The sequence below is a fragment of the Papaver somniferum genome, chromosome 2 (assembly GCF_003573695.1).
Source record: "Papaver somniferum cultivar HN1 chromosome 2, ASM357369v1, whole genome shotgun sequence".
In the NCBI taxonomy this organism is placed as follows: Eukaryota; Viridiplantae; Streptophyta; class Magnoliopsida; order Ranunculales; family Papaveraceae; genus Papaver; species Papaver somniferum.
The window spans coordinates 192,644,128-192,788,306 of record NC_039359.1 but is presented as its reverse complement, the minus strand read 5'-3'; the positions used below and the strand labels follow the sequence as shown (position 1 = coordinate 192,788,306).

General features: G+C 37.3%; 1 protein-coding gene and 1 long non-coding RNA gene across 2 annotated transcripts; both read left to right on the top strand.

Moving 5' to 3' along the window:
- The first annotated feature begins 87,160 nt into the window (after positions 1 to 87,160).
- Positions 87,161 to 90,751, top strand: LOC113350085 (FRIGIDA-like protein 4a). Its single transcript, XM_026594157.1, has 3 exons — positions 87,161 to 88,151; positions 89,029 to 89,201; positions 89,824 to 90,751. Exons 1-3 carry the CDS (start codon positions 87,263 to 87,265, stop codon positions 90,343 to 90,345), a joined length of 1,584 nt encoding a protein of 527 aa, XP_026449942.1. The 5' UTR covers positions 87,161 to 87,262; the 3' UTR covers positions 90,346 to 90,751.
- Positions 90,752 to 118,832: 28,081 nt separating this feature from the next.
- Positions 118,833 to 123,308, top strand: LOC113350084. The gene is made up of 2 exons (XR_003360597.1): positions 118,833 to 119,286; positions 122,143 to 123,308. It is a non-coding gene; the product is annotated as an uncharacterized LOC113350084 (long non-coding RNA).
- The last annotated feature ends 20,871 nt before the right edge of the window (positions 123,309 to 144,179 follow it).

The window sequence follows — 144,179 nt, the reverse complement described above, 5'->3', positions numbered from 1 at the left end:
GTCATAATTTCGAAAACTTGCTCGTTCCCCCAAACCTGTAAAGACGAGCAAAATTCATTATTCAAAATCATGACTTGATTTTTATAGAACCGTGAACAACCCACGTGAATTTTAACATCCACTGGTTTTTCAAAAACTAGACAGATGTCCATTCTACAATTGTGAAGACTCACATACAGACATTATTTCACCATGTATAATGGTCTACTTTCAATAGTTGTTCAAAATCAAAACATGATTTTACAAATATATAAATATTTAACGTGAAATTCACGTAAATTTGAAAAATATATCTATATATTTTTGCTCCCTCGCGCGAGCATTTGTCTTTGAAGCGAGAGTATATTTTCAAAGGTTTCTGAAAGCTCGGAGATAAAATTTTCATGAAAGCTCATAAACAAAATTTTATTACTAACAAACGCATGTCTGTTCAAAAAAAAAATCCTCTCGTACGAGCATCCACCTTTGAATCGAGAGTTTATTCCACTTTGTGAAATCTCACGTATTTAAAAAATAAAATTTTGTTTTTCGTGAAAGCTCATAGACAAAATTTTTATCATTAGACTCAGGTCTACTTTGTTTGTTTCTTAAACTAACGAATGAACGAACGAACGTCCGCGCTAAAACGGATTTCTTTCTTGGGCCCGGATCCGTGAATCCTAAACTGACCAAGATTCCATCACCAAATCAGCGGTGCTACACCACTTTACGCTCGTTAGATAATGCTTTATCATGCCACTTGGATCTTCGTTCAAGCCATGGTTCGCTCGTACAATCGAAAATCCGGTAACATCCTATCTTACGACTAAATTCAATTACTTATTTCGTTTATGAATAGAAAATCACCATCCAGTGCTGACTGAGAAACATAACCGTCCCTCACTAAGCAGGGGACTTAATATAGATGGTGGATTTTCGACAAAGGCTAAAATCGTAAAACCATAATTGTACATACTTCTGATCCAACAATCAGATGAGTATTGAGGATCATGTCTCTCATCGAAGCATGAAAGTTCATGCCGCAAGAACTCTGACTGAGAATACTGTCTCTCAGAGCATATGCAGATGTGCAGTCTCTCAACTGAGACAACGGCATATCTCATGAATACTGAGCAATTTCAGTAATCACTTTTATATAGAATCGAACGATTGGATGTCTCCTAGACAGCTTGCATGCTAGTATAGAGCGATAACGTCTTCAGGATGTAACAATGTTTTCCCTGACTATATAAAAGACATGTGTATATAATCATTATGATTGGACGGCTCCTAGACAGCTTGCCTGCTAGTATAGAGCGATAACGTCTTCAGGTTGCAACAACATTTTCTCTGACTATACGTAATAAATATGACGCTTCAACAAGATCATATTACTCAATTCTCAGATAATTAATGCTTCTAGACAGCATGCCTGCTAGTATAGAGACATCAATTAATTATCTCTAATCATTAACTGAATATTCAGCAATATTCTACGATTCTTCGTAATATTTCGTCACTTCAATTCGTTGTTCTTCCCAGCAGAATTCCACGGGTTAATGATAAATTTTCAACGAACGGGCATCTGAGCTGCTATCGAGTAAGCCTCCATCAAAATGGTGCAAGTATACTCAGCAATTATGCACAAACGAGCACCTGAATGCGCAAACGAGCATTCCAAAACACAAAGGAACGATGAACTTATGCAAAATAGGAAGAAAAATAATAATAATAATAAAATATTAGAAAAGTCGCTAGGGGACTGGGCCCACCGACCGGCCAGTCACGCCATAACCAGTCCCACACCCAATTCTATATTTTATCATACTTTGTTATTTTTCCCTGATCTCATGAAAACCTCTTCGTTCGAGAAAATCTCCTTCATATCAAGGAAACTCCCCAGTCTCATGGTGTTTCCACGCATCAAAGAAATAAAATAATTAGGAAAGGTGTCGTGGGACCGGTCTCACTAGCAGGCTAGCCATGTCCTAGTCGTGGCCGGTCCCACACCTCATGGTTCCTTATTATTTTGTTATTTCTCTCATCCCTTGAAAATTTCCTGATTTCCTGATATTTCACTAAACTCATGAAAGTTATGGAGAAAACACACGGGACCGGGCTCATTGGCCGGCCGGCCATGCCCTAGCCGTGGCCGGTCCCACATGCTCTTGTCTCATTATTTTAATATTATTTGTTTCCCTCATCCCACGGAAACTCCTTCACTTCAAGGAAACTCCCTAGTTTCAGCAAACTCCTTGAATTCATGAAATTTCCCTCAAGTCATGAAAATAATATAAAATTAGGGAAACTCGTGGGACCGGGGCCTCGCCGGCCGGTCATGCCCTAGCCGGTCCCACATGCCCTTTATTTTTTTATTTTTTTTTGTGTTTCCCTCATCTCATGGAAACTCCTTGATTTCAACAAATTCCTTGGTTTCAACAAACTCCTTGATTTTATGATATTTCCCTAAAATCATGAAAAATATTATAAAATTAGGAAAAGTGCCTTGGGACCAGGCTCTTTGGCCGGCCGGCTATGCCTTGGCCATAGCCGATCCCACACTTCATGATTCCTCCATTATTTTATTATTTATTCCTTCATCTCATGAAGTTTTCCTGGTTTCAGCAAAAATCCCTGATTTCTTCATATTTTCTCAAAATGTTGCTCAAACGCGCATCAGAAAATATCGAAACTCTCGGGACTGGGACACGAAAATTATGGTGACACGGGCATGTCTCCTTGACCGACCAAGGCCGGCCCTGAGGCTTGCAAAAATCCGGTCCCACGTGTTTGATGGGTGTCGTAACCACAACAAATTAATTAATATTTTTCTCACTAATTAACAAGTAATATAGCGATAGTAAGGATCGTTCCCATGAGGAGCAAGAGGTTTTAGTTGTCTTATAATGTCACAAAAAAGGGGGGGTTTAGATTTTATAAAGTAAAAGAATAAACAAAGCAATTAAAAAGATAAAGTTGAAATCAATAAGAGAGATTAGATCAGGGAATCCTTCTTCGTTGCAAAACAATGATTCAAGTTATGTTCTTTCCCACTTTTTATTAGTCACGGATTATCACCAACCGTAGGTAAAGCAGCTAGCTCAGTGCTAAACCCCTAAATCCCTAGTATCACCAGATACGGAAGTTTTCGACTACCGGATTCTATTCACCAAACCACCTAGTAGTAGCTCACTCAAGATGTAATTTAGTTAAACGCATTAAGATTTATGAATTTATTAGGTTTATATTAGTAGTTAGACTCTTAGCTCAAGGTCTACTTGATAACGTTGTTTTCCCTACACAATTGCTCAAACGTAATCCCTCCGCAAGGTCTCGTGTTTGCTACTTATGTAAAGATTCAAGAAACGATTACTTATCCCCTAACTTTCACTAGCTTTAGATCAATTAACAAATCAATTTAGTATGCATCCTAAACGACCTATCAATCAACCATGAATGTATAAACATTCCTATCAGTAAAAACAAACGATAATCATGTGAAAACTTCAAAGTAGATTTAAAACAAAACTCAAAACATATCAAGAACTAGGAATTCATCCTCAGTCAATAAAATTAGCTACTCATGCTAAGAAGTTCACACAAAGAATAAAGAAAATTGAAGTGTTGTGTGTGTAAAATGTGTGTAAAAATTGTGTAGCGAACTTCTCTATTTATAGGCTTGAATTTCCTAGCAATCCTCTTAGGAATAGAATCCTCATTCCATAATAACACCACTTTCCCTTTGTATCTCAACTTCCAAATCCAAGTCTTTCTCAAATCTTCCATCTTCTCTTTCCAAATCCAAGCCCAATTATTCAAACCCATGAGTCTAGATGAGTCTAGAAAATTCTTCATTAAATGAGTCGCCTATGAAATGACAATATTTCCCATTTCGCACAAATTGGGTGATTTCTTCTTCTTTTCCTCCGTGCGACTCCAAAATACCTAATAACTCAAAAACATGCGTAAAATACATAATTTACAAGAAAAATAACAGAGAAAGCATAAACAATAGATAATAAATAGGATGTATTCTACACCCTATCAAATTCCCCCACACTTAGACTTTGCTAGTCCTCGAGCAAATCAAACTAAAACTTACAACTTCAAAGCGTTCCAGCGTCCCAAGCATCCAAAGAGTTATGAGGACATAGAGTTTCTGCATGCTAGTAATAAGAAGTTAGAAATACTAAAGAACATATTCTCATTCTTAAATGTTGAGTGAGAAATAACCACACCATAATGAGAGAACGCATGTTTGGTAGCGATCAATAAGCATTTCGCCTCGACTTCTGCCTCACCAAAAAGGGTTTATGAAATTGCACTCAAAGGACGTACTTTTATGGTTCTCACATGTGTGCAGGTAGGAATGAAGAGAGAATTCCTGCAACACGTTGAATGGTGGGAAGGACAACTTCCGAAATATTTTAAAAACCCACATCTTTTAACGTTTTGAAAAAACATTTTTCTGACGATCTCTAAGAAAGGAAATCAACCACTATTATTGAGGATGAGATTACTTACTCACCTTCACATACGATTGCAATGATGATAACACCACTCTCACATCATCCAATAGAAACGTCTTCCGCTCCTCGTTTTTCTCTTCTTGGTCTTCGTCTTTGGTTTCAACTATTGATGATAAATTCTCGAACTTCGTAGATCCTTGACAATTTTGTAACCTTTTTCCTTAAAATCCTTGTTGCTTGAAACTTCTTTATAAATTTTTCTTCCCCACGGCTTATTAAATAAATAAGAACCAAAAATTTCTCTTGTCATCATTTGTTTTTTTTTTTACTTTTTTTTTTAGAGACAAGAGAAATAAAATACAAAACAAAGTGAAAATAAAAACAAACCATAGCCGTGGGAAAAATACTTTACCGCTTGATTCTTCATAACTTGTATCGTCTCGAAATCATAAACTTCAATAATTCTCACCTTTTGCTTTTCTTTGCTCTTGTAAATAAGTCTTCAACTTGGATATAAAATTATGCTCATTGCTATGTAAGTCTTCAACATGTATATATAAAAATCCGCTCATTTTATGTTGCTTTACTTGGATATGAAATTTACTCTTTTCTTGTTCCGTTGCTTGTAAACCTTGAACTTTTTCAACTTTCCTTGTAGATGTTGATGTCGCTCCCTTGTCGATGATGATGGTGTTTTTATGGATCCGTTGTTGTCAAGAGAGAGAATGGTGCTAACTGCAAATCGAACTACAAGAAGGAGGCTTTCATCTATAGACGTCACCCTCATGATTGACAAAATTAGCGCTCAAGAGATCAAAGAGTAGTTCTTTTATTGGTGGGAGGTTGGGTAGCTCACCATTCTACCCGGAATTAACGTACAGTGACACACACTCAAAAGAAAGCTCTTTAATTATTTATAAATAAATCTGGTCGGTGCCTCGCATGATATAAATAGGGTAGTCTCCACTAATGATTGATCATCAACTCTAATAATGCATGTCTCCCTGCTCCTAATCTGCATCACCGGCATGATTAAATCCATTATTTAACACTCTAACAAGCAAGAAATCCGAACGTAGTCCCTAACACTTCCAAGTTCAGTTATGTCGGTCAGAATTCTCTATGTAAACATACCTAGAAGTATGCCAGTGACTCTAAAATCTCTACAAGTTGGAGGTTTTATGCAAATTTTTTTTTTTTTTTTTTAAAAATAAATGCTTAATCACTCCTCCACAGTTAAACCTTACATTTTCCTCAATGTAATGGAATCGTCCAAGTAAAGTAAAGGTGGGAAATCCTAACATGATATGGAATAAGAAAAAATAAATAAACAAAACAAAAAACAAAAGGATAATAAATACAAAACCTATGGGTTGCCTCCCATTTAGCGCTTGTTTTAAAGTCGACGGCCCGACTTGGTTCTTGTAAGATTCACTCCCCATATACTAACAATCTGAAAATTTGGGGATCCACCCAAGTACCTGTTTTGCAAACAATAACTCCATACAAATGTTAGCACAAGAAAATAATAATGTTATCGCTCGATAGAAATTTCCCCCACACTTAGTCTTGTCCACACTCGGAAGTGCATAAAGAACATAGAATTTGGGAACTTCCATGTATTTCTTGGCAAACCTGCATAGTGTTAGCATCAAGTGTTTCCAATGGTGGATATCTAGAAACAAAATCATCCAAAAATACTTTCGAAGCACATACATTCAAACCAATAAGAGGTAAAGGAGAAGAATCAATATGCAAAGGGTTTGACAAACCTTGCACAATTTCTTGTATTACGGAATCCTCTTCATCTTTAAAAAATTCAAGTGAATTACTTACCTCTTGTATATCGTGGTCCTCTATCAAACCTTGCAACCATTCTTCGTCGTTTTCTACCTTAACCAAAGTCTCGGCATCATTAAAATCATTGGCAAGTTCAATTGGGTCTTCCACAAAATCAATGAATTTGGTTTCATCCTCTAGCATCATCTCTTCAACATTCTCATCATCGGAATCGGGCCATTCACTAAAATGATTTTCATCGGTATAAATTGTAAGATCTTGTGAGGGTGTTACACCGTTTATAACAATAGGTAAGTCACACCCAATCTCCTCTTTTTGAATAAGTGAAGGATCGTTATTATGATCCGGAGTTGGAATAACTTCCTCATTGTTGCAACGCTCATACACTACCGCGGACTCATTTCTTTCCCTAAGGAATTTTTTAAAAGCACTAATTGCATCTTCCTCAAGCTCTACCTTTTGAATAGGTGATTGATCATTATTAAGATCAAGGCTCGAGTAGGCTGCACTAGCGTCATCAAAAGTCTCCAAAGGTTGGTCCTTTTCAAGACAATCATCTTCACTTTCAGACTCACCATAATAAGAATCTTCTTCGGTTTCATAACCTTTATCCAGACGTCGTTTAAGTTCCATATGAATGGTCCTACTAATTTCTGCGACAAGCTCTTCCGAGGTTCCATCATCTTCCAACTTGTATAATTTCCGTGCAAGTTTCTTGACGTTCACACAATTACCACCGTCGGCTACAATAGGTTCTCTTTCCCAGGACTCTTCCCTTTGAATGGGTGAATGATCATAACTACGATCCAGAGTCAGATAAGAAAAAGTGTTGCAGAAATTGGTTTGTGCGACGTTCTTTTTATCACGGTCAAGTTGGTCTAGTATTTGTCGCATATCTTGCAATTCTTTCATAATCTGCATACAACTCGAATGAAGCCATTTATTAGTAGACTTATCCCATCTTGGTTGTTGATATGTATGAGAATATCCATAAGGTTTTGTAGGAAATTGATCATGTCCAAAAGATTAATTTTGATTGTATCCTAAAGATGGTTGGAAGTTGCCATAATGTTGAGGTTGAAAACCGTATTGATTATTGTAATATGCTTGCTCTTGTCCACCGTACATGGAAAACTGGTACCTGAAATAAAAAATCTAGAAAACAAAGTTAAAAACAAAAATAAAACGAAAATAAAAACAACTAAAGATGCTCCGCTGCTCCCCGGCAGCGGCGCCAAAATTTGATGTGTGTCATAACACAACAAATTAATTAATATTTTTCTCACTAATTAACAAGTAATATAGCGATATTAAGGATCGTTCCCACGAGGAGCAAGAGGTTTTAGTTGTCTTATAATGTCACAAAAAAGGGGAGTTTTATATTTTATAAAGTAAAAGAATAAACAAAGCAATTAAAAAGATAAAGTTGAAATCAATAAGAGAGATTAGATCAGGGAATCCTTCTTCGTTACAAAACAATGATTCAAGTTATGTTCTTTTCCACTTTTTATTAGTCACAGATTATCACCAACCGTAGGTAAAGCAGCTAGCTCAGTGCTAAACCCATAAATCCCTAGTATCACCAGATACTGAAGTTCTCGACTACCGGATTCTATTCACCAAACCACCTAGTAGTAGCTCACTCAAGATGTAATTTAGTTAAACGCATTAATATTTATGAATTTATTGGGTTTATATTAGTAGTTAGACTCTTAGCTCAAGGTCTACTTGCTAACGTTGTTTCCACACACAATTGCTCAACGTAATCCCTTCACAAGGTCTCGTGTTTTCTACTTATGTAAAGAGTCAAGAAACGATTACTTATCCCCTAACTTTCACTAGCTTTAGATCAATTAAAAAATCAATTTAGTATTCATCCTAAACGACCTATGAATCAACCATGAATGTATAAACATTCCTATTAGTAAAAACAAACGATAATCATGTGAAAACTTCAAAGTAGATTTAAAACAAAACTCAAAACATATCAAGAACTAGGAATTCATACTCAATCAATAAAATTAGCTACTCATGCTAAGAAGTTCACACAAAGAATAAAGAAAAGAGAAGTGTTGTGTGTGTAAAAGGTGTGTCAAAATTGTGTAGAGAACTTCTCTATTTATTGGCTTCAATTTCCTAGCAATCCTCTTAGGAATAGAATCCGCATTCCATAATAACACCACTTTCCCTTTGTATCTCAACTTCCAAATCCAAGTCTTTATCAAATCTTCCATCTTCTCTTTCCAAATCCAAGCCCAATTATTCAAACCCATGAGTCTAGATGAGTCTATAAAATTCTTCATTAAATGAGTCGCCTATGAAACGACAATATTGCCCATTTCGCACAAATTGGGTGATTTCTTCTTCTTTTCCTCCGTGCGACTCCAAAATACCTAATAACTCAAAAACATGCGTAAAATACATAACTTACAAGAAAAATAGCAGAGAAAGCATAAACAATAGATAATAAATAGGATGTATTCTACACCCTATCAGTTTTTTAACAATTTTGACCTAATTTTCGCAATCGCTCATATTGGGTCCAAACTCTTCTCAAACAACTTGGAGTTTGCTCAAACGACCATCAGATGGTCCCATGATCACCAAGGGCCGGTCTCATGCCCCCTTGGTCGGTCCCTCATCTCTCCATAATCAAGTTTTACTACCTAACGCTCACACGAGCATTATTTCAATAAATGATTAAACCAGCATTTAATCATCCTTTCACCAACTGGTCTTCATGAGACTTTGGTATTTTTCTCATTTGAGCATCTGGGCATTACATGGTCGATCGACTCGTTATCCCATGTAGCCGGTCCCTCCTTCACTCTATGGTTGATTTTCAATAAATCACCGATTGATCAAAAATTAGGGTTTCGAATCCAGAGCTCCGCAAAACATAATTCTGAGCAGATTCAAATACTAATAATTTTATGATGATCCCGTGATCAACACTTTTATTATTATGCTCGACATATCTGCCATTATCTTAAATTAATATTTTATTTTGGTCCTGCTACCAACAATTCATCAGATGAGCAACATTTGCTCAGACCGAAGGAATATTGGTTCAACTATCCATATTCAACAATTCAGCAGCACAGTTTGCTCGTTTTAGGTTATCAACATTTATTCGACAATGATACCTTTGTCTCAACATACATGATTCAATTTATTCAATTCATGAGTTTCAGAACATTTGCAAATCACGTTCAACTCAGTAATACAAGGACTCATCGTTCCATAAAGTCAGCAACTGACTCCAAAATCGAGATATCAATCGTGTCACATGGGAGGATATTAACTAGGGTTTTGGTATGGCGGTCTACGGCACGTGTGTTCATACACACGACGAGAATGTGAACAAGTCGTGCAATCAGTTGGAGGAGTTAGCAAAGTAGTGGGTGAAAAATTAACCAAGTCTTTGCACGATGAGCAACTGGTTTTGACACGATTTCCCACTTCCCCACTCTTTGACTCCAGCAATTTTCACACTTCATGGGATCAAGGTGTTTACAATTCTTGCAATATAAATAAGTCTCTGAATCATGATTGAAAAAAGGAGAACAATCTCTCGTAAAAAATACAACAAGAGATTAACAACTCAACGTCTGAGCAATTACTCTCAACAGAGCAAAATTCAATCAATCAGAACTTATCTTATTTCTTCACGCAGAATACACAACACACCTACAATCTTCGATCACCATTGATCTCAGACATTTCTCGGCTTCCCTCCTACAGATCGACCCATCCTCTCTTGTGACCGAATTGACTCTGGAACGGGCATTGTATTGGTTTAGTCCAGAGTCCTACATATTGATCTCTCGAACTTAAAGCACTCCCTTATTGCAGTGCATCTCTGTAAGATTGAGCATTTGTTCGGTTCAAGGAGTCTCCTTCGCACGGTCATCTCCTTGATTCCGTAAAAACCAGCAAATCGTTTTCCCCATCTACAGTCCACATGCTTGATCTCCTTGGCATCTTAAACGCAACTCGAAATCTTCGTCACTTCCAAGTACTCCATGATCCTAAAGGTTGTAAGTTCAGCATCACAGTTGTTGAATATCCGTAGCTATGATAATGAGAAAACAAAATGCTCTCGATCATTGTTATACAATGTCATAGTATAATTACACAACATCAAAGTTCAATTGTCACAACTTTGACAATAACACTTTGGTGATATGCATCACTCCCCCTTAGTCAATACATATCTTAACATGAAAACCACTCCCCCTTACATAATGATCCGTAAACCATATGTATTTATAGTGTGAATTACACATTAATTCTCCCGCTTTTTGTCAAAAAAATTGGCAAAGGTACAAAAATTAGTGGGTCCTAATGAAATTTCCACACAGATACATCAAGACCAAAAGGTGTATTAACATACCAACAAATTTAGATGCAATCATAAAGACGAAGCTAAATGCATTCATCAAGGATTTAATGAAGATACAAGATAACCCCTAAAAATTCCACATCCGCACTCCCCACAAAGATTTGGTAATTAAGCACAAGTTCAAAAGAACTCTCCCCCATAAAATGTCATCCCCGAAGGAACAACAAAGGTGACCTTACTTTCACAAGAAAAGAAGGATTTCTTTGGACAACCAAATCACATGGAAACATGAATTTGTATCCACAAAATTTAATTGAAATAATCACAAGAGAACCCATAGTTAGTTCAATCGGAAAATAACAACCAAATTAATCACAAGAAAACCAATTCAATTGGAATACACAACCAAATTAACCAAAAAAAGCGATCAATTTAATTGGTCATGCTCGACATAGGCGAACTTACGGAGCAACAACTAAAATAATCAAAAGAGAATGATAAATTTAGTTGATCATGTTCGACATATGGAACCTTACGAAGCAACAACTAAGTTAAACATAAGAATGAACAACTCAGTCGATTGTGCTCAACATAAGAAACCTTATGGAACAACACAGTATATGCACAAAGGTTGTGGATCGGAGATCGACCAAATACTGCGGAATAGACAAGGATTCATTCTAGTTTTCATCACTATTCGCACAATGACATATAATATACTTAATCCTTGTAAACAAAAGTTTTATCCTTTCTTTTTTATCAAAACATGACATAAAATGCTTTAACTTTTGTAATGTCAAAAGTTCTTTCTATCTTCCATCAATACATTCATATCGACATAATATAGATAACTTTTGAACAAGTATGGGACAGTCACAGGTTCACGGACGTAAACAACATATTCCATAACAATTTGCAATATATAAAATCATAAAGATTAAAAAATCATCTTCCAAAAAATATTTTAGAATTTAAATAAATAAATCTAAAAACAATGAAGATGAAAATCGTTGGACATAGCGATGTGTACTCACAATAATGGCTATTCCAAACCTTAGTTATTCTTCTAAAAACACAAAAAGAAAATTTACTAGACATTGAGACCTTTGAAGAATTATTTATCATCCCCGAACTCCTTGTCGTCAACAGCCATAGGAACATAAGGTTCATGGAGAAAGGAGTCGATTCCAACGAACCTTCTAGGCTGAAGATGTCGAACCAGGGCCTTCTGAATTTCGAGAGTTCTCACAACAAAAGCCTTTATTTGCTGAATCTCCTTCCTCGCTTCCGTCAACTCTTCAAGAACATTAGAAAACTTCTGAGAATTTGAAGGAACAACTCTTGGCTTCCTCACATTCCTTCTTTTCTTTTCAAAGTTGGAGGCAACGGAGATTTTTCTTTTTCCTTCATGATTGATGGCTTAACAATCATATTAACATATTTTCCATCAGAACTCATGATGCTTGGAGTCTCCATATGTGTATGGGTTTGTGAGAGGAAATCACAATGTAAACTCAACAAGCAGTCTTAAGATGAAAAGAGTTTCAGAGAAGGAAAAAGGAATGTAGGGTTATGGAACCTTTTAACCATATAGGTTCACGCAAGCTCGATTCACGACCCTAAAGAGAGTGGAATAGTCGAGAATAACCCTCTTTTGATAAACATGAAGGTTCCTTCCAATATCAATTAGATATGAAAGAATTCCAAATCATATGGCAAATCTAAGAAAAGTAAAACAAAAAAGTTTATTTTTTTTTTCTTTTTAAGCCTGAGGTGTGCAAGTTCTTGTCTCTTTTTAATCAGGCACATGAGACAAGATGCACAAAGACAACACAATTCAGTTGTATTATGGTGAACAACAATTTGTCCACCATGACCCGTTTATAAGGAATTCATAGATATCTGTCTATCAAAGCGTTTAGACCATACTCTTTTCTCTAGTGGTCTTGACCTATCTTTGGAAACCAACTTCTTTGAAGAGGATAACATCTTACATACCTTAGTGGTTTTTTGAAAAAGTTTGAGCTTGTTTGCTAGGCGATTTGCTCTTCGTTGAAGTCTCTTGACATGTCTCATATTGTGTTTATACATTAAACACTTTGAAAGTTCATGACCCTTAAGTGAAAAATAAGAACATGTCAATGGATATGCTGATTCGGACTCCCGAGATGTGCAAGCTGCTAGGCACAAAGTGGAACCTGAAAAATCAGACGGAGAGTTTCTAACAGAAAGGTTAATTTCTTCTTCCAGAATGGTTGAGTTTCTTTCTAGAAGAATATCAAGATTGATGTATGTATTGCTACAATTATCAAAATCGATATCTTCACAAAGAAGTGCAACACTTGATTTTTCGTCTTCATTGGAGTCATTATGATCAGACATTTCATCAAGAGTTGCAGCAAGACCTTTGTTTCCAGTGTATTCTCTATGATTTGGACACTCATTCGCAAAATGACCAAAACCTTTACACTTAAAGCAATGTGGCATATCCTCGTCATCAGACTCGTCAGCATCCCTGTTTTTAGGAGGAACGCGATTGTGAGGTTTAATTGACGACCTAGGTTTGTCTCTTGAAAACCGTTTACTTCTCAAAAATAGAAAATCCCTAAATTGTCTTGTGATCATAGAGACTGATTTTTCAAGATCTTCATCTGATGAATCAGTTTCAGAAAGATCATCCTCAGAGACATAAACACTTTTACTTTTTTCAAGTAATTTAGTGTTCTTTTGTGCTTTGAAGACAACATCCTTTCCGATTTTGGATGTGTGCTCATGATCAAAGATCTTTAGCTTTCCAACCAACGTGTTTCTGGAAAGATCATTAAAGTTATTTCCTTCAATGATGGCATGATTCTTAGAATCGTATCTAGATGGCAGCGATCTGAGAATTTTCATCACATTGTCCTTTTCAGGAATAGTCTCACCCAATGCGAAAGATGCAATAACAATTTCAGACACTTTGTGATTAAACTCGTCAAATGAATCTTCATTCGCCATACGAAGGTTTCCCCAATCAGAATTAAGGTTTTGAAGCCTAGCTTCCTTTTCGCTGGTATTACCTTCGAATACGGTTTCTAAGATATCCCAAGCATATTTACACCTAGTGCACGTAGTCACATGGTGCTGAAGATCTGGGGTAATGGCATGTATGATGGCATTCAAACCGTCGGAGTTTTGATTTGCAGCAAGTATCTCGGAAGCATTGTATTCACCAATGTTCCTTGGAACATTTACATTCCCTACTGCCACAACGGGAGCATCATAGCCATTAACTACATAAACCCATGATTGAAAATCACGCGCTTGAAGAAAGGCATGTATAACAATTTTCCACCATAAGTAATTAGAGCCATCAAATACTGGTGGTATGTTTATAGAGATAGCACCTTTCTCCATATCAGATCGCTACAAACACAGACTTATCAGGTCTTTAATGTGTTTGCCTGCTATGATACCAATTGAAAATGCAGGGGTCTAACAACCACACCCAACATTTCGCTTGGCAATCTGAGAGGACTTACTCCAATACACTTTCTAGAGAATCAACTAGACAGTCAGACTCAATCTAGAATAAAGTATATCAAAGAGTTTAATATATCTAACTCTTAATTCAATCCGCAATCAGCAAATAGAAATCTGCGGACCTGATTGAATATACGAGAAGTTACTTGAACGGTACCAAAGACCAATGTTCAAGTGTCAATCAATGTAAATCAACAACCAAAGGTTGGATATTCTAATTGATTGATCTTAACGCACAACCTGTGATATTTCAATTATATAGCAAAATATAATGTGGAAAATAAATAACACAGACACAAGAATTTTGTTAACGAGGAAACCGCAAATGCAGAAAAACCCCGGGACCTAGTCCAGATTGAACATCACAATGTATCAAGCCGCTACAGACACTATCCTACTACCAATTAACTTCGGACTGGACTGTAGTTGAACCCTAATCAATATCACACTGATTCAAGGTACAGTTGCGCTCCTTACGTCTCTGATCCCAGCAGGATACTACGCACTTGATTCTCTTAGCTGATCTCACCCACAACTAAGAGTTGCTACGACCCAAAGTCGAAGACTTGATAGACAAATATGTCTCACACAGAAAAGTCTATAGGATTTAATAAATCCGTCACCCATAGAAATACCCAAGAATTTTTGTTCCGTCTTTTGATAAATCAAGGTGAACAAGAACCAATTGATAAACCGGACTTATATTCCCGAAGAACATCCTAGTAGTATCAATCACCTCACAATAAACTTAATTGACTAGCGAAACAAGTTATTGTGGAATCACAAACGATGAGACGAAGTTTGTTTGTGATTAGTTTTTTATCTTGCCTATCAGAGATATAAAATCTCAAGCCAATTATTGCAATTGCACTCAACAAGAAAGAAACATCAAGATCAGATCATGCAACTACAAAGATAATAGTTGGGTCTGGCTTCACAATCCCAATGAAGTCTTCAAGTCATTAACCTACAGGATCTCGAGAAGAAAACTAAGGTTAAAGGATAATTGACTCTAGTTATGCAACTAGTAACACACATGAGGTGTGGGGATTAGGTTTCCCAGTTGCTAGAGTTCTGCTTTATATAGTTTTTAAATCAGGGTTTGCAATCCAAGTTACCTTGGTAACAAAGCATTCAATATTCACCGTTAGATGAAAAACCTGATTCAACCAAGATAATATCTTTCAACCGTTAGATCGAACTTAGCTTGTTACACACAAACGAAATGTACCCTCATTTAGGTTTATGTAACCGTACCTAAACGTGTACACCATGTGGGTTCACAAATAGTTAACCGAGGTTAGGCATATGATTACTCTCATATCAACCTTATTCATCTTAACCATAACTAGTTCAAATGACTCAAATGAAAATAGTTAAGAGTTGTTCAATTGTTTAACACAATCGAAATCAAATCGGTTTGATTCACTTGAATCAATCATGAACATTATAGCCACGGTTCGTAAAGATTGCATCCCTTATGATTTAAATGTTTAAGTTCATGGACTTGACCGACTTGACAAAGTAACCAGCTTAAGTATGCGTACGGGTATGCGTACTTAAGCAACCAGTTTTTGAGTTTGTAAAGTTCCCAAACTCAGCAGAAATTTTCGGTTCAAAAACTTCCTCCAGTATGCGTACGGGTACGCATACTTAAGGTGACTAGTTAAGAGTTTTGCCAAAACCAAACTCAGCAGAAATTCTCGGTTCGAGAACTTCCGCCAGTATGCGTATCGGTACGCATACTTAACCTGTCTCCTTCACCAATTCCGTATACACTCATATGCATACTCTTGGTTTCCGGTTTATGGACTTACACACTAATGTGCGAACACACTATATATGCTTATATCCAAAGATGGTTACATCATCAACTCTTTATTTCAATCATTGAAACATTCTTTTATAATGTCAATAGTCGTTTTCACACACTATTAGCATCAAACAATTTTCAAGATATTGAAATAATCATTATTGAAACCTTCCAAGTCTTACACCAAATGATTGTATCACACAAACCATGTAAGATGTTACTCGGCAATTTTCTCATGATATAAGATGAACTTGGTCGAAGCGAAAGCTTACCAACACATATTTCGAGAAATATGTAAGCGAGTTATACTCAGCTCGAAATATCAAATGTGTATAGAGAAAACTGTATCATAACACGACTTATGTCTAGATATAGGAGATAGTAGAAATAGACTTTCCAAGTGATAGATAAGTTCAAGTCTCCACATACCTTTTGTCGAAGAAGTTTCACAAGCTCCCCTTATTAGTTTTTCGTCTTCAAGAGATGAACGTCGAGAGATTTAAGCTCAACTACACTATCTATGTCCTGGTCCGAGACATCTACAAATAGGCTAGAAATCAAGACTTATAGTTTTGATCACTAACATTGACAAACATGCTTGACATAGCAACGCATGCGAGTTCGACCGACAAATTCTCTAACAAACTCCCCCTTGTCAATTTTAGTGACAAAACTATCAATACATATGGATTACAAAAAAGCTAAAAAAAAATGTAGCTTCTTGTCCACATGCTTGATATCCTTGGCATCTTCAACGCGACTCGAAATCTTCGTCACTTTCAAGTACACCATGATCCTAAAGGTTGTCAGTTCAGCATCACAGTTGTTGAAGATTCCTAGCTATAACAATGAGAAAACAAAATGCTCTCAATCATTGTTATTCAGTGTCATGGTATTATTATACAACATCAAAGTTCAATTGTATCACAACTTTGACAATAACACTTTGGTGATATGCATCACTCCCCCTTAGTCAATACATATCTCAACATGAAAACCACCCCCCCTTACATAATGATCCGTAAACCATATGTATTTGTAGTGTGAACTACACATTAATTCTCTGCCTTTTTGTCAAAAAAATTGGCAAAAGTAAGAAAATTAGTGGGATCCTAATGAAATTTCCACGAAGATACATCATGACCAAAAGGTTTATTAACATACCAACAAATTTAGATGCAATCATTAAGCCGAAGCTAAATGCATTCATCAAGGAGTTAATGAAGGTACAAGATAACCCCTAAAAATTCCACAGCCGCACTCCCCACAAAGAGTTGGAAATTAAGCACAGGTTTAAAAGAACTCTCCCCCATAAAATGTCATCCCAGAAGGAACAACAAAAGCGACCTTACTTTCACAAGAAAAGAAGGATTTCTTTGGACAACCAAATCACATGAAAACATGAATTTTTATCCAAAAAATTCAATTGAAATAACCACAAGAGAACCCATAGTTAGTTCAATCAAATTAATCGCAAGAAAACCCATGATTAATTCAATTGGAATACACAACCAAATTAACCAAAAAAAAGTGATCAATTTAATTGATCATGCTCGACATAAACGAACTTACAGAGCAACAACTAAAATAACCAAAAGAGAATGATTAATTTAGCTGATCATGTTCGACATAGGGAACCTTACGGAGCAACAACTAAGTTAATCATAAGAATGAATAACTCAGTTGATTGTGCTCAACATAAGAAACCTTATGGAACAACACAGTATATGCACAAACATTGTGGATCGGAGATCGATCAAAACACTGCGGAATATACAAGGATTCATTCTATTTTTCATCACTATTTGCACAATGACATATAATAGACTTAATCCTTGTAAACAAAAGTTTTATCCTTTCTTTTTATCAAAATATGACATAAAAGGCTTTAACTTTTGTAATGTCAAAAGTTCATTCTATCTTCCATCAATACATTCATATCGACATAATAGAGATAACTTTTGAACAAGTATGGACAGTCACAGGTTCACGGACGTAAACAACATATCCCATAACAATTTGCAATGTATAAAATCATAAAGATTAAAGTTGCAAAAATCATCTTCCAAAAAATACTTTAGAATTTAAATAAATAAATCTAAAAACAATGAAGATGAAAATCGTTGGACATAGCTATGTGTACTCACAATAATGGCTATTCCAAACCCTAGTTATTCTTCTAAAAACCAAAAAGAAGATTTACTAGACAATAAAATCACCACCTATGAAGCATTTCACTTACTTTGAATACTCTTCTCATATTCTCTATATTCATCTAGCTCATATTAGATCAAATAAATCCTAGATTCAAGATTATCCATCTTTTCTTCAAGTCTCTTGGAAGAAACTTCAAGTTCACTTTTCAGAGCTCGAACTTGTTCTAAGACGAGATTCATGGTTAAAGAGAGCTTATCAAAATGAGAGACAGAAGGATTACCATCATAAGAGGAACCATGTTTGTCAGAGTACATTTCATTATCGGAAGAATCAAAACGAATCTTCTTAGAGGGAAAGAGAACGGTACAAACATCACTTTCTTTTCTTGAAAGACTTAAAGAGGACATGATATAAGAGATAAATGAAATGTTTATGCAAATGCGGAAATCTTCATCTTAAAAAGGAGTGAAAATAGAGGATAAATTTCCAAAAAGACCTTTGACAAAAACCCTAACAGAAAAAGGTTATCCTCAGAAAAGGTCTTAAAAGAAAAGACCGTTCGTGAACAAACGCGGTTCTAAGTTGAAAACAGATAGAAAATAGAATAATCCCTAGATAACAGAAATATTTCATCACAACCCTCTTGAAAATTATGCTTCTTGTCTAAGAGGGATAGACAAAAATTCATTAACACAAAATTACAGAATGTAATTGTTCCAATTCATTACTGGACTGGGAGGTTTCTTACGAGGGGATGAAGTATTTGTTATTTTTTGTTTCTGTATTTTCTTTAAGAAAGATGAGTCGTGCACATCATTCTTTTCTTTTTTACACACAGTTTTGAACACATTGATTGTTGTTTTTCGCAAACTGTGGAGCAATTTGGAAATCTCCTTTGAAAAGAAGGGTTTCGTAGGAAATTTCTTTTTCTTCTTTTGCACACATCGTTTAGCAGAGGAGAACTGCTCTTGATCTTCAGTGTTATTAGCTCTACGATGATCCTGATGTTCACACAGAGTGACCAAAGAATTCGTTAAGATCTTGTGATTATCCATATCATCCTTTTTGTCAGGGTGACTTGAGTATGATATAGAGTCAGGAGAAGTTTGCTGATGATGTTTAAGGGACTCTTCCGAAGAGGTTCGACAAGTCTTGTTGTAATCATGATCGTAATTGACAACCTCCAGTCTTAAATTAAACAGTTGACATTCCAGATCTTCAACATTTTTAATCAAAGCTTCTTTTTCCAGTTGAAACACTTCAGGAGAAGTATGATTGTTCATCATGGAATAATCAGGACTATTAGGAGGACAAGTGTGATTATCAACAAAGAGGTTAAGCGAACATTCATAGATTTCATTCTCAGGACAATATTCAAGAGTATCCATCCATGCTTTGGTTAACGAACTCAACTCCGTATCAGAATCTTTATAAGTATCGTGGATACTTTTATAGCACTTTGAACCAGTTTTACAAACATAGTTTTTCTGAACTTTATTATCCTTCTTATTGATTGACCTGACTCTCTTTTGAGACTTTCTTTTACTTCGTATAAGAGTTTTCTTAAGTTGTTGTACAAACAGTAACAAAGTAGAGTTAAAGCAATTCTCATCTCTTTTATCAATCAATCTAGGGTGTCGGGACTTTTTATCAGTTGAAACAATATGATTGCTTAACAAATGATGTTTATCTCTTTGTTTAAGTTCAATGATAAGCACGTAAGTGCGACGCTTTTTCACCCATAATTACATTAGCTAGGACTCATTTTTATTACTAATAAACTTGTTTTAAGTCTTTTCAAGGAAATAAGTTCTTATGGAGAAATCGGCAGGAAAAAGTGCTAAAGGCACCCCAGAAATGTACCAGAAAAGTTGATAAAGGCACCCAAGGAGGTTTTTACTATTTATAGCCCACAATTACTCTTTGTACCCCACAACTTACTATTCGCACCCCAGGAATCGCTATTTATACCCCAAATTGCTAAAGGGAAACTGGAACTGGATAAGGGGAGGTCATCTTCAACCTTTTGAATTTTAAATTCTGGCGGGAAAACTGATCTTTAATGGCAGCAGATTAGGGTTTGAAAGTTGAAGGTGTTTTGGTGAGACTAAATCATATAAATTGATAAGGATGATCATATTCAGCATAAAAGGCATGATGTAGTTGTCAGAATCATTTAAAATTAGTTAGATTGTTCTGAAATTCAGTTTGAAGCAAAACTGTTATGGCGGGAAAGTTGTTCTTCATGAACCAGACTTAGGGTTCGAATTTTGGCCGACAGTTAATGAGATTCAATCGCTGGATTTAGTCCCATTGGGTCTGTTAAGGCTAAACAGTTATGGTGATGGGTTTTGGTACAGTTAGAATTGGCTGGATAATCACAGATAAGAAAAACAGAACGAATACCATTTTTGGGCCCGGAAAGTTCTATATGGGTTCTGGGAAGGATTTGATACAACCTAATCGCTGGAATTGATTGCTTTGATCTTGTTTGACTAAAACAGGGCTGGTACATGAGTTGGAATCGATAAAATAGGGAAGTTGACGTGGTTTTGGATAAAACAGAGCAATTAAATATTCTTAAGATATTTTCAGCTATTTTTGGGGAAATTTCGTGTGTATAAATACTTCTGAGGTGAGGATGTGACATGTGGAAGTGTGCTACTGCAAGAAGAAGCATGAGAATCCACAACAGACGCGTGGAGGGATTAAACATGGGAACTATTACCGTGTTATCACCGGAAAGGAAATAAGATCATCGTGAGTTACTACAAGAGATTTTATGGGTCTGTCGAGTATAAATATGTTGGTTGGGATGCCAAGAAAGAGGACAGAGGGTTTTGGGGAGAAAGTAGTGCTTAGAATCGATTATTTTGAAAGTTCCAGAAAATGATCTGCTGCCGCAAAAAGAAGATCACGAAGAAAAAAGCCTTCAAAAAACAGTCGCAGTATCTTATCGTTTTATAACCACACAAGTGCTTTATCGTTTACCATTTAGTTGCATTAGGTCATTTGCAACTAAACTATTGTAACAACTTGGTGGCTAAACAGATTTAGCGACTGGAATCATTGTAAGTTATTTTCATTACTATTTGAGTACAATGAATAATAAAAATTTCTCCAATTTGCGATTCATGAGTAGCTAAGTTTCTTTTCTAGGGTTGGGAGGAAGTTATTTCTTGATGAGTTTATTTAAATAATTATTTTCTTTTATCATATTTACTCCATGATGTGCTAATAATTCCATAAAAATTCTCTCTTCTTTGCATGCCTCATTTAAATGGTTTTGAATAGTTTTAAACTATTGATTTTTTATAGTTGCAGGAGAGTTAGGCCTAATATTAATGACAGAGTTATAAAAATAGAGCTTGTAACGTTTTATCCTCCAAGGCATGAGATTGAGTTCGAAATTGCCTTGAGTAATTTGGAGTATTGTGTAGAAGTTATAATTAGTGAATTTGCAAAATCAAAATAGTGGAATCCTAACCCTAGTTCTCCATCTCCTTGATAAACCCAAAAATCAGTTTCAATTAGTTTGTCTTAGTTTTTCTTTATTTTTTCTTAAAACGAACCTTAGTAAATAGTCCGAGCAACGAATTCCTTTTCTTACCACAACTAAAACTACATCAGTTATTCAAGATCGAAAATTTTAAGCTTTCCAACAAGAGTATTTTTGGAAAGTGTATCAAGGTTATTTCCTTCAACGATGGCATGCTTCTTAGAATCGTATCTAGATGGCAGCGATCCGAGAATTTTCATCACAATGTCCTTTTCATGAATAGTCTTACCCGATGCAAAAGATCCATTAACAATTTCAACACTTTGTGATTAAACTCATCAAATGAATCTTCATCTGCCATACGAAGGTTTTCCCAATCGGAATTAAGGTTTTGGAGCCTAGCTTCCTTTTCACTGGTATTACCTTCGAATACAGTTTCTAAGATATCCCAATCATCTTTAGACTTAGTGCACGTAGTCACATGGTGCTGAAGATCTGGGGTAATGACATGTATGATGGCATTCAAACCGTCGGAGTTTTGCTTTGTAGCAAGTATCTCGACAGCATTGTATTCACCAATGTTCTTTGGAACGTTCACATTCCCTACTGCCACAATGGGAGCATCATAGCCATTAACTACATAAACCCATGATTGAAAATCACACGCTTGAAGAAAAAAACGCATAGGAATTTTCCACCATGAGTAATTAGAGCCATCAAATACTGGTGGTACATGTATAGAGATAGGTTAATTCGGACTCCCGAGATGTGCAAGCTGTTAGGCACAAAGTGGAACCTGAAAAATCATACAGAGAGTTTCTAACAGAAAGGTTAATTTCTTCTTCCAGAATGGTTGAGTTTCTTTCTAGAAGAATATCAAGATTGATGTATGTATTGATACAATTATCAAAATCGATATCTTCACAAAGATGTGCAACACTTGATTTTTCGTCTTCATTGGAATCATTATGATCAGACATTTCATCAAGAGTTGCAGCAAGACCTTTGTTTCCAGTGTATTCTATATGATTTGGACACTCATTCGCAAAATGACCAAAACCTTTACACTTAAAGCAATGCGGCATATCCTCGCCAGCATCCCTGTTTTTAGGAGGAACGCGATTGTGAGGTTTAACTGACGACCTAGGTTTGTCTCTTGAAAACCGTTTACTTCTCAAAAATAGAAAATCCCTAAACTGTCTTGTGATCATAGAGACTGATTTGTCAAGATCTTCATCCGATGAATCAGTCTCAGAAAGATCATCCTCAGAGACATAAACACTTTAACTTTTGTCAAGTAATTTAGTGTTCTTTTGTGCTTTGAAGGAAACATCCTTTCCGATTTTGGATGTGTGCTCATGATCAAATATCTTTAGCTTTCCAACCAACGTGTTTATGGAAAGAGCATCAAAGTTATTTTCGTCAATGATGGCATGTTTCTTAGAATCGTATCTAGATGGCAGCGATCTGAGAATTTTCATCACATTGTCCTTTTCAGGAATAGTCTTACCCAATGCGAAAGATGCATTAACAATTTCAGATACTTTGTGATTAAACTCGTCAAATGAATCTTCATCCGCCATACGAAGGTTTCCCCAATCATAATTAAGTTTTTGAAGCCTAGCTTCCTTTTCACTGGTATTACCTTCGAATACGGTTTTTAAAATATCCCAAGCATATTTAGACCTAGTGCACGTAGTCACATGGTGCTAAAGATCTGGGGTAATGGCATGTATGATGGCATTCAAACCGTCGGAGTTTTGATTTGCAGCAAGTATCTCGGCAGCATTGTATTCACCAATGTTCCTTGGAACGTTTACATTCCCTACTGCCACAACGGGAGCATCATAGCCATTAACTACATAAACTCATGATTGAAAATCACGCGCTTGAAGAAAAGCATGCATAACAATTTTCCACCATAAGTAATTAGAGCCATCAAAGACTGGTGGTATGTTTATAGAGATAACACCTTTCTCCATATCAGATCACTACAAACACAGACTTATGAGGTCTTTAATGTGTTGTCTGCTCTGATACCAATTGAAAATGCGGGGGTCTAACTAAAAATACGAGGGTACCAAAATATACCTCAATCTAAAACTTTTTCTACCTATAAGTCCTTTCTCCGAAATTGATTGTCTATGGACTGAGTCAAGACACTGCAACTAATCGGTTCACGCTTCGTGTGATCGTCTATGGATACGAGATTGAGACAATACAACAACGAAGTATGTTTACTTGATAAAAAGGTTCGAACTTAACCAAACATAATGGGATCACTTATCAAGTACATAGGAATTAACGTTTTGTGTAATTTATTTTAATTATAATAAAATAATTATAATGCGGAAAATAAAAGTAAATGACACGACAAGATTTTTTTAACGAGGAAACCACAAATGTAGAAAAACCTCGGGAACTTGTCCAGAATTGAATACTCTCTGGATTAAGCCGCTATAAAAAATAACCTAGCTTCGTATAGCTGAGACCAAGCAACTAAACCTATAGTTCACCTAGTTCCGCCTGTAATCCCATGCCTCCAACTTATGAATAAGTCATGTACTTGGAACAATTCCTTTGGTTCATATTCCAAACAGTAAAGGAACAACAAATATGTTTGGTATCAACTCTCATCAACCAAGTGATATGAGTTGGACAAAGGCTCTTCTGTTTATCTTAACATAAACTCCTTCGTCAGGTTCTGAGATCTATCTTATGTTCAATTACCAAAGTAATCGTTAAGATTTTGAAATCAACACTCTTAATCCAAAGAATTTTGTTGATGACGATCTACTCAACTAATCAATGCAATTCTATCACAAGAATAAAATCGATTATAGTTGGATCCTCTTTTTACCGAAACAAGTATTGTGCACACCAAAGATTATGAACCTCAAATCAGAAATCTTCAATATCTTCTTTGTCTTCAAATCTTCTTAGATCTTCAATAAACACCTGCACACAATCACTTGAATCTCTTGTGATCAATCACGCACAGAACTGAGTCTATTAACAATGGATTATCACAAGATCGTCTTTAGAACTAACAACAGTCTAAAGATCCATGTCGAAACTCTGAACTAGTTTGAGTGCATCCTATATCAGAAGAGAAGATCCTCAAGCATAAACAAACTAGGTGCAATCAAAGTTCAACCACCGTTAGTCAATCAAATCAATCGAAACCAAAAGATAAACCACAATTATCTAGTTTCCCACCAATGGTACTAATAGAGCTTCTCAATCCCAAAGAATACTTTAAAACGAGCGCCAGTAAGAGATTTCACCTAATTTGGTTACTCTCCTCTCCGAATAGGCGGCTTCACCACTAGCATCACAACAAGAGGTAGTTTGTTGTTACGAAGGATTAGTTTGCTAGAAATACAAACTTCAATATTTATAGATAAGGAAGTTTGGACACCAAGGAATTTCCAAAACCGAAAATATTCTCAAGATATTCATTAGTGCACAAATTCGGTTTCCATAATTCCTGGAAATGCTCTGTCCAAAAATAATGATCAAAATCTCTTGGAAAATGTCTAATTAGTAAACGCAGATTACTAATTCTTATTTTCCTAAAAATGAAATTAATAACCTTAATTAAAATATTCTTAACTTATTTATGTTTCGATCCTGGGATTCTCTTCCCTTAGCTATTAAGGAATAACTTTAAACAATTAAAGATTAACATTCACCGCATGTGTTCAAAGTATGTCGACATCCTTACTTTGTAAGTCCTCTTTCATACTTACAACCTTGAAACCGATTCGCCACACTTCCAAACAAGTTTAGAATTGGTTCATCTGACTTTCAAGAACTATGCAATTGATCAAAGTACATTCAATCACAAAACATGGGTGTAACAGTTCCACCAAAATAAGTTTCGGTTCTACCTCCATGTGAGTATTGTGCTTAGTCACACTAGCTTTCCAAAAATTGGTTGACTAGGTACTAGGATCGATTCCCCACATATATATGGTATCTAACTTATATGTGTTGCATATGTCCATAGGATCGGTTCCTCTTTGCCTAAAAATGTGTTGCACATGTCTATAGGATCGGTTCCCATTTCTGCTATAAACTTGCTGCACCTCATACAAGGATCGATTCCCCTTTGTGATGTACTGCACCTCTTACTAGGATTGGTTCCCCTTTACCCAGATTTGGTCAGACATAAAATCACAAACTCGGTCATACTGATGCGTGTCGTGAGTGCAATCAAATTAAATCACTTATTTCCACACAATTAACTGGTAATATAATGGAAGCAAGGATCGTTCCCTCGAAGAGCAGGGAGTTTAATTGTCAAAAAGGTCACAAATGGGGGGTTTTGGTTTTTAGATTTCAAAGTAAATAAACAAAGCAATTGAAAGATTAAGTTGTAAGAAACAAAGAGAGAGAGAGAGGGTTTATTGAGGAATCCTTCTTCGTTACTAAACCGTCATCAAGTTATTATATCAATACATTCATCCTTAGTACATATTATCACCAACCATAGAAAAGCAGCTAGATCAGTGTTATCTCTTAAATTCCTTAAGTCACTGGACACGAAAGTTCTCGACTACCAGATTTTATTCAACTAAGCCACCAAGTAGTAAATCACTCAAGGTGTAACCCAATCAAATGATTTAAGCTCTATGAATTTATAGATTGATCCTACTATTTAGACTCTTAGATCAAGGTCCACTTTTTAGTGTTGTTTATACACACAATTGCTCCACAGAATCCCTCTGCAAGGTCTCGTGTTTTCTACTTGTGTACGATTTATTCGACGATTATTTATCTCTTAACTCAATACTAGCATTAGATTAAATCAATTAATCAATTCAGTTGCCCATCTAAACGATCAATCAATCAATCATAAACATTCTTTTTAATATGAACAAACGATAACCATATGAAAAACTTCAAAATAGATTAATATAATAGCTCAAATCTTGTATAGAACTTAGAATTCATCCTCAATCAATTATGGGTTTAGCTACTCATGGATGTAGGAGCATCCATGTTAAACATATAAGAAAAGTGTAAGGACCCTCAAGCTCGTCAACGCAATTAGACCAGTCAAGAGACGACTAAGCCGTTATTGACTCGATTAATTAGAGACGAACGTAATTAATAGAAATTAATCAAACAACGATCTAGATATGAAATTAGTATCACTAGGTAGATCTCGAAAAGTTATGTGAATTAGACTACTCGAACATGTCTTTCGGATACCAGACGAAGAAGATAACATCAGATTTGTACGAGGAGGCAAAGTAGTCATTTTACATCTTTTTTTTTTATCTTCGGGCTTATCATCCTAACGTTTCGAAAATAAATTCATTTTCTCTTTTCTTCCTTCTCTCTTCGTTCTTATCTCCTTCTTCTTCTGTTCTTCCTCTGTGGAATTCAATTCATAGAATTGAGTTAAATCTTGTGAGTTATTCAAAGAAACTTAGTTAGCTTGATGAACTGAAGAAGATGAAGTTAGAATTGAAGTTGTTGGAGTTCCAGGAGAAGAAGAAGGTGATGTTGGTGTTAGATTGGAGTTAGGGTTCCTGAAGTTAGGGTTCGTGTAGAACTGATGATGATATAGTGTTATTAATGGATGAAGAGAAGAAGGGTTGTTGTTGAATTGATGTGACAAAGCTGTTCTACCGTGGAATCGAAAGAAGAAGGTAAATCAGTGTTTAAATTTAGGGTTCTTCTGTTGATTGATTTCTTTATGAAATTGAGTTTGGTTTGGTATTATATTCCATGGGTTTGCTATTAATTATGGTAGACATGATTGTGTGGAGTTTAATTTTGGTTTCATATGGAATTAGGGTTTTCCCCCAAATCCAGAAGTTAGGATTTCTTGTGATTTAGGGTGTCTGAATTAGAATTAGCAGATGAGAAAGATGAATTGGTGAATTGGGAATTGTAATTGGTACTGGTGGTACAGTTTAGAAGTATTAATGCTTAGCTTCTGATTTTGAAGTTGAACTGCAAATGAAGAACTGGTAATGATATATCTTTGAATGGAAGTATAAATTGGTGGATATGAGTGGATGGTTTGGTTGAGCAAGAATTGCATATTAAGGATTTTGTTTATAATGATGATAGTTAAATTACAGATGAAGAGGAGATTCAGGAAATGGTTGTTGATGAAACTCAAATTGCAGGTGAAGAACATAAAGAAGTTGTTTGTGTTATTCAACTGTTGATGGAGCTTAAGTGAATGGAACCGAAGTTATAAGTTGAATTATAGAGTATGTAGAAGATGAATTCAGAGTTGTATTGCAGTTGTGGGTGTGAACTGGTGGTGTTGGAGTTGTTGAATGTTTGAAGCTTTTGTGTTGCAGCAGGTGGAACTGAACTTGGAGGTGTTAGACTAAATCTAAATTGAATCAGATTATGAATTGGTTGTAGGTATTGGAGTTTAAATGGTGCAGTTAGATATGAATGTATCAAGATATGGAAGTGGTGATAGGGTTAATGAATGTGAAGTACTAGAGTTGATGTTGGAGTTAGAGATAAATTGGTGGAGATTGTTTCTGGTTGAACTTCAGGTGGTAGTAAATATGAATGCAATTGGTGGAGTTGAAACTTAATTTAGTAATAACAGTTCATGAGTTGAAGTTTCAACAGATTAGAGAGTTGAGTTGAATGTATTGCAGTTACAGTTCAAGTTATAAGTAATGATACAAGTTTTGTAAAGTGGATTGAGTTATGAAATTGTCTTTAAATGATAATAGAGGTTGTGGTTGAGCTGGAATGAGAACAAGAATGGAGATGGAGTTGCAGAGTTGGTGTCGTCTGGAATTGGTTGAAGTGATAATGATGTTGTTGCTGGGATTCAAGTCGAATATGCAGAGAATATGGGATAGATGTGTTTGAGTTGCAGTTGGTGCAATCTAGGAATTAGTTATATCTCTTAGATGTTGTCTATGCAATTAGGATGTTTTGCTGAAGTTGTTTATTTTGTGATAATGAATGTATGAATTTCTATTTTCTTAAACTTAGACCATTTAGTCATCCTAGTCAGATTGTCTGACCAACTGTACTCTTAGCTGACTTAGTTAATCTGACTGAGTTGAATCAGTTCGACTCAGAACTGCCTCAGTGAGCCAAAACCAGACTTGACTAGTTGACCTGACTTTGAATAGTTTGACCATTGACCAGGACTTGACCTTGACTGGACGTTTACTGTTAGTTGAACCCTTTGACCGTCAGTGACCGTTAACTGACCCAGTTGGCCCAGGCATTGGGTATTGGGCTTGTTGAGTAGATTTGGGCTTAGGACTAGTTTTACTAGTTTGATGAGTTAGACCCTTATGATATGAATTAGCCTTTGATTTCTTCTAAGCTGTTGTAGATATTCACAAGACTTATCTAATGGACTATAGAACCGACCCAATTCAATTAGTAAACCTTAGATATGCTAAAGATAGAGAATGAAAAGGTGTAAAGTCATAAATGGGCTTAGAACCATTAGACAAACTTGTATGAACCTTGTATGAGCCTTTTGGCTAAATTCTTAGAGTGCTTGTGTGATTAACAGTTAGACTCTATTAACAACGATCGATTCAACGGATGAACCAGTGAATCGCGTATCTCGAGGTAAGCGTGGATTTTCATCAAAAGAGGTGGGAATACTTTAACTCTTTTGTGATTATTGTTGTTTTCTGTTAGCAAAGTTGAAGTTTAACAAATTCATGCATTATCTGATTGTGTATTCCATGCATTGTTTTATTTAAAATTCCGAAAGTTCTGTTATTTCTTTTAATCTTTCCATTGCTTGGAAAGGATTTGTAATGCTTTGTTTGTCTTTATGAATTGTTTGGGAAATGAGAATTTCCATCTGTGGTATATAGGATACTGCTCCTTCATTTATATCTACATGAATTCGAGCTTTTATGCAATAACTAGGTGTGGGACGAGTTACCATTATTATATATTGTTTGGAAGGAGTTAGTTCCATATACATGATTTTTTACTTCTGTGAAATTGGTTGTGTTTAGTGTTTAGGGAAAACATGAATTGTTTTCAAATCATTTTCAATGATTACTTAAAAGTTAAATGTTATTCCTACGGGGCACCCTTTTTAGGGATGATGTTCTCACCCATTCCCACTTTCAGTTTCAGAGACAGATCAAAGTTGCGGAGCGAAAGCTCGAGGAGTTGACTCCGTTTGAGAGAAGTTAACTTCTGATATGTGTATTATGTTTTTTATTTTATTTGCAAACCAAATGACTATTGTATATGTATCATTTGAGAGAAGTTCTTGTATATATATTCCTGAGCGGGGCTAGTATTGGGTTAAATTCTATAGAAGATTTTCTAATTGAATGTTTTAGACCCTTAGTTTCCCTTTGTTTAGTTAATCACTTGGATTAGCCAGCTGCTAGCTTTGGGGGCACTACATAAAGTAAAGAGATATCGTTACGATTGATGAGAACCGCTCCGAAATCCTAGCTCTGTTGTTGTTTTTCCTCCCCAAACTTGCAAAGTTGTGTAAAAGATATCTTCTTAATGTCTTGAGGCTCTCCTTATATAGTACCCACGAAATATAGGGTTTTGAATCCTTCCAGGACCGGGTTTTACACGTTTTAGATGTCAAAAGTCACACCTTTAGCACCTGGCTACTGTTGGGTTTTTATATGTTTTCCCACCGTAATGTCCCTTGAGATTACATACGGTTAGGAATTTTGAGTTTCCAAACCATAAGTCCATCTGTGTTTGCGTATGGTTGAGTTTCCCAACCGTATGTACTTCTGACTCTCCTCCTTTACATTGTTTCACCATTTTGGACACAACTTCTTTATTCGACGTCCGATTAAGCTCATTCTTTTTGTGTTATTTTTGTATTGTCGTCCTCTACAAGATGGTGTCTTCAAATCCTTCATATATTCTCATTTTTGTCTACGGTTTGGTTGAGAATGCTTTCCAAACCGTAACCTTCCCTGGATTTGCATACGACTTCCTTTCCTCGCCGTAACTCTGACTCTGACAATTCCTTGCGAACCTGATTCATCTAACGTTGAGTTCATATGATTTCCCAACCGTAACTCTGACAGAAAATGTGCTCTTCTTCCCAGGCATACAGTGTGGTTTTGTAGCACTTTCCTACCGTAAGTGGCCCTGAGTTTGCGTACGGTTGAGTTTCCCCACCGTATGTATTTCCAGAAATTGGTCCTTTATTCTTTTTAGATATTTCAACCCCGATTCCATTGAATTTGGATGATTCACCTAAAGAAACAAATAAAACACAAAACAAGAGTAATACAAGGATAATATGCAAGAAATATAACTAAAACAAGTATGGAATGGACACTAAAATCATGTGAACTATGCACTTATAAAATTCCCCCACACTTAGCTTTTGCTAGTCCTTGAGCAAACAACCTAAGGTACAACAACTCCATGTCATCTAGGATACGGATGTACTTAGCAAATGCAACATGCCTTTAAACCCCTAGGTGTCCCTAGTGGACGAGTTATAGTCTCGTGAGGGCTTACAAGAGGTATACCCACAAAACCTGCTCCAACTTCAAAGCGTTCCAGCTTCCCAAGCATCCAAAGAGCTATGAGGACTTAGAGTTTCTGCATGCTAGTAATAAGAAGTTAGAAATACCAAAGAACATATTCTCATTCTTAAATGTTGAGTGAGAAATAACCACACCATAATGAGAGAACGCGTGTTTGAGAGCGATCAATAAGCATTTCGCCTCGACTTCTGCCTCACTTAAAAGGATTTTATGATAATTGCACTCAAAAAGGCGACTTTTTTATGGGTCTCACGTGTGTATAGGTAGGAATGAAGAGAGAATCCTACACACGTTGAATAGTGGGAAGGAAACCTTACGAATAATTTCTGGAGACTCCACAAAATCGTGGAAAATAAAGACTTTTTTCTGATGATATCTAAGAAAGGAAATCAACCACTATTATTAAAAATAGAGGATGAGAGTACTTACCACCTTCACATCTGATTGCAATGATGATAACACCACTCTCACAGCATCCAATAAAAACGTAGTCTTTAGATCGTCTTCTTCATCTTCTTGGTCTTCGTCTTCGGTCTTCAACTATTGATGATAAACTCTTCAACTTCATAAAACTTTGACAATTTGTAACTTTTTCTCTTCAATTTCCTTGTTTCTTGAAACTTCCTTATATATTTCTTCCCCATGGCCTTATTGAACAAATAACAACCTACATGCAAATCTTTTTGTATTTTCTCTTTTTTTTTTCTTCTCTTTTTTTTTTCATTTTTTTTTTCTTTTTGATAAAAAGGTTGCAACTACAAAAATAATAACGAAATTAAAATTAGGGTTATTTGGTTTTTGGTACTTAGTTTTTGACCAAAACCTGGGTTTGGTCTAACATTTTTCCATTTTCAACTGCAATTCAATTTCATACTTGTTTCTTTCTTGATTCAATTTCCAGAAGATCAACTCTTCACTCAATATCTGCATAAACTTCCACCGCCAACAGACCCCTCCATACTCCTCAATCATGAAATCGGGTTACAATCCAATGTTCTCAACATGCCAGATCTCAAATCCCCATTTAACACTTCCTTTCATACATTAATTCAACTGCACCCTCTCGAATTTCTTCTCCAAACCCATCTCAACTTCAATAACAACAGATCCAATTTCTTTATTAACTTCTCGTCTAGAAACTCCACTAAACCCTCATCATTTTTTCTTGATTTATCTCGACCTTCTCCACCAAACCCATATTAATTTTACCATCATCAGCTCATCTTTTTCTTTAACAGATTCCAGTTCTTCATGTCGTTTCTACCACCATCAGCGACCACTACGATCATCAGATCCTTAAGCGGCACCACCAATAGCTCTCGATCTCTCTTTTCAATCTCATAATCTCGGCGAAACTCCCAAACACACTTCTCTGCAATAGACGAGGGGAATAACAGAGAAGACGAGAGGAAGAAGATAAGGAGATGCATTTATTTTTTAGAAGATGACACGTGCTGACGGTGCCTTTACCGGCGTTAAATATATATATATATATATATATATTAATATTTACCAAACGGAAGTCAATATCTAACCAAGTCAACGCGGGTCAACGTTGGTCTTTAGACCAAACGCAAAGGCTGGACAAATGTTAGACCAAACCCAGGTTTTGGTCAAAAACTAAGTACCAAAAACCAAATAACCCTTAAAATTAACAAGACCATGAAAGAAGTACTTTACCACTTTACTCTTCACAACTTGTATTTTCTTCGTATCATAAACTTCAATAACTCTCATCTTTTGATTTTCTTCGCTCTTGTACTTAGTCTTCCACTTTGATATAGAATTTTTATCCTTGTATTGTAAGTCTTCAACATGTATATAAAAATCTGCTCATTGTATGTTGCTTTACTTGGATATGAAATTTTGCTCTTCCTTGTATTGTTGCTTGTAAACCTCAAACGTCTTCAACTTTCCTTGTAGATTTTGATGTCGCTACCTTGTTGATGATGATGGTGTTTCTATGGATCTGTTGTTGGTGAGAGAGAGAATGGTGCTAACTGGAAATCAAACTACTAGAAGGGGGTTTTCATCTATAGATGTCACCCTCATGATTGACAAAATTAGCACTCAAAAGATCAAAGAGTAATGCTTATATTGGTGGGAGGTTGGGTAGCTCACCATTCTACCCGGAATTAACGTACGGTGACACACACTCAAAAGAAAGCTCTTTAGTCAGCTACAAAGAAATCTGGTCTGGTGCCTCAGTTGATATGAAAATAGGTAGTATCCACTAATGATTGATCAGCAACTCTAATAATGCATTTCTCCCTACTCCTAATTTGCATCACCGACATGATTAAATCCATTATTTAACACTTTAACAAGCAAGAAATCCAATGTAGTTCCCTAACACTTCCAAGTTCAGTTATGTCGGTCAGAATTCTCTATGTAAACATACCTAGAAGTATGCTAGTGATTCTAAAATCTCTACAAGTTGGAGGTTTTATGCAAGAATTTTGAAAAACTTTATATGCAAAATATCCAAACACTCCCCCACACTTAAACTTTACATTGTCCTCAATGTAATTGACTCTTCCTAAGTAAAGTCAAGGTGGGAAATCCTAATATGATATGCAAAACGAAGAAAAATAAATAAGATAAAGATATAAATACAAAACCGATGGGTTGCCTCCCAGTTAGCGCTTAGTTTTACGTCCTCAGCCCGACTTGGTATTCTCCAAACTACTCCTTCAGAGGGAGTAAATCACGAAATCTTAGCACATCCATATCTACATACGCAATGCTTTCGTAATAAGGTTCCAATCTGTGGTCGTTGACCTTCGAAGTTGTCCCATCTCAGAGACTAGTTATATCAACTACACCATGAGGATAAACATTAGTAACAACATATGGTCCAATCCATATGGACCTTAGATTACCATGAAATAGTTTAAGACAAGAATAAAATAAAAGAACTTTTTGCCCCACAACAAAATTCTTTCGAGAAATCATCTTGTCATGGAAAAACTTAGTCTTTTCTTTGGAAATCCGAGAACTTTCGTAAGAATCATTACGTATCTCAAGCTCATTAAGTTGTAGCTTTCTTTGCTTCCCCGCATTGTCATAATCCATTTTGCACATCTTTATCGCCCAATAAGCCTTGTGCTCAAGTTCAACCGGAAGACGACAAGCTTTTCCATAAACCAACCGATATGGATACATACCAATCGGTGTTTTGTATGCCGTTCTATACGCCCAAAGTTCATCGTTGAGTCTATAACTCCAATCTTTCCATGTTGTGTTAACGGTTTTCTCCAAGATGGATTTAATCTCACGATTTGAAATTTCAGCTTTCCCACTAGTTTGTGGGTGATACGGCGTACCGACTTTGTGAGTTATGTTGTACTTCTTGAGAAGAGCATGAAAGGATTTCTTGAAGTGCGAGCCTCCATCACTGATAACCACTCTTGGTGTACTATGTTTAGAGAAAATATATTCCTTCACAAACTCACAAACAACTTGAGAATCATTAGTAGGGGTGGCTTTAGTTTCCACCCATTTTGAAACATAATCCACAGCAAGAAGTATATAAAATTTTCCATTCGAATTGACAAAAAGGCCCATAAAATCAATTCCCCACACATCGAAAATTTCTACAACAAGAATCGGTGTGAGTGGCGTTTGATCTCGAGCACCTAGATTTCCCGTTCGTTGAAATCTATCACAAGATTTACAAAAGATATATGCATCCTCAAATAAGGTGGGCCAATAAAATCCACTCTCAAGAACTTTGAGAGCGGTACGTTCAGAACCAAAATGACCTCCACATGCATAGGTATGGCAAAAAGTAAGGATGGACTGGAATTCAGAGTTAGGTACGCACCTGCGGATTATTTGATAGGAACCATATTTCCACAAGTAAGCCTCATCCCACACATATTGCTTGGATATCTTCTTAAGCTTAAGCTTTTGAAAATTAGACATTGTACTAGGTACTTTCCTTGTAACCAAGTAATTCACTATATCGGCGTACCAAGGTGTTGAATCTTCAATTGAGAAAAGTTGTTCGTCTGGAAAACGATCTTGTAAAGGAAGTTCTTCTTCCGAAACAACAAGTCTACTGAGATGATCCACAACAGTATTCTCAACACCTCTCTTATCCTTGATTTCATAATCAAAATCTTGCAATAACAAAATCCACCGTATAAGTCTTGGCTTAGCTTCTTTCTTCTTAAGTACGTACCTAAGTGCTGCATGATCGGAATATACAACCAATTTTGCACCCACCAAATATGATCTGAATTTTTCAAGTTCAAATACTACAGCCAACAATTCTTTATCGGTGGTAGAATAGTTGATTTCAACATCGTTTAGGGTCCTAGATGCATAGTAAATCACATGGGACAACTTGTCCACTCTTTGACCCCAAACAGCTCCAACCGCGTAATCATTTGCATCACACATCAATTCAAATGGCAAACTCCACTCCGGTGACTTTATAATCGGCGCAGTTGTCAATAATTCTTTCAATTTTTCAAAGGCTTCTCTGCATTCCTTTTGAAGTCAAAAGCAACCTCTTTTTGCAACAATTTGCACACCGACATTGAGATTTTGGAGAAATCTTTGATAAACCATCTGTAAAAACCTGCATGACCAAGAAACGAGTGAATCTCCCTCACCGAAGTGGGGTATCGTAAGTTCCTTATTAGGTCTATCTTTGCTTTGCCGACTTCGAGCCCTCGAGAGGACACGATGTGACCTAGCAATATACCATGGTTTACCATAAAGTGACATTTCTCCCAATTTAAAACAAGATTAGTGTATATGCATCTTTTTAGCACAAGTTCAAGATTTTGTAAACAAATATCAAATGAATTTCCATAAACACTAAAGTCGTCCATAAATACCTCAATGATGTTTCCCACATAATCATAAAATATACTAACCATACATCTCTGAAAAGTGGCAGGCGCATTTCAAAGACCAAATGGCATCCGTCTATACGCAAACATACCAAAAGGACAAGTAAAAGTGGTATTCTCTTGATCCTCCGGTGCAATAACAATCTAATTATACCTCGAATAACCGTCCAAAAAGAAATAGTGTGAACGTCCCGCTAACCTCTCTAGCATTTGATCAATGAAAGGCAAAGGAAAGTGATCCTTTCTTGTTGCGGCATTAATCTTTCCGTAATCTATGCACACTCTCCATCCTGTTTGAACTCTTGTATGAACAAGTTCATCATCTTGATTTCTAACAACAGTGACACCCGATTTCTTAGGCACCACTTGTACCGGACTAACCCATTTGTTGTCATAAATTGGGTAAATTACCCCCACACTTAGTAATTTGAGGATCTCTTTATTTACTCCCTCCATCATTGGGGGATTAAGCCTATGCTGAGCATCACGTACCGGCTTGCTATCATCTTCCATAAGGATTCTATGCATGCACATTGATGGACTAATGACTTTGTGTAGATGGTGGATTTTTGACAAGGGCTAAAATCGTAAAACCATAATTATGCATGCTCCTGATCTAGCAATCAGATGAGTATTGAGGCTCATGTCTCTCATTGAAGCATGAAAGCTCATGCCACAAGAATCTCTGACTGAGAATACTGTCTCTCAGAGTATATGTAGATGTGTAGTCTCTCAGTCGAGGCAACGATATGTCTCATGAATACTGAGCAGTTTCAGTAATTACTTCTATATAGAATTGAAAGATTAGACGGCTCCTAGACAGCTTGCCTGCTAGTATATAGCAATAATGTCTTCAGTATGTAACAATGTTTTCCCTCACTATATAAAAGAGAAATATGATGCTTCAACAAGCTCATATCATCCCATTCCTGAATAATTAATGCTCCTAGACGATCGTACTAGTATAGAGTCACCAATTTATTATTCCTAAATTATTGGATTCATTAATTGAATCCCTGGAAAATATTCTACAATTATTCATAATATTTCGCTACTTCAATTAATGGTTCTTCCCAGCAGAATTCCATGGGTTAGTAATAAATATTCAATATACGGGTGTCTGAGCAGCTATCGAGTAAGCCCCGACTAAAATAGTGCAAGTGTATTCAGCAATAATGCGCAAACGAGCACCTGAATGCACGAACGAGCATTCCAAAACACGAAGGAACGATGAACCTATGCAAAATAGGAAGAAAAATAATAATAAAAAATATTAGCAAAGGCGTCATGGGACTGGGCCCACCGGCCGGCCAGTCACGCCGTGGCCAGTCCCACACCCAATTTTATCATATTGCATTATTTTTCCCTGATCTCATGAAAATCCCTTCATTTGAACAAATCTCCTTCGTCTCAAGGAAACTCCCCAGTCTCATGGTGTTTCCTCGTATCAAAGAAATAATAAAATTTAGGAAAGGTGTCGCGGGATCGGGCCCACTAGCCGGCAGGCCATGCCCTAGCCGTGGCCGGTCCCATAATTCATGACTCCCTATTTTATTATTTCCATAATCTCATGGAAATTCCCTAACCTCATGAAATTCCTCAGTTTCATGGTATTTTCTTCACATCAGGGAAAATACATAAAATTGGGAAAGGTGCTGCGGGACCGAGCTTGCTAGATGGTCGGCCATGCCCTAGCCGTGGCCGGTCCCACACCTTGCAATACCCTATTTTATTAATTATTATTTATCATCTCATGAAGATTTCCCAGTTTCAGCAAAACCCTGAATCCTTCATATTTTCTCAAAATATTGCTCAAACGCACATCAGAAAATATCGAAACTCTCAGGACAGAGACACGGACACTATGGTGACACGGGTATGTCTCCTTGACCGACCAAGGTTGGCCCTAGGTCTTGCAAATATCCGGTCCACACATGTTTCAGTAATTTTGACCTAATTTGTTGAATTGATCATATTGGGTCCAAACTCTTCTCAAACAACTTGGAGTTTGCTCAAACGACCATGAGCTGGTCCCACAACCACCAAGAGCCGGTACCATGACCCATTGGTCGGTCCATCATCTCTCCTTAATCAGGTTTTACTACCTAACGCTCATACGAGCATTATTTTAATAAGTAATTAAACCAGCATTTAATCATCCTTTCACCAACTGGTCTTCAGGAGACTTTGGTATTTTGCTCATTTGAGCATCTGTGCGTTACATGGTCGACTCATCGTCCCATGTGGATGGTCCCTCCTTCACTCTGTGGTTGATTTTCAATAAATCATTAATTGATCAAAAACCAGGGTTTCGAATCCAGAGCTCTGCAAAACATAATTCTGAGCAGATTCAAACACCAATAATTTTACGTTGATCCCGTGATCAACATCTTAATTAATTATATTGGGTTCAATTTCCAGTATTATAAATTAATATTTTATTTGGTCCTGCTACCAATAATTCATCAGATGAGCAACATTTGCTCAGATGAGCAATATTTGCTCAGTCCATGAATATTGGTTCAACTATCAATATTCAATAATTCATCAAATGAGCAATATTGGCTCAGATGAGCAATATTTGCTCAGACCACGAATATTGGTTCAACTATCAATATTCAATAATTCATCAAATGAGCAACATTTGCTTAGATGAGCAATATTTGATCAGTCCATGAATATTGGTTCAACTATCAATATTCAATAATTCATCAAATGAGCAACATTTGCTCAGATGAGTAATATTTGCTCTGTCCATGAATATTGGTTCAACTATCAATATTCAATAATTCATTAAATGAGCAACATTTGCTCAGATGAGCAATATTTGCTCAGTCCATGAATATTGGTTCAACTATCAATATTCAATAATTCATCAAATGAGCAACATTTGCTCATACGAGCAACATTTTCTCACCTTAAAAATCAACATAATTATACCTTTGTCTCAACAGACATGTTCAATTCATGAGTCTCAGAACATTTGCAAATCACGTTCGACTCAACAATACAAGGACCCATCGTCCCATAAAGTCAGCAACTGACTCCACAATCACGAGATGTCAATCGTGTCACATGGGGGGATATTAATTAGGGTTTTGGTCTGGCGGTCTACGACACGTGTGTTCATACATACGATGAGAATGTGAGCAAGTAGTGCAATCAGTTGGAGGAGTTAGCAAAGTAGTGGGTGGAAAATTAACCAAGTCTCCACACGATGAGCAACTGGTTTTGAGACGATTTCCCACTTCCCCACTCTTTGACTTCAGCAACTGTCATACTTCATAGGATCAAGGTGTTTACAATTCTGGCAAGATAAATAAGTCTCTGAATCATGATTGTAGGAACAAGACAATCTTTCGTCAAACAGACAACACGAGATTAACAACTCAATGTCTGAGCAATCACTCTCAATAGAGAAAATTAAATCAATCAGAGCTTATCTTATTTCTTTACACAGAATACACAAAACACCTACAATCTTCAATCACCATTAATCTCACACATTTCTCAGCTTCCCTTCTACAGATCGACCCATCCTCTCTTGTGAACGAATTGACTCTGGAACGTCCATTGTCTTGGTTTAAGCCGGAGTCCTACAGATTGATCTCTCGAACTTAAAGCACTCCCTTCTTGCAGTGCATCTGTGTGAGGTTAAGAATTTCGCTCGGTTCAAGGAGTCTCCTCCGCGAGGTTGTCTCCTCAATTCCGTAAAAACCAGCAAATCGTTTTTCCCCATCTATAAATTGGCGACCACAATGGGAGATTATTCTCTCGGTTGCAATCTCACATTTTCACAAGATGGTTGATCTCAGGTCTCGCATGATTGCGGATCCTTATACAAATGATGCTAGCACTAGCAACGACACTAACGATGATATTCCAGAAACCATTCATGCTTCCAACAGTGGCGGTGATGGTGTCACTCCCCCTCAGCCCAACGTCGGGAATCATCCTCTATTCGGTCGAAATCCCGAAGCAGTCAGAGAAAATCCGCCTACCATAGGCGATCTCATGAAGGTGCAAGAAACTCTCGCCAAAAATCAGACTGACATGGCTGCCTCCCAGAAGGAATTATTCAATTATCTTAAGACTCTTACAGACAAGGTGTCAGAGAAAACTCAAGAAAAAGGAAAAGGAATATAAACATCCTCAGATGCTGACCCTGAGGTCGTTCCAGTTCATACAGTGGATGACAATGAAGTCCGCAAAGATGCAGACGATTCATAAGCAAAGGAATCATCAAATTTCATTACTCGGGAAGATTTGGAACGTCTCCTAGAGAACCATGGAAAAGACAAGACACCACATGTCGGCCACCAGCCTCCGTACCATGTTTCTATGCAAAGGATTACACTACCAAAAGGTTATATCTCTCCAACATTCACCCTTTATGATGGAACATGTAATTCTCGAGAACATGTTTCTCGGTTTCTGGAAGCTTTGGGAGAACATGAACATAACCATGTTGTCCGCCTCAAGGAATTTTCAAAATCTTTGAAAGGCAGGCCATACATCTGGTACAACAACATCACACCAGGGATTATCAAAAATTGGGGAGAAATGATTAATGCCTTCTACAGGAAATATTTTTTCGTTTCAGAGAAAATCTCTCTCTCTGACCTTGGAAGGATGTTTCAAAGAAGCAACAAACATCCTAACGATTATGTGAAAATATTTAGGGTTCAAGCCCTGGACTGCCATGATCCAAATGTTACGGAGCATCAACTTGTGGACTTGTGCATCAATGAATAATCCCGGTCTATAGAGCTTTACTAGAAAATCTAGGCTTCCAGACCTTTTCAGAACTTCACGAATCGGCTAAGAGATCGGTTACTGCCGCACCCGCTTTACTAGAATGGACTAAGGCTACAAAAGCTTAGGAACCACGAGAGACTCGAAGTAACAGGCGTCTGGTCAACAAGCAGTACATCCTCCAACCTTCCACAAACATTGTTGCAGAAGGGAGCAAACGAGAAGCCGAGACACATCACCAGAGCGCTTATCCAACATCCCAGGATCCTCTGAAGGTGCAAAAAAAAAATATAACCAATCCTGAAATGCACAAACCTCGACCCGGCATCAATAAACGGGGAAATGATCAGACATACTCAAACTTCTCTCTTCTCAAGGAGTCATCGGGTTACTGGAAGTCTGGGCTCAAGATGGTGCAATCAAATTGTTATTCATCGGGAGAGAGCGAACTGAATAAGAAGTATAGAATCCCATGTACCGTCGCCTTCATAGGTTCATCAATCATCCAACAAGCAACTGCAATATTTTGAAGCACATCTTCAAAGAGAAGTTTGATCCAAAATAGCTTCAACTGGGGATTGAAGGAGTACAAAAAAATCATTTCCCAGTCAGAACCTTTACTCTGAACAACCATTCAAAGAAGTAGTTCAATCGTTGATCGAGCATATCTGTGAAATTGCTCTATGTGTCTAAGGCACAAAAGAAAGACATGATCGCAGCATCGAATTATATTGTGTCAGAGTTTGTCCATCCCGAAAATACTCCTTGAACCTTCATCCACAGACAAGGATATGCACAAATGGGGACTTCTTACCACAGTCCATCTCAGAGTAAATGAATTCGGAAGAATGTTGATCGATGCCGACACCGCCATCAACATCATTCAACTGAAAACCCTCAGAGCCGCAGGGACAAGAAGCTACTCGTGATCCCATCTCAATCAGAGACCTTTAAGGAACACTCGGAAATACTTATGGCTACATCACTCTCAGAGTGAACATAATTTCAACCTAGACAGAAACCAAGTTTCGCATAATCAGGAAGATCCAGGATATGAAATGTCCTTCAGACGAGCATGGATTCACGCTGAAAAGATTACTATTGATATATATGGGAAAAACGGTTTGCTGGTTTTCTAGGAAAGTGGAGAGTCGAGCGTGCTGTCGAGACTCCTCAACCGAGCGAACTGCTAAACCTCACACAGATGCACCGCTGCAAAGGAGGTGCTTAGATTCGGGAAATCAATATGTATGACTCCGGCCTAAACCAATACAATAGCCGTTCCAGAGTCAATTCGGTCGCAAAGAGGGAGATGGGTTGATCTATATGAGGAAAGCTGAGAGTTGTGTGGGATCAGTGATGATCAAGGATTGTGGGTGTGTTGAAGGCTTCTGCAATATTGTTGAACTTCTGAAGTTGAGTTCTATGAATAAGTTTATATTGATTTGTTGAAGGATAATCAATGATTGATGATATTCTATTGATCCTATCCTGATGTCCTCGATTTAGACTTATTTATATTGCAAGAATGATATACCACTGATCCCTGTAAGTGTGACGGTTTTTTGAGTGAAAGAGTGGGAAAGTGGGAGATCGTGGTAAAGTCAGTTCCATATCGTGCGGAGACTTGACTGATCGTGCACCCACTACTTTGCTAACTCCTTCAACCGTTTACACGACTTACACACATTTCTCATTGTGGATGAATCCACGTGCCGTAGACCTCCAGACCAAAACCCTAAGTGATATCCCCCATTTATGACGTGATTGAGATTTCATGAATCGTGGAGTCTGCAAGGCAGACGTGTATTAGTTGGTCAGTTGTTGACTGATTTAGACCGTGAGTCTAACTTTGTTGAATCGAGCATAAGTGGTGAATGCTCGGCGATTCATGGATTGAACATGTAGTTATCTGAGATGTCAATGAATTACTGACTAGAGACTGAGCAAGTATTGCTCAACTCGACGAATAGACGAATATTGAGAGTTTGTCGAGCAACTGAGCAAGTATTGCTCAATTCGACGAATTTGATAATTTTGGTGTGCAACTGAGCAAGTGTTTCTCAATTCGCCAAAACACTGAATATTGATAATTTGACGTGCAATTGAGCAAGTGTTGATCAATTCGAAAAACTACTGATGAATTATTGAACATTGATGGTTGGATCAATATTCGAGAAACTGAGCAAGTATTGCTCAATTCGACGAATTATTTACTGGTGCCGTGACCCAGTAAAATATTAATCAAAAATATTGGTGAATTATCGAATATTATTAATATAGATGTTGATTGCTGAATCAACATAATTTTGTGTTTGAACTTGCTCAGAATGGTGATTCGTGGAGCGTTTGTTCGAAACCCTAATTTATTGATCAATCCTTCAACAATTAGTGAATTGCTGAAAATTGGTCATGAGTGAAGAGGGACCGACCACATGGGATGATGAGCGTCTATGTGATGCCCAGTGATCGGGTGAGTACGCACCGTGGTTCTCAGTTTGAGAGTTGGTGAAAGAACGATGACTAAATGCAGGTTTCACCAAGCTGGATTCAGCGTTAGGTGACAAACCTAGGTATGAGAGATGAGGACCGACCAAGAGAGCATGGGACCGGATCTTGGTGGTCACGGGACCAGTTGTTGGTCATTTGAAGGATTCTCCAGTTGGTTGGAGAGAGTTAGGGCCCAGTATGAGCAATTGAACAAATTAGGTCAGAATTATGAAAACATGTGGGACCGGCTTGGTGCAAGCCCTAGGAATGACTCTGGTCGGTCATGGAGGCATGCACGTGTTTCCGTGGTGTCCGTGTTTCCATACTGAGAGTTTCAGTATTTTCTGATGCGCGTTCGAGCAACGTAGTGAGTTTTCAGAAGAGTTTCATCTTGACTGACAATTCTCGATTTTTGTTGGAGTGAGCATGTATGCTCAATTCATCAATATTTTGAAAGTATTTTAATATTTAAAATTTCCGTGTGAGGCTAGCCGGTCGCGCGACTATGTTGGCTTTTGGTTTTTCGTGATTTGAGCAATATTTGAGAAAATATGGAGAAATCATGAATTTTGCTCAAACACAGGAGTTTCATGAATTGAGGAAAATAATAATTATGCAAGATTAGGGATTTCAAGGTGTGGGACCAACCATGGATAGGGCATGGCCGGACGGCTAGGTTACCCGGTCCCCCACACCTTTCCTTATTTTATTATTTTTCATGAATCCTTGAAGTTATGGAGAATCCACGAGTTTTTGTTGAAACAGAGGAGTTTCGTGAGATTAGGGAATAATAATTATAAAAAGCTAAAGATTGTGAGGTGTGGGACCGGCCACGGCTTAGGCATGGCCGGCCGGTTAGGTTGCCCGATCCCGCACAACTCTCCTTATTTTATAATATTATTTCGTGAATCCACGAAGTTATGGAGAATTCACGGGTTTTGCAAAAACAAGGAAAGTTGTTAAAACCAAGGAGTTTTCGTGAGTTCACGAAATAACAAAAAATAAGGAAAATAATGGGAGAGGCATGGACCGACCATGGCTAGGGCACGGCCGGACGGCTGGTGGGCCCTGCCTTGGGCGTATTTATTATTTTATTAATATTCATTGTTTTCTCCTGTTTTGCGAAGGATTCCTCATTATTTCATATTTTTGGACACTCGTTCGTGCATCCGGGTGCTCAGTCATGCATCATTGCCGAGTACACTCGCACCGTTTTTGTGGGGCTTACTCAGTGATGGTCCAAATGCCCGGTTGTTGAGTATTTATTACTAATCTATGAATTTAGTGGAGAATAATTCATGAAACTGAGTAATAAAAATGAATAGTTGTTCATTATTAATTCGCATGATCAGCTGTGGATTTGACTACGAATTTAGATTAATAAAACAAGCATTACGATCCAATGGGATCGTGGATTCGACCATAGAATCAGAGTAATTAAGATTATCTATTACCATTTCATGAGATCAGTGGATTCGATCACGAAATCGGAGTAATGAGATAACACAGTTGTTTTATTGCCATTCTATGAGATCAAGCCATGGATTCGATCATAGAATCGAAGCAATTGTTATTTCCATTCCATGGGATCAGGTCGTGGATTCGACCATGGAATATGAGCAATTGTTATTGCCATTCCATGGGATCAGGCCGTGGATTCGACCATGGAATAGGAGCAATTGTTATTGCTATTCCTTGGGATCAGGCCGTGGATTCAACCATGGAATAGGAGCAATAATATATTATTCTGGGAATTCAGTGGTGAATGTCGCAGCAGAATTAATCTATTGAAGAAAAGATATTAGCCAGTTAAAGCGTCACATCTATTCTGAATGGTGCATAGTCAGGGAGTCATGATGTTGTTTATGAGCTGAAGGCGTTAGTGCTCTCAATCTATGGAGAACTGCCTGAATCTATGCACATTCTCTCCACATAATCAGGGAACGGTGAGTGTCACCGACGTCCTGAAGGCGTCCGCCGCCCAACTATTCTTCTATGTGACGTGGGTCTCTCTCCTGCAGTCAGGGAACAGTAAGTATCACCGACGTCCTGAAGGCGTTAAGTTCTCAATCTACGGAGAACCGCCCAAATACGTTATTCTGCATAGAGGTCACGACGAAATGCCATGGATCGAACGCTCAGCTGGTGGAGGATTTTCGAAAACATATTCATCATGGCTTCGTAAAATATGAATCGTTGCATGCCTGAAAGACGTGTCAAAAACATGCCTCAAGATTTTACGGTTTTGCCCTTTGTTGAAAATCCACCATCAACATTAAGTCCCCTGCTTAGTGGGGAACATTCATGTTCCTCAGTAATGCATTAAATGGTGATTTTCAATCGATGAGATCGGTGGTTGAACTCAATTTACAAAGGTGTGCCTCAAAATCCTCGATTTGCTCCAATGGTGTCATGTACGAGCAAATGCACAGATAAGGACCCTGATAGTAAGACATAGTGTCATCTCGTGATCATTGAGAGATGAGGAACTGCTGATTTGAGTGTTGAGAAGCCTAGATATGGTCGGTTTAGGACATATGGGCCTAAGCCCAAAAAAGGAAACTCATGTTTTTATTAGGTTTGGAAATAAATTTGATATAAAAGGGGAGAAGCCCTAAAATTCTTTATTTTGGTCGACCAAGCACCTCCTCTCTTCACCATTCTCACGCGAGTTGCAGCAGGGAAGAAAAAAAAATTTGCCGGATTTTAGTCGCCGCCGATCATCGCCGTTTGACATCCGGCCAAGCTCCGACCGGAGCCGACCAGGTAAGTCCGAATTTATTTTTTTTACTGTAGGTTTTATGATTGATGAGTTGTTCATAAAACCAAAAACCCCATGGTTGCATGCATGCGTAGGATTTATGAAGGATTTTTAGAAAACGTATGTATATGCCCGTTTGTTCGTTAGTTGAAGGAACGAGCAAAAATCCCTAACATGAAAGATATTCATAAACTTTTGAGTAGACATGGTCTAGTTGCAGTAGTAAAAGTTTTGTTTATTAGGTTTCATGAAAACCCAAGTTTGTTTTTCGAAGCATGAGCTTTGCAAATACTTTTAGGAACGTAGGTTTGTTCGTATAAGTAATAAATAACGATCCTTAGGGTTAAAGGAATTTCAAAAAGATCTGGAGTTCATGATGAAAATTTGTTTGAGAACTTTCGAAATTTTGTTTGAAATAAGTAGACTTTTGCAAAAATAGAAAATACCCTCGTTTCATAGACGGATGCTCGATTTATTGAATATAAATCAAGTTTTGTTGAAAGCAAATAATTCATGAGTCGATGAATTCGTAGTGTATGTGTAAGTTTAGTGATTTTATAGTGTATGTACACGTAAAAATCATCGAATGTTCACATGGAAAGTTATGTGAAATATTCATAGTTTCTCGAAAAGTCAGTGTTGACTCTTGAATAATATGTTCTATGCTCGACTTGCAGGTTTGAAATAACGAGCAAGTTCGTGATATGAGCATCGTAATTGTCTTGTTGCTTCAATTTTGTTGATGAAATTTTTGTATGGACGTCACAGCAACTTTGCGAAAATGGCTCAGTCCCATAGCGCCTTCTGAAGATGATGCTTCTTCGAGAGAGGATGTTTCCACAGACGCCTCTTCTAGAGGTGATGGTTCCTCCAGAAATGATGATTATGAGATTTCCAAGGAGAAAGAGGGAAGTCCCAAGACTAAGAACATTCCAACTGTTGAGGATAATTTCTTTACGTATCTATATAGACCTGAAAAGCGTCCCTTAGGCTCCTCGTTTCGGTTGTTAATAAATCCCAGGAGCACTACTTAGCATAAATTGGTATCTACTCAAGCAGTAATCCGGTTTTGTTTGCAAGGAAAACACTTTTCGGCTTCTCATGTGGAGTTCAAGCTTTCACGAAAGCCCCTGATGCATTTCTCTGGATGGGCAAGACATATGCTGGGTCATAGCCGTGTTAGGACCATATTGGGTAGTGCCAAGGTAACACGAGCCATTCAAGCTGCTGGAGATTTAATCATCAACCATGATATACCAGGTATGGTATCCTTGCTCGCCCGTTGGTGTGTTCCTACTCACACGTTTATATGAAGATGGGGAGAATTCACCATTACTTTAGAAGATGTAGTTGCTTTGTTGCACCTTCCAATTACTGGTAATTTCCCTGAAGAGCTTTCGTCAGAGGAGAAGGAGATATCTAACATATTAGAGGCCAAGATGCACGAATTCAATGAGTCACCCGCATCCTTCTATGCTCAATGGTTATCACATTGGTGGACGAGAGATAGAATTCCTGAGAACCGGTTGATGGCGCTTTAACAATTGCTGCTTTCTTATGCCAGTGGCTTTCCAGGGATATCTTTGAAGATTGTGGACACTTGCTGAAGCCAAAGGTGAGAAAATTCCCATTGGCAGTCTATTCTTGGGTTCGTTGTTCGCCAATTTAGACTCTCTAGTTATAGACTCCAGTATTTCTGATGGCTTCATGAAAGTCGAGACATATGACAATACCATGTTCCTCCAAGCCTTGATGTGGGAGCATCTCGAGAGTTACGCCCCAATTCCCCGCAGTATTTTGCAAGGCCCCAAGGTCGACACTCGTCACTCCTTCCTTGAGAAGAATAATTCCAGGATCATGAGCTGGTTTATAAAGAAACCACAATACAAGATATGCATTATTGACGTTTTGGACATTGAGTCCGAGTTCAATTTTTGCCCCTGGGTGTCGGTTCCTTCTCTTTTCTCACAGTTGATCACTTTCAATAATACTGACGAGAATATCACGTTGAGTACTGGTGCTGGTCTGAGTGAAGGAGAGAGATCTTTTGTCTTGAGTTATACTCCTGGTTTCTTGATATCAGTAATGAATGGAGAATTCCGGGTAGAAGAATACAATATTGATAGAGCGGCTCGACAGATGGGTGTTGGTCAGTGTATTCCGGGTCACCGAATGAACAAACCATCAATTGAGTATTTGAAAACTAATCTGGACTGCACTCATGTGGAGGGAAGTGAGTATTTATTCCCATACTCTGATCGTGGTAATTTCGTGACTCCGGGTTACATAGACTTCTGGTATCAGCAACTTGAGCGTGTGTATGAGTTTGCAATGGATGTTAAGTCCCCAGTTCGAGAGTTCCCTTCCTCTGACATGATCTCTGATCGACCCAGGATGAGATATCTTTCTAGTGGCGACAAAAGGAAGACGTCTCCAAATGCGACACATGTGAGTACCTTTTTCATAATTTTAGCCAAAGTACGCCAATCACGCTTCTTAATTGTATTGTGGACTCCAAGGTAGGATGGCCGTGCTGTGAGATTTCGAGTTGATGTAAACTCTCCAAACATTCAAGAAATTCCTCAAGGAGGAGAAGGCAGGAGCAAGACATCTCATAGGATGATCCCGAACGATATACAGTCTCCTGCCGCTTCTTTGGTGAGTTGTTAATACTTTTCTTCATTGTTGCGACTTTTTCGTCCCTGTGATCAGGATCTTAAAAGAATATTGTTAATTTGTTTCAGAATTTTGCTCCATCTGTTATTGATGGTCTTCGTTTTGCTCCTGATCGAATAATTCAGGGATACAACACTGACGAGGAAGTTGACGTAAGTATTCCCTCCTCAAGCTAATCAGTGTAACACGCCTTTGGATGAAATAATGATGATCGTTGTTGATGTATCCAGGAGGAAGTAATTGTATATGAGCAGCATGTTGATGAATAACACTCTTATTTGAGTCATGGAGATATGGAGAGTTCCCGAAATCTCGAACCGAATGAAGATAACGGAGTTTCCAACGGAGATTCCAACACCGCCGAGCCTTCAAATGGTTTAGAGATTCACCTAGTAAGTATACCTCATGTGACCTCTTCATAGATATATGATATTTCTGATTTATGAATGAATGAGTGAAGGTACATGCGAGTATACGATTAATTTTTCCGAAATACGCCATCAGGAAATTTCAGATTTCAGCTTTTAGTAAAAACACCGTAGAATCCTCGTTTAGGGTCGGATTTTCGATGTCTGCATATGTATCTTCAATCCCAGGAAATTTCCAAGCTTTATTCAAAGATTTTTGATTTTTGAGCATGTTTAGGGCCTGAAAAAGGCAAAACCGTAAACTTTCAGGAGATTTTCGGAACTTTTCCAGATTGCATGTCGTCCAATATTTTGACCACATTTCCTTGCTCGTTCATCCGATCGTTATGAAATTTTGACATGTTGTAGAGGACTTCCATACGAAGAGAATGGTATATGACACAACCTCAAATTATTTACCAATTGCTCTCAGTTCGTTGTTTAATACAGGGAAGTGTAGAATCTCTTCAGATGAGCTTGTTTGAAAACGCGTTTCATGGATTCTACACCATTTTCTCATGTTCTGGGTGCAAAATAAGGAACTTAGATGATGTTAGTTCACTTATATTCTGAATTTCATGGTCTCCTTTGATTTTCCTGCTCTAATCTCATGTAATCTTCGTATTAGGTACCAAATACCGAAGTTGAGAATAACGGAACCAATGTTGAAGATTAGAGCAATGTGGTGAATCAAAGCAGTAACATCACCAACTCTCCACCTCCAGGTTATCAGAATATCATTTTTGAAGCTGTAGAGGAAACTGAGACTCCAGTTGCTACTGAAACCGAGAAAAGAACATAAGAGACTGTCCCAGAAGAAGATGTTGTAATGACAATGGAGGATGCTCCAGTAGTTGAGAATCGTGTAGTAATACACGAATATACCAATACAGGGATTGTTTGTGAGCCTCCATTTGGTGCTCAACTCCCGTATGATGTGTATGTTGGTGGATTCAGCGATCCTACTGGGTATGCCAACTGTATGAGAAGCTGTGGAAAATATATGGTCATATTGTTGTTGCCAGGGATCCTGATCGTAGCTACTTCTTGACAATGCAATTGGGAAACATATTGCGTGTTATAGATGACATACGAACCAGGGCCAGAAGTACTGTTACTCGGGATGTACTCTTTGATTGGGAGTACAACTTAGAGAATTCTGAGAGACTTGGCTTTAACTTGAAGTGGCTTAGTCAGAAGATCAACATTATCAAGGATGCAGTAGTGAAGAACATCCCTTTTACTAGTAATGTTGTGATGGAGAAAATGACCAAGATTGATGAGCTGACCAAAGATCTGGAGTTGGAGAGAGCGGCTTTGCAAGTCTGGGAGAATGCTGAGAAGCATAAATCATACTTCGATGGCTTCCTTTAATTTCCTTTCCATAATCTCATGAACATTGAATTTCTGAGAGATGTGAGGTTTTATTTGGGTTTTGATTTTTCGACAGGTTTTGAGTGACTGAGGATTTTCTTTTGGATTTTGGATTTGATGGAGATTTTTCTTAAATAAGGAACTTTGATAAATTGCTGAATTTTCAAATACTGAGTGCAAGTATGCACACATTTTGGAGGAATTAAAAAATACAAGTAAAAGAAAATCCTAAGGTGTGAACGCCAGATGCTTTAGCGTTTGCTTTGGATATAAGACATCCAATGTTGAATGCTTCATGCGTCGAAAGTCTTGAGACAATTCTCATGAATCACTAGTATACTTGTCTTTCCTTTGATGTCATCCAATTTGTAGTATCCTCCAGCAACTGACTTAGCAATCATAAAAGGTCCTTCCCAGTTAGAACTCTTTGTGGAGTGCAAATTGCGTCTGGTTGCCTTAAGAACCAAATATCCTTCATGAAATTTGTTAGGCTTGGTTGTACGTGCTTTGAATATCTTATGCTGGTTTGGAATTCCTCGTGGATTCCATATTGGTGGAGCTTTCCAATTTTGCGGCACATGTGGACATTCACGTAGAGGAGAGTATGTTGGATAATGCTTGTGGAACCGAGCCAGATCTTCAGCGATGAACCTTCCAATGGGATCCTCAGTTCGGAGAGATTCCAACCATTTATTGTAGTACTGCTGAGGCGATACTACCCACTCATATCATTTGATGATAGCTTGGTCATGAGTATGATTGAGTCCCCGGATAAAGGTAGCATATTTGAAAGTTGCTAATATGGAATTATGAGGGGGAATAAAACTTGCCTGCATGCGGAATCTCCTGATAAATTCATGTGCGCTTTCCTAGGGCTTTTGTGTGAGTCCTATTAAGGTTTGGACCTTCTCCAAATGTTCGAAAGGTTGATCATCTTCCGATTCATAACTTTCTTCGACGGAGAATTGTGCAACTGAGGATGAAGATACCGCAGCAATTCTTACATCATGAACCCATGCTCACCCAAGAATCATGTCATATCCCGGATCCTCCTTAATTATGAAGAATTTAGTTTCTGTCCAGGTTGAATCGCTTCTTATGTTGAGAATGATGTAACCGTAAGCCTCCCTGGATATTCCTTCGTGGTCTCTGACTGAAATAGGAGCATGAGTCGCTTCTTGTCGAGTGATTCCAGCAGCTCTGAGGGTTTTCAAAGGGATGATGTTAACAGCAGTGCCAACGTAAACTAATGCTCGTTTGAATTCATTTCCCTTGAGATGCACCATAGTGAGAAGTCCCCAGTCGTACATCTTGTTGTCTGTTACTGAAGGTTCAGGGAGCGTCTGCTGGATTGCTATCCGCTTTCCAGACACAATATGGTTCAGCGCAGCAAACATATCATATCTCTGGGCATTTGAAAGGTACATCAACTCGCGTACGTGCTTAATTAAGGATTGAACCGCTTCCTTGACCGGCTGCTCAGAGGGTGCGAATGTTCTGATTGGGAGAGGATTTCTGTGCACTCCTTCAGTCCTCAGTTCTCCTGAGTCGGCCTTCTCTTTGAATATTCGTTTCAAATTTCTACAATCACTTGTTGGATGACTGACGTACCTATGGAAATGGCAGTAACGTGCGTTTTACATTTGTTCCGCAGTTGGTTCCTTCTTGACAGGAGGTAGTTTGATTGCACCATCTTGGACCCATACTTCTAGTAGTTCGATCACCTCTTCAATGGGAAAAGGGAAATCAGGTACTTCCTGATCATCTTGTTGACTCAGTGGTTGTGCATTTCTAGTCTGGTTGTCCTTCTTTGGAGCTTTCGGAGGGTGAGACATTGAAGAAGCATTCTTATGTTGTTGTGCCTCGGATTTTCTCTTGCTCCCTTCAGCAACATTCATGGAAGCTTCAACATTGTACTGTTTGTTGATCAGACGTCGGGCATTGCTGCTTCGATTGTCTTTCGATTCCTCTACTTTGACAGTTTTCATTCTTTCTAGCAAGGCGGGAGCAGTAGTCGTTGATCGCTTGGATGCTTCATGAAGTTCTGAAAAAGGTCTGAAAGCGAAGATTCTCCAGCAAATCCCTGTAAACTAGGATCATTCCATTGATGCACAAGTCCACCAATTGTTGTTTAGTAACGTTTGGATCATGACAGTCCAAAGCTTAAATACTGAACCTCTTCACATAATCATTCGGATTTTCGGCAGCCTTCTGAGCCATCCTTCCCAAGTCAGAAAGAGTAATTTGCTCAGAGACAAAGAAGTACTTCCGGTAGAAAGCATTGATCATTTCTCCCCAATTAGCTATGCTCCCTAGTGCAATGTTGTTGTACCAAGTATACGCTCGACCCGTCAGGGATTTTGAAAACTCTTTCAAGCGGACAACATGGTTGTGTTCATGCTCTCCTAATGCTTCCAAGAATCGAGAGACGTGTTCTCGGGCATTCCCCGTTCCGTTGTAGAGTGTGAACGTTGGAGAAGTGTAACCTTTTGGGAGAGTAATTATTTGTATAGCTGCGGGATATGGAGGTTGGTGACGGTGCACGGACGGTGCATGGAATTTTCCTCGATTCTCCATAAAACGTTCCAGGTCTTCACGGGTGATGAAACTGGCAGGTTCAGGTTCTGCAGCTTTGCGGGTTTCATCATCGTCAGGGACTGGAATAACTTCGGGATCCATGCTTGGAGATGTTTCCTTGTCTTTCCCTTTCTCCTGAGTTTTGTCTGATATCTTTTCAGTGAGAATTTTGAGATAATTGCATAGCTCTTTCTGTGTTGCAGCCATGTCAATCTGATTTTTGGCAAGAGTCTCTTGCACCTTCATAAGATCACCTATGGTAGGCGGATTTTCTATGATTTCCTCGGGATACCGGACAAAGAGAGGATGGTTTTCCATGTTGGTTCGAGGAGGAGTAGTGTCACCACCATTGTTGGAAGCAGGAATGGTTTCTGGAATACCACCGTTGTTGCTAGTGCTAGTGAGGTTCGCGTTAGGATTTGTAACTGAACCTGACCTAAGATCAACCATTTTACGAAAATGTGAGATTGCAACCGAGAGATTAATCTCCCATTGTGGTCGCCAATCTGTAGATGAAGGGAAACAGTTTGCTAGTTTTCTAGGAAAGTGGAGAGTCGAGCGTGCTGTCGAGACTCCTCAACCGAGCGAACTACTGAAACTCACACAGATGCACCGCTGCAAAGGGGGTGATTAGATTCAGGAAATCAATTTGTATGACTCCGGCCTAAACCAAGACAATAGCCGTTCCAGAGTCAATTCGGTCGCAAGAGGGAGATGGGTTGATCTGTAGGAGGGAAGCTGAGAGTTATGTGGGATCAGTGATGATCAAGGATTGTGGGTGTGTTGAAGGTTTCTGCAATATTGCTGAACTGCTGAAGTTGAGTTCTGTGAATAAGTTTATATCGAGTTGTTGACAAATAATGATGATAATCGATGATTGATGATATTCTATTGATCCTATCTTGATGTCCTCGATTTAGACTTATTTATATTGCAAGAATGATGTACCACTGATCCCTGTAAGTGTGACGGTTTCTTGAGTGAAAGAGTGGAAAAGTGGGAGATCGTGGTAAAGTTAGTTCCATGTCGTGCGGAAACTTGACTGATCGTGCACCTACTACTTTGCTAACTCCTTCAACCGTTTACACGACTTACGCACATTTATCATTGTGGATGAATACACGTGCCGTAGACCGCTAGACAAAAACCCTAAGTGATATCCCCCATTTGTGACGTGATTAAGATTTCACGAATCCTGGAGTCTTCAAGGCAGACGTGTATTAGTTGGTCAGTTGTTGAATGATTTAGACCGTGAGTCTAATTTTGTTGAATCGAGCATAAGTGGTGAATGCTCGGCGATTCATGGATTGAACATGTAGTTCTCTAAGATGTCAATGAATTACTGACTAGAGACTGAGCAAGTATTGCTCAACTCGACGAATTTCCAAATATTGAGAGTTTGCCGAGCAACTGAGCAAGCATTGCTCAATTCGACGAATTTGATAATTTTGGTGTGCAACTGGGCAAGTGTTTCTCAATTTACCAAAACACTGAATGTTGATAATTTGACGTGAAATTGAGCAAGTGTTGCTCAATTCGACAAACTACTGATGAATTACCGAATATTGATGGTTGGATCAATATTCGAGCAACTGAGCAAGTATTGCTCAATTCAAAGAATTATTTACTGGTACCGTGACCCAACAAAATATTAATCAAAAATATTGGTGAATTACCGAATATTATTAATTTGGATGTTGATTGCTGAATCAACATAATTTTTTGTTTGAACTTGCTCACAATGGTGATTCGTGGAGCGTTTGTTCGAAACCCTAATTTTTTGATCAATCTTTCAACAATTGGTCAATTGCTGAAAATTGGTCATGAGTGAAGAGGGACCGACCACATGGGATGATGAGCGTCCATGTGATGCCCAGTGATCGAGTGAGCACGCACCAGGGTTCTCAGTTTGAGAGTTGGTGAAAGAACGATGATTAAATGCAGGTTTCATCATTTATTGAAATATTGCTGGATTCAGCATTAGGTGACAAACCTAGGTATGAGAGATGAGGACCGACCAAGAGAGCGTGGGACCGGCTCTTGGTGGTCACGGGACCAGTTGTTGGTCATTTGAAGGATTCTCCAGTTGGTTGGAGAGAGTTCGGGCCCAGTATGAGTTATTGAACAAATTAAGTCAGAATTATGAAAACATGTGGGACCGGATTTGTGCAAGCCATAGGAATGACTCTGGTCGGTCATGGAGGCATGCACGTGTTTCTGTGGTGTCCGTGTTTCCATACTGAGAGTTTCAGTATTTTCTGATGCGCGTTCGAGCAACATAGTGAATTTTCAGAAGAGTTTCATCTTGACTGAGAATTCTCGATTTTTGTTGGAATGAGCATGTATGCTCAATTCATCAATATTTTAGAAATATTAAAATAAAAGTGTTTTAATATTTAAAATTACCGTGTGAGGCTAGCCGGTCGTGTGACTATGTTGGCTTTTGGTTTTTCGTGATTTGAGCAATATTTGAGAAAATATGGAGAAATCATGAATTTTGCTCAAACCCAGGAATTTCATGAATTGAGGAAAATAATAATTATGCAATATTATGGATTGCAAGGTGTGGGACCGACCATGGCTAGGGCATGGCTGGCCGGCTAGGTTGCCCGATCCCGCACACCTTTCCCTATTTTATTATTTTTCATGAATCCTTGAAGTTATGGAGAATCCACGAGTTATTGTTGAAAAGGAGGAGTTTCGTGAGATTAGGGAATAATAATTATAAAAAGCTAAGGATTGTGAGGTGTGGGACCGTCCACGGCTTAGGCATGGCCGGCCGGTTAGGTTGCCCGGTCCCGCACACCTCTCCTTATTTTATAATATTATTTCGTGAATCCACGAAGTTATGGAGAATTCACGGGTTTTGCAAAAACAAGGAAAGTTGCTAAAACCAAAGAGTTTCCGTGAGTTCACGAAATAACAAAAAATAAGGAAAATAATGGGAGAGGCACGGACCGACCATGCTAGGGCACGGCCGGCCGGCTGGTGGGCCCGGTCTTGGGCGCCTCTTATTTTATTAATATTTATTGTTTTCTCCTGTTTTGCGAAGGATTCCTCATTATTTCATATTTTTGGACACTCGTTCGTGCATTCGGGTGCTCAGTCGTTCATCATTGTCGAGTACACTCGCACCATTTTTGTGGGGCTTACTCAGTGATGGTCCAGATGCCCGGTTGTTAAGTATTTATTACTAATCTATGAATTCAGTGGAGAATAATTCATGAAACTGAGTAATAAAAATGAATAGTTGTTCATTATTAATTCGCTGGATCAGCTGTGGATTGGACTATGAATTCAGAATAATAAAATAAGCATTACGATCCAATGGGATCGTGGATTCGACCATAGAATCGGAGTAATTAAGATTATCTATTACCATTTCATGAGATCAGTGGATTCGATCATGAAATCGGAGTAATGAGATAACACAGGTGTTTTATTGCCATTCTATGAGGTCAAGCCGTGGATTCGATCTTAGAATCGAAGCAATTGTTATTTCCATTCCATGGGATCGGGCCGTGGATTTGACCATGAAATAGGAGCAATTGTTATTGCCATTCCATGGGATCAAGCTGTGGATTCGACCATGGAATAGGAGTAATAATAGATTATTCTGGGAATTCAGTGGTGAATGTCGCATCAGAATTAATCTATTGCAGAAAAGATATTATCCAGTTAAAGCGTCATATATATTCTGAATGGTGCATAGTCAGGGATTCACGATGCTGTTTACGACCTGAAGGCGTTAGTGTTCTCAATCTACGGAGAACCGCCTGAATCTATGCACAGTCTCTCCACATAATCAGGAAACGGTGAGTGTCACCGACGTCCTGAAGGCATCCGCCGCCCAACTATTCTTATATGTGGAGGTGGGTCTCTCTCCTGCAGTTAGGGAACAGTGAGTATCACCGACGTCCTGAAGGCGTTAAGCTCTCAATCTACGGAGAACCGCCCAAATACGTTATTCTGCATAGAGGTCACGACGAAATGCCAGGGATCGAACGCTCAGCTGGTGGAGGCTTTTCGAAAACATATTCTTCATGGCTTCGTAAATATGAATCGTTGCATGCCTGAAAGCCGTGTCAAAAACTTTCCTCGTGATTTTACGGTTTTGCCCTTTGTTGAAAATCCACCATCAACAATTGACAAAGCGTCTTTGGTTGCACATCTCTCCAATGAAGAAAGTTCTGATCCAGAAGATTTGGATGACGTTCCATCATCTGAGCACTTGGAAGAATTTCGAACTTTGACAAAGTTGAAGCAAGAACCTTCAAAATATGCATACACATTCATCAAGAGGTTCCGCACTCAGGCAAGTCTCATTCCTTACATGTCTATGTCGTTTACTTCCTCACATGCTTCCTTCATTATCCCATGATAAGGCTTCTGAAGGAGATGCAACATCATTTATCCATGGATGACACAAACTCCTTTAACATACACTGGGGATTTGATCGTATTGGAGAAATCGATTCAAATCTATCAATAAATGTTATCTACATAACAAGTTGTTGCGACCTTATCTGATTCCATGAAACTTCATCAACGGAACCTCTCTACATCACAAATCTTGCACGATCAAGGAACTGTTCTCCTCACATCCAGAATGAGACTGTCGCTGCTATCTGCCACAACAACATCGATTCCCTGATGAAGCCGCTTCACAGTAAAGTCATATTCAGGAGAATTTGGGTTGAAATCCTAGTACACCTTCATCTTAGGAATGCTCAACTCACTAATTAGTTCGTGCATGTAAAGGCTCACTGGATGGAGGAGCAAAGACCATGTCAATAATCTAGCCTTTTCGGTTTTTTGGAGCAACTCCAACCATAGTATCGGTATCAACAAGGATACGTGGAGGAAATCCATTCATGGTCTCAGCATCCACAATAATTTCTGGAGAAAAATTCAATCGTGATCTCAACATCAACAACGGTCTCAAGAGTAACATCCTCATGACATGGCTTCATCAATTAACCATTCTCTGAAGTATTGCTCGATGAATCGGACTTCTCCAAGCAGTGATGATTCATATCAAGGTGTGTAGACATGAAATATGTTCACATGAAAGTCTTTCCGAAACTTGCACAATGGGCGCGCACAATCCCAAGTCTTCTACAAGATGTTCTCATCACCTCTACAAATGAGATACAACATACTTCAGCCCATGGGTTTACAAAAACGTACCAATGGGTGAGGAATGTGGCAATGCTTCCTCAAAGAAAGATGTTCTTCTATGTATCTTCTACAATATTCCAAAAGGTCGCATCAATCGGACATACGATATGAAAGATATGACCTTTACCGTCAGGTATACGAAATCTGAAAAATTTATACGGGATTACAAATTACAAATGTGCACGATTCGTTGGCTGACCTCTACAACTCCAAATTGAGTGATTCTTTTCTCATGTGATAACTCAGACTTTTATATTCAAAAGTTAGGGTCAAGCATCAAATTCCGATGTCGTATGAGGTTCGTAGAGCTTCCAGAGCGTACAACATGCAAGCAGCAATTCTTAGACGGAATTCATAACTTCCACAGTCGATCGATGTCCACCAGGTCTTTCCACTAAGTACTTCATCAAGGTACCTCCAACTTAGACCACCTAGGTCTTTACATCAATTTTCTACCAGGGTCCTCTATCCAAGTCTCGCCAGAAGAAGAGAAAACGAAAAGGAGAGATTCAACAAAATACCGGGGACTGACGGTCCACTGATCATGACGATCAGTTTTACAGTCCAAGACCTGTAGCACCAGACTCTCATGTGCTAATCATTCATCATAAAAGGAATGCTACCACCGGGCATGAAACCATGGTCATTACATCATCCCCTCTCGAGAGGAACCTCGGCTATGGTCCCGTGACCAGGGTTTCAGAAGTGATATTTCTACGATTGACAGAAACAAGATGGCACTGCAAGCACCATGCTCATGTATCAATCAAGGGGTTTAGATTTCAAATTAATAAATGGCATTGAAATCCTTCATCAAGTGTTCCAGACACAAGCAAATGGTCTAAAGACACAACAAGGGCGTTTTACAACAAGCTCGTCTGAGAAGATTTTACACTGTCTTGCACAAAGAGGAGAGCTGGGAGCAATTGGTGGAGAATGGTATGGATCATATGCCATTCTCTTTGCATGGATTTCCTCTACAACATATCCAAAATTCATAGAAATTGGATGAACGAGCAAAGAGATGTGATCGAAACATTGGATTACATGCCAGTTGAAAATTTTCTGGAAATCTCCTGGAAGTTTACTGATTCACCTAATTTGGCCCCTAAACATGCTCAAAACTCGAAAAGCTTCTATGTTAAAGCTTGGAAATCTTCTGAGGATGAAAAAACATGGGTAGACCGCGAAAATCCGACATCGGGCGAAGATTCTACAACGTTTTTATTGAAAGACCTACTTCTAAATTTTTTGATGACGAATTATGACAAAATTCTTCGTTCATCCACATCCGAATCAAGATCTACACCATCAACGCAAATCCTGACTTCATCTTCAGCCGATAGTCTCATTTGCTGAAGTCGGCGGTGCTTCTACTGATAAGGGACGACTACCAGATGACCGAGAGACATACAAAGTACCAGCTTTCCGAAAGGTTGATTCACCTCAGGATGAACATCTACAGAAGTCTTCATCTTTGACTTCATGTTTCTGGAGCATTCGCCGGAAGAGCCGGAATGGTGGTTGTAACCAAAAGTCACCACTATCTGAGGCGAAAGACATGGAGTCATGGATATACCAATAACAAACACGCAACAAAAATGGTAACAATACAACTATTACCTATTTACAATTTCACTAGATGTAGTGATTATAACGTCATAATTTCGAAAACTTGCTCGTTCCTTCAAACCTGCAAAGACGAGCAAAATTCATTATTCAACATCATGACTTGATTTTCATAAAACTGTGAACAACCCACACAAATTTCTATTGTGTGAACATTCACTGTTTTTTCAAAACTGGACAGACGTCTATTTTACAATTGTGAAAACTCACATACAAACATTATTTCACCATTTATAATTTTCTACTTTCAACAGTTGTTCAAAATCAAAACATTGATTTTACAAAAATATATACATTTTTTAACGTGAAACTCACGTAAATTTGAACAATATATTTATATATATATATATATATATATTTTGCTCCATCGCACGAGCATCTGTCTTTGAAACGAGAGTCTATTTTCAAAGATTTCTGAAAGCTCGAAGACAAAAATTTTTATGAAAGCTCATAAATAAATTTTTTATTACTAACAGATGCACGTCTATTTAAAAAAAAAAACTTTTCTCTCGTACGTGCATCCACCTTTGGAACGAGAGTTTATTTCATTTTGTGAAATCTCACATATTTAAAAGATAAAATTTTGGTTTTCATGACAGCTCATAGACAAAATTTTTATCATTAGACGCAAGTCTACTAGAAAAAAATCTCTCCTACACTAGGGATTTTTTTCTATTTCTTTTACATGAAAAAATCATGAACAAGTTATCAAGTTCTGAAAAATAAATAAAAAAAGAGAGCGGTGCTACACCAATTTACGCTCGTCATATGATGCTCTATCATGCTACTGGGATCTTCGTTCAAGCCATGGTTCGATCGTACAATCGAAAATCCGGTAACATTCTATCTTACGACTAAGTTCAATTACTTATTTCGTCTGTAACTAGAAAATCACCATCCAGTGCTGACTGAGGAACATGACTGTCCCTCATTAAGAAGGGGACTTAATGTAGATAATGGATTTTCGACAAGGGCTAAAATTGTAAAACCATAATTATGCATGCTCCTGATCCAGCAATCAGATGAGTATTGAGGCTCATGTCTCTCACTGAAGCACGAAAGCTCATGCCACAAGAATCTCTGACTGAGAATACTGTCTCTCGGAGTATATGTAGATGTGTAGTTTCTTAGCTGAGGCAACGGTATGTCTCATGAATACCGAGCAATTTCAGTAATTACTTCTATATAGAATTGAAAGATTAGACGGCTCCTAGACAGCTTGCCTGCTAGTATAGAGCAATAACGACTTCAGGATGTAACAATGTTTTCCCTCACTATATAAAAGAGAAATATGACGCTTCAACAATCTCATATCACCCCATTCCTGAATAATTAATGCTCCTAGACGATCGTACTAGTATAGAGTCATCAATTAATTATTCCTAAATTATTAGATTCATTAACTGAATCCCTGGAAAATATTATACAATTATTCATAATATTTCGCTACTTCAATTCATGGTTCTTCCCAGCAGAATTCCATGGGTTAGTAATAAATATTTAATATACGGGCGTCTGAGCAGCTATAGAGTAATCCCCGACTAAAATGGTGCAAGTGTAATCAGAAATAATGCGCAAACGAGCACCTGAATGCACGAACGAGCATTCCAAAACACGAAGGAACGATGAACCTATGCAAAGTAGGAAGAAAAATAATAATAAAAAAATATTAGCAAAGGCGTCAGGGAACTGGGCCCACCGAACGGCCAGTCACGCCGTGATCAGTGCCACGCCCAATTTTATATTTTATCTTATTTTATTATTTTTCCCTGATCTCATGAAAATCCCTTCATTCGAACAAATCTCTTTCGTCTCAAGGAAACTCCCCAGTCTCATGGTGTTTCCTCGTATCAAAGAAATAATAAAATTTAGGAAAGGTGTCGCGTAAACCGGGCCCACTATCCGTCCGGCCATTCCCTAGCCGTGTCCGGTCCCACGCCTCATGATTCCTTGTTATTTTATTATTTCCCTCATCCCATGAAAATTCCCCGACTTCATGATATTTCCCTCAACTCATGAAAATTACATAAAACTAGGGAAAAGCTCAAGGGACTGGGTTCATTGGCCGGTCGGCCATGCCCTAACAGTGGCGGTCCCGCACGCCATTGTCTCATTATTTTAATATTATTTGTTTCCCTCATCTCATGGAAACTCTTTCACTTCAAGGAAATTCCCTAGTTTCAGCAAACTCCTTGATTTCATGATATTTTCCTAAAATCATGAAAATAATATAAAACTAGGAAAAGTGCCATGGGACCGTGCTCATTGACCGGCCGACCATGCCTTAGCCATAGCCGGTCCCACACCTTGCAATCCCCTATTTTATTAATTATTATTTATCATCTCATGAAGATTTCCCAGTTTCAGCAAAACCCTGAATCCTTCATATTTTCTCAAAATATTGCTCAAACGCACATCAGAAAATATCGAAACTCTCAGGACAGAGACACGTACATTATAGTGACACAGGCATGTCTCCTTGACCGACCAAGGCTGGCCCTAGGGCTTGCAAATAGCCGGTCCCACATGTTTCAGCAATTTTGACCTAATTTGCTCAATTGCTCATATTGGGTCCAAACTTTTCTCAAACAACTTGGAGTTTGGTCAAACGACCATCAGCTGGTCCCACGACCACCAAGAGCCGGTCCCATGACCCCTTGGTCGGTCCCTCATCTCTCCATAATCAGGTTTTACTACCTAACGCTCATACGAGCATTATTTTGATAAGTGATTAAACCATCATTTAATCATCCTTTCACCAACTGGTCTTCAGGAGACTTTGGTATTTTGCTCATTTGAGCATCTGGGCGTTACATGGTCGACTCATCGTCCCATATGGTCGATCCCTCCTTCACTCTGCGGTTGATTTTCAATAAATCATCAATTGATCAAAAAACTAGGGTTTCGAATCCAGAGCTCTGCAAAACATAATTCTGAGCAGATTCAAACACCAATAATTTTACGTTGATCCCGTGATAAACATCTTAATTAATTATATTCGGTTCAATTTCCAGTATTATAAATTAATATTTTATTTGGTCCTGCTACCAATAATTCATCAGATGAGCAACATTTGCTCAGTCCATGAATATTGGTTCAACTATCAATATTCAATAATTCATCAAATGAACAACATTTGCTCAGATGAGCAATATTTTCTCGGTCCATGAATATTGGTTCAACTATCAATATTCAATAATTCATCAAATGAGAAACATTTGCTCAGATGAGCAATATTTGCTCAGTCCATGAATATTGGTTAAACGACCAATATTCAATAATTCATCAAATGAGCAACATTTGCTTATACGAGCAATATTTGCTCACCTTAAAAATCAACATAATTATACCTTTGTCTCAGCAGACATGTTCAATTCATGAGTCTCAGAACATTTACAAATCACGTTCGACTCAACAATACAAGGACCTATCGTCCCATAAAGTCAGCAACTGACTCCACAATCACGAGATGTCAATCGTGTCACATGGGGGGATATTAACTAGGGTTTTGGTCTGGCGGTCTACGGCACGTGTGTTCATACACACGATGAGAATGTGAGCAAGTCGTGAAATCAGTTGGAGGAGTTAGCAAAGTAGTAGGTGGAAAATTAACCAAGTCTCCGCACGATGAGCAACTGGTTTTGACACGATTTCCCACTTCCCCACTCTTTGACTTAAGCAACTGTCACACTTCATGGGATCAAGGTGTTTACAATTCTGGAAATATAAATAAGTCCCTGAATCATGATTGGAGGAACAAGACAATCTTTCGTCAAACAGACAACACGAGATTAACAACTCAACGTCTGAGCAATCACTCCCAATAGAGCAAATCCAATCAATCAGAGCTTATCTTATTTCTTTACACATAATACACAACACACCTACAATCTTCGATCACCATTGATCTCACACATTTCTCAGCTTCCCTCCTACAGATCGACCCATCCTCTCTTGTGACCGAATTGACTCTGGAACGGCCATTGTCTTGGTTTAGGTCGGAGTCCCACAGATTGATCTCTCGAACTTAAAGCACTCCCTTCTTGCAGTGTATCTGTGTGAGGTTAAGCATTTCACTCGGTTCAGGGAGTCTCCTCCGCGAGGTCGTCTCCTCAATTCCATAAAAACCAGCAAATCGTTTTTCCCCATCTACACTTTGATGTCAGCAATAGTCCAACCAATGGTCGTTTTGTGCTCTTTCTGAACCCGGAGCAGACGTTCTTCTTGTATGGCAGTGAGGTTCTTTGCAATAATCACCGGAAACTCCTCTTTATCACCCAAGTATGCATACTTTATGTGATCGAGAAGAGGCTTCAATTCTAGCTTAGGTGCCTGCACAATAGAAGGTAAAGGAACCTCATTAGTTACGGGTAAAGAAATATAAGAGATATTACCCGTTTTAGCTTCTTGTAATGTTTTTAAATAACCACACATCTCCACTAGATCTTTGACTAAATCGACGTCCAAATCAATGCTATTTCGCAACACAAATCCAAGTACATCTTCATTGCTCAAATCAAACATTTGTTGCGCTAACGACTCAATAACATCAATACAAAAAGCGGAGTACACATCACTAGGATAACGCATGACTTCAAATATGTTGAAGCGAATCATCTCCTTATCAAATTCCATAGTGAGTGTACCATTGTCAACATCAATCTTCGTCTTTGCAGTTTTCATAAATGGTCTCCCAAGTAATAACGACGTAGATGAACAATTATTTCCATTATGCATATCCACAATGTATAAATCAACCGGAAAAATTAACTGATTCACTTGAACTAATACGTCCTCCACGACTCCCTTAGGATATATATTGGACTTGTTTGCTAATTGAATAGTAATTTTTGCTTCTTTTAAAGGTCCAAGATTTAAAGACTCATAAACATCGGCTGATATAACACTTATGGATGCTCCCAAATCAAGCAAAACATGCTCATATCGTTGTTTGCCAATAGTAATTGGAATTTTGAAGCCACCCGGATCTTCACACTTTGCAGGAATCTTCTTTAGTAACATAGTTGTAGCACTTTCGCCCACTTGTGTAATCTCGTTGGCAATCAACTTATCCTTCCTTGTGCACAAATCCTTCAAAACCTAAGCATACCTGGGTACTGTTTTGATGGCCTCAATAAATGGGATGTTGATTTCTATCTTGCTAAAAATATCCATGATCTCCTTGTCTTGAACTTGCTTCTTTGACTTGGCAAAACGACTAGGGAAAGGAGGTGGTATGGTAAAAGTGGGAACCGTGTCCTTAGGTTGGCCGGTTGAGGTTGGCTTTTCCTTTGGGACGGTTTCCTCCTCTACTTCCTTTTTGATGTCGTTACTAACCACTTGTTGTTGATGTTGTTGTGGTTCTTCAGTTTGTCTCCCACTTCTTAAAGTCACCGCATTAGCGTGCTCTATTGGGTTCACAAAAGGTTGTGATGGCAATTTTGTTGATTTTTGTGCTTTTAGTAAATTCACATCCGTATCCAATTGTCTCATCTGCATCCTAAAGTCCTTAATAGCCATTTCATGTTGTTGGTGATTTTGTTGAACCGTTTCCTTTAGACTTTGGGTTGTAGATGTGACACCTGCATGCTTTACATTAGCATGTTGAACTTGTCATCGATAGAAGTCCCCAGATCTTTAACTTGTTGTGGTTGTTGAAAGTGTTGTTGAAAACCACCTTGTCTTGCATAAGGATTAGGAACTGCAGCTTGCTTGTTTGCATAACTGAAATCAGGATGATTTTTCCAACCAGGGTTATAAGTATTTGAGTATGGATCATACCTTGGCCTCTTATTAGGGAATAAAGCATTTACCCCGGCCTCCTCTTCGTATGGTGGAGCAACCGTCGAAGCTATACGATGAATTGCCTTTTCAATGGTGTTTAACCGGTTCTCTGTATTTGGAGATTCTCCCATCTCGCTAACTCTTCTAATATTTGAGTCATGCCTTGTATAAAATTGTTGTGCATTTGAGGCCATACTCTCAATCAGACTAGTTGCTTGCGAGATTGTCTTCTCAGTGAGTGAACCACCGGCTATATCATCAATAAAATTCCTCTGTTCTGGAAGTAATCCTTCATAAGAGTATTGAATAATAAGTGTTGAGGATATATTGTGATGAGGGAAACTCGACAGTAACCTATTGTATCTCTCCCAGAATTCATAAAGAGATTCTCTAGTGATCTGTAGAATACCACTAATCTCTTTACGAGCAGGAGCCGCCTTAGAAGCAGGAAAGTACTTCTCTAAAAATAGCATTTTCATCACAATCCATGTTGTAACACTCCCTGAAGGAAGATAATACAACCATTCTTCGGCTAAGTATTGTAAGGAGAATGGAAAGGCTTGTAACAAAGTCGTATCCCTATCTTCGGTACTTTTCCTAAGACTTGTAATCTTGTGTTGAAACACTTGAAGATGACGGTTCAGATCTTCACCAGGATGTCCCTTGAACTTTGGTAGATGATGAAGTAGATTCGACTTCAGCTCCACTGGGTTAGTGATTGTAAAGCACAGCGGTTGCGAATCTAAGCATGGAGATGTCAACTCTCCTAACTTCCTCTCTGCAGGTGGAGGTGGTGGTTGATTATTTGTACCACCTACCATTGTTGATGTAGAAGGTTCTTTTTGCAACTTTGGACGTGCTTGCAGTACCATTACTTTTCGAGTTTGAATTCCGCACCTCGGGTAATCCCAATCCTTCGATGCCAGAGATTAAGTACCTAAAACAAAAATCTAAAAAAACAAAGTTAAAAACTAAAAAGAAAATCTAAAAACAATATAAAACTAAAAGAAACAACTAAAGCTACCGGCAGCGGCGCCAAAATTTGATGCGTGTCGTGAGTGCAATCAAATTAAATCACTTATTTCCACACAATTAACTGGTAATATAATGGAAACAAGGATCGTTCCCACGAAAAGCAGGGAGTTTAGTTGTCAAAAAGGTCACAAATGGGGGGTTTTGGTTTTTAGATTTCAAAGTAAATAAACAAAGCAATTGAAAGATTAAGTTGTAAGCAATAGAGAGAGAGATTTGATCGAGGAATCCTTCTTCGTTACTAAACCGTCATCAAGTTATTATATCAATCCATTCATCCTTAGTACAGATTATCATCAACCGTAAAAAAGCAGCTAGATCAGTTTTATCCCCTAAATCCCTTAAGTCACTGGACACGGAAGTTCTCGACTACCAGATTCTATTCAACTAAGCCACCAAGTAGTAGATCACTCAAGGTGTAACCCAATCAAATGATTTAATCTCTATGAATTTATAGATTGATCCTACTAGTTAGACTCTTAGATCAAGGTCCACTTTTTAGTGTTGTTTATACACACAATTGCTCCGCAGAATCCCTCTGCAAGGTCTCGTGTTTTCTACTTGTGTACGATTTATTCGACGATTACTTATCTCCTAACTCAATACTAACATTAGATTAAATCAACTAATCAATACAGTTGGCCACCTAAACGATCAATCAATTAATCATAAACATTCTTTTAGTATGAACAAACGATAATCATATGAAGAACTTCAAAATAGATTACTATAATAACTCAAATCTTTTCTAGAACTTAGAATTCATCCTCAATCAATTATGAGTTTAGCTACTCATGGATGTAGGAGCATCCATGTTAAACATATAAGAAAAGTAAAGAGATATCGTTACGATTGATGAGAACCGCTCCGAAACCCTAGCTCTGTTGTTGTTTTTCCTCTCCAACTTGCAAAGTTGTGTAAAAGATATCTTCTTAATGTCTTGAGGCTCTCATTATATAGTACCCACGAAATATAGGGATTTGAATCCGTCCGGGACCGGGTTTTACACGTTTTAGAAGTCAAAAGTCACACCTTAAGCACCTGGCTACGGTTGGGTTTTTATATGTTTTCCCATCATAATGTCCCCTGAGATTACGTACTGTTGGGAATTTTGAGTTTCCAAACCGTAAGTCCATCTGTGTTGGCGTAGGTTGGGTTTCCCAACCGTATGTACTTCTGACTCTCCTACTTTATATTGTTTCACCATTTTGGCCACAACTTCTTCACACGACGTCCGATTAAGCTCATTCTTTTTTTCTTTTTGTCTTGTCGTCCTCTACAAGATGGTGTCTTAAAATCCTTAATATCTTCTCATTTTTGTCTACGATTTGGTTGAGAATGCTTTCCAAACCGTAACCTTCCCTGGATTTGCATACGGTTTGCCTTCCTCGCCGTAACTATGACTCTGACAATTCCTTGCGAACCTGATTCATCTACGGTTGGGTTGATATGATTTCCAAACCGTAACTCTGACAGAAAATGTGCTCTTCTTTCCAGGCATACAGTGTGGTTTTGTAGCACTTTCCTACCGTAAGTTTCCCTGAGTTTGCGTACGGTTGGGTTTCCCCACCGTATGTATTTCCAGAACTTGGTCCTTTCTTCTTTTTAGCTCTTTCAACCCCGATTCCATTGACTTTGGATGATTCACCTAAAGAAACAAATAAAACACAAAACAAGAGTAATACAAGGATAATTTGCAAGAAATATAGCTAAAACAAGTATGGAATGGATACTAAAATCATTTGAATTATGCACTTATCACATACCATCTCAGTTGATTACTTAAAATCGGTTTAACTAATAAAAGTCATATCAATACATAAGTCAGGCCTTTGTGAATAGTTTTACCAAGAACACAAACAAGTCATGAACAATTATATTAATCACACATATTGGTTTTTCACAAGATAGGCAATGAATAACAATACCAATAACACCTGGCAATTTCCTTTTCGATTCATAAACCAAGTTCATGAATTTACTTCCTTAGAACACATGTAAAACATTGTTCCCTAGGATGAAATCCTCACCTCATACCCATTCATAATCACAATAGCATTTAAACGATTACGTCGATGTCCTATCTACAAAGTTTAATGGTTAATCAATAAACCTCGTATTGTATTCCTTAATACTATGTCTATCTAGAGTTTAATCATGCTTCGCAGTTTTGTTTTCAAATGCACGACTTTAAAGATATGTTAGGGAATGAAACAGTTCAAGTCAAATATCACCAACCTCAAGTGGAAGGATGATGTTGTCGTTATATCTCCTTGCTTCTTCACATCTTCAAGTCTTCGCAATACTTGTAAAGTCTCAAGTTGACTCTAGTACATAATCAAGCGACTTTTAACATGAGTTTTGATTCAATAAAATATGACAACCAAAATTGACATACCAACGCTTGGTGGGTTCAACCAAGCTATGCTCTAACAATCTCCCCCTTTGTCAATTTTAGTGACAAAACTCTTACATCATATGGATAAACAAATTACAAGAATTCATTACACATACACTTGATTCCCGAATTCAACAACACAGTAATCTGCATACATTCAATCCTTAAAAATGTCGTTGTTGACATTATAATAACAAAGCTAATACTCCCCCTAAAGGTGAGATAGGTAGATTTTCAATCCGCACGTCTTTGTTATACCAATTAATGATATGTTACTCCCCTTAGTCTGTGCTTTCACTCTTTCGTTTAGATAAATGTTACCAATGTTCTCTTCCTTAGTGATACCAATCAATATAAAATCAATGCAAGTATCACTTGTTTACTCCATATATTTCTCTCCCTTTTTGTCACAAAATGACAAAGAACGAAAAAATAAAGGACAAACCGAAAAGAATCTTACAAATCTCAAAATAGACTTGCAACCTGTAGAGTTAAGCAGGAGGGTTCCACACACCATTTCTGATAACCAATATCAAAAACCGAAACTACAAGTAGTTTTATTTTGATATGTTACCAAGGAAACAATTGTCCAAAATAATTTTCCCAATTTTAGTTTAGCAAACCAAAAATCAACTAAGCACCTTAGTTCCTTTGCTAAACCGATTGTACAAAAAAAATCGCTTATTCGATAAGACCAAAATAAAGATAACTATATTTTTTCATCAGGTTCTAATTATCCATAAACTTAGACCTCTCAATTTTAAACAAGACAAGTACTAGATTAGTTAATTAGCATTTCTTGTTAAGGCATTCGATTAGACTTGAATAACCGAAACCTCGCTTTGATAAGTCTAACTAAGATCAGAATTAACTTAGTTTCTCTTATCCGGAATCGAATTGGACTAAACAATTTATCCCGTAAACATTTTCTTTCGTTAAGCCATAAATAATTCATACAAACCAAATAAATCAACTTGCATAATTATTCACCTCAACCAGAAGCAATTGAAACAACATAGACATTAAAGCACCGCAATTGCACCGAAATTTTATAAGCCTAAACAATTGATACCACACAATAAAGCAAGATAACAATAGTTTTTCTTAACCGAAACCAATTTAATCACACAAACATCCATACACACATAATGGAATAAACATCAATTGTACCGAAATTTTGTTAAACAAAAGCAATAAATATATGTGAAATAAACTCAGGCTTTTCTTAAACAGGAAAACAATTAATTAACAACATTGTTACCTCAAATTTCGCATCCACTTCTCCAATATGTTTGCATATTCGCCCAGGGAGAATTGATATCGAAATATCATCATGTTGTCATCCTTATGCAAAACAAAAGAATAACAACAACCAACCTTTACCAGAGAAAGGTTGAAAATCGGTTTTAACAATTGCAAACAAAAGTTGAAAATTGTCGAAACACATATGCTTTTATGCTAAACCAAAATCGATTCAACATATTATGACTTTTTTACGTATTGTTTTTACCAGAACCCCTCATGATTCTTTGATAAAGCCTACCAACATGGGCTAGAAATTCATCCTGCTAAATCAAAAAATCACCCGAACCACAAGGGTTCACAACATTATGAGATCGAATATCAAGGTTAGAAAACCTAAATCAAACATCCCATAAACATACATAGCAATAAGATAAAAGCATTCAAGCACAGTAAACCGAAAACTATCACAAGAAAAATTATAAATCAAATAATTTTATTCATAATAGTTTTATTCATAATAGACCAATACAATCATTGGAAAAAAATCAAAAATTGATATCTATTTTTCCAACAGATCTTTCAAAGATCATCTTAAATTTCCTCAAATTTTTCAGGATCTTCATCAACAACATCTCGAATGATATCTCGGATTCTGCACACAGTACCTTGGTTATGTTCACAAGCTAAAGCATTAACCTTTCGATTAATATTCCGAGCATACTCCCTATTGCCGATTCCAAATTTATTCAGTATCCATTGGTTACGGATAACAGTTCTTAGTAATGCTTCCTGTCTATGATGAGTTTCAATGGTACTGAGGATTTGTCGAAGATTGATAATATCAATCTTAGCATCCAAACTGTTTTGTACAAGGAGATGAGTCACATCTTCTTTTTCATTTTCGACATCTTCACAACCATATTTCTTGAAGGTATCATCAAGATGAACGATTTCCTTAGAAGTCATCCCACTCAAGGCTTTCATGAGTTTTGCTTGAGATCTGGTTTGAGAATTCATCCTTTAGTATATGTTCTCAGACATGATGAATACATATACTTGAAATACCTTTAACACATACCAAATATAGATATCATCCTTAAATAAATAATTCTGACAAGATATTTCGCATCTCATGTGTTACACAACATTCTCCAAAGAGATTATCTCCAAAATCGGTGTCAAGAGATACTTCAAACAACTACACAAATCATTTTTACATAAGTCGCTGTAAGACAACCTTTCTATACATAAGAGTGATTAAAGTATACTTAATGTAGATTGTGTATTCTCTCTATATTGAATAAGAGATATTCGTAGGATTCTGATTGCCCAGGTATGTGTGCTTCCTTATATCCGAAGATTGGGCATTGTATGGATGCACATTCTAATGCAATTAAGCATTAGGATGAGGAACTTCCTCATCAAATACCTTTAAAGGATATTCTTCCTCCTTTTTCTTAGGAGCATTATCATGTTCCTTTTCTTGGTTCTTGAACCCATCCTCTTAGTTAGAAAAATTGCGAGATGCAATATGTTCAATTATATCATGTTCCCAGGATGGAATGTCCTCTGAACTTGAACCCGTGTGATTAAGATTTGTCATACGACAAGTCTCTAAAATCTCTTGTTCACGAGATTCTATATGTCCTCTTAAGGTATCCGTTCCTCATTGGAAATGTTTTTCTAAACACCCGTTTAGATACCTCTCGACATGTTACCATAAGAAGTTGTTCAATAAGGATCTTATTCCTTATCTGCGAATGTTCTAGTGATCGATTGAGTATTTCACACTCAATAGTCTTTTGATGAACTTCATTGCACAAGGCCAATTTTTTTGTTCCATATAATCTGTCAGATTATTTTGAAGACTTAGTGTTTATCGTATTCCTTCACATACTCTTACATTTAATCGAACAATAAGTTCAATGACATCATCTAGGATGTCAATGGTTTTCCCTTTCTCCGAATAGGTGTCGATATGTTTGAAAAACCTTACCAACATTTTACGAAATTCAGAGCTTGGGTATGCTAGTGATTCTAATCTCTTTTCACATTCTGTAAAAAAAGATTTTTCACTAGGAATTGGATTCGGATCCAAAACATGTTTCTTAAATTTTGGATTCATCCTTTTCTGATCAGGATCATGATTCGCAATCAATTTATTAGTCATAGACTTTTTCTTCGATTTTCGAAAAAACTTACGAGACCAATTTCCATTGATTTTCCTTGAGATCTTATTTTAATTATCTTTACATACGTTAACTGAACCATCCTTTGGATTCATTCTTATAGGTTGGATCGCACCAAACACGGATTGTTAGATCTTTTGTTGTGTGCCTGCTCTGATACCAATTGAAAATATGAGGGTACCCAAATATACCTCAATCTAAAACCTTTACTACATGTAAGTCCTTTCTCCGGAAGTGATTGTGTATGGACTGAGTCGAGACAATGCAACTAATCGGTTCACACTTCGTGTGATCGTCTATGGATACGAGATCGAGACAGTACAACAACGAAGTATGTTTACTTGATAAAAAGGTTCGGACTTAACCAAACACAATGAGATCCCTTATCAAGTAAATAGGAATTAATGTTTTGTGTAATTTACTTTAATTATAATAAAACAATTATAATACGAAAAATAAAAGTAAATGACACAGAAAGATTTTGTTAACAAGGAAACCGCAAATGCAGAAAACCCCGGGACCTTGTCCAGAATTGAATACTCTCAGGATTAAGCCGCTATACAAAATAACCTAACTTCGTATAGTTGAGACCAGGCAACTAAACCTATAGTTCACCTAGTTCTGTATGTATTCCCACGCCTCCAACTTATGAATAATTCACGTACTTGGAACAATTTCTTTGGTTCGTATTCCAAACAGTAAAGGAACAACAGATCTGTTAGGTACCAACTCTCTTCAACCAAGTGATATGAGTTGGACAAAGGCTCTTCTGTTTAACTTAACATAAACTCCTTCGTGAAGTCCTTAGATCTATCTTAAGTTCAATTACCAAAGTAATCGTTAAGATTTTGCAATCAACACTCTTAATCCAAAGAATTGTATTGATGCCGATCTACTCAACTAATCAATCTAATTCTATCACAAGGATAAAACTGATTATAGTTGGATCCTCTTTTCACCGAAACAAGTATTGTACACACCAAAGATTATGAACCTCAAATCAGAAATCTTCAATATCTTCTTTGTCTTCAAATCTTCTTAGATATTCAATAAACACCTGTACACAATCACTTGAATCTCTTGTCATCAATCACGCACAGAACATAGTCTGTTAACAATGAATTATCACAAGATTGTCTTTAGAACTAACAACAGTATAAAGATCCCTGTCGAAAATATGAACTAGTTTGAGTGAATCTAATATCATAAGAGAAGATCCTCAAGCATAATTAAACTAGGTGCAATCAAAGTTCAACCACCGTTAGTCAATCAAATCAACCGAAAACAAAAGATAAACCACAATTATCTAGTTTTCCCACCAACGGTACTAGTAGAACTTCTCAATCCCAAAGAAGACTTTAAAACAAGCGGCCATAAGAGATTTAGCCTAATTAGGTTACTCTCCTCTCCGAATAGGCGACTTCACTAGTAGCAGCACAACAAGAGGTAGTTTGTTGTTACGAAGGATTAGTTTGCTAGAAATGCAAACTTCAGTATTTATAGACAAGGAAGTTTGGACAACAAGGAATTTCCAAAACCGAAAATATTCTCAAGATATTCATTAAGGCACAAATTCGGTTTCCATAATTTCTGGAAATGCTCTGTCAAAAATAATGATCGAAATCTCTTGGAAAATCTCTAATTAGTAAATGCACATTACTAATTCTTATTTTCCTAAAAATGAAATTAATAACCTTAATTAAAAGATTCTTAACTTATTTATGTTTCGATCCTGGGATTCTCTTTCCTTAGATATTAAGGAATAACTTTGAATAATTAAAGATTAACATTCACAGCACGTGTTCAAAGTATGTCGACATCCTTACTTTGTAAGTCCTCTTTCATACTTACAACCTTGAAACCGATTTTCCATACTTCCAAACAAGTTTAGAATTGGTTCATATGACTTTCAAGAACTATGCGATTGATAAAAGTACATTCAATCACAAAACATGGGTGTAACAGTTCTACCAAAACAAGTTTCGGTTCTACCCGATGTAAGTACCGTGCTTAGTCACACTAGCTTTCCAAAAATTGGTTGACTAGGTATTAGGATCGGTTCTCCATATTATATATGGTATTTAACTTATATGTGATGCACATGTCCATAGGATCGGTTCCCCTTTGCCTAAAAACGTGTTACACATGTCCATAGGATCGGTTCCCCTTTCTGCTATAAACTTGTTGCACCTCATACAAGGATCGATTCCCCTTTGTGATGTACTGCACCTCTTACTAGGATCGACTCCCCTTTACCCAGATTTGGTCAGACATAAAATCACAAATTCGATCATACCATCTCGGGTGATTACTTAAGATCAGTTTCACTAAAAAAAGTCATACCAATACATAAGTCAGGCCTTTGTGAATAGTTTTACCAAGAACACAAACAAGTCATGAACGGTTATACTAATCACATATATTGGTTGTTCATAAGATATGCAATGAATAATAATACCAATAACATCTGGCAATTTCCTTTTCGATTCACAAACCAAGTTCATGAATTTACTTCCTTAGAACACATGTAAAACATTGTTCCCTAGGATAAAATCCTCATCTCATACCCATTCATAATCAAAATAGAATTTAAACGATTATGTCGATGTCTTATCTACAAATTTTAATGGTTAAGCAATAAATCTCGTATTGTATTCCTTAATATCATGTCTATCTAGAGTTCAATCATGCTTCGCAATTTTGTTTTAAATATGCACGACTTGAAAGATACGTTAGGGAATGAAATAGTTCAAGTCAAATATCAATAACCTCAAGTGGAAGGATGATGTTATCGTTGTGCCTCCTTGCTTCTTCACATCTTCGAGTCTTCCCAATACTTGTAAAGTCTCATATCCTAATACTTTCAAGATAACATATACGAAGTTGACTCTAGTACATAATCAAGCGACTCTTAACATGAGTTTTGATTCACTAAAATATGGCAACCAAACTTGATATACCAACGCTTGGTGGGTTCAACCGAGCTATATTCTAACACTAACAACCACATTCAACAATTCGTTTTGCAATATGAGAGGACTTACTCCAATATACTTTCTAGAGAATCAACTAGACACTCAGACTCAATCTAGAATAAAGTATATCAAAGATTTTAATATCTCTAACTTTTAATTCAATCCGCAATCAACAAATAGAAATCTGCGAGCCTGATTGAATATAACAGGAGTTATTTGAATGGTACCAAAGACCAATGTTCAAGTGTCAATCAATGTAAATCAACAACCAAAGATTGGATATTCTAATTGATTGATCTTAACGCACAACCTGTGATATTTCAATTATATAACAAAATATAATGCGGAAAAGAAATAACACAAACACCAGAATTTTGTTAACCAGGAAATCGCAAATGCAGAAAAACCCCGGGACCTAGTCCAGATTGAACACCACACTGTATTAAGCCGCTACAGACACTAGACTACTACCAATTAACTTCGGACTGGACTGTAGTTGAACCCTAATCAATCTCACACTTATTCAAGGTACAGTTGCGCTCCTCACGTCTCTGATCCCAGCAGGATACTAGGCACTTGATTCTCTTAGCTGATCTCACCCACAACTTAGAGTTGCTACGACCCAAAGTCGAATACTTGATAGACAAACCTGTCTCACACAGAAAAGTCTATAGGATTGAATAAATCTGTTTCCCACAGAAACGCCCAAGAGTTTTTGTTCCGTCTTTTGATAAATCAAGGTGAACAGGAACCAATTGATAAACCAAACTTATATTCCTGAAGAACAACCTAGTATTATCAATCACCTCACAATAAACTTAATCGACTAGCGAAACAAGTTATTGTGGAATCACAAACGATGAGACGAAGTTTGTTTGTGATTACTTTTCTATCTTGTCGTCGGAGATATAAAATCTCGAGCCAATTATTTCACTTGTACTCAACACGATAGAAACAACAAGATCACATCAAGCAACTACAAAGATAATAGTTGGGTCTGGCTTCACAATCCCAATGAAGTCTTCAAGTCGTTAACCTACAGGGTCTCGAGAAAAAACCTAAGGTTAAAGGAGAATCGACTCGAGTTATGCAACTAGTAACACACAGGAGGCGTGGGGATTGGGCTTCCCAGTTGCTAGAGTTCTTCTTTATATAGTTTTTAAATCAGGGTTTGCAATCCAAGTTACCTTGGTAACAAAGCATTCAATATTCACCATTAGATGAAAAAACTGATTCAACCAAGCTAATATCTTTCAACTGTTAGATCGAACTTAGCTTGTTACACACAAATGAAATGTACCCTCATTTAGGTTTATGTAACCGTACCTAAATGTGTACACCATGTTGGTTCACAAATAGTTAACCGAGGTTATCCATATGATTAATCTCATATCAACCTTATTCATCTTAAATATAACTAGTTCAAATGACTCAAATGAAACTAGTTAAAGAGTTGTTCCATTGTTTAGAAAACACAATTGAAATCAAATCGGTTTGATTCACTTGAATCAATCATGAACATTATAGGCATGGTTTGCAAAGATTGCATTCCTTATGATTTAAATGTTTAAGTTCGTAGACTTGACCGATTTGACAAAGTAACCAGCTTAAGTATGCGTACGAGTATGCGTACTTAAGCAACCATTTTTGAGTTTGTAAAGTTTCCAAACTCAGCAGAAATTTTCGGTTCAAAAACTTCCGCCAGTATGCGTACGGGTACGCATACTTAAGGTGACTAGTTAAGAGTTTTTCCAAAACCAAACTCAACAGAAATTCTCGGTTCGAGAACTTCCGCCAGTATGCGTACGGGTACGCAAACCTGTCTCCTTCACCAATTTCGTATACACACATATGCATACTCTTGGTTTCCGGTTTATGGACTTATACACTAATGTGCGAACACACTATATATGCTTATATCCAAAGATGGTTACATCATCAACTCTTTATTTCAATCATTGAAACATTCTTCTATAATGTCAATAGCCGTTTTCACACACTATTAGCATCAAATCAATTTTCAAGATATTGAAATAATCATTATGGAAACCTTCCAAGTCTTACACCAAATGATTGTATCACACAAACCATGTAAGATGTTACTCGATAATTTTCTCATGATATAAGATGAACTTGGTCGAAGCGAAATCTTACCAACACATATTTCGAAAAATATGTAAGCGAGTTATACTCAGCTCGAAATCTCAAATGTGTATAGAGAAAACTATATCGTAACACGACTTATGTCTCAATATAGGAGATAGTAGAAATAGACTTTCCAAGTGATAGATAAGTTCAAGTCTCCACATACCTTTTGTCGAAGAAGTTCCACAAGCTCCCCTTAGTAGTTATTCATCTTCAAGAGATGAACGTCGATATATTTAAGCTCAACCACGCTATCTATGTCCTAGTCCGAGACATCTACAAATAGGCTAGAAATCAAGACTTATAGTTTTGATCACTAACATTGACAAACATGCTTGAGATAGAAACACATGCGAGTTCGACCGAGCAATGCTCTAACAAGACTCAGTCTAGAGAAAATTATATACAAGAGTTTATATCTCTATCTCTCAATTCAATCTGCAATCAGCAAATAGAAATTTGCGAGCCCGATTGAGTATAAGAGAAGTAACTTGAACGGTACCAAAGACCAATGTTCAAGGATCAATCAACAACCAAAGGTTGGATTTCTTAATTGATCGATACAACGCACAACCTGTGATATTTCAATTATATAACAAAATATAATGCGGAAAAGAAATAACACATACACGAAACCGCAAATGCAGAAAAACCCCGGGACCTAGTCCAGTTTTGAACACCATAGTGTATTAAGCCGCTACAGACACTGGCCTACTACCAATGAACTTCGGACTGGACTGTAGTTGAACCCTAACCAATCTCACATTGATTCAAGGTACAGTTGCGTTCCTTACGTCTCTGATCCCAGCAGGATACTACGCACTTGATTCCCTTAGCTGATCTCACCCAAAACTAAGAGTTGCTACGACCCAGAGTCGAAGACTTGATAAACAAATCTGCCTCACACAGAAAAGTTTATTGGAATAGATAAATCTGTCTCTTACAGAAATACATAAGAGTTTTGTTCTGTCTTTTGATAAATCAAGGTGAACGGGAACCAATTGATAAACCGTTTTTAAGTTTCCGAAGAACAGCCTAGTATTATCAATCATCTCACAATAATCTTAATCGATTAACGAAACTAGATATTGTGAAATCACAAACGATGATACTAAGGTGTTTGTGACTATTTTTTTATCTTGCCTATCGGAGATATAAATCTCAAGCCAATCTTACGATTGCACTCAATCATGATAGAAACAGCAAGATCAGATCACGCAACTACAAAGAAAATAGTTGGGTCTGGATTCAAAATCTCAATGAAGTCTTTAAGTCGTTAACCTACAGGGTCTCGTGAGAAACCTAAGGTTAAAGGAGAATCGACTCTAGTTATGCAACTAGTAACACACATGAGGTGTGGGGATTAGGCTTCCCATTTGCTAGAGTTCTTCTTTATATAGTTTTTAAATCAGGGTTTGAAATCCAAGTTACCTTGGTAACAAAGCATTCAATATTCACCATTAGATGAAAAACCTGATTCAACCAAGCTAATATCTTTCAACCGTTAGATCGAATTTAGCTTGTTACATACAAATGAAAGGTAACCTCATTTAGGTTTATGTAACCGTGCCTAAACGTGTACACCATGTTGGCTCAAAAATATTTAACCGAAGTTAGCCATATGAATACTCTCATATAAACCTTGTTCATATTAACCATAACTAGTTCAAATGACTCAAATGAAACTAGTTAAAGAGTTGTTCAATTGATATAATCTCGTAGAAGTATACAAGAACACAGTTGAAGCAAAATCGGTTTGATTCACTCGAATCAAATCATGAATATTATAGCCACGGTTTGCAAAGATTGCATTCCTTATTATATAAATTTTTAAGTTTTGTACACAACCGATTTTATAACTTTAAACTTCAAGTATGCAAACGAGTACGCATACTTGAAATACCCGGACCAAGATTGGGTTTCACCAGTACGCAAACGGGTACGCGTACTTCCAATCCCATCAGAAATATACGGACGTGAACCTTACGCCAGTATACGAACGGGTGCGCATACTTAGTTTCCCGGATTTCTCAAGCCAACAGGTATCGTACGGGTACGCATACTATGGTTCCCGGACATGGATTAAATATGTGTAAGAGTACACAACATTTAATATCCAATAATTGTTAAGTGTTCTAAACTCTTATTTCAATCATTGAAACGTTCTTATAGGATGACAATAGCCGTTTTCACACACTATTAGCATCAAAAAAAATTTCAAGTTATTGAAATAATCATAACGAAACATTCCAAGTCTACACCAGAGGATTGTATCACACAAACCATGTAAAATGTTACTCGGCAATTTTCACATGATCATCTTTTGACTTGCGTCAAGAATATAAGATGAACTTGATCGAAGCAATAGCTTGCCAACACATATTCCGAGAAATATGTAAGCGAGTTAAACTCATCTCGATATCTCAAATGTGTATAATAGAAAACTATATTGTAACACGACTTACGTCTCAATATAGGAGATAGAGTAGAAATATACTTTCCAAGTGATAGATGAGTTTCAGTCTCCACATACCTTTTGTTGATGAAGTTCCACAAGCTCTCCTTAGTAGTTATTCGTCTTCAAATGATGAACACCGTGAAGTCTAAGGCTCAACTACACAATCTATGTCCTAGTCCGAGAAATCTATAAGTATACTAGAAATCAAGACTTATAGTTTTGATCACTAACATTGACAAACATGATTGAGATAACAACGCCTGCGAGTTCGACCAAGAAGTGCTCTAACAACATGGATTTATATCCTGAATATCGACTTAAATTAATCTCATCGCCAGTTACGAACAAAGAGATAATTTTAATCGGTATCACTCAACATAAGAAAATCTTACGGAGTATGTAGTGCAATAATAACAGAAAAGTGTGATCACAAGTAGATCGATTGTGCGAGAAAATTTCTCAATTTTCTTTTTTTATTTTCAGTTTATAAATAAACATAATAGATTTAACTAACCTCTAAGTATATATGAAATATCAGATCGATTCACGAAAACGTAAAGGCACATATATTTCATAAGACTTTTGCAATAATTAAACCAATACTGCAAGTTCATCTTCCAAAAACTCTAAAATGTAGATAAATAAATCTACAAACATGCAAGATGAAAATTGTTGGAAATAATTTGTGTAATCACAATTTTTTTAATACCAAACCCTAGTTATCCTTCTCAAAATCAAGAATAAATTCTCACAAGAAGTTTCTTAGAAAATAAAATATAAAACAAAATAAGAAGGACTATTATTCATATGTAGTCTGCGACTTGTGTTTTGAGAGAAACAAGATCATAAGATGCTTTTCCCAGTTCCGAATTTAGAAGCTTGAGATCCCTTTTGACAACACACAATTTTTCGAACACAACTTTGATGTCACTCATAATGTTTCCGAACAAATCACGGGACGTCTGAACTGGTCTTGACTCTGTATATTCTTGATCAAAGTAACAGGATATGGTGACGGGATTATAGTAAAACTCAAAAATTCCCGTGGAACCATCATCCTCTATCTTCTTGTTATATTATTTTGTGTTGTTTGAAATATTAGAAGCATCCATGGTTTGCGAACGTTCACGAGTTATTCTAGCACTTTGTATATAATACATGGTAGGCGTACCTTGAAAATATATAGATATCACAGTTTCTAGGTTAAGGAAACTGAGGGAAGATAGATCCTTTCTAGAATCTTCTGAAGATGTTTTAACTCATTAATTTCATAGGTTCGGACCGGCTATGGAACTCACACGCCTATGGGTCTGTGAGCACATTTGTGACCAGACTCATTTAAGCCGACAAATATAATCAACCTTGTTCTTAGCTCAATAGATTGAGATTTAGAACACAAGAGGTAGTTGATATTTTCATTAGGATACTTGACATAACCAAAGATGAACAAATAAGAGATGAACATCCAAGTAATAATATTCAAATTTGATCAAATGCCCTGATGTGCACAGTTCTTGTTTATTTTAAGGGCACATGAGACAAGATGCACATTTCAACGCAATTAAATTGTGTTGAGGTGAGCAATAGAGTGCTCACCACTAGGTTCCCGCACATAATATGTAATATCCTTCTTTATGAGACGTTTAGCCCGGACTCTTTTCTTCGTTTGACATTTTACCTTAACCTTTGAATCAATCAATCTTTTAGAAGAAGAAAAGTTAATTTACGTACCTCAAGATTGGACTTTTGAAAAAGTTTAAGCACATTTTCCAAATGACTAGCCCTCCGTTGCAATTTGTTGACATACCTTGGTTTGTGCTTATACTTGAAACATTGTGTGAGTCCGTTACCCTCAATGGTACCATAAGGACATATCGGTTTGAATATGATTAGGGAACGAAGTTAGCAGCTAAACACAAGGTACCTGAAACGTTAACAAAATTTTCATTAGTATATAAAAAATCCATAACATCCTCCAATGATTTTGATGAAGAGTCATCAATTAAGTTATCAAGATTGATATGAGTATTGCTATAATCATCAAAATTGATAATTTCTCCCAAGAGTGTTACACTTGATCCATCATCCTCTTCGGAGTCATAATGATCAGATGTTTCATCAAGCGTTTCAGCAAGAGTCTTGTTGCCAGTGTATTTCTTACGATTTGGACACTCATTAGCACAGTGACCGAACCCTTTATACTTGAAGCATTGTGGAACATCCCCATCATCAGCTTCGTTAGAATATCTGTTTTTGACTGATGTTGGAGGTATTTCTCTAGTGAACTGTTTATTTCTCTTCCTAAGAAGTTCTCTAAACTTTCTTGTGATCAATGAAACCGAGTTATCAAGATCTTCATTTGAAATATCAGGATCAACAAGATTGTCCACATAGTTGTCAACACTTTCATTTAAGTGTTTTAGTGTTTTTCAGTGCCTTGAACGAAATATCCTTTCCCTCTTTGGATTGCAGTTCATGATCAAAGATCTTTAACTTTCCAACTAAAGTATTTATGGAAAGAGTTTGAAGGTTATTTCCTTCCATGATGGCATGTTTCTTAGACTCGTATCTTGCTAGTAAAGATAGAAAAAAATTCATCACAATGTCCTTTTGGGGAATGGTCTTCCCTAATGAAAAACAAGCATTAACAATACCATACACTATTTGATTAAACCCATCAAACGATTCTTCATCATCCATACGAAGATTTTCCCAGTCAGAATCGAGGTTTTGAAGCCTAGCTTCTTTCTCTGAGGTATCTCCTTCGATTACGGTTTCTAAGATATCTCAAGCATCTTTAGACTTAGTGCACGAAGTCACATGGTGCTGAAGATCTGGGCTTATGGCGTGGATAATAGCGCTTAACCCGTCAAAATTATGCTTTGCAGTACTTATCTCGGTTTTACTATATTGTCCTAATGGATTCGCAACAGTGGTTCGTATCCATAAACTACAAGTTTCCATGTCTCAAAGTCACGGTCTTGTAAAAAGGAACGCATAGAAATTTTCCACCATAAGTAATTTTTGCCATCGAATGTTGGAGGTATGTTTATCGAGATTGCACTCTTGTCCATATAGTCAGATTGGTTCAAACACAGACTTGTTAGGTCTTAAACATGCTTGCCTGCTCTGATACCAATTAAAAACGTGAGGGGTACCAAAATACACCACCAACTTTTTCTTAGGCAACATATACGGACAAACTTAAATATAATTCCGAGAGTTCAACCTGTATGGAAAAACTTAAATATAATTCAGAGTTATATCTCTTTATCTCACCATCAGAAAGTTCACAGAGACAAGTCCGTGAACTTGATTTGCGTGAGTGTACTTGGGTGATTCCAAAGATCAATTTTCAAGTATCAATCAAGTCATATCCGACTAACAAGGATGAATGTATCTACTTTGATTGATTAACACACAACCTGTGATATTTCAATTATAAAGATAAACAATATAATGCGGAAAAAGAAATAACACAGACACCAGAAATTTATTAACGAGGAAACCGCAAATGCAGAAAAACCTCAGGACCTAGTCCAGATTGAACACCAAACTGTATTAAGACGTTACATACATTAGCCTGCTACCAATTAACTTCGGACTGGAATGTAGTTGAGACCAAATTAAACCCTCACAACAATTCAGTTACAGTCGCGCTCCTTACGCCTCTTGATTCCTAGCAGGACTCCGCGCAATTGATTCTCTTAACTGACGTATTTTACAACCTAAGAGTTTGCTTCAATTCAATTGAAGACTTTAAACCAATCTGCCTCCCACAAATAATCCTATATGTGTGATTTCCTTTTTGATCGTAGATCAAGGTGATTAGAAATTGATAGCAATAGCCAAAGTCTAGCTAACCTCAAAATCCAGACTTATGCTTCCCGAATAGCAACCTAGATTATTATTCACCTCACAAGTATTAAACTTTTGGAATCAACAAAGTCTGAGACGAAGAGAACTTTAAATATTTCTATCTATTTTATTCAAGTGAGCAGCTCAACAATCGAACAAGATCAGGATGCTCGAGCTATCAGATAAACAATGGCTGGACCTGGATTCACGAATCCCCATGAAGTATTTGTTGTCGCTAAACCCTAAAAGGATTTTAGGAAGATGACGACTCTAGTTACAACTAGGACACACCAAGAAAGTAATATCGGGATTCAAAGATCCCAGTTGCTTGAGAATCCCCTTTTATAGACATTCAAAGCGTAGGTTGCTTCAGGTTTATGCTAAGATAGCTTTGGAACTAAGAAAACAATACCCACCGTTAGATGAATATTTGAATCTGATTTACATAACAAGATATACACTCTGGTTAGGATAGACAGTAACCAAACCGTGTACATAGACTACACTCACGAATGGTTAGTCGAAAATAGCCAATAAGCTTGAGCATTTTCATAAACACTTATAAGAATTTTAACTTGAGTCATAATTATGTGGTCAATCATGTCTATGGTGTTTTTAGAGATTATTCAAATGCTAATTATCCCAGAGAAATTATTTATGTGCATATGAATTTAATTGATATGGTAAGTAGATGTGCAAGGTACATATAATTAACATGTTCGTGAACAGTTAAGTCCAAGTACTTGTACCGGTATGTATACCTTATGACATGACCGAGTTCCGGAGTTCACATAACTTTTACGGTATGTGTACTGGTATGGATACCTTAAGACAATAATCAGTTCCGGAGATCACATAAATTTTATGGTACATATAACGGTATGGATACCAAACCGGTTCCGGGATCAACAGTTCTTTTCTGTTATGCGTACTGGTTTGCGAACCGATCTGGGTTCACGAGGTCACATACTTTTTGAGGTGTGCATACGGGTATGCGTAACAAAAGTTGTTTGTCGACATATAGCTACTCCTTTGCGTGTACCGAGTACATGTATCACGGCTTCAGACCTTAACAGTTTTCCAGTTTGTAAGACTGATATGTATACTGTCTTATATCCGAATTTATATTAGTTTTATATTTATCTCTAAATCAATTCTAAACATTCCCAAAGAACATCAATGAGACATATCACTGTTCCAGGCTATTTTTGAATGATAATTCTTGAATCATGATTTTGATTGCGAACAATAAATTGTTCTTAACCGAAATTCATCAAGTATGACCAAATGTTCAGTAAGCTTAGTCATATTTCTAATTAGTTATGCAACAAGTCTCATAGGTAGAAAGATGAATAATCTTGAGAAATAGGTGGTTCAGTCTGCAGTCTGCACTTTCCTCTTGTTGAAGAAGTTCTCCAAAATCTTTGGTTGATATTCGCCTTCAAACGGTAGAACGCAATGATGACTGTTGCGATGTTCGTTTCTCAATTACACTTCTATCCTAATCCGAGACTAGACTAGTTGTATACTAGAAATCAAGATATAGTTTTGACAACAAGCTTGAGATAGCAACACTTGTGAGTTCGACCGAGCAATACTCTAACACTATTCAACTCCCTCTTTTCCACCTCCCTATTCACCTTCCTCCGTACTAAATCCCATATCTGGGTAGTTGTGAACCCCTCCTGAACTGAATGTGAATCTAAACCCATATGTGTGGTTTAGATTGGAGGGAGATGGGTAGGGAGGTGGAAAAGAGGGAGTTAAATAGCATTTTTGATTTAAAATCTAAAAGGATAAGGTTTATGATTTTAATAATAAGGGTAACTTTGTACTTTTACCTAGTTTAGACACCTCTTATCCCTTAGTCTATAGAATCTAAATGGGTGAAGAAAATTATAGGCTCCAAATAGATACAAAAGAAAAAGAAAAATTGTAGAAAAAAACATATAATGGTGTTGGGTGCGTATTCCCACTCACATACTATTCTATACTCCCTCTGTCTCAAATTAGATTACCTAGTAGTAGTTTGCACAATTCTTAAGGCAAGAAGTAAAAAAGAGAAATTTTAAGTGTTTTTTACAATTAATGAGGCTCGCTGGTAGGTTAGCACAACAACCTGTTCAATTAATGTAATAGTACGCCGTTGGAGCTTAGCTTGTTAGGCTTCAAACTAGTTTGATGTAGTATTCATTATCCAATAAAATAAAAATATTTTTTACAATTATCTCTCAAATTATCCAACGGATATTCGTAAACTTTATACTATTGGAAAGCATTTTAAAACACTTACGTAACGAATATAAACATGACTATCAAGTTACAATATACATATTTCTTATACTAATAATAATCAATTAAAAGAGTAATTTTAGAAATATTCAATTGTTTGATGATACATGTCATCCTTTTGGGACAAATTTAAAACTAAGTAGGTTATCTAATTTGGGAAGGAGGGAGTATCTTTTTCTCTTCTCACACACACATACGTCCTACTTTTCTTGACACTATGCAAGAACTTAATACTTGGCTTAATGTTTCTAATAACAAAAGATTTATAAATCATGATTTTAGATCATAATTAAGCATCTTAATGGCAACTGTTTTTCTAACCAAGTTGTGGGGGTGTTTGAGGAGGCTTGATATACGACTCAACTTAGATCGGAAACCGGTAAACCCTTTAGATCTTGTTTATTTGCAGCTGATTCAGCGTCTGGATCTGAGTCAATCCCTGACTCGGGCCGAGTCAGCAGTCAGGTCGTTTGTTTTGCATTTTGAGTCAGATCTGACTCGATATCTGATTCAGACATAACCCCTGATTCAGACCCATTTGAATCAAATAGCAAAATACTCCTGACTCATGGGACCAAACCACTGATTCACGTTTTTTGAGTCAGATCTGACTTAAAACAAACATATCGAGTCAGATCCAGATGAGTCAGGTGATTTCACTCAAATCCAAATAACTCAGATCCAAACGAGTCAGATGACTTACAGACGAGAAAGCTGATCTTGATTTCAAAACCCAAAATTCATCCATAATAATCATACATGCGTTCGACCACATAAATTCCCTTCCCCATATCGACCTACTAATGAAAGTTACCCATGGATAAGCCTAACTAATATTTAAACAGAAAGTAAACAGATATTTAGGTCACATGTCATCATATGATTAACCCACGTAATCCACTAAACTTTTTCCCTCCACTTTATCAGAATAGCCACCTCCCGCGCTGTCCCACATCACTACCAAACCCTCCCTTTACCAGAGACTATCACTTGCATTTCTAGGGTTTCTTTTACTTTCCCCTTTTTCCTTTCCTTTGAAAGAAAAATCAAAATTAGGGTTTGATAATAGGTCATGGGTTCTCTCGCCGTAACGGGCGAGGTGATGTTGCAGATGAGTTTCGATGATTTTCAGAAACAAACTACTCTGATGACAAATTGCACTCTACTATGGAAGGAATTATCTGATCATTTTACTACATTAGAACAAAATCTTAAGAAGAAATCCGAAGCTATTCAAGAGAAAATTCAGTCTTTAGCTAATGAAACTAAAGAAACTTTAGATGTTCTTACCGAAAGAGAAGTTACGATTGAAGGAAATGTTAAGATCGAAATTGGTAAAGTTGAAAAACGTAAAGAGGCGGCGTTGTTCGCTTTCGAAAACGAAGACACTCAAGTGTTCGATGATGGAGTCGTGAATTTGTTGGGTAAGTTGAAATCTTTTTGCGTGAAAATGGATTTTAGTGGGTTTTGGAAATTTGTGATTGTAAGGAAGAAAGAATTGGATGTACTTCGGGTTCAGATCCCGTTGGCGTTATCTGATTGTATCGATCCAGCCAAATTTGTGCTAGAAGCCATTTCTGAAGTGTTTCCAGTTGATAAGAGACAAGTGAAGAGTGATGAGAAAACAATTGATTTAGGATGGGCTTGTGTTCTGCTTCTTGAATCACTTATACCAGTTGTTGCTGATCCGGTGTTTGGGAATACCAGACCAATGGTGACACCAACTATGAAGAAAAGAGCTCAAAAAATTGCTGATGTTTGGAAAGATAGTTTGGATCAACGTGGGGGTATTGAGAATGTAAAGACTCCGGATGTGCACACGTTTTTGCAGCACTTGGTGACTTTTGGTATCGTTTCCAAGGAAGACGGGATATTTTACCGTAAACTTGTGTTGAGTTCCGCTTGGAGGAAGCAGATGCCTAAGCTTGCTGTTTCTCTTGGTCTTGGTGATAATATGCCTGGTATAGTTCTTTATCTGTCTCGATTTAGTTATATTGGCTTCTGTTAATTGCTAATGTTATGCTTGAAAATATGGTGTCCTGAGCAATTTAAAATTGGAAACCTGAGACACAAGAATAAGTATACTCAATTAGGATCGGTAACCGTTGTCTTCTATAGTTTTTTCTAATCATTTTATACTCATCCGTTGAGGTTGTGCTTTTGCTATCAAATCCTGATTGCCGTGCACGATTGAATTGTCCGAATTATCACGTCATTTAGTTTTCACACATACTTTATATCATTATATGTTAAGCCATCAGTCAGATACTCTCACTAATCTGTTACTTATGGGTATATTCTCTTAATTTTAACATGATACATAAATTTCTTTAATTCAGTTTTAAGAAGTGAGAGAATGTTTTGGCGAACCAGACTGAGCATCTTGCTAAATAAACCCTTTTAGACACATTTTGGTTTTCATAAATGATTCTCAGAATATGCGGTTGATCTAGCGTATAGGAATAGGTGGCTCAGCTTCTTTACTTTGGTTTGCACGTTATCACTTTTTACGTTGTAGGTTATTGTAAATAAATTCTTAACATTTGTTTTCGGAAAGCTAAATATCCCAAGACATCTAGTCCATTGATCAGCGTAGTGTTTATAGGGTACGCAAGTTGAAGGCGTATGTGGATTCTCTCCTGTGTCCTGTGTTACCACTTCATTTTAAAAATAAACTAGTCAACTGATGTAGTTTTCATCGCCATACAACAATTTGGGGGGACTTAAATTTTGGTGGATTTAATCATTAAAATGAGAGTTCATAATTTTATACAGCTATCTGTTTTATATAAATGTCGTGTTATTGAATGCTTGATGGGTTGCTGCTATTACTCGCAGATATGATTGAAGAATTAATAAGCAAGGGGCAACAGGTTGATGCGGTGCACTTCACTTATGAAGTGGGTCTAGTGGATAAGTTCCCTCCAGTTCCCTTGCTGAAAGCTTATCTGATTGATTCAAAGAAGGCTGCTACTTCTCTAATGGAAGATCCGAACAATGGCAAAGCTGCGGTATGTGTATTATCTTATTTTCTACTTTTTTAGTCGGCCCTCATTAGCAAGATTCTATCAGAGTTGTTGCAACTAGCTCCGGATTTTGAGTCCTAGGCACTTGTCTTCTTCTAGAAGAACACAGTAATTAGTCTGCAAATGGAGGAACTATATAAAACAAATGTATACAATGGTATGCCATGCTGATATCTGAAGTAGGAAATTTGTTGAGTTCGGCATGTCCATGCTGGTGTTATCAATTTAATGTGATGCTTATTAGCCAAGGAATGCAGCCTTTGAATCAATTGGCCGACTAATCTTATCACCTATTAAATCATGAACGTATTACATAAGATGGTCATCAACGCTTCAACTGTCGGCAAACGTCATCATGGAATAATAAGTGGGCTGCCCATTATTTTCATGGGTTTGTTAACCTTTCACTGATGCAGGTTCTGTTGCTGCTTTTCATGACCTCAAAAAATGTTTGAAGCGCTAACATATCGATCCACATCTTAAAGCTTTACATGTCTCTACTGTGGTTAATATGTTTTAGTTTAATATAAGCCTAAGTAGGTGTGCTGTGCAACTTAATTGAATTTATTCTCGAGAAAAATGCTAGTGAAGAACCTTTTTTTTGCAGCACCTAGCTGGGCGCAAAGAACAATCGGCGCTTCGAGCTGTCATCAGGTGCATTGAGGAATACAAGCTTGACGCTGAGTTCCCTGCTGAAAGCCTTAAGAAGCGTCTTGAACAACTAGAGAAGACCAAAGTGGAGAAGAAAAAGCCAGTTGTGGTCCCTGCCAATAAGAGAACACGAGCTAACAACAATGGAGGCCCCATGCCTCCTGCCAAGGCTGGTAGACTTACAAATGCTGCTTATGTCTCTTCTTTCCCGGCCAGTACCACCACATACATCCGGTCACCAACCCATGTTCCATATCCTGCTGGGGTCCCAACTTACACATATGATAATAGGGCCACTGGTCCTGCCATGTACGGTAGCAGAAGCCCACCTTGCGTCCGAGACCCTTATGGATATTCTCCAGAACACTCTTCCCCTGTCATGATGACTTCTCCGTTCACAGGACCCGCCTTGAGTTATCCAGCATATGGAGGATATGGCAACGGTGTACCAGTGTATCAGCAGACATATTACCGATAAGGGGAGGTGTTTGATCATACTTCATGATATCAGAATTTCTTGACTGGATATTATAGCTCGTTCAGGATGGTAACACTGATGATGACCCCAAGAAACTCATTTGATCTGAAGAAAGAACAGTCTATTTGTAATCTCTAAGTCCTAACCACGAATTTTAGCAAAATGTGGGTGTGTTTGTTGTTGTTGAATGTTTCCCAGGTTATAGTTGGAACTTGTAGCTAATATAGGTCGCTGTGAAAAGTAATCAGTTTTAAGTTGATTTTTAACTATGTTGTAGACTAAATGCTAAAGAACTGGAAAACTGGTTTAGTTTGATCTGTAGCTAAGAATCTTGGTGAAGCTTACTGCAATCAAGTCTTGAACCATTCTCTAATTATACTAGGAGCCATTCCCAGCTGTGTCATGCGACTGCAGTTATATATATTTTTATCTTTTTGCCGTTGTCTGGTGATTGCAAGATTAAATTCAGTCTTGCTCATAAGAATTTGTCTTCTCGCTGAGTTGCAAAGAATTTGTAAGGCGAGCAAGGGAGTGGTGGAATGGGCAGGCTATTTCAAGAGTTTATGTTTCTCGTCAGTGAGGTTAACCTGCCAAGAAAGAGCTTCAAGTAGCCTCGTTCCTGGAAAACCTGAGGGAATCGAGTAACAATTAAGAAATACTTGCTGAAAGTCATAGCAAGAAATACTCGACCAAGAAGGGTTGATTCATCAGTCTTCTCTCTCTTCAATTGGACATTCTTAAGGTGTTGTTTCATATAAAGCTTCCCAGGTTCGGTTAAGATGTGTGGATCGAGTCTTGGGACCAAACACTTTAACACAGGTTCAAATGTAAAGCAGATAACGTAGAATGGTGTAACTAATGTTTAGTGTTTTTACATATTGGGAGAATTAGAAGAACTGGTTGGATGGGTATCTGAATCATGTTGTACAACAGGTAATTTCAGTGTCCCTAGAAGAAGAGAGAGAATAAGCCTGGAGAAGAAGATTATAAAATGAGCTTTTGGAGGAGCATGAAGTGATAGATCTTCCACTGAATGGGGGCAATTCACCTGATCCAATACGCAACCAGAGACATTGCTGTTCAGACTAGATAGAATACTGATCACACCTCAATTTTTTTTTTTTTTTTGGCTCGGTAAAGATTAATTTTATAAAGAATCATTAATACAAAACAAAGCTAGGCTAAGTTTGCCTTTGTTAGTGGTGGTCAGGATTTGTTCAGACAAAATAAATCAAGGGTTGTGGTTCTCCTGACCACCCCTACAACTCGCACGCGTGGCATTAATTCCAATATTATGAATGAAAAATGAATACTCAAGTCAAGATATGGATTTTCAAAAGTTATAACGGGGAGGTTCAAACTCATGACCTATTGTGTCATAAGAGTGGCCTCTAACCAGTGTTCCACCTTCGTTGGAATTAATAGAAAAGATAAATCAACGGTGGTGGTTTGGAATTAATAATAAATAATATATTCATTATAAAGTGTTCTTTAATTAGTGTTTCACTAATTGCTCATAATAAATGACTAATCTGTTGTAAATTAGAGAAAGAGAATAAGGAGACATCAAAGTAGAGGGGAAAAAGAAGAGAGTTCTCATTAGATGCGTAGAGAATTTCAATGGGTTAAGCCTCTATATATATATAGATAGAAGACTTGGTTTCCAAGATACGTAAACCTTAATCTTAGACACAAAGGGAATCTTGGTAAATAAACTTGGTTTATAACACTCTCCATGATGACCACCGTGTCTAAATCATTACAAACATATCAGGAAAACTCAAAAGAGAAAAACCTGAAATTACATAAGCACGTAAAGACTTGAAACAGTGTTGGACATGCAAATGTTGCCTCGTTAAAACCTTGACAAGGAAAAATCCAGTGGGACAAAACCTTGACGAAGGAAAAAGAGTACAACACGATAAGTCCGGTAAATGCACCTTTGATGATGGCGCTCCCCCTGATTAGTACTTCAATTAAATCTTGGCTTGCAAATCTTGAGTCATGACTTTCCAATTTGACGAACGGAGTTCTTGAATGCAGAAGTTTCTTGTGTCTTTCGTGAAGAAAATTGCAACTTGATGAAGTGTTCTTTTGCGCTAGTCTTCTGATAGTAGTTTTCTCGAGTCTTCATGCTTGCTTAAATGCATTGATGACTTGTGTCTTGGGTTGCTAACTTCTTGGAGATGATTTGCAGAAATATTTGATGTAGTTTCTTCAACGATGTGCCAAGATATAGATACATTTTTGTATATGAACAAAACTGTATTTACTAACACTCTTTAATGGGGTTCATAAGGACATCCAAATTTCTAGGAGATGGTTATGTTGATTTGGTCTAATAAGATGACCTAGTTAATGGTGGGAATCCACCGAATAACAAAGATATATACAACTCCCCCTTGGATGACCACCATGTTGAAATAAATTACCTTACTAAAACCTTGCTCGTAAAACCCAATGGGAAAAAAATTTGGACAAAGGAAAAAGAGCACAAATATCAACATTTTGAAAGAAATTAAATGTCAACAAGATGTTGTGTAAGGACCCTCAAGTTCGTCAACGCTATTAGACTAGTCAAGAGACATCTTAGCAGATAATAACTCGATTAATTTGAAATGAACGTTAATTAATAGGAATTAATCTAACAACGAACCAGATACGAAACTAGTATCATTGCATAGGTCTCGAAAAGTTATGCGGAGTAGACTAGTTGAACGCGTCATTTGGATATCAGATGAAGAAGATATTAGTAGATTGGTTTGAAGGGTAGAATCATCATTTTGTCAAAGCACCGGGTGGATGCCTTATCTGTACGTCGCGTGTCCTAATAATATTTCTTTGGTATTATCTAAACCCCGGTCGAAGATGAGACCATATCTCTTTCTTTCTCTTTTCTTTTCTCTTCTTATTTTTCTCGTATTCTGTGTTCTTCTTTTTCTTTTTCTTCTCTTCTTTATGTTCTTCCTCCGAGAGATTTACGAGCTGTGAGTGAGGATTGATTAAAGAAACTCAGTGATGAATATTTATAGATGATGGCGGAGTCGAGTTGTTGTTGAAGAAGATTAAAAAAAAGATGAATCAGAGAGAAGCAGAATCAGAGTTAAGGTTGAAGAATAGTTTAAAATTGATAAACTAGGGCTCAATTCTGTTAATAAGAAGATGATGGAATTAATTCCAGTGCCGATCTGTTTGATGCTTGAGAAAAGCTGGTTCTGCTGATGAATTGAAGAATTTAGAGTTTGTAAGAAGTTACATGGAAGATGAAGTTGATAATTCTGAAGTACGATTAGAGGTGGGTTTGCTGTGAATTAGGGTTAGACCGAATTATTAATTCGAGATTGGATAAGTTAAGGTTTTGAAGATGAGATCGATTGAAGCTGTTAATAAAATTAAGGTTTCGTTGTGTTCTTGAGAAAGTGATGAAGGTGATTATGAGGCTGAAATCGATAGAAGAAGAGTTGGGTTATGCTAAGTTATTGGAGATGTTGTTGATTCAGTCGATTATGCAAACTCATGAAAAGGAAGAAAAGGTAATTTAAGGTACCATTCTAATTGAATGAATTGATAATCGTAGATATGTGTTGTTTAGATTAAAACTGAATTGAGCCTGCTGGAGTTTTACTTTTGCCTTAATTGTGGAATTGAGATGTGTGAAACTCTGAATTGCAAATGGTGGTGATTGGTGTTATGGGTAAGCCTCTAATCTGAATTATAGTATTTTGATTTGAATGGTTATAATTGTTGAGGTTCTGTGAATATATCTGAGTTGGAGATGAGTTATGAGTTGTTAATGAAAGTATAATGAAACTGACATTTAGGTAACTATTGTATGTATGTTGAATTGAAGTTATTTTGGATGGATTGATTGTGGTGTTGATTATTGGTGGTGGTATGAATGAATTGGGGATTGAATATCAGTTGAGTATTGTGTTTCTGTTTAAGAGGACTTGTGCTTGATGGATATTGCAGGTGTTGTGAACAGAATTGGTTGTGGGATCGATTTGAGTATTGTTGTTGATGTGGTAGCTACTGGAATGTTATTGAATACAAGGAAAGGTTTGTTGTGGAGGAAGGGTAATGGTTCTGTTGAATCGAGATGGTAGTGAACTGGAGAATATGTGATGGGTTGGTCTGGTTGAGTGGATGTTATTGTTGGGATTGAAGATAATAGAGATTGAGATTTGGTTATGTGTTGATGTTGTTGAACTGGGCAGTTATAACTGAAAAGAAAGAAAAAGAGTTGAACTGAATTGGGCCAGATTGTGTTGCGGTTGAGCTGTATTGCAGGAACATAGATTCTGGGATGAATGTTAGATGAGGGTGTTGAGTTGAACCTCTCAAGTGAAAGATTGTAACTACATTGACGATTGTAGGGAATAGCTTATAACTCCACTGGAGGCTTGCTACTGCAATTGCAGGTAGGCTTAAATTGCAGTTGTATTTGTGTATTAATCTTGAAGTTTGTTTTGAACGAATGAAATGTATAATGATTGTATAAACTTAGGTTCTTGGGTATTAGGCTTGTTAGACATCCCAGTCAGATTATCTGACTGTTTTTATACCTAGCTGACTCAGGTTATCTAACTGAGTTGATCCGATTTGACTCAGTGGACTAGTCTCGACTCAGTTGACCGATTTGGTGTTTGACTTATTTGACCATTGACCCTGGACTTTGACTTGACGTGGACTGTTAGTTGACCCTTTGACAGTCAGTGACCGTTAGATTGACCCAGTTGGGTCAGGTCTTGTGTAGTGGGTCGGACTAGTGGGCCGTACCGGATCAGGCCCACGGTCTTGGGCTTAGGGGCATCAATCTTAATTAGTGTTTGGACCACTTATGGTCCGAATTAACCTTTGGCTTCTTCTACAAAGTTGTAGATATTCACAAGACTTATCTAATAGACTATAGAACCAACCCAAATCAATTAGTAAACCTTTAGCTATTCTAAAGATAGATAAATAAAAGATGTAGAACCTTAAATGGGCCTAGAATCATTAGAAAGACTTGTATGATTCATGTGTGAGCCTTTTGGCTAGATTCTTAGACTTCTTGTGTGATTAACAGTTAGTCTATTAACAACGATCGATTCAAAGGATGAACCAGTGGATCGTGGATCTCGAGGTAGACGTGGCTTGCAATCAAAAGATGTGGGAATACATTTGGCTCTTTTGTAACCATTGTTGTTTCTTTTACAAAAGTTTATATTTAACAAACCATGCATTGTCTTTCTATGCACTCCATGCTTTGTTTAAATTGCATTATGATAATTCTGTTGATTCTTTGAATCTTTCCATGAAATAGAAAGGACTTTTAAGGTATGTCATTATGAATTTTTATGGGAAATGAGAATTTCCACTTGTGGTATATAGTCTACGCTCCTTCACATTTATATCTACATGAATTCAGCTTTTATGCTTATATCGGTCGACAGTTTGCGAGTTCGGAATTGTCGACATCCATATTTACGATTAAGTGTGGATTTGCGAGTTCGGAATTGCACAACCATATTATACATTGTTTGAAGAAGGAGTTTGTCCATATACATGTTTGTTTACTTATGTGAGGATATGCTCTTTCACATTTATATCTACATGAATTCAGCTTTTATGCTTATATTGGTCGACAATTTGCGAGTTCGAAATTGTCGACATCCATATTTACGATTAGGTGTTGATTTGCGAGTTCGGAATTGCACAACCATAGTATACATTGTTTGAAGAAAGAGCTTGTCCATATTCGTGTTGTGTATCTCAGTGACTTGGTCACTATTTAATGTCTGGGAAAACATTATTGTTTTTCTTAATCTTGCTTATGATTACTTAGAAGTTAAATGTTAATTATTCTCACTTTCAGTTTTAAGAGACAGATCAGAGTTGTGAACTGAAAGCCACAAGTGTTGACTCCGTTAATCAGTTAACTTCTGCTATGTTATTGTGTTTTTTATTGTATCTATAAACCAAATGACTATTGTATATGTATTATTTGAGAGAAGTTCATGTATATATATTCTGAGCGGGGTTAGTTTTCGGATAAGTTTTGTAGCATATTTCTTAATTGAATGTTTAAGTATTCGAATTAGATTCATAGTGCCTCTTTATTTAGTTAATCTCTTGGATTAGTCAGCTGCTAGTTTAGGGGGCGCTACAATGTTGGTATCAGAGCTCACTATTAGATCTTATATGGGTGACAATAGGAATAGCTAGTGCCAGTCAATGAACTAGATTAGTTTAGAACTGGGTTGGGTTGTGAGATAAATCTTAATCACTAAAAACTATCTACAATTCAAAGAATTATTTGATTGATTGATTTGTTTGTTTGTAATGAAGTAAAAATTATACGGTACACCAATAGATTTAGCTGATATGGATTTGAGAATAATTGATTAAGCACCTTGACTTATACGTAGGGTCAATAATTTATAATCACACAAATGTTAATAATATTTTTGGGACTCAATAATAATTGAAAGAGTAGTTAGAATATTAGTTCGACCATCGATGTTAATAATAAAATTATTATTATAGTCATTATAGATGATAAAAACGGTAATACTAATTTTAATAAAGTAATGTTAGCACTTACCAATTACTACCATATTAAACTTAGTTAAAATTTCAATAAGGATATAATGTATAAAATAAAAAGACTCAACTTGCTAGTAATTTTGTACCGAAACTATGTTTAGTCTAACAAATGATCCAATAAATCTTTAAAATGGGATAAATATATATGAAGTATAAATAGTGGCATTCGGATACTTAGTATTAGAATTAAAAGAAAAATAAATTCGTATATTCATAGGATATTTTACATTAATAGCAAAATATAATGACTATTATGATATATCATAATTTTATGCAGACTCAAATTTAAATTATATTAAATTACCAATGCCAACATTTAACGAGATATAGTATATGGACTCAATATGAATAAGTAAAATCTATCATATTAACCCTTACGTGAATGTGAAATTGTATTTAGAAGATTAGTACTTAGTATACCAACTGGACTATCAACTTAAGAATAATGAGAACGATAATGCAATTGATAATAATATTCAAGAATTAGACTAGTAGCAAATCTATAGTAAATAATATTTAGAAAATTTGTATATGTATTAGGCTAAAGTTAAAATATCAGATATTATAAATTGATGTGAATCGAATTTGGATTATTTATCTTGATAAAATAAATAAATAAAAATAATGACAAATAATAAAATAAAATAAAATAAATTTTGATAACTAAGTTGTTTTAAATACCGTGAACCATTTATATATTTACGAAGTAAATTAATAAGAATTACGGTAAAAGTTTAGAAACTAATTAATTTTAATAGATTAATAATTAGTAATCCAGCACCGGGGAGTAGTGAAGGTTGTGTTTTCTCTGTTCGTAAGAAGGCATTGTTGGGCTTGGCCAACCTTGACAGGGCAACTGCATTCAAAGAGGACCGATCATAGAAGTTTAGTATAATTATTTTAGAAACCAATAAATGACTGATCATAGAAGTATAATTTAGTCCTTTTAGAAAAACCGATAATTACAAACTCAATTAGAAAGATTCGTAGGGAATCTCCCTTGTAATTAGAGACAATTATTTGATGAAATAGAAATTAGTATAGTTGAACCTAGAGCCTCAAATCGTAGTAGTAGAAAGCCATTTAGGTTTATGATTTGTTTTATATTGTTTGCGCTTAGACAAGAGATAGTATTTTTGTTCAAGGTGGGGAGTTTTTGAAGACCAGAAGAATGGTTTGATTTTCGAGGACGAAAATTTTATAGGGTGGGTGGTGTGATGATTAGAAAGCACACAGAAACACTTGCAAGTATACAAGGTCAAGATTTGTAATAAAAGGGTGAGTAGGGGTTTGTCCACAGGGAGAGGAGCATATAAGAAGTTTTCCTAGGCTAACAATGGTGACAATGCACTATGGCAGTGAGCTAAGGGCATGTAAATGGCATGAACCAAAGATGCAAGGTAAATCAATAAAGAAACAAGCTAGGAAAAGAAGCACAGACAATAACCAAGGCTTGGAAGGTAAAGCAGCAAAGAAACAGCCAAGAAAAGCAGCAAATAACCAAGGCTTGGAAGCCAAGGGCAGGGTGAGTTTGTGCACTGACTTCAGTGCACAAAAGGCTTCAAAGTGCAAGAAAATAAAAGGCAAGAAAATAACTGAAATACAAGCACACAGGACTGAAAAATGAAAGTTTCTGAGAGGGAATTGGTGGGTAAGCCAAGGCTTATGATCCACCTTGTGTCCTAATCAAATGACATGTTTCTAGGTTATGTTCATTCCTAAGCATACAACTAGAAATGGAAGAACACCAAATTGCTCACTAGTCTACCCCTAGCATTGGCTGTCTTTTGACAGTACAGCCAATCACAGGCTCTATGAGCATTGGCATCTCTCATTTGCACAATCAAAACATACAAGGAAGTAACTATCCTAGCTCATTTACACTTGACAGTGCACAAGGCTTCACTGAGCCTTGGCCTGAAGCTGATTAGCTCATGCTAACCATGAAGTAGCAACATACATTCATCATAAGATATAATTTAGACACAATTTGCAACATATCAGACAACTACAAACATAAGCAAATTTCAACTGTCAACAGATAAGCACTGAAATTGAAATTCATAAAAATTCTGTGGCCAATTCTCTACTGGCTAGTCCAGAGAGGTATACAGTGTCCCCTACACACTTCACATAACATCAATTTATACCCATTACACATTTTTGGGTTTTCCCCCAATTTTCCCCCAAAATCTGTAGAACTAGGGTTTGGTGAAATTGATTTACCTACTGTTGATGAGATACTCGCTCCATCTCGTCGACCCACTCTTCTCCTGCTTCTTCTCGTTCCTCCCATGCTCCAATTGATGCTTTAATCATCACTTATATCCCCAATTTCTCACCTAGGGTTTCAGTGAGCAGAGAGATGAGAAATTGAGGTTATTAGTGATGCTAAAGAGATGGTACGTGATGGTGATGATGGGCTTAAGTAGAGTAGAGTTGGGGAGAAAATAGTGGAGTGATTTGGGGTGAGGTGGTGGTGATGGAGACGGACATGGTGGTGGTACGGGGTATGGTGGTTCTGCAGAGGGGGGTGATGGAGGAGATGGGTTCGATGGAGAAAGGGGAAGGGTGCGTTTGTTTGGGGTGTAGGTGCTCGGTCGCTAGGGTGTGAGGCGAGTGTATCGAGTTTGATGATCTGCGACGCTGAGCCGTGGGATAGGGAGATGAAAGATCAATCGGACGGTGAGATGAAGTGAAGCTTGTAGCGACCGCTGGATTATATAATACAACAAAATCAACGACGCCAGATGGAGTTAGGTGTTGTAGTGTTAGGCGGAGATATCAAACTTCGATGCACAGCAAGGGAGCGACCGTCGGATGCTTCTGAGAACTGATCTGACGGCTGAAGACGCAAGCGGGTATGGATTTGGGTTTTAGGCTTTTGGGTATAGAATATGGGTTTGGGCTTGGAAAACCTTGAGCCCACTTCTTCTTCAAGAACAACTTTCTTCTTCTTGAGCCCATTTCCATCTTTTTGGACGTGCGCTCCATTCTTCGCGGCTTCCTTGCGTGATTTCTCCCGGCTTTTCACTGCTTTTCTGCTCTTTTCGCTCCGCGACTCATCCGAACTTTATTTATTACCTAAAAATGCAAAATTAATTAATAAAAATATTTATTCTTGAAAACAATGAAAATACAGAATATGGGATAAAATGTAGAATTAATGCATAAAAGATGAGTTAAATTGCCAACAAAAAGGGATAAATATATACATTATTTGGCACTCATCAAATACCCCCGAACCTGAATTTTACTTGTCCTCAAGTAAAACAAAACTAAGAAAATCCTAACTATACCACTGTCGCTGGTCTCTCGAATGCATTTAGCGTATGCACTAAGCCTTTTAAACCACTAAGTGTCCCTAGTGGACGAGTTGAAGTCTCGTGAAGGTTTACCAGAGGTGTGCCTACAAAACCTAAGGACAAAATATGAGCTCATATTCCATCAAATGTGACATGTGCAAAACAGTTAAGCTCCCAGCAAAATGGATATGTCAATCTAGCTATCAAAGGCACAATCCTAGCACTGATAACAAAAAAAGACATGTGATAAGAGTGTAAAGTGTATCTACACATGTGTAAAGAAAGATCTGAAGTCATGACTACTAATCACCAAGAGATAGTTTCTCAGGCTAAGAACTGAGGTCGAAATCTAGCTAGCTGTCCGGACTTTACGAGAATTGTGAATGAGTTGGAGGTATTTCACAATTGCTCGCGTTGTACATCAATGGCATACACCCTTCCTTGCTTATTACAAAAAAAACAACAAAATAACTCTTTACATGACTCTTATTTACATTGACAATTCTCTTTTATTTTTGGAACAAGAGATGATGGAATTGATAAATACTTGATTTTTTTTTGGTATTTTTCTGATTTTTTTTTTTTTTTGAATATATACATCGTTTTTTTTTTTTTTTTTTTTTTTAAGAAGGAAACACTTTTGATACAATACAAAAGGAAACAAAAATTACATGACACTTTGCAAGAGGTAGCCCTTTTTGATGCACCCAGTTAAATTCGATGGTTGTCTTTCTTAATGTAACCTCCACCTTCTATCCCAACCAACCAAAGAACAAGCTAGTCAGTTTCGTTCAGTATTCTAAAGTGATTGGCAATCGTAACTTCCTATCAAACACCTTGAAGATCGAGGCCATACATGTATTGGTAGATCGTGCGCGTGCAAATTTCTTATCACTATGTGAATTGTGCTAGAATCAGGGTGCCTAAATATCTAGACTAAGACTCCTAATAAAAATACATATTTGCACAAGAGTCAACATTTCAAGGTAAATGAGCTCCATTTTTATGATTTTTTCATTTTTTTAATTTTTTTGAATTTTGAATTTTTCAATTTTTTTCAAAAGAAGAAGGAGTTCGTTTTCAATTATAGCAAATTATCATGGTATCTACTCTATACCCCCAAACCTAAACTAAACATTGTCCTCAATGTTTCAAATATGGAAAGAATTATAAAACAATATATGAAGAGGAACATGCTGAGAGAGTAAAAGGAGAGAGAATACCCGATTGTACGGGAGCTCGATTAAAACTCCGTTATTCAAGGGAATTACTAACATTATCCTCATATTAGAGTCACAATGGATGAGCACAAAATATATACAAAAGGGAAATTTAACTAACACATTATCTACAAGAAAATTTGGTTTTTAATGGGATTGGACTTTTTGGAAAAAATTTGGTTTTGTTGGGAAAAACATTTGGTTTTGATGGGAAAACGAAAATTTTGGTTTTTAGGGAAATTTGGAAAACTGTTTGGTTATTTAGGGAAAGAGTGGACCAGTTTAGTCCACATAGACTGGGTCCTCCAGGTTGGTTGTTTCAATGTCGGGTGGAAATGGCTCAAGGAATGGCTTTAATCTCTGCCCGTTGACTTTGAAAACGTTCTTGTTGGAGACATCCTCCAGCTCTACAGCTCCATGAGGAAAAACTGTGCGTACTAGGTACGGACCCTTCCATCTGGAACGCAGTTTTCCTGGAAAAAGATGTAATCGGGAGTCATACAGCAAGACTTTCTGACCAGGAGTGAAGGATTTGCGCAGAATACGCTTATCATGAAATATCTTCATCTTCTGCTTGTACAGCTTGGCACTGTCATAAGCCTCATTTCTCAATTCTTCCAACTCGTTGAGTTGAAGTTTCCTTGAATTCCAGCTTCGTCCAGAGAAAAGTTCAGCTCTTTGATTGCCCAGTAGGCACGATGTTCTAATTCCACAGGTAGATGGCACGGCTTTCCATACACTAGACGATAGGGGGACATGCCAATTGGTGTCTTATAAGCTGTTCTATAGGCCCACAAAGCATCATTCAATCTCAATGACCAATCTTTCCTGGACGGGTTGACCGTCTTCTCCAGAATGTGCTTAATTTCCCTATTAGACACTTCCACTTGTCCACTAGTCTGAGGGTGGTACGGAGTAGCAACCTTGTGAGTTATGCCATACTTGCGTACTAAAGACTCAAAGTACTTGTTACGAAAATGTGAACCGCCGTCACTGATGATAGCTCTAGGGGTACCAAAACGTGAAAATATGTTCTCCTTTAGAAATGAAAGTACCACCTTGTGGTCATTTGTTCTGGTTGCTATGGCTTCTACCCACTTAGAAACGTAATCAACTGCGACTAGGATGTACAACTTGCTGTCAGACATGGGAAATGGACCCATGAAGTCTATCCCCCAAACATCAAAAATCTCCACAATCAAAATGGGGTTATAACCGGAAAAGCCATCTAGAAAACAGTAGTGACTGTGTCCAGACACACGTTCTAGCATTTGGTCAATGAAAGGGAGCGGGAAGTGATCCTTCCTTGTTACTGTGTTCAACTTCCTGTAGTCGATGCATACTCGCCATCCTGTGATTGTACGAGTAGGGACTAATTCATTCTTGTCGTTCTGAACAACAGTAATGCCTGACTTCTTAGGCACAACTTGAATGGGACTAACCCATTTGCTATCGGGAATTGGGTATATGATACCCGCATCAAGTAGTTTCAGGATCTCTCCTTTGACTACATCTCTCATGTTAGGATTAAGTCTCCTTTGCATTTCCCTCGATGGTTTGGCATTCTCTTCAAGGTTAATGTGGTGCATGCAAATGGTGGGACTAATTCCTTTGAGATCTGAGATGGTCCATCCTAAGGCCTCTTTGTGTTCCTTAAGTACTTCTAAAAGCTTACTTTCCTGTTCCGTGTCTAAACATGATGAAATAATGACAGGTAAAGTATCAGAAGAACCTAGGAATGCGTACTTCAACGTACTAGGCAATGTTTCAATTCAAGCTTGGGTGGCTCAACAATGGATGGAATAAGCTTGGAATCAGAGAATAGGGGTTGTTCCACTTCATATTTCCTTTCAGTGACGTCCATTTGAGGTACAGATTCGAGCAGAGATAGGACGTCACTACAGTATGCATCATCATAGAAATCAGGGTTAAAGTTCTCCATACATGCTTGAAAGGGGTCAACGGATAGAATGTTAGTCAACGAATCTTGCATTAATCCTTCAATCATATTAACTTCATGTACATCATCATCATCAAGATTCACAGGTTGTTGACTAATATCGAACACATTCAATTCTACCGTCATGTTACCAAAAGACAGTTTTAACACTCCATTCCGACAGTTGATGACGCGTTGGACGTAGCCAAGAAAGGACGTCCTAAGATGACAGGAATGTGACAGTCTGGGTTTTGTACAGGTTGAGTGTCTAAGACAATGAAGTCTACGGGAAAATAGAATTTGTCAACCTTGATCAAAACATCTTCGACCACTCCACGAGGAATCTTGACAGATCGGTCTGCCAGTTGTAGAGTGATAGATGTTGGTTTCAACTCCCCAAGACCTAACTGCTCATAAACAGAATATGGCAGTAGGTTAACACTTGCACCTAGGTCTAATAACGCTTTATTGACCGTGTGTTCTCCTATAGTGCAAGAAATTGTTGGACATCCTGGATCCCTAAACTTGGGTGGAGTTTTGTTCAGAATGATGGAACTACCTGCTCAGCTAAGAAAGCACGTTTTTGCACATTGAGCTTGCGCTTTTGAGTCACAAGTCTTTGAGGAATTTGGCATAAGCAGGGATTTGCTTGATTGCTTCAAGAAAAGGAATGTTGATGTTGACTCTCTTGAACAGATCTAACATCTCATTGTAATGGGTACTTTTCTGTTGATAGATCAATCTTTGAGGAAATGGGCAACAGGAAGATGAGTTGGCAAAGGGACATTCACAGCAGTAGAATTGTCAGATTTTCCAACTTGCTCAGATTCTTTGGTTTTCTGGGGTTGTGGAGACAGCGTGGAATTTGTATCAGATTCATTAGGTTCGCCCACGTTGTTCTCGATGACTTTACCACTTCGGAGGGTGGTAATGGCATGGATTTGATCAGGTGAGGTTTCAGTGCAGGATGTTGTGCCTGTTTGAAATATCCTCTTTGGATTTTGTTGGGGTTGGCTCGGAAGTTTACCCTTTTCTCTCTCACATATTTGATCCATCTTTTGATCTAGATTTTTCTGACTTTGCATCAAACTCTGGAACATTTCCTCTAGGGTGGATAATCTCTTGTGTATTTGTTGAGGATATGATTGTTGTTGAGAGTTTGATTGTTGTTGAGGGTTTCTCGGGTGTTGATAACCTTGATTGTTCTGATATCCCTGATTGTTTTGATAGCTCTGATTGGGTTGAGATGGTCCTCCTTGAGTGGGTCCTTTTGACCATGAAAAGTTAGGGTGGTTTCTCCATCCTGGATTGTAGGTCTGTGAATAAGGGTTATGCTCTGGTTTTGAAACATGGCATGTGCCTGTTCAAGCCTAGACTCCTGGACTGCAAGCAAATCTGGACAATTTTGGAATTGATGGTTGGGGTCGTTACAAGCAGCACAAACAGATGAAGCGACATGTTCTCGGAGAGTAGTGGTGGAAGGTTTTGAATTTTTATGTAGTTCTAACTCTTCTAATCTCCTAACTATTGATGCCATGTTTGCTCTACCCTCAAAATCCGCTTCAATCCTAAAAGCCTTTGCTTCGGATGTAGTCTTTCTGGTTTCACGGATGGATTCCCACTGTTGCGTCTTTTCAGCTACTTCAATAAGAAGTCCCAAGACGCGTCAGCAGTTTTATCTACGAATAGACCATTACACATCGACTCAACCGTTGTTCGGGTGGACACATCTAGACCTTCATACAAAATTTGCACAAGTCTCCATTTTTCAAAACCATGATGGGGACATTGGAGCAATAATTCATTGAATCTCTCCAGGTATCTAGCTAAGGTCTCACCTTCTAATTGCACAAAGCTATTCAGACTTTGACGAATTGTCGCAGTCTTGTGGTTCGGGAAAAACTTTTTGAAAAACTCCTTTATGAGGTCATCCCATGTCATGATGGATTGAGGCTGTAAAGCATAGAGCCAGGCCTTTGCCTTATCTTTCAGGGAGAAAGGAAAAAGCCTTAACTTCAGGGTTTCGTCGGTCATTTGAGTGAAACGCAGAGTTCCACAAATTTCCTCGAATTCTCTCACGTGGTAGTACGGGTTTTCATTCTCAACACCTCTAAAAATAGAAAGCATCTGTATTGTGCTTGATTTCAGCTCATAATGGCCATTAGCCTCGGGAAGCAAAATACAAGAAGGTTGACTGGCTCTAGTTGGGTACATATAATCCTTGAGGGTACGTGGTTCTCCCATTGTTTCTGGTTGATCTGGACTGTCTCCCTCAGAACTTAGAATTTCGATAGGTTCGTCTGGGTTAATTCTAACAAGTCTGTTTGTCTGGTCTCTGTAGGTCACAATCATGTCCTAGTAGGTACCTTAACTAACATGTTGGTCAGATAGAGCAATCGGAAACAATTTGGCCCACAAGGGTTATGAAGATTTGGTTTTGAATGGGTTTTGGTTTAAAGAAGGGGTTTTGTTTTTGGTTTTTTTTAAAAAAAATTGGGCTTTGGAAAAAAAAATTTTGAACTAAACCTAGCATAAATTATCACAACTCATAAAAGAAAATAAATAAAAAACAATAATAATAATTAAAACAAACCCATAAAAGAAAAAAGAAAAATAAAAGAAAACAAAAAAAAATAATTACAGTCCCAAATATAAGAAAAAAGAAAAAGAAAATAAAAATTATTACAATCCCAAATAAATAATTAAATTAATTATTACAAGCCCAAATTTGAATTTAAATGAGGCCCAAGTGGGTTAACTCATGGGTTAGGCTTACTTGTTTTTGGAGGGAAGCCCAAAAATAGGCTTTTAGTCCCCTTTTAGTTGCACAGCCCAGTTGGGCTTTAGGATCGTCCTAAGCAGCTCACGTCCAAGCCCAGCAGCAACAGGTGGAGCAGAGCCCAGCAGAAGCAGCAACGAAGCCCAGCTCACAGAAGACCACGAGCCCAGCAACAAAAGGAGGCAGAGCCCAGCAGCACTTGGTGAAGCCCAATTCAGAAAAGTACAAGCCCACTAGAAGAGGGCAGAGCCCAGCAGCTTCACTTCAGTTGGCAGCCCAGCAGCTTCACTTGGCAGCAGCAGTTGCTTTGGTTCACCAGCAACAGCAACAGCAGCAGCAGACTTTGGCTTGGCAGCAACAGCACAGCACAGCTTGGCAGAGAAGGCACCAGCACCAGCAGCAACAGCAACAGCAGCAGCAACAGCAGCAGCAGGCTTTGCAGCAGGCTTGGCAGCAACAACAAATAATGCACAGCTCCAGCAGCAGTTAGCAAGTGAACAAGATAGCAATGAACACACACAACTAGGCAAGCACAACAAGGCCACAACAGCTATGAAAACTTCAAAAATATGGCAGCCAGCTCCCCGGCAGCGGCGCCAAAAACTTGGTGTGATGATTAGAAAGCACACAGAAACACTTGCAAGTATACAAGGTCAAGATTTGTAATAAAAGGGTGAGTAGGGGTTTGTCCACAGGGAGAGGAGCATATAAGAAGTTTTCCTAGGCTAACAATGGTGACAATGCACTATGGCAGTGAGCTAAGGGCATGTAAATGGCATGAACCAAAGATGCAAGGTAAAGCAATAAAGAAACAAGCTAGGAAAAGAAGCACAGACAATAACCAAGGCTTGGAAGGTAAAGCAGCAAAGAAACAGCCAAGAAAAGCAGCAAATAACCAAGGCTTGGAAGCCAAGGGCAGGGTGAGTTTGTGCACTGACTTCAGTGCACAAAAGGCTTCAAAGTGCAAGAAAATAAAAGGCAAGAAAATAACTGAAATACAAGCACACAGGACTGAAAAATGAAAGTTTCTGAGAGGGAATTGGTGGGTAAGCCAAGGCTTATGATCCACCTTGTGTCCTAATCAAATGACATGTTTCTAGGTTATGTTCATTCCTAAGCATACAACTAGAAATGGAAGAACACCAAATTGCTCACTAGTCTACCCCTAGCATTGGCTGTCTTTTGACAGTACAGCCAATCACAGGCTCTATGAGCATTGGCATCTCTCATTTGCACAATCAAAACATACAAGGAAGTAACTATCCTAGCTCATTTACACTTGACAGTGCACAAGGCTTCACTGAGCCTTGGCCTGAAGCTGATTAGCTCATGCTAACCATGAAGTAGCAACATACATTCATCATAAGATATAATTTAGACACAATTTGCAACATATCAGACAACTACAAACATAAGCAAATTTCAACTGTCAACAGATAAGCACTGAAATTGAAATTCATAAAAATTATGTGGCCAATTCTCTACTGGCTAGTCCAGAGAGGTATACAGTGTCCCCTACACACTTCACATAACATCAATTTATACCCATTACACATTTTTGGGTTTTCCCCCAATTTTCCCCCAAAATCAGTAGAACTAGGGTTTGGTGAAATTGATTTACCTACTGTTGATGAGATACTCGCTCCATCTCGTCGACCCACTCTTCTCCTGCTTCTTCTCGTTCCTCCCATGCTCCAATTGATGCTTTAATCATCACTTATATCCCCAATTTCTCACCTAGGGTTTCAGTGAGCAGAGAGATGAGAAATTGAGGTTATTAGTGATGCTAAAGAGATGGTACGTGATGGTGATGATGGGCTTAGGTAGAGTAGAGTTGGGGAGAAAATAGTGGAGTGATTTGGGGTGAGGTGGTGGTGATGGAGACGGACATGGTGGTGGTACGGGGTATGGTGGTTCTGCATAGGGGGGTGATGGAGGAGATGGGTTCGATGGAGAAAGGGGAAGGGTGCGTTTGTTTGGGGTGTAGGTGCTCGGTCGCTAGGGTGTGAGGCGAGTGTATCGAGTTTGATGCTCTGCGACGCTGAGCCGTGGGATAGGGAGATGAAAGATCAATCGGACGGTGAGATGAAGTGAAGCTTGTAGCGACCGCTGGATTATATAATACAACAAAATCAACGACGCCAGATGGAGTTAGGTGTTGTAGTGTTAGGCGGAGATATCAAACTTCGATGCACAGCAAGGGAGCGACCGTCGGATGCTTCTGAGAACTGATCTGATGGCTGAAGACGCAAGCGGGTATGGATTTGGGTTTTAGGCTTTTGGGTATAGAATATGGGTTTGGGCTTGGAAAACCTTGAGCCCACTTCTTCTTTAAGAACAACTTTCTTCTTCTTGAGCCCATTTCCAGCTTTTTGGACGTGCGCTCCATTCTTCGCGGCTTCCTTGCGTGATTTCTCCCGGCTTTTCACTGCTTTTCTGCTCTTTTCGCTCCGCGACTCATCCGAACTTTATTTATTACCTAAAAATGCAAAATGAATTAATAAAAATATTTATTCTTGAAAACAATGAAAATACAGAATATGGGATAAAATGTAGAATTAATGCATAAAAGATGAGTTAAATTGCCAACAAAAAGGGATAAATATATACATTATTTGGCACTCATCAGTGGGGAGAATGTAAGGACCCTCAAGTTCGTCAACGCTATTAGACTAGTCAAGAGACATCTTAGCAGATAATAACTCGACTAATTTAAAATTTATGTTGATTAATAGGAATTAATGAAACAACGAACAAGATACGAAACTAGTATCGTTGCATAGGTCTCGAAAAGTTATGCGGAATAGACTAGTCGAACGAGTCATTTGGATATCAGATGAAGAAGATATTAGTAGATTGGTTTGAAGGGTAGAATCGTCATTTTCTCAAAGCACCGGGTGGATGCCTTATCTGTACGTCACGTGTCCTAATAATAATTCCTTGGTATTTTCTGAACCCCGGTCGAAGATGAGACCATATCTCTTTCTTTCTCTTTTCTTTCCTCTTCTTATTTTTCTCGTATTCTCTGTTCTTCTTTTTCTTTTTCTTCTCTTCTTTATGTTCTTCCTCCGAGAGATTTATGAGCTGTGAGTGAGGATTGATTAAAGAAACTCAGTGATGAAGATTTATAGATGATGGCGGAGTCGAGTTGTTGTTGAAGAATATTAAAAGAAAGATGAATCAGAGAGAAGCATAATCAGAGTTAAGGTTGAAGAATAGTTTAAAATTGATAAACTAGGGCTCAATTCTGTTAATAAGAAGATAATGGAATTAATTCCAGTGCCTATCTGTTTGATGCTTGAGCAAAGCTGGTTCTGTTGATGAATTGAAGAATTTAGGGTTTGTAAGAAGTTACATGGAAGATGAAGTTGATAATTCTGAAGTATGATTAGAGGTGGGTTTGCTGTGAATTAGGGTTAGACCGAATTATTAATTCGAGATTGGATAAGTTAAGGTTTTGAAGATGATATCGATTGAAGATTTTAATAAAATTAAGGTTTCGTTGTGTTCTTGAGAAAGTGATGAAGGTGATTATGAGGCTGAAATCGATAGAAGAAGAGTTGGGTTATCTAAGTTATTGGAGATGTTGTTGATTCAGTCGATTATGCAAACTCAGGAAAAGGAAGAAAAGGTAATTTAAGGCACCCTTCCAATTCAATGAACTGATAATTGTAGATATGTGTCGTTTAGATTAAAACTGAATTGAGCCTGCTGGAGTTTTACTTTTGCCTTAACTGTGGAATTGAGATGTGTGAAACTCTGAATTGCAAATGGTGGTGATTGGTGTTATGGGTAAGCCTCTAAATTATCTGAATTTTAGTATTTTGATTTGAATGGTAACAATTGTTGAGGTTCGGTGAATATATCTGAGTTGGAGATAAGTTATGAGTTGTTAATGAAAGTATAATGAAACTGACATTTAGGTAACTATTATGTGTATGTTGAATTGAAGTTATTTTGGATGGATTGATTGTAGTGTTGATTATTGGTGGTGGTATGAATGAATTGGGGATTGAATATCAGTTGAGTATTGTGTTTCTGTTTAAGAGGACTTGTGCTTGATGGAGATTGCAGATGTTGTGAACAGAATTGGTTGTGGGATCAATTTGAGCATTGTTGTTGATGTGGTAGCTACTGGAATGTTGTTGAATACAGGGAAAGGTTTGTTGTAGAGGAAGGGGAATGGTTCTGTTGAATCGAGATGGTGGTGAACTGGAGAATATGTTATGGGTTGGTCTTGTTGAGTGTATGTTATTTTTGGGGTTGTGTGGATTGAAGATAATAGAGATTGAGATTTGGTTATGTGTTGATGTTGTTGAATTGGGCAGTTATAACTGAAAAGAAAGAAGAAGAGTTGAAATGTAATTCGGCCAGATTGTGTTGCGGTTGAGCTATATTGCAGGAACATAGATTCTGGGATGAAGGTTAGATGAGGGTGTTGAGTTGAACCTCTCTAGTGAAAGATTGTAACTACATTGACGATTGTAGGGAATAGCTTATAGCTCCACTGGAGGCTTGCTACTGCAATTGCAGGTAGGCTTAAATTGCAGTTGTATTTGTGTATTAATCTTGAAGTTTGTTTTGAATGAATAGAATGTATAATGATTGTATAAACTTAAGTTCTTGGGTGTTAGGCTTGTTAGACATCCCAGTTAGATTATCTGACTGTTTTTATACCTAGCTGACTCAGGGTATCTAACTGAGTTGATCCGATTTGACTCAGTGGACCAGTCTCGACTCACTTGACCGATTTAGTCTTTGACTTATTTGACCATTGACCCAGGTCTTTGACTTGACGTGGACTGTTAGTTGACCCTTTGACAGTCAGTGACCGTTAGATTGACCCAGTTGGGTCAGGTCTTGTGTAGTGGGCCAGACTAGTGGGCCGTACCGGATCAGGCCCACGGTCTTGGGCTTAGGGGCATCAATCTTAATTAGTGTTTGGACCACTTATGGTCCGAATTAACCTTTGTCTTCTTCTACAAAGTTGTAGATGTTCACAAGACTTATCTAATAGACTATAGAACCAACCCAATTCAATTAGTAAACCTTAGCTATGCTAAAGATAAATAAATAAAAGATGTAGAACCTTAAATGGGCCTAGAATCATTAGAAAGACTTGTATGATTCATGTGTGAGACTTTTGGCTAGATTCTTAGACTTCTTGTGTGATTAACAGTTAGTCTATTAACAACGATCGATTCAAAGGATGAACCAGTGGATCGTGGATCTCGAGATAGACGTGGCTTGTCATCAAAAGATGTGGGAATACATTTGGATCTTTTGTAACCATTGTTTTTTCTTTTACAAAAGTTTATATTTGACAAACCATGCATTGTCTGTCTATGCATTCCATGCTTTGTTTAAATTGCATTATGATAATTCTGTTGATTCTTTGAATCTTTCCATGAAATAGAAAGGACTTTTAAGGTATGTCATTATGATTTTTTATGGGAAATGAGAATTTCCACTTGTGGTATATAGTCTACGCTCCTTCACATTTATATCTACATGAATTCAGCTTTTATGCTTATATCGGTCGACAGTTTGCGAGTTCGGAATTGTCGACATCCATATTTACGATTAAGTGTGGATTTGCGAGTTCGGAATTGCACAACCATATTATACATTGTTTGAAGAAGGAGTTTGTCCATATACATGTTTGTTTACTTATGTGAGGATATGCTCTTTCACATTTATATCTACATGAATTCAGCTTTTATGCTTATATTGGTCGACAATTTGCGAGTTCGAAATTGTCGACATCCATATTTACGATTAGGTGTTGATTTGCGAGTTCGGAATTGCACAACCATAGTATACATTGTTTGAAGAAAGAGCTTGTCCATATTCGTGTTGTGTATCTCAGTGACTTGGTCACTATTTAATGTCTGGGAAAACATTATTGTTTTTCGGTGAATATATCTGAGTTGGAGATGAGTTATGAGTTGTTAATGAAAGTATAATGAAACTGACATTTAGGTAACTATTGTGTGTATGTTGAATTGAAGTTATTTTGGATGGATTGATTGTGGTGTTGATTATTGGTGGTGGTATGAATGAATTGGGGATTGAATATCAGTTGAGTATTGTGTTTCTGTTTAAGAGGACTTGTGCTTGATGGAGATTGCAGATGTTGTGAACAGAATTGGTTGTGGGATCGATTTGAGTATTGTTGTTGATGTGGTAGCTACTGGAATGTTGTTGAATACAAGGAAAGGTTTGTTGTAGAGGAAGGGTAATGGTTCTGTTGAATCGAGATGGTAGTGAACTGGAGAATATGTTATGGGTTGGTCTGGTTGAGTGTATGTTATTGTTGGGGTTGTGTGGATTGAAGATAATAGAGATTGAGATTTGGTTATGTGTTGATGTTGTTGAACTGGGCAGTTATAACTGAAAAGAAAGAAGAAGAGTTGAAATGTAATTGGATCAGATTGTGTTGCGGTTGAGCTATATTGCAGGAACATAGATTCTGGGATGAAGGTTAGATGAGGGTGTTGAGTGGAACCTCTCTAGTGAAAGATTGTAACTACATCGACGATTGTAGGAAATAGCTTATAGCTCCACTGGAGGCTTGCTACTACAATTGCAGGTAGGCTTAAATTGCAGTTGTATTTGTGTATTAATCTTGAAGTTTGTTTTGAATGAATGCAATGTATAATGATTGTATAAACTTACAGGGGGTTAGTCCTCGAGTGATTTCGGGGGAGTTGAGTGTATTTTAAATATCAGGGATTTTGAGAGAGTGTAGGGAGTTTGAGAGAGTTTTGTGTTTTTGAGTTCAGGGAGTTTGGGGGAGTGTAGGGAGTTTGAGAGAGTTTATTAGAGGGAGTTTGGGGGAGTTTGAGAGAGTTCACTCCTAACTCATTCTCTTTTAAGAAACAATAAACCCTTATTTGCAAATAACATTGATCTTTAATCAAAAAGAAAAAAATAAATGAAAATGATCATATCTCTATATCAATAGTATGTTATTTTGTGCAACGATATAATTTGTTTTTCCCTTCAATTTAACGGTCTCCATGTAATTCTAACTCCCTTTGTTCACGAACATTTTCCCACATATCATCCGCTATACTCTTTCTCCAACCGAATCCAGAAGTACAAGATATAAACAAATCCTGGTATTGACCAAATCTAGTCTTCAGCCATCTATGTTTCCCTTTATAGTTCTAAAAAGATTTGTCACAACCACATGCTTGGTTAAGTTTTGGAAGTATATCCTCTTCCACTATTCTCTTAGTAAAACATACACTAGTGTCTTTCTTCTTCTCAAGTGTAGCTTCTAGCAACAGTTCCAATAATTTCTCAGTCTCTCGAGTTGTCCATTGTTTGTAATTCGTAGTCACTTCCGTTTCCGTTTCCGTATTCTTATTCTTCCTAACATTATTTTTCTTCTTGTTGTTTTCAGCAGGTTGGCTGGATTTTTCCATTTCTATGGTGTGACATGTTAGCTACATTAGTATTTAGACTAATACTAGAACTTAACAAAGCAAGGATAGTAATAACACCAAACAGTCTAATGTAAACATGATAAAAAAAATGTGATACTAGATTACACAGTACTAACACGCAGAGCTACTTATCCAAATTGTTAATCAAAGAAAATCCCTTAGCAACTCCTTGCAACAAAAGCACCGTATGAATTGGCTAAAACACGCCAATACGGAATGAAGTACGCCACTGTATTGAACTTTGGCATATAGAATAGAAGAGAAGTATGTGTCTAAATAAGATGACTTAACAAGTGATAGTGATTCTCAATGACACCCATGCAAAGTAGCAATCCAATTAATGCATGATGACATAACAAATTATGAAGACAGCTGTAAAGGAATTCTGTTTCACCGAAACACAGTTTAAGATTGTCCAATCTTTGCAGTACTAATACTTACCTGATCCTCTTTAAATTTTTATGGTACACTTACAACTCAATATTCCACAACACACTCAAAAATCATAGCATTCCAGCTGTTCATTAAAAAGATACATTACTCAGAACCCGACTACTTTCAATACGTGCATACAGAATTCAGTTCAGGATTTCTCACACTTTGGTGTACCTAAAGTGATCAGAACTTCATGAAATTTCTACAGTAGGTAACCTTCATATATACAAACATCATACTAAAATTTCAGCTTTGTCCGATAAGCGGAGAATGAGATAAATAGGAATCAGTCCCCTATTCGGGATTTAAACTCAGCAGACCATAGTCATATATTGTGCAAGCTTTGTAGTAGCAAACGTGACCTGATCCGCGTGAAAATTTTACTGTACTTCTATAACAAGGTAAACTACGACATACTCAAATTTCATCATATTCCAACGGTTGAATTTAAAGATATCATTATAATCAAATCATGCAATTTCTTATCAAGATCTTTTGAACCACAAATTAGGGTTTTGACAGAGATAGAGTACCCACAAAAAAAAACTATACACACAATCAAAATAAACAATCATGGATATCAAAGATATGAAAAAAAATCAAAATAGTACACAAATAAAACTATTATAAACAATCATTGAGATCAAAGAAGAAAAAAAACATACCTGGAAAAAAACGTTTCCTCTTCTTTCTCCTATGGTTTTCTACGCACCAAATTCCTTCCCAAATCTCTACTCTTTTGAGAGATTTGTTGTGAGACCAAAATACACTAAAAACTCCTTCGAACTCCCTAAAGCAACCAACTCCCTAGTATTGTAGGGTTTTATGACTAACAGGGAGTTCAAGAGCTTTTTTTAAACTCCCCAGCGACTAACATGTGTTTTCTAGAGAATTTAGGAGACTCCTCTAAACTCCCCCACGACTAACGGAGATTTGGAGAGACTCCCTCAAACTCCCTCAGGACTAACAGGAGAAAACCTAAATACATTAAAATCTCTCGAACTCTCCCACGACTAACCCCCTGTTAGGTTCTTGGGTGTTAGGCTTGTTAGACATCCCAGTCAGATTATCTGACTGTTTTTATACCTAGATGACTCAGGGTATCTAACTGAGTTGATACGATTTGACTCAGTGGACCAGTCTCGACTCACTTGACCGATTTAGTCTTTAACTTATTTGACCATTGACCCCGGACTTTGACTTGACGTGGACTGTTAGTTGACCCTTTGACAGTCAGTGATCGTTAGATTGACCCAGTTGGGTCAGGTCTTGTGTAGTGGGCCGGACTAGTGGGCCGTACCGGATCAGGCCCATGGGATTGGGATTAGGTGCATCAATCTTAATTAGCGTTTGGACCACTTATGGTCCGAATTAACCTTTGGCTTCTTCTACAAAGTTGTAGATGTTCACAAGACTTATCTAATAGACTATAGAACCAACCCAATTCAATTAGTAAACCTTAGCTATGCTAAAGATAGATAAATAAAAGATGTAGAACCTTAAATGGGCCTAGAATCATTAGAAAGACTTGTATGATTCATGTGTGAGCCTTTTGGCTAGATTCTTAGACTTCTTGTGTGATTAACAGTTAGTCTATTAACAACGATCGATTCAAAGGATGAATCAGTGGATCGTGGATCTCGAGGTAGACGTGGCTTGTCATCAAAAGATGTGGGAATACATTTGGCTCTTTTGTAACGATTGTTGTTTCTTTTACAAAAGTTTATATTTAACAAACCATGCATTGTCCGTCTATGCATTCCATGCTTTGTTTAAATTGCATTATGATAATTCTGTTGATTCTTTGAATCTTTCCATGAAATAGAAAGGACTTTTAAGGTATGTCATTATGAATTTTTATGGAAAATGAGAATTTCCACTTGTGGTATATAGTCTACGCTCCTTCACATTTATATCTACATGAATTCAGCTTTTATGCTTATATCGGTTGACAGTTTGCGAGTTCGGAATTGTCGATATCCATATTTACGATTAGGTGTGGATTTGCGAGTTCGGAATTGCACAACCATAGTATACATTGTTTGAAGAAGGAGTTTGTCCATATACATGTTTGTTTACTTCTGTGAGGATATGCTCTTTCACATTTATATCTACATGAATTCAGCTTTTATGCTTATATTGGTCGACAATTTGCGAGTTCGAAATTGTCGACATCCATATTTACGATTATGTGTTGATTTGCGAGTTCGGAATTGCACAACCATAGTATACATTGTTTGAAGAAAGAGCTTGTCCATATTCGTGTTGTGTATCTCAGTCACTTGGTCACTATTTAATGTCTGGGAAAACAATATTGTTTTTCTTAATCTTGCTTATGATTACTTAGAAGTTAAATGTTAATTATTCCCACTTTCAGTTTTCAGAGACAGATCAGAGTTGCGCAGTGAAAGCCACAAGTTTTGACTCCGTTAATTAGTTAACTTCTGCTATGTTATTTTTTTGTTTATTGTATCTGTAAACCAAATGACTATTATATATGTATCATTTGAGAGAAGTTCATGTATATATATTCTGAGCGGGGTTAGTTTTGGGATAAGTTTTGTAGCATATTTCTTAATTGAATGTTTAAGTATTCGAATTAGATTCATAATGCCTCTTTATTTAGTTAATCTCTTGGATTAGTCAGCTGCTAGTTTATGGGGCGCTACAATGTTGGAATCAGAGCTCACTATTAGATCTTATATGGGTGACAATAGGAATAGCCAGTGCCAGTCAGTGAACTAGATTAGTTTAGAACTGGGTTGGGTTGTGAGATAAATCTTAATCACTAAAAACTATCTACAATTAAAAGAATTATTTGATTGATTGATTTGTTTGTTTGTAACGAAGTAAAAGTTGTAGGGTACACCAATAGATTTAGCTGATATGGATTTGAGAATAATTGATATAAATAGTATGAACAGGTACACAATACAATATTAAAGAAATAGTGAGATTAATATTATTTATAAATCTTGGAAGTCACATATAAACTTATTAAGCACCTTGACTTATACGTAGGGTCATAATTTATAATCACATAAATGTTAATAATATTTTTGGGACTCAATAATAATTGAAAGAGTAGTTAGAATATTAGTTCGACCATCGATGTTAATAATAAAAGTATTATTATAGTTATTATAGATGATAAAAACGGTAATAATAATTTTAATAAAGTAATGTTAGCATTTACCAATTACTACCATATTAAACTTAGTTAAAATTTCAATAAGGATATAATGTATAAAATAAAAAGACTCAACTTGCTAGTAATTTTGTACTGAAATTATGTTTAGCCTAACAAATGATCCAATAAATCTTTAAAATAGGATAAATATATATGAAGTATAAATAGTGGCATTCGGATACTTAGTATTAGAATTAAAAGAAAAATAATTTCGTATATTCATGGATATTTTACATTAATAGCAAAATCTAAAGACTATTATGATATATCATAATTTTATGCAGACTCAAATTTAAATTATATTAAATTACCAATGCCAACATTTAACGAGATATAGTATATGGACTCAGTATGAATAAGTAAAATCTATCATACTAACCCTTACGTGAATGTGAAATTGTATTTAGAAGATTAATACTTAGTATACCAACTGGACTATCAACTTAAGAATAATGAGAATGATAATGCAATTGATAATAATATTCAAGAATTAGACTAGTAGCAAATCTATAGTAAATAATATTTAGAAAATTTGTATATGTATTAGACTAAAGTTAAAATATCAGATATTATAAATTGACGTGAATCGAATTTGGATTATTTATCTTGATAAAATAAATAAATAAAAATAATGACAAATAATAAAATAAAATAAAATAAATTTTGATAACTAAGTTGTTTAAAATGCCGTGAACCATTTATATATTTACGAAGTAAATTAATAAGAATTACGGTAAAAGTTTAGAAACTAATTAATTTTAATAGATTAATAATTAGTAATCCAGCACCGGGGAGTAGTGAAGGTTGTGTTTTCTCTGTTCGTAAGAAGGCATTGTTGGGCTTGGCCAACCTTGACAGGACAACTGCATTCAAAGAGGACCGATCATACAAGTTTAGTATAATTATTTTAGAAACCAATAAATGACTGATCATAGAAGTATAGTTTAGTCCTTTTAAAAAAACCGATAATTACAAACTCAATTAGAAAGATTCGTAGGGAATCTCCCTTGTAATTAGAGACAATTATCTTATGAAATAGAAATTAGTATAGTTGAACCTAGAGCCTCAAATCGTAGTAGTAGAAAGCCATTTAGGTTTGTGCTTTGTTTTATGTTGTTTGCGCTTAGACAAGAGATAGTATTTTTGTTCAAGGTGAGGAGTTTTTGAAGACCAGAAGAATGGTTTGATTTTCGAGGACGAAAATTTTATAAGGTGGGGAGAATGTAAGGACCCTCAAGTTCGTCAATGCTATTAGACTAGTCAAGAGACATCTTAGCAGATAATAACTCGACTAATTTAAAATGTATGTTAATTATTAGGAATTAATGAAACAACGAACCAGATACGAAACTAGTATCGTTGCATAGGTCTCGAAAAGTTATGCGGAATAGACTAGTCGAACGCGTCATTTGGATATCATATGAAGACGATATTAGTAGATTGGTTTGAAGGGTAGAATCGTCATTTTCCAAAGCACCGGGTGGATGTCTTATCTGTACGTCACGTGTCCTAATAATATTTCCTTGGTATTATATAAACCCCGGTCGAAGATGAGACCATATCTCTTTCTTTCTCTTTTCTTTTCTCTTCTTATTTTTCTCGTATTCTCTGTTCTTCTTTTTATTTTTCTTCTCTTCTTTATGTTCTTCCTCCGAGAGATTTATGAGCTGTGAGTGAGGATTGATTAAAGAAACTCAGTGATGAATATTTATAGATGATGGCGGAGTCGAGTTGTTGTTGAAGAATATTAAAATAAAGATGAATCAGAGAAAAGCAGAATCAGAGTTAAGGTTGAAGAATAGTTTAAAATTGATAAACTAGGGCTCAATTCTGTTAATAAGAAGATGATGGAATTAATTCCAGTGCCGATCTGTTTGATGCTTGAGCAAAGCTGGTTCCGTTGATGAATTGAAGAATTTAGGGTTTGTATGAAGTTACATGGAAGATGAAGTTGATAATTCTGAAGTATGATTAGAGGTGGGTTTGCTGTGAATTAGGGTTAGACTGAATTATTAATTCGAGATTGGATAAGTTAAGGTTTTGAAGATGAGATCGATTGAAGATGTTAATAAAATTAAGGTTTCGCTGTGTTCTTGAGAAAGTGATGAAGGTGATTATGAGGCTGAAATCGATAGAAGAAGAGTTGGGTTATCTAAGTTATTGGAGATGTTGTTGATTCAGTCGATTATGCAAACTCAGGAAAAGGAAGAAAAGGTAATTTAAGGCACCCTTCCAATTGAATGAATTGATAATTGTAGATATGTGTCGCTTAGATTGAAACTGAATTGAGCCTGTTGGAGTTTTACTTTTGCCTTAACTGTGGAATTGAGATGTGTGAAACTCTGAATTGCAAATGGTGGTGATTGGTGTTATGGGTAAGCCTCTAAATTATCTGAATTTTAATATTTTGATTTGAATGGTTACAATTGTTGAGGTTCTGTGAATATGTCTGAGTTGGAGATGAGTTATGAGTTGTTAATGAAAGTATAATGAAACTGACATTTAGGTAACTATTGTGTGTATGTTGAATTGAAGTTATTTTGGATGGATTGATTGTGGTGTTGATTATTGGTGGTGGTATGAATGAATTGGGGATTGAATATCAGTTGAGTATTGTGTTTCTGTTTAAGAGGACTTGTGCTTGATGGAGATTGCAGATGTTGTGAACAGAATTGGTTGTGGGATCGATTTGAGTATTGTTGTTGATGTGGTAGCTACTGGAATGTTGTTGAATACAAGGAAAGGTTTGTTGTAGAGGAAGGGTAATGGTTCTGTTGAATCGAGATGGTAGTGAACTGGAGAATATGTTATGGGTTGGTCTGGTTGAGTGTATGTTATTGTTGGGGTTGTGTGGATTGAAGATAATAGAGATTGAGATTTGGTTATGTGTTGATGTTGTTGAACTGGGCAGTTATAACTGAAAAGAAAGAAGAAGAGTTGAAATGTAATTGGATCAGATTGTGTTGCGGTTGAGCTATATTGCAGGAACATAGATTCTGGGATGAAGGTTAGATGAGGGTGTTGAGTGGAACCTCTCTAGTGAAAGATTGTAACTACATTGACGATTGTAGGAAATAGCTTATAGCTCCACCGGAGGCTTGCTACTACAATTGCAGGTAGGCTTAAATTGCAGTTGTATTTGTGTATTAATCTTGAAGTTTGTTTTGAATGAATGCAATGTATAATGATTGTATAAACTTACAGGGGGTTAGTCCTCGAGTGATTTCGGGGGAGTTGAGTGTATTTTAAATATCAGGGATTTTGAGAGAGTGTAGGGAGTTTGAGAGAGTTTTGTGTTTTTGAGTTCAGGGAGTTTGGGGGAGTGTAGGGAGTTTGAGAGAGTTTATTAGAGGGAGTTTGGGGGAGTTTGAGAGAGTTCACTCCTAACTCATTCTCTTTTAAGAAACAATAAACCCTTATTTGCAAATAACATTGATCTTTAATCAAAAAGAAAAAAATAAATGAAAATGATCATATCTCTATATCAATAGTATGTTATTTTGTGCAACGATATAATTTGTTTTTCCCTTCAATTTAACGGTCTCCATGTAATTCTAACTCCCTTTGTTCACGAACATTTTCCCACATATCATCCGCTATACTCTTTCTCCAACCGAATCCAGAAGTACAAGATATAAACAAATCCTGGTATTGACCAAATCTAGTCTTCAGCCATCTATGTTTCCCTTTATAGTTCTAAAAAGATTTCTCACAACCACATGCTTGGTTAAGTTTTGGAAGTATATCCTCTTCCACTATTCTCTTAGTAAAACATACACTAGTGTCTTTCTTCTTCTCAAGTGTAGCTTCTAGCAACAGTTCCAATAATTTCTCAGTCTCTCGAGTTGTCCATTGTTTGTAATTCGTAGTCACTTCCGTTTCCGGTTCCGTATTCTTATTCTTCCTAACATTATTTTTCTTCTTGTTGTTTTCAGCAGGTTGGCTGGATTTTTCCATTTCTATGGTGTGACATGTTAGCTACATTAGTATTTAGACTAATACTAGAACTTAACAAAGCAAGGATAGTAATAACACCAAACAGTCTAATGTAAACATGATAAAAAAATGTGATACTAGATTACACAGTACTAACACGCAGAGCTACTTATCCAAATTGTTAATCAAAGAAAATCCCTTAGCAACTCCTTGCAACAAAAGCACCGTATGAATTGGCTAAAACACGCCAATACGGAATGAAGTACGCCACTGTATTGAACTTTGGCATATAGAATAGAAGAGAAGTATGTGTCTAAATAAGATGACTTAACAAGTGATAGTGATTCTCAATGACACCCATGCAAAGTAGCAAGCCAATTAATGCATGATGACATAACAAATTATGAAGATAGCTGTAAAGGAATTCTGTTTCACCGAAACACAGTTTAAGATTGTCCAATCTTTGCAGTACTAATACTTACCTGATCCTCTTTAAATTTTTATGGTACACTTACAACTCAATATTCCACAACACACTCAAAAATCATAGCATTCCATCTGTTCATTAAAAAGATACATTACTCAGAACCCGACTACTTTCAATACGTGCATACAGAATTCAGTTCCGGATTTCTCACACTTTGGTGTACCTAAAGTGATCAGAACTTCATGAAATTTCTACAGTAGGTAACCTTCATATATACAAACATCATACTAAAATTTCAGCTTTGTCCGATAAGCGGAGAATGAGATAAATAGGAATCAGTCCCCTATTCGGGATTTAAACTCAGCAGACCATAGTCATATATTGTGCAAGCTTTGTAGTAGCAAACGTGACCTGATCCGCGTGAAAATTTTACTGTACTTCTATAATAAGGTAAACTACGACATACTCAAATTTCATCATATTCCAACGGTTGAATTTAAAGATATCATTATAATCAAATTAAGGTTAAGGTTTTGAAGATGAGATCGATTGAAGATGTTAATAAAATTAAGGTTTCGCTGTGTTCTTGAGAAAGTGATGAAGGTGATTATGAGGCTGAAATCGATAGAAGAAGAGTTGGGTTATCTAAGTTATTGGAGATGTTGTTGATTCAGTCGATTATGCAAACTCAGGAAAAGGAAGAAAAGGTAATTTAAGGCACCCTTCCAATTGAATGAATTGATAATTGTAGATATGTGTCGCTTAGATTGAAACTGAATTGAGCCTGTTGGAGTTTTACTTTTGCCTTAACTGTGGAATTGAGATGTGTGAAACTCTGAATTGCAAATGGTGGTGATTGGTGTTATGGGTAAGCCTCTAAATTATCTGAATTTTAATATTTTGATTTGAATGGTTACAATTGTTGAGGTTCTGTGAATATGTCTGAGTTGGAGATGAGTTATGAGTTGTTAATGAAAGTATAATGAAACTGACATTTAGGTAACTATTATGTGCATGTTGAATTGAAGTTATTTTGGATGGATTGATTGTGGTGTTGATTATTGGTGGTGGTATGAATGAATTGGGGATTGAATATCAGTTGAGTATTGTGTTTCTTTTTAAGAGGACTTGTTCTTGATGGAGATTGCAGATGTTGTGAACAGAATTGGTTGTGGGATCGATTTGAGTATTGTTGTTGATGTGGTAGCTACTGGAATGATGTTAAATACAAGGAAAGGTTTGTTTTAGAGGAAGGGTAATGGTTCTGTTAAATCGAGATGGTAGTGAACTGGAGAATATGTTATGGGTTGGTCTGGTTGAGTGTATGTTATTGTTGGGGTTGTGTGGATTGAAGATAATAGAAATTGAGATTTGGTTATGTGTTGATGTTGTTGAACTGGGCAGTTATAACTGAAAAGAAAGAAGAAGAGTTGAAATGTAATTGGGCCAGATTGTGTTGCGGTTGAGCTATATTGCAGGAACATAGATTCTGGGATGAAGGTTAGATTAGGGTGTTGAGTTGAACCTCTCTAGTGAAAGATTGTAACTACATTGACGATTGTAAGGAATAGCTTATAGCTCCACTAGAGGCTTGCTACTGCAATTGCAGGTAGGCTTAAATTGCAGTTGTATTTGTGTATTAATCTTGAAGTTTGTTTTGAATGAATGAAATGTATAATGATTGTATAAACTTAGGTTCTTGGGTGTTAGGCTTGTTAGACATCCTAGTCAGATTATCTGACTGTTTTTATACCTAGATGACTCAGGGTATCTAACTGAGTTGATCCGATTTGACTCAGTGGACCAGTCTCGACTCAGTTGACCGATTTAGTCTTTGACTTATTTGACCATTGACCCCGGACTTTGACTTGACGTGGACTGTTAGTTGACCCTTTGACAGTCAGTGACCGTTAGATTGACCCAGTTGGGGTCAAGTCTTGTGTAGTGGGTCGGAATAGTGTGTCGTACCGGATCAGGCCCATGGGTTTGGGCTTAGGGGCATCAATCTTAATTAGTGTTTGGACCACTTATGGTCCGAATTAACCTTTGGCTTCTTCTACAAAGTTGTAGATGTTCACAAGACTTATCTAATAGATTATAGAACCAACCCAATTCAATTAGTAAACCTTAGCTATGCTAAAGATAGATAAATAAAATATGTAGAACCTTAAATGGGCCTAGAATCATTAGAAAGACTTGTATGATTCATGTGTGAGTCTTTTGGCTAGATTCTTAGACTTATTGTGTGATTAACAGTTAGTCTATTAACAACGATCGATTCAAAGGACGAACCAGTGGATCGTGGATCTCGAGGTAGACGTGGCTTGTCATCAAAAGAGGTGGGAATACATTTGACTCTTTTGCAAACATTGTTGTTTCTTTTACAAAAGTTTATATTTAAAAAACCATGCATTGTCTGTCTATGCATTCCATGCTTTATTTAAATTTCATTATGATAATTCTGTTGATTCTTTGAATCTTTCCATGAAATGGAAAGGACTTTTAAGGTATGTGATTATGAATTTTTATGGGAAATGAGAATTTCCACTTGTGGTATATAGTCTACGCTCCTTCACATTTACATCTACATGAATTCAGCTTTTATGCTTATATCAGTTAACAGTTTGCGAGTTCGGAATTGTCGACATCCATATTTACGATTAGGTGTGGATTTGCGAGTTCGGAATTGCACAACCATAGTATACATTATTTGAAGAAGGAGTTTTTCAATATACATGTTTGTTTACTTCTGTGAGGATATGCTCTTTCACATTTATATCTACATGAATTCAGCTTTTATGCTTATATTGGTCGACAATTTGCGAGTTCGGAATTGTCGACATCCATATTTATGATTAGGTGTGGATTTGCGAGTTCGGAATTGCACAACCATAGTATACATTGTTTGAAGAAAGAGCTTGTCCATATTCGTGTTGTGTATCTCAGTGACTTGGTCACTATTTAATGTCTGGGAAAACATTATTGTTTTTTTTAATCTTGCTTATGATTACTTAGAAGTTAAATGTTAATTATTCCCACTTTCAGTTTTCAGAGACAGATCAGAGTTGCGCAGCGAAAGCCACAAGTGTTGACTCCGTTAATTAGTTAACTTCTGCTATGTTATTGTGTTGTTTATTGTATCTGTAAACCAAATGACTATTGTATATGTATCATTTGAGAGAAGTTCATATATATATATATATTCTGAGCGGGGTTAGTTTTGGGATAAGTTTTGTAGCATATTTCTTAATTGAATGTTTAAGTATTTGAATTGTAGTTAATCTCTTGGATTAGTCAGCTGCTAGCTTAGGGGGCGCTACATGTTGCCTCGTTAAAACCTTGTCAGAAAAATAACATGGGACAAAACCTGAAACGAAGGGAAAAAGAGTACAACTTTTGTCAATTTACGGATGTTAACTCAACTATATGAGTATTACAAAAAGTAAGCATCAAAATAATAACTCTATTTTATATCAAAGATGAGTTTATGCTAGCATAATTCTAACTGCAGATTGAAGAAAGGAAAGAAAACAGAATTATTGCTGCAAAAGCATGGATTTTTGTGTTTTTAAGGACTCCTCAAGAGACCTACAAAATTAATCCGGATTTTTGGTTTGGAACCAAAATTTCTAAAAAACACATAAAGGATTGTTAAAACTTAACACAATCGAGTCAGGTGGCTGTCTGAGTATATTTTGAATCATACATGGATTACAAATTTGAATATGTTCCCAATCACAAATCTTGTGTAAATGCAATATGAGTCCTTCAAGGACTACCACGCTAAATACACCATACATGGAGAACAAAACATTATCTAATCAATCATAGGGTTTGAATAAAAAAATAAAACTCTCCAATCGTTTTTACAACGAATATATTTCTCGTTTGACGCATTAATGACTACACCAACCTGTAATTAATAGGTTTGGCAATTTAAAGGTGTTAGTCTTGGATCCAAAATTGCGTCAATCAATAGAGATTAATCCAACCAAATTTGGATTGTATGACAACCAATCACATATGTCGATATTCCTCTGCAGAGGGGTTAACAACCACCATCTTTATTATTTGAGTAGCTACTATTAATAAATTTTCGAAAATAATTGGCTTACTAAGAGCCCACACGATTCTCAAATTTATGCATATCTTGAAAAATTAATCAATTACTGGTACCAGCGCCCGCAGGCGTTATAATCCCCTCGTTTTCATGTGAGAAGAGATTATTATATTTGAGAATGTGATTTTGGTACACTCAATTGAAGCACTACCTGTAGCCTTTTCTAGAACACTACTTATTTGCTAGATGTGACTGGATTTCCTCGTAAGAGGCAAAGCTATATAAAAGCAAAATGAGAAAAATTTCACGCCAATTATATAATGACAACCTTAATCGATTTGATTGATGTGAGACAAATTAATATAACCTTTAAATTAATGAACACCAAACTCCGGTAGTTAGGGGTGTAAATTCGGGCAGGCCGGGCCGCCCGACCCAAAAACTAAGACAGGCCGAGCAGGCCAGGCTTAATATTTGTGAGCCCGTAAACAAATTCAGACCGGACAGGCCGGGCACAAGTAGATAATTTGCTACCCAAAGACCGCCCAAAGCCCGCTTTTTATACGGGCAGGCCAGATCGGGCCGGACATGCCACTATTTTGATTTATTTTTTTTAAGTTTAAATTTTCAAATGAACGGTATTAAATACAATATCATTTCCTTTCCAACATCGCATATCATAAGTGATAGTATTATTTTATATTTAAATTACACTGACAAATATTTAATTTAGCCTATAATAAATAATTAATTAGAGTACAATAAACTTTCTAATAAGAAAATATATTACCATTAATGTTTTGAAAAGGTTAATTATAAGTAAAAAAGCAATTATATATTTTATTTTTCTTGACACAAAATTGACAATTATAAAATTGTAACTTTTAAGTCTTTTAAGAGGATATTAAATGATTAATGACACATAGAAGGCTTTCAGGCCGGGCACCAGGCCGGGTATCAGGACGGGCATCATAATTAATCCAAAGCCCGAGACCGCCCAATAAATTAATCCAGGCCAGGCAGGGTGGTCCATGACGGGCCATAACAGGCTTTGGGCTACTTCGGGTACAGGCGGGCTCGGGCGGATACAGGCAGGCCGAGTATTTTCGGGTATTATTTACACCCCTACCGGTAGTGTATGGTCTCCCCCTGGTTGTGGCGGAGATACTGTCATCTCATATACGAAAATAAGTTTTATAAAGTATTATCCGATTAATTAGAGACATATACTTATTATAAAATATATCTTTCGACATAAAAAAATGTAGTCTTAATAGACATACATATTTAACATCAACCATGTGTTACGTTTGGAACCCAAAATTAATTGGTATAAAAGCATATAAAATATGCGTACTCTCCAAAAAAAAATGAGAATAAAACTATGGACACTTATGTTAGCAAAAGAAATTTATAGAAATATCAATTAAGTCGCTCAAGGACTAATGATATTGGCTAACAAGCCGGGTGCGCACGCACTGACCTTTAGTGTCCTACCATATTCCAACTAGAAGTGGAACGGTCCAAAAAAAAATTTGTAGATTATTAAAAGGAAAAAATTAAAATTGCTCGATATCCCTCAAAAATGTAGCAATTTTTGATTCACTGGTATTTGCAAATATTACGAATAACGATTTCAACTCTTTTGGGATTGATTGATAGAAAGTTTCTTTTTAAGAAGATAAAGAAACCATAAATCGTTATTTTTCTAGGAAAAACACCATGTTATGGTTGATAAATAGTTTCTTTAAAGGGATAGAAACCAATGGATTATTATTTGATAAAACCATATTTGATGGTACAAGTTGGTTTTCGAAATCGCACCATATTGACAAAAAATTAGAAAATATGCCAATATATTTTCTCTTTTCTTATGGAAACGATGGAGAAAATTAACACCAACTCGATTGGTTTGTATGATTTATCGAAATCGTTTCGACAAACTAAAAAAATGTTGTTTAATCATCGCATATGGAAGGAAAAAATCCATTTTATGGGAATTTTTATTATTGTCATACGGTTTCGGGCAAATAAATATAAACCATATGATAAATCACATGATCTTTTTCTAATGGACAAAGATGCCGGAGTAAATCGGCCGGAGGTTCATGAATCATGAATGTGATTAATTAACGTAAATGACGATGAATATCCCCGATGACACCAATTTTAATTTGATGATTATAGTTTCATAAGAGAAATAGAAACTTTAAACCTTCTTGAAAAAAAATATATAAGAAAGGGAAATCAACTTATTCAAAAAAATAGTTGATCACCCATATCCTGAGAATTAAAGACTACGTCTAATCAATATTCACCTATGGATATCAATTGCTCCCAAAAGAATGGTTATAATAACAGCCTTGGAGTTGAAAGGTAGGTTAAAAGAAATAATCCACGCACCTGTTTGCTGCTCCAAAATCATAAGATAGAAGGCTTATATGATCACGTGCATAGCTGATATCTTGAGGTTTTATTGACACCTCATGTCCTACGAACAGTTATTGCACAAAATAGTTGGTAACATGAAAGTTTTGGATCGTACATATGATATTAAAATAAAGAATACAACTAGTGTTGGAAAAGAAAGAAAATCCCTTTTCGTCCTCTTTTATGCAGAGATATATCATATCCATCGACTGTTATCTTATATCGCTTCATGCCATGCTTGGTGTTTATGCTCGGATAGAGCTACGTGCTGATGACGTGTTGTAAATTAGAGAAAGAGAATAAGGAGACATCAAAGTAGAGGGGAAGAAGAAGAGAGTTCTCATTAGATGCGTAGAGAATTACAATGGGTTAAGCCTCTATTTATATAGATAGAAGACTTGGTTTCCAAGATACGTAAACCCTAATTTTAGACACAAAGCGCATCTTAGTAAATAAACTTGGTTTATAACATAATCATTTTTTAATTATAAATGTTTTCTTAATGATTATAATATTTATTTCTATTGATAAGTAATTTTGATAAATAATATCAATAGACATTTTTGGCAACAATGAGTAATAGAAGAGGTGGAAGCCGAAAGATTGTGGTGGTTAAGGGCGGAGCCAAGTACAATTATATTTATTTTTGTTCTTATCGTAAAATGGGATACAAAGTCCATTTTCCACATGTATCCAACTTGCCAAGAATTTTTTTCTCCCTCTTTCCTCAAAATTCTGGCTCCGCCCTTGGTTTGTGGTGGAAGAAGTAGTGACGGTGAGTGCTGGCGAGTAGTGATGGATAATATTAATTTTATGTTGTCGTTATAACATCGATAACATCGTAGTGTGGAAGATGTGGTTGGTTGTTTTTAAAAAATTTGATAAATGAAGGTACCATAAATTTCAGGGATGATATCATACAAGACAATATTTTCATGATCATAGTTGGATCACCCAAATGGTACCCCTGTTATCTTTGGTACTATATCGTATAAATCGTGATTTTTTAATGTTAAAATAAAATTGATTGCAATACAAAAAAGAATATATACACGGAAAAATATAATGAAACTAATCAATTGACGACATTTTGTTCAATCTAAACCTCATACATGACAATTGTGATTGAAAATTAGAATTGCGTCCAACAACTTACATGGGTGGGCGGCAGTGATGGTGGCAGTGGTGGAGTCAAAAATTGACATTGAGGAGGCTTATTTTTTTTTTTAAAGAAACATGTAAACTTTGGTGGACTGAACCATAAATATATATGAACAAAGTACTATTTATAAAATAAACTAAAAATTATGTAATTATTAAAAATTTAAGGGGTTAGAGCCAAGTTAGTCAGCCCTTGGATATGCCACTAAAATGGATTCATATGGTTTTATGGTGATGGCGGGTATTGGTGAACAAAAACGTATTATGCTAATTTCGTAACGCCACAAAATATATAACGTTATATTATAAAGTATAAAACGTGGTTGATCATTCTAATGTTAAAATAAACTCGATAAAACACATGCCCATTTTAAAAAATTGGTGCAATCAATTGCCGTGTTATGTAATAACTAAACGAACGACACGAATCAAGATCAGAACATATGAAATTATTTATTATCGATTTGGCTATGTAAAGAGTGGTCAGGATTTTTCATTGGCAAAGAAAAATTTACCACTGGGGTTTGTTCAACTTAACCATTTTTAAATGTTTTATTAATTAGTGTAGATGGTGGATTTTCGACAAGGGTTAAAATCATAAAACCATAATTATACATGCTCCTGATCGGGCAATCAGATGAGTATTGAGGCTCGTGTCTCTCATTGAAGCATGAAAGCTCATGCCATAAAATCTCTGACTGAGAATGCTGTCTCTCAAAGTATATGATGATGTGTAGTCTCTCAGCTGAGGCAACGACACATCTCATGAATACTGAGCAATTTCAGTAATTGTTTCATATAGAATCGAAAGATTGGACGGCTCCTAGATAACATGTCTGCTAGTATAGAGCAATAACGTCTTCAGGATGCAACAAGGTTTTCCCTGACTATACAAGAGAAATATGACGTTTCAACAAGCTCATATCTCTCAATTCTCAGATAATTAATGCTTCTAGACAGCATGCCTGCTAGTATAGAGCCATCAATTAATTATCTTTAATCGTTAACTGAATATTGAACAATATTCTACGATTTTTCGTAATATTTCGTCACTTGAATTTGTGGCTCTTCCCAACAGAATTCCACGGGTTAGTGATAAATATTCAACGTACGAGCATCTGAGCAGCTCTCGAGTAAGCTCCGACCAAAATGGTGCAAGTGTACTCAGCAATAATACACAAACGAGCACCTGAATGCACAAAAAAGAATTATAAAACACGAAGGAACGATGAACCTATGCAAAGTAGAAAGAAAATAATAAATAATAAAATATTAATCGAGGCGCTGGGGGACTGGGCCCACCGGCCGGCCAGTCATGCCGTGGCCAGTCCCACGTCCAATTTTATATTATACCATATTTTTATTATTTTCCTTGATCTCATGAAAATCCCTTCATTAGAGAAAATCTCCTTCGTCTCAAGGAAACTCCTCAGTCTCATGGTGTTTCCTCGTATCAAAGAAATAATAATAAATTAAAAAGATGTCGTGGGACCGAGCTCACTAGCCGTTCGTCCATACCCTTTCCGTGGCCGGTCCCACACCTCATGACCCCTTGTTATTATATTATTATTTCCCTCATCCCATGAAAATTCCTTGAATTCATGAAATTTCTCTAAACCCATGAAAAATAATATAAAATTAGGGAAACTCGTGGGACCGGCTCTAGCCGGACGGTCATGCCTCAGCCGGTCCCACTTGCCCCTTATTTTATTGATATTATTTTTTATGTTTCCTCATCTTATTGAAACTCCCTGATTTCAACAAAATTCCCTGGTTTCAACAAACCTTTTTGATTTTATGATATTTTCCTAAAATCATGAAAAATTATATAAAATTGGGAAGAGTGCCTTGGGACCGTGCCCATTGGCCGGCCGACCATTCCCTGGCCATAGCCGGTCCCACACTTCATCACTCCCTACTTTATTATTATTATTATTTTCCTAATCTCATGGAAATTCCTTAATCTCATGAAGTTCTTCAGTTTCATGGTATTTCCCTCACATCAGGAAAAATACATAAAATTGGGAAAGGTGCTGCGGGACCGAGCTTCCTAGCTGGACGATCATTCCCTAGCCATGGACGGTCCCACACCTTGCAACTCCCTATTTTATTAATTATTTTTTCATCATCTCATGAAGATTCTCCAGTTTCAGCAAAACCCTGAATCCTTCATATTTTCTCAAAATGTTGCTCAAACGCGCATCAGAAAATATCGAAACTCTCAGGACTAAGACACGAACATTATGGTGACACGGGCATGTCTCCTTGACCGACCAAGGCTGGCCCTGAGGCTTGCAATGAGCCGGTCCCACGTGTTTTAACGATTTTGACCTAATTTGCTCAATTGCTCATATTGGGTCCAAACTCTTCCCAAACAACTTGGAGTTTGCTCAAACGACCATCAGCTGGTCCCAACACCACCAAGGGCCGGTATCATGCTCTCTTGATCGGACCCTCATATTTTCATAACTAGGTTTTACTATCTAACGCTCACACGAGCATTATTTTAATAAATGATTAAACCAGCATTCAATCATCTTTTCACCAACTGGTCTTCAGGAGACTTTGGTATTTTGCTCACTTGAGCATCTGGGATCTACACGGTCGATTCATCATCCCATGTAGCCGGTCCCTCCTTCATATCATGAACGGTTTCCGATAAATCATCAATTCAGCAATTGATCAAAATTAGGGTTTCGAATCCAGAGCTATGCAAAAAACATAATTCTGAGCAGATTCAAACATTAACAATTTTACGTTGATCTCGTGGTAAACATTTTGATAATTATGCTCGGATCAGATGCCAACATCTTAAATCAACATTTGCTCAGACGAGCAACATTTGTTCAAATGAGCAACATCTGCTCACACCAAATAATATTGGTTCAATTATTAATATTCAACAATTCATCAAATGAGCAACATTCGCTCAAATCGACAATATTTTTTCACGCTGAAGAATGTTGGTTCAACTATCAATATTCAATAATTCATCAGATGAGCAACATTTGCTCAGACTAGCAATATTTGCTCAGACTAAGGAATATTGGTTCAACTATCAATATTCAACGATTCAGCAACACAATTTTCTCAGGTTATCAACATTTATTCGATAATGATATTTTCTGTCTCAGCAGACATATTTGATTCATGAGTCTCAGAACATTTGCAAATTATGTTCAACTCAGCAATACAAGGACTCATAGTCCCATAAAGTCAGCAACTGACTAACTAAATACACGTCTGTCTTGCAGACTACACATTCATGAGATATCAATCATGTCACATGGGGGGATATTAACTAGGGTTTTGGTCTGGCGGACTACGACACGTGTGTTCATACACTCGATGAGAATGTGAGCAAGTCGTGCAATTAGTTGGAGGAGTTAGCAAAGTACTGGGTGGAAAGTTAACCAAGTCTCCGCACGATGAGAAACTGGTTTCAACACGATTTTCCACTTCCCCACTCTTTGACTCCAGCAACTGTCACACTTCATGGGATCATGGTGTTTTCAATTCAGCAATATAAAAGGCCTCCGAATCATGATTGAAACGGAGAAGCATTTCTCGACAAGTTCATACAGACAATCTTTCGTCTACACGAACTCATCTTCTGAGCAATCACTCTCAACTGAGTAAATTCAATCATTCAGAACTTTCTTACGTAGAATACACAATACACCTACAATCTCGATCACCAGTGATCCCACACATTTCTCAGCTTCCCTCCTACAGATCAACCCAGCCTCTCTTGTGACCAAATCGACCCTGGAACGTCCATTGTCTTGGTTTAGGCCGGAGTCCTACAGATTTATCTCTCAAACTTAAAGCACTCCCTTCTTGCAGTGCATCTGTGTGAGGTTGAGCATTTTCTCGGTTCAAGGAGTCTCCACACGGTCATCTCCTCAATTCCGTAAAAACCATAAAATCATTTTTCCCCATCTACAGATTGGCGACCACAGTGGGAGATTAATCTCTCGGTTGCAATCTCAAGCTTTTACAGGATGGTTGATCTTAGGTCACGCACGATCGCAGAGCCTAACACAAACGATGCTAGCACTAGCAACAATAACAATGAGGATATCCCGGAAACCATTCCGGCCTCTAACATTGACGATGGTAATGTTATTCCTCCTCACGCTAACATGGAAGGTCATCCTTTATTCGTCTGATACCCTGAGGAAGTCAGAGGGAATCCACCACCTACCATGGCTGATCTTATCAAGGTGCAAGAGACTCTTGCAAAGAATCAAACTGACATGACTGCGACAAAAAAGGAGTTATTCAATTATCTCAGGACTCTCACTGACAAGATGTCAGAGAAGACTCAAGGAAAACGAAAATAAAAAGAGACATCCCCAGATGCTGATCCTGAAGTAGTTCCAATTCATGCAGTAGATAACAACGAAGTCCGCAAAGCTGCAGACGATTCATCGACAAAGGAATCATCAAATTTCATTACTCGGGAAGATTTGGAACGCCTCTTGGAGAACCATGGAAAAGACAAGCACATGTCCATCGTCACCAGCCTCCATACCCTGCTACTACGCAAAAGATTCCTCTTCCAAAAGGTTATACCTCTCCAACCTTCATGCTGTATGATGGAAGAGGCAATGCTCGAGAACATGTCTCTCATTTTCTGGAGGCCTTGGGAGAACATGAACAAAATCATGTTGTTCGACTCAGGAATTTTCAAAATCCTTGAAAGGCAGCGCATACACCTGGTACAACAACATCGCACCAGGAACTATCAAAAATTGGGGAGAAATGATCAATGCCTTCTACAGAAAGTACTTCTTTGTGTCAGAGCAAGTTACTCTCTCTGATCTTGGAAGAATGTTTCAGAGGGTCAATAAACATCCGAATGACTACGTGAAAAGATTCAGAGTCCAAGCTCTGGACTGCCATGACCTAAATGTCACGGAGCAACAACTGGTGGACTTGTGTATCAACGGCATGATCCCGGTCTACAGAGCTTTATTGGAAAATCTTTGTTTCCATACTTTCTCAGAGCTTCATGAAGTGGCGAAGAAATTGGAAGCTACTGCGCCTGCTCTATTGGAAAGAGCAAAAACTACAAAGGCTGAAGAACCGCGAAATACTCGAGGTAGCAGACGTCTGATCAACAAGCAGTACAACCTTCAGCCTTTCACAAACGTTGTTACAGGATGGAGCAAACGGAAAGCTGAACCTCCGCGCAAACATAACTCATCTCCTGCAAAAACACAAAGGAAAGATAAGAAAAATGCACAAGATCCTGACCAACACACAGAGACTCCTGATCAAGATGCACCTGACTTTCCCCTTCCCATTGAACAGGTGCTCGAACTCGTGGATGCCTGGATCCAAGATGGTGCAATCAAGTTGCCATATATCAAGAAAGAACCAACTGAAGAAGACACGAAAATTCCTCGTTACTGTCGCTTCCACAGGTTCGTCAACCATCCCACAAGTAACTGCAGAGTTTTGAAATGCATATTCAGGTAAAAGGTTGAATCCGGGGAGCTTAACTTGGGGACTGAAGGAGTACACAGAGATCCTCTCCCAGTCAGGACTTTCTCCATCTCTGAACAACCAGTCAAAAAACCAGTTCAGTCGTTGATCGAGCATGTCTGCGAATTGCTCTATCTGTCGAAGGTACAATGGGGAGACATGTTCATGGCTTTGAACTACATTGTATCTGGGAAGCATATACCAATTCCAGAAGTACCTCCTGAGCCTCCAGCGACTGACAAAGAAATGTATGACTGGGGACTGCTCACCACAGTGCATATTAAAGGAAATGAGTTCAAGAGAGCATTTGTTGATGTTGGCACTTCCATCAACATCATTCCTCTGAAAACTACTAGAACCGCTGGCATTACCCGGCAAGAGGCTACTCATGCTCCCATAGCAATCAGAGATCACAAAGGGACTGCCAGAGACGCGTATGGCTACATCACCCTTAAGGTCAAAGAAATCTCGGTCTGCACTGAGACCAAGTTTTACATAATTCGAGAGGATCCAGGATACGGCATGATCCTCGGAAGAACTTGGATTCACGCTGGAAAGATGGTTCCAACGCCTTCAGCACATCCCGCTGTGGAAGAGGACTCTGACTCAGAAGAAATATAGGATACTCCACCATTTGAGCATCTGGAGGAAGTTAAAGCCTTGACGAAACTTACGCAGAAGCCTGGATAAAGTGCACACTCTTTCATCAAAAGGTTCCGTACTCAGGCAAGTCTGATTCCCCTTCATGCACCTATAATACCAATGTTTAATCATATTTCCCTGGTCCGGGGACTCCTTCCCACCAAAAGCTTAGCCGTCGCAAAGTTCTATGAGTGGATAACCTCACCTCAACAATATTACACCAAATGGTTGAGTACAGAGCCTCTTCAAATTGATCGTTCTATCAAAAAATTTATTGTTGAAGATTTGGCTAAGCATGACAAACAGTATGCCGATACTCAACTCTGCACGAGTGTCCATATGTGCCGCAACCCTGGAATCTCATCATGCAAGGAATTCTAAATCAGCAGAAGATATTAAAGGCGCGGACGACCAAGCCTAACAAATTCAAGGAAGGAGATCTAGTTCTTAAGTAAACTAAGCGTGATCTCCATTCTGCAAGGAGCTCCAATTGGGAAGGAACTTTCGTAGTCGTAAGATCCATAACTGGAAGCTACTACAAACTGATCAACACAGATGGAAGGACCCTGCCGGTGATCCATGAGAATTGGCTTAAGGCATTTGACGCCTGAAGTTATTGGACATTTGAGGTACTGGGCGTTTGAGCATTCATGACGTCTGGGATTTGGTGTTTAAGAATTTATTTCATTGTATTTCAATTTCTCCAAAACGTTTGCAATACTTGCATTCAGTATTTGAATTCAACAATTTATCAAAGTTCAGTTCATTTTGCTTAAAGAAAATCTTTATCAAATCCAAAAGAAAATCCTCACTCATCTACCAATCCAAAACCAGTCGATATCAAAACCAAAATAAAACCTCACATCTCTCAGAAGTCCAGAAGTTCAAGAGATTATGAAAAAGAAATCAAAGAAAATCAGCAAAGAAGTATTTTTGCTCCTCTGCATCCTTCAAGACTTGCAAGGCCACCTTTTCCATGTTCATCTCCTCAGTCAGCTTAGCAATCTTATCTTCCTTCTCCTTCATAGCATCATTGGTAAAGGGTATGTTGTTCTCACACGAGTTCTTGATTGCATCTATTTTATTACGAAGCCATTTCACGTTGAAGCCAAGTCTTTCAGAATTCTTCATGTTGAACTCCCAATCAAAAAGTACATCTGGAGTCACAGTATTTCTTGCCCTAGCGCATATATCACTTACAACACGTAAGATGACACTTACTTGCATTGTTAAAGCATAAGCGCGTCCAGGGTCTCTGGTAACAATGATGTGACCAAACTTCCTCCATATATTCTTGTACAAGCCTGCATATCCAATAGGAACGCTGAATCCACCAAATAATTCATGATATGGAAGCGGTGCATCAAATGGAGGATCAAAAGCAACTCCCTCACTTGGAGATTCATGCACCACTATACGGTTCTCAATTACTGGAGCAACTTCTACGGTCATGGCAGCAGTTTCTTCAGTCTCCTCTACTTGTGGCTAAGTTTCTTCTACTATATGAGTAGCAACAATCGAGGTTTCCATAACTTCAGTAACAACCCTCTCATGTCCTTGAAGTTCAGGGATGGTTGTATCTTCATCAATAACTCCAGGGCTGCTCGTGTTATCGTTATTGGTTTCAGTATCCTCAACTTCGGTATTTGGCACCTAATACGAAGATTACATGAGGTTAGAACACTCTAAACATGGAAACCAAATGGGATCATAAACAACAACATGCAATAAGTCCAAAATCAGAAAAATTCATCATTATACACTCAAGATACGAACAAATAGCGTGAAAGTCATGAAAACACGTTTTGCGACAAGCTCAGCCGAAGAGATTTTACTCTGCCCTGTACAAGACGACGGACTGGGAGCAATCCACAAGGAATCTCAGGATGATTTATATACCGTTCTCTTCGTATTGATGTTATCTATTACATATCAAAATTTTATAATAATCCGATGAACGAGCAAGGAGATGTGGTCAAAACATTGGACAACGTACAGTCTGAAAAAGTCCTGAAAGTCTCCTGGAAGTTTACTGCTTCGCCTTTTTCAGGCCCTGAACGTGCTCAAAACTTAAAAAGCTTCTATTATAAAGCTTGGAAATTCTCCGGGCTTAAAGATACATATGCATATCATGAAAATCCGACTTCAAACGAATACTCTACGGCGTTTCTACTAAAAGATGAAGTCTGAAATTTTCTGGTGACGTATTTCGACAAAATTACTTGTATACTCACATGGATTCTCATTCATTCATTCAAAAATCAGCAATTCCATAATCCTGTGAAGAGGTTACGGAAGATATACTTACTTTGGGAGTCTCCGAAGCATTTAAGGAATTGGAATTGCCCGTGTCAGCATCAAGAGGCTCATTACTTCCATTCGGTTTCGAACCTTGAGAATTCTTTATCTCTATTATCCGAGGATGAACGGGCATCAACACCCTCCGCTTCCGTGACGACATCCTCCTGTACATATTCTCAAACAATTAACATTTTATATGTCAAGCATCATATTTGGCTATATGGAAGAGTACTCACATCATTTTCTTCTTCAACGCTCAAATCAGAAATTGTCTGCCCAGCAGCAGAGAATTGAAGACCGTCAATACTTGACGGAGCAAAGTTCTGTAACCAAATAACAAATATTGGTTTTACGATCCTGGAAGTGCGGATAGAATAAGTCACATAGGAAAAGTGTTGACAACTCACCAAAGAAACAACCGGGGACTTTATGGTGTTAGGCAGCAGCTTACAATTCTTGTTCCTACCTTCTCCACCGTGAATGACTGGTTCTGCTTCCGAGAAATTCACTTCAAGACGAGGTCTCACAGCACGACCGTCCTGCAAAAAGAATTTGATGCGATAATCAAAGGCATTTATTTTAATTTTATAAAGAATGTGAAAAAAGATACATACTAATGAACACCCTGTAGATGTCTTTCTCTTATCACCGCCGGAGATGTGTTTCAATCTTGGTCGAGAAGCAATCATATGAGCAGAAGGAGGCTCTTTCACTAAAGGTTGGCCAACCATTTCGAAGTCGTGTAAACGCTCAATCTGCTGATCCTAGAAGTCTATGTAACCTGGAGTTACATATGTAATTCGTTCAGAACCAGGGAACCAGTAAGAACCTCCTTCCACATGTGTGCGATCTAAACAGGTTTTAAGCTGTTCCACTGGTGGTTTCTTCCTTCGAAAAGTTGGAACGCATTGATTCATGCCCATCTGACGAGCCACTCTATCAATGTTGTATTCTTCTACTGAAAATTCTCTATATATTGTTGATATCAAGTGACCTGGAGTACAACTCAACATAAAAGATCTCTTGCCATAGCTCAATTCAACGCCAGATTTCAAAGTCATACTTTCTCCGGTATTGAAAGTTTACAACTGAGAAACATAAGGAGGAATAAGCACCCAGGGGTGGAAATTAAACTCAGATTCATTTTCGAACACATCAATGAAGCGTGTGTTGGATTGAGGTTGCTTCGTAGACCAGCGCATAATCCTGGCATTATCCCTCTCAGGAAAAATACGGAGAGAATCAGCAGCATTCAGCCCTTGCAAGATGCTGCGGGGAATAGGTGCATAACTCTTGAAACGTTCCCACATCAAGGCTTGGAGAAACATCGTATTGGCGTAGCATTCAATCTTCATAAAGCCATTCGAAACACTGGAGTCTATAACCAAGGAATCCAGGTTAGAGTACAAAGAATCCAAGAATAGACTACTGATGTGATTTCAAGTTGTTTTGTAGTAGTATGTTCGTTGGGACTTGTGAAAGCAATATATTTTAGACTTAATTTTAAAGTAAAGAAAATAAAGCAAATAAATGTTGATATGTTGTGAAAATTATGGAGAGGTTGGAGCTAGGATTTCACTATTCATCAATACTTATGTGGTTCTAAATTAATTTATATCATGCAATTTAAACAATTGATTCGATTCTAAAGTATTGCCAAAATCAGATTCACAAAATATCAAATGTTAGTCGCAAGTATAACGCATCAAGAGTCTAAAACTAAGCATGCATCATCAAGAGAAAACACATTTGATTAAAAAGAATCCTTTAATTTATTTTTTATCAATGCAATTAATCATATAAATATAGTGCATAAATTTATAAAATAAATATTATCATATAATTCTTGAAAGAATGGCTTCCTCCGTCGCCCCAAGGATTGGGTTTAGCTTATCATTAGGAAAACACGCTCAAAATTCATTTTTTTTTATTGCTCAAAGGTGGTGTACAAATGATGAAATGGGAGAAAACAATGATAAAACCGGGTTTGTAACGGTTATATGTGTTACAAACTGAAAAGAACGATAGAACAGTACTGTCGTTGATTCTGTAGCTCTCGACCCACGCCTGTGTGTCGTTTCCACTGTTGAAAAACGACTGTCTTGGATGGTCTGTTCTTGGCGTTCTTCAGATGAGCAACAGTAGAAAAGGATTTCTGGTGGTTCTGATTATCGCCTCTGTCTTCTCCAAAACTCTGCCAAACTCTCAGTAACCCCTCTCTGACTCCTCAACAGTGTATAAATACTCTAAAGGGCCTCCAATAACTCCGTAATATCTCCATTAATTGCTCTTATTCTTCGCTGCCAAAAACAGAAATTATTCCCATTTTTATCTTCACCACGCGTTAAACTTCTTCCAGCGCGCTCCAAATCGTCATGTACACGCCTCAGATGTATTTATACAAACTCCATCTCACGCCATGCATAGAAAAACACGCACAACCCCATGAATATCTTCTCCCGATGTACGTGTTGCTCTGTTTACTTCTACGCGAGAATCCAACCAATTTTAATCGATCAAATCACTCATGATAGTTTTGTTGGGACATATCACAACTACCCAACAAATTTCAGCCCTTTAATCGACACAGAACTCCTTCAAACTTCAATCGAAAATTACACAGTTTTGTTTTTTCATTTTTCCACCAAAATGAAATTCAAAAGAAGAAGATGGGTGCTATAAATGAATTTGAGTGCTGAGGATGAATTTGGGCTACGCATAACCTTGGGTGCCCCTTAGCCAAATCTATTGTCCGTATAGCAAATGTCCTCCGGGGGTCCAAGTAGCACTTTTTGAGCAACTTTTTCCACACAAGTGTATTTCTCCAAAAACACCTACACAAACATAAAAACACCATAATAAGTACAAAATCAAGCACTAGCAATAGAGACACTGAGGACAATTCAGACACAAAAATGTGTCTATCAAATACCCCCAAACTTATTATTTGCTAGTCCTCAAGCAAATCTAATATAAAATGACTACACTTAGCACGTGCAACAAGCCGTTAAACCTCTATGTGGCCCTAGCGACGGAGTGTTGTCTCCGGAGGGTTTACCAGAGGTGTACCCACAAAACCTTTACTCCAGACCCTAGCTATCTACGCAGAACCTTGGAAGGCACTAAAGAATCTCCTTGGTTGGCATACAATCATTGACTATAGGAGGAAGTACCCTGATATGAAATTCCAATTTATGTACACGAGTTTTCACTCAGCATACTAAAATTCATATATAAGTGACAGAGCTCTACTCATATAGTTTCTATACATCATAACCGGAGTCAACCAATCATATGGAAAAATTAAGAAGATGGATAAAGAGAAAAATAGATGGTTTAAAGTGAACGGTGTTTCCCATATCTGTCTGAAGGCCTCTGCCAAGATGAACCTACCCTAATGGACTGAGATATCGGCCTGACTAATATCAACACAACTTGCATATACAAGGGGACCAGTGGTCGATAAACCTAACTCTAGGTCAACACAACTGGCATATACAAGGGCACTAGTGGTCGACTTTATTGAATTTATTCCGGTTGGTCTGATGGTCTGGTCTCAAACTTTTTTTTTTTGGTATCTCAATCACCCTATTTCACCCTAGCAATGGTAACAACTTGAGTCGTGTGCCCCATCAAATCACTTAAGAAATAAAAACAGAAGGGATTAGGATTAAACGAGTTATGGCGAAACTACCATGTTTTTTTTTTAATTCTAACACCTGAGCTCTGTGCTTTTATGAATAGACACTTTAGATATTTCCATCTAATCAGATTGGTTCCTCAACTCCTACAACCAAGATGTTCCCATCCACTTAGATTGGTTAGTGCCAACCTTAATAAGCATAAATTTTTAGGCTCTGGAGTTTATTTATTGCAACTAAAAGCTAACAAAAAAGTTTCTTCCCCATCCCCAAACTTAAATCTAACATTGTCCTCAATGTTTCTAATGAAAGAGCAATACCAAAAAGCAAAGTAACATGAGGAATCAGTAAAGAGAGAAGTCGGCAAGATAGTACCTGGGTGAAGAGAGAAATCAAAAACTAATATACAACATACAATCGCCTCGATGGTCAATCAAGGGTAAACAGGGTCCTCCAGAGGGACCTCCTCAACATCACCTGTAGGAAAGGGCTCTAAAAAGGGTTTCATTCTCTGACCGTTAACCTTCGAAGAACTACTACCATCTGGTGTCTCGATCTCAACAGCTCCATGAGGAAAGACAGTGCGAACAATAAAAGGACCCGTCCACCGAGAACGTAACTTCCCAGGGAAAAGATGCAAGCGGGTATCATACAGAAGAAATTTTTGACCTGGAGAAAATGACTTTCTTAAAATATTCTTATCATGCACAAGTTTCGTTTTTTTCTCATACTCCTTCGCACTATCGTAAGCATCTATAGGAATCTCTTCCAACTCATTGAGCTGGAGTTTCCTATGGGCTCCTTCCTTGTCAAGTGAAAAATTTAGCTGCTTAACAGCCCAATAAGCTTTATGTTCTAACTCAACAGGTAAATGACATGCCTTTCCATACACAAGCCGATAAGGCGACATTCCAATGGGGGTCTTAAACGCAGTACGGTAAGCCCATAAGGCATCAGTAAGCCTAGACGACCAGTCTTTCCGATTAGGATTAACTGTTTTCTCTAATATACGTTTTATCTCCCTATTAGAAACCTCTACTTGACCACTAGTATGTGGATGATACGGGGTAGCCACCTTATGTGTAATACCATATTTCTTCACCAAAAGCCTAAAAGGTCCATTACAAAAGTGCGATCCTCCATCACTAATTATAGCACACGGTGTACTAAAACGTGTAAGTATATTATTTTTCAAGAACTCAATCACAACCCTATGGTCATTGGTTTTACACGCAACCGCCTCAATCCACTTAGAGACATAATCTACAACGACAAGGATGTAAAGGTTACCAAAAGAATTAGGAAGCGGACCCATAAAGTCAATACCCCACACATCAAAGACCTCAACAACTGAAATAGGTTTCAAGGGCATCATGTTCCTACGAGAAATGGTTCCTAATTTCTGGCAACACTCACAAGTAACACAGTGACTATGAGAGTCTTTAAACAACGAAGGCCAATAGAATCCACACTGCAATATCTTAGCAGCAGTCTTCTTAGTACTAAAGTGAACCCCACAAGCATGATCATGACAAAAGGAAATAATACTGGACTGGTCACTCTCAGGTATACATCTCCTAATAATCTGGTCTGGACAATACTTAAATAAATAAGGATCATCCCAAAAGAAATGCTTCACCTCGGCTAAAAACCTAGAACGATCTTGTTTACCCCAATGTTGGGGCATCCGACCAGTAACAAGATAATTCATTATATTCGCGTACCAAGGTGCTTGGGTAACAAAGAACAGTTGTTCATCAGGAAAACTATCCCTAACAGGAGGAGAATCATTAAGGGTATCCACAACAAGCCTAGACAAGTGGTCTGTTACTACATTTTCTGCACCTTTTTTTATCTCTAATGTCTAAGGAAAATTCCTGCAACAATGGGACCATCTAATCAATCTAGGTTTAGTATCCTTCTTGGAAAGAAGATACTTCAAAGCAGCATGATCAGTAAAGATTATGACCTTAGAACCTAAGAGGTAGGATCTAAACTTGTCTAAGGCAAACACAATAGCTAATAGTTCCTTCTCTGTAGTGGTATAGTTCAACTGGGCATCATTCAGAGTTTTGCTAGCATAGTAAATCACATGAAGTAACTTATTTTCTCGCTGACCTAGCACAACACTAATAGCATAATCTGAAGCATCACACATGATCTCAAAGGGTAGGTTCCAGTTGGGTGCCTGGACTATGGGGGCGGTAGTGAGTAAATTCTTAAGATTCTCAAAAGCCTCTAAACAAGCATTATCAAATACAAACTTAACGTCTTTTGCAAGCAAATTGCAAAGAGGTCTAGAAATTAAGCTAAAATCCTTAATGAAATAAAAACCTGCATGCCCCAAGAATGACCTAATATCTCTTACGGTTTTTGGGACCTGTAAAGTTTTAATAAGGTCAACTTTGGCTCTATCTACCTCTATACCCTTCGAAGATACGATATGCCCTAGAACAATTCCTGAACGAACCATGAAGTGACATTTCTCCCAATTAAGCACTAAATTCTTTTCCTTACACCTAGTCAAAACTAATGACAAATGATGCAAGCACTCATCGAAAGACGAACCAAACACTGAAAAATCATCCATAAAGACCTCTAAGAACCGTTCTACCATGTCAGAAAATATGCTCAACATACAACGCTGAAAGGTCGCAGGGGCATTACATAGCCCGAAAGGCATGCGTCTATACGCAAAGGTACCAAAGGGACAGGTAAAAGTGGTTTTCTCTTGGTCTTCTGGGGCTATGACAACTGATTATAACCGCAGTATCCATCTAAAAAGCATAATGGCTACGTCCAGCTAATCTCTCTAGCATTTGGTCGATGAAGG

Bases quoted from the DNA above. Each gene is read 5' to 3' on its own strand.
- LOC113350085 (XM_026594157.1), top strand. From the start codon at position 87,263: ATGGGTTCTCTCGCCGTAACGGGCGAGGTGATGTTGCAGATGAGTTTC. The intron at 88,152-89,028 runs GTATAGTTCTTT...TATTACTCGCAG, and splicing joins TCTTGGTGATAATATGCCTG to ATATGATTGAAGAATTAATA. The intron at 89,202-89,823 runs GTATGTGTATTA...TTTTTTTTGCAG, and splicing joins CGAACAATGGCAAAGCTGCG to CACCTAGCTGGGCGCAAAGA.